Source organism: Bombina bombina, chromosome 1 (assembly GCF_027579735.1).
Source record: "Bombina bombina isolate aBomBom1 chromosome 1, aBomBom1.pri, whole genome shotgun sequence".
NCBI classification, from domain to species: Eukaryota; Metazoa; Chordata; class Amphibia; order Anura; family Bombinatoridae; genus Bombina; species Bombina bombina.
The window spans coordinates 1,031,381,054-1,031,521,853 of record NC_069499.1 but is presented as its reverse complement, the minus strand read 5'-3'; the positions used below and the strand labels follow the sequence as shown (position 1 = coordinate 1,031,521,853).

The 140,800-nt window shown below is 38.5% G+C and overlaps 1 protein-coding gene across 1 annotated transcript; it reads left to right on the top strand.

The window, feature by feature from the left end:
* The first annotated feature begins 37,707 nt into the window (after positions 1–37,707).
* On the top strand, positions 37,708–124,191 carry ZNFX1 (zinc finger NFX1-type containing 1). Its single transcript, XM_053719369.1, has 14 exons — positions 37,708–37,751; positions 58,369–58,450; positions 58,649–60,316; positions 79,649–79,780; positions 83,632–83,780; positions 85,157–85,300; positions 85,455–85,566; positions 85,871–86,103; positions 86,389–86,528; positions 88,714–88,868; positions 88,999–89,144; positions 90,544–90,654; positions 108,180–108,275; positions 121,135–124,191. The coding sequence occupies exons 2-14, from the start codon at positions 58,387–58,389 to the stop codon at positions 123,571–123,573; spliced, it is 5,589 nt and encodes a 1,862-aa protein (XP_053575344.1). The 5' UTR covers positions 37,708–37,751; positions 58,369–58,386; the 3' UTR covers positions 123,574–124,191.
* The last annotated feature ends 16,609 nt before the right edge of the window (positions 124,192–140,800 follow it).

Here is a 140,800-nt window from a genome sequence, read left to right as displayed (position 1 = left end):
TTTGAGGTTTATGAGAATTATAGGCTCAATCGCGAACAGCTCATTAGCCTTTACAATGTTCTTAAACCTCATATGGAGCCACGTAGACGTATGCAGACTGCAATCCCTGGTATGACCAAGATGCTAAGTTGCATACACGTCCTGGCCTCCGGAAGTTTTCAATCCGGAGAGGGGTACATGCATGGGCTGTCTCAGGGTACCTTCTCTGTGGTTTTTGACAACTTTCTGGACGCCATGGTATGAGTCAGTAAGCATTATATAGGATTCCCTCAAAATGATGGTGATTGGAGGCGCCTGAAGAGGGAATTCTATGCAATAGCTCGAATGCCCAATGTCTTTGGAGCAATAGATTGCACCCACATTGCGCTGCGTGCTCCAGATGATGACTTGCCCTTCCGAAATCGCAAAAACTTCCATAGTCTCAACGTGCAGTTTGTTTGTGACGCACGGATGTGGATTATGCACGTGTGTGCGAATTTCGGCGGGGCTTGTCATGATGCCCGCATCCTCAGACAGCCTGTGGCGGCAGTTTGAGGGCAGACAGTTTCCCCCTGGCTGGTTCGTTGGTGAGTATTTGTGCACAACATGGTTAATTAGTTAGACAATTGCCACTGTAATCTTCAAAAACAGTTGTCTTTGTGTAATGTGCAGCTCTAGGATGCAATTTAACCATTTCTGTCTTAGTAAATGTCTTGTTTATGTGAAATACGCATAGGTAGCATTTCCTAGCTTAAATGTGCAGCTCTAGGATGCTATTTAACCATGTCATTGTCTCTTTCCGCAAATGTCTAGTTTTAGCTCCAAACAGATATGTAGCATGTCTTAGCTTAAATGGGCAGATATAGAATGCACTTTAACCATGTCATTGTCTCTTTCCGCAAATGTCTAGTTTGAGCTCCAAACAGATATGTAGCATGTCTTAGCTTAAATGGGCAGCTCTAGTATGCAATTTAACCATTTCTTTCTTTTTTCACAAATGTCTGGTTTATGCGAAATACGCATATGTAGCATGTCCTAGCTTAAATGTGCAGATATAGAATGTGCTTTAACCATTTAATTGTCTCTTTCTGCAAATGTCTAGTTTTAGCTCAAAACAGATATGTAGCATGTCGTAGCTTAAATGGGCAGCTCTAGTATGCAATTTAACCATTTCTTTCTTTTTTCGCAAATGTCTGGTTTATGTGAAATACGCATATGTAGCATGTCCTAGCTTAAATGTGCAGATATAGAATGTGCTTTAACCATTTCATTGTCTCTTTCTGCAAATGTCTAGTTTTAGCTCCAAACAGATATGTAGCATGTCGTAGCTTAAATGGACAGCTCTAGGATGCAATTTAACCATTTCTTTCTCTTTACGCAAATGTCTGGTTTATGCAAAATACGCATATGTAGCATGTCCTAGCTTAAATGTGCAGATATAGAATGCGCTTCAACCATCTAATTGTCTTTCAGCAAATGTCTAGTTTAGGGGATTTTCGTGTACACAAATGATTTGTATTTTAATATAATAATTTGAACTATATTTATTATATTTGTCATTTTGTTATGTTCATTATTTATAGGTGATTCGGGTTACATGAGCCGGCCTTGGCTCATTACGCCGTTGCGTAACCCCACAGACGAGGCCCAGGAGCGCTACAATCGGGCGCACAAGCGGACTAGGGCTGTAGTGGAGAGGATGTTTGGGCTCCTCAAAATGAGACTAAGATGCCTGGACAGGTCTGGAGGAGCCCTCCAATACAGCCCTAGGAAGGTGGCGAAGTTCGTTATAGCCTGCAGCGTCCTGCATAACATTGCTCAGCGGGCTGGGATGCTGCAGGCCGTCCAGGCACCCCGAGACCTCCTCCAAGATGAGGAGGATGACCCTGTTCTAGAGGGGCCATTCTGGGACGAGGGGCTCAATGTCAGAGCAAACATCATCAACCGCCACTTCAGACGGTAAATACTAGAAGTTAGATAGGAGCATTGCGAATATGTGAAAATTTTAGGGAAATGAGAAGTAGAGAATTGTGCAAACATGTTAGGATTGTTTATCAAATGATTTAAAAAAAAAAAAAGATAATTTATTATTATTATTATTATTATTATTATTATTATTATTATTATTATAGGTAATTTATACATCAGATGATTCTGGCATTGGGTCCTGTAATGACTTCGCCACCTGGTTTTCAAAGACATCATCAGATGGTAAGTATAAACCATGTATGGACTGTGGGTGGGGGGAATTTTGCACAATCATCCATCATATGGCATACATTTTAAAATGTAGTATTTAGTTTACACATTACTAGATTTTTGGATAGTCAGAAAGGGATCCTCTAGCAATACTATATGCTTCCAAGTCATACATCAGAGGTTAGGTCTGCACAATGTATGACTCATCTTTACACTTGATTGATAGAACATAACACAATATGCTACACATGCTTAGTAAGCTAGTGATATAAATAGTTTCAGAAATGGGGGGGGGGGGATGCAGAACTAAGTCACACACTTTTATTAATTATTTGATTTACACTCTTTCTTCCATTAGGGAGATGACTTAATCTAAAGACTGAAAGTGAAGAATTCAAGACTGAAAGTGAAGAATTCAAGACTGAAAGTGAAGAATCCCAGACTGAAAGTGAAGAATACCAGACTGAAAGTGAAGAATACCAGACTGAAAGTGAAGAATACCAATGTGATCATGTCTGTGGCATTGTCTTTCAAATGTGCTGACCTTGAAAACCATACAAAGACACGTTCACATGGTAAGTGTCAACAATTCTATGGAACAAGACTGTGGATGCATCCTATTGGAAACACTTAGATTTTTTTTTTTTTTTTTAGATAGTATTTCAGAATCCTCTATTTTGAAAATGATGAATAAGACACCTAATGAAGATAAACTGATAAAATGAAGATAAACTGATATTTGGAAGATAATTGCCTTTAAAAGACCATACATCCAGGTTAGTTTGCACAATGCATGCTATTTAAGAATCACAGGAGGAAGAATGTTCAAAGAATTAGGAATATATACATATCCTATATTACAATATGTTTATTTTAGATACATTACCCCTACTTTGTGCTAGAGAGGACTCAGATTCTGACCAATCAGACAAAGGGATACCTTTTATAGTTGATATAGAGGTATATTATTTGAAGGGACATGAACTATTACATTCAATTATGTTCCTCATACAATCCAATATAAAAATATTTTTAAAAATTGATATGCATTATTTTGTCTGTCTAATTTTAAATGCTAATGTGTAATTCAACTATTGATTAGACAATATAATGGGATTAATTTCAAATCATGGATAGATATACATTTCAAGTCTGAAGCTGTTTTTAATATCAAGACAAAAAATACATGTTAGAGCATAGACACAAGATGATTTAACAATTATTAGATTTCATGAAGATGTGAAGACGTGTTCATTAAATAACCTAAATGACTAATGTTTTTAATATTTTTTTCTTTATTTTTCAGAGTTTCATCTGTGATGAATTTCCTTTTTTATTTTTTTCAATAAATTTATTTTCATACTATATATTTTTCAATGTAATTTTTAAAAATACATATTCTTTGAGACATATCTCTATCACAGTAAGAGAAGAAGAAATATATCCATCTAATATTCTGACATGTAAACAAAATATTAGTCCCATGACTGTTAAAGTCATCTATTTTACAAGCACATGCCTGATATCAAATATACTAATTTTGTTTAATGTATTGAACGAAAAATATCTTCACAGCATATTCAGATAATGATAAAGTCAAGTATCTTACAAAATTTAAGTTGGAGTTAAATACATCTATCTGCTTTTATTGTGTGATTCATAGATGTTAAAATCATAAAATGTTTATGACGAGGATATGTAGTATAAATTATACATAACAACTTTGTTCATTTCACTTTTAAGAAATGAAAGTGTTTAACTTACATTAAAGTGACAGTGTAGTTTAATGTTAGATTTACATTCTAATCTCTATAATCTTTCTTAGGTATTGTTGTTTTAACATTGTATTATCCATCTAAATCGGGAAAGAACATATAGCTTAATGTCCCTTTAAGGTAAAGCTGTATAAATACAGCCATTGGAAGATATTTCATTCACTGTGGGGCAAACAATACAGAAGGTAATACAAATATGCTTTATTAACATGTTATCCCAAGTTGGAGAAATGGAGATGCATAGGTTTATGATCAGCAAAGCATTACTGGGAAATATCTACTTATTTGTGGGTGGGCAACAATGCATATTTACAATGTTTAGACAGATGTATTTTGAAAAATGTAAAGATTGCATATTAGCTCATTAAAGGGACGGAAATTAAAAAGCGTTTCTTTCAGAATTCAGAAATAAAATATCTTTGTAAACATTAAAATGTACTTTTATTATCTAATTTCCATCATTATTTTGATATACTTTCCTTTACAACCATATCTAGATATGCTCAGTAGCTGAAGATTAGTGGATGCACAGAGATGCCTTGTGTGATTGGCTCAACCATGTGCATTGCTATTTCTTCTGTAAAGGATATCTAAAGAATAATATAAATAAATCTAGTTGATTTTAAATTCATAAAACTGTATTCTCTCTCCGGATAAAGAAAGAAAATATTTGGTTGTAATGTCCCTTTAAAAATAAAGGCGCCGTTGTCCAATAACTTATGTGAGCAGTTCAGACAAATACAAGCTCAAGGTTTATCTACAAATTATGAACAAACGTGTATTTTAATATTTATAAACAGATTATCCAAGTTCCGTCCATTATAAATACAAATTACGCATTTCAGAAATATAGCGTGGGAAACGTATCTTGCAACACGAGATTCGCATCTTTAAAAATTCTACTCTGTCACGCAATAGCACGCAATCGATGTGCATTATAAATACATTTAATAGAGCAATGTCAATACTTCACAATAAATCACGAAATTTATTTAATAAACAATAAATACATACAATGTTTACTATTTACAAATAAAATGTATTTATATTAAATAACAGGATCGAGATTAAACATTGAAATGTGTAAACATTTACTAATGTGACTGGATTATATTTAATAAAAATCAAATAGAGATCAAATGTAAAATTAATATTTAACGGATCACGTATATTAAATCTGTGTCACACATATCCGCATAACAGTCCCATGAGTTACAAGGTATGTGTATGGAAGTTACAAAGATATGAAACATTAAGGAACGGCCAATCAGAGTTCATCACACAAAAATAACTTGAGTTAGTATGGTTTCACAGACATGATAACAAAATTACAATATTTTATCCAATCAGATGTACAGATACCATGTCCCATGGTGCATCATGTTTACTTCACCATATAAAAGTACATTACACGTTGCCATTTTTGTCAGTTCTCTAATGCCTGCTAGCAGATATACACTATATATATATATATATATATATATATATATAATATCTATATTATTATCAAACCTAGCAGGCATGACATCTCCCAGGTTCTCACGGGCGGAGAGTGCAGCACTGGTCAATGCCATCGAGGACTTCTATCCGCATCTGTTTGGGAACAAGAAGAAGTCAACGAAGCAGAGTATTAGGAAGGCCCTCTGGTTATCTATCACCAATGATGTTAAGTTGGTGTGTGGCATCCAGAGGACCAAGGGTCTAAATCATGCGGAGGTTGGGGGATATGAGGTTGTGGCTAAGCCATAAAGTAGACCAAATAAGGGAGTGGGTAAAAGCCCGTCGAAGGGATGGAAAGCAGGATCCACCCCCACGGAAACTGTACCTGCAACCTTATTGCCAGGGTGCCAGGAATCAGACTGAGACGAGAAGTGCAAAAATAATCACACCTTTATTAATAGCAAAAAAATAATAAAAAGTCCACAAGTCAAATAACAAGCCAGGAATCAAAACCAGAGCTGGTAGTCAGGAGCCAAAGTGAGTAGTCAGACGAGCCGGAATCAGGAACAAGGAGAACAGCAGAGTCAGGAACAAGCCAGGGATCAGGAACCAGGAAGGACGTCAGACAGCCAGGTAATACACAGGAGCTCTCACAAACAGGTCTGAGACAACGCAAGGGCAAAGCATAATGAACAGAGGCCCTTTAAATAATAAGTGATGACATCACAATTCTGAGACTGCATCCTGTGTCACACAGATGATGTACACCAGTCTGGCCATAAAAGTAAGTGCAGTAAATGAGCAGCATTACACAGTATGCACCAAACAGCAAGAGAGGTGAGTAAAATGGCTGCCAGCAGCACATGGAAAACAAAAAAAAAACCTGACAGTACCCTCAATGACCCCTCCCCCGCGGGAGGACAAAAGGCTTATTGAGGAAACAGGCATGGAAGGCACAGAGGAGGGCGGAAGCATGAACATCAGAGGAGGGAACCCATGAACGCTGCTCTGGACTGTAGCCCCTCCAGTGAACCAAATACTGTACATGGCCCCTGGACATACGAGAGTCAATAATGCTGCTGACCTCATAATCCTCATGGTTGTCAACAAAGATAGGATGGGGACGAGGCAACACAGTGGTAAACTGATTACAAACCAATGGTTTCAAGAGGGAGACATGAAAAACATTGGAGATGTGCATTGCAGGAGGAAGGTCAAGAGCGTAGGCCACAGGATTGACCCGTTGGAGTATTCAAAAAGGACCAACATAACGGGGAGCCAGTTTATTGGAAGGCACACAAAGATTTAAGTTGCAGGAGGACAGCCAAACTTTCTCACCAACCTGGTAGGAAGGCGCTGGCAGATGCCTACGATCAGCCTGGAACTTTTGGCGCTGCATAGAACGATGAAGGCAATCCTGAATCTGCACCCACGTGGAACGGAGTTGCCGGAGATGCTCCTCCAAAGCCAGAATACACTGAGACATGAATGAATCGGGCAACAAGGATGGTTGAAACCCATAATTCGCCATGAATGGGGATAACTTGGAGGAAGCATTAATAGCACTATTACGAGCAAACTCTGCCCAAGGTAACAGTTCAGGGCAATTATTATGGTGATCTGAGACATAGCAATGGAGGAACTGTTCCAGAGCTTGATTAGACCGTTCCACAGCCCCATTGGATTGAGGGTGATATGCACTCCGCTGGAGACAATTTCTTAGAGAAGAAACCACATGGATGCAAGGAACCGTCAGACGTAGGACGTTGAGACAAGAGGGCACCTACAACAGTCTCAGACGCATTGACCTCAAGAACGAAAGGCAGGACCATGTTAAGATGAGCCAGAACTGGAGCGGCAGCAAAGGCAATCTTAAGACTATCAAAGGCCTTAATGGCAGTAGGTGACCAATGGAGTGGATCAGTCTCTTTACAGGTCATGTCTGTGATAGGTTTGACCAAGGAAGAAAAGTTTTTAATAAACTTTCTATAGTAATTGGCAAACCCCAAAAACGTTGAATAGACCGAAGACCAACTGGACGAGGCCACTGCAGAACTGCAGATAACTTGTCAGGATCCATTGAGAACCTTGCAACGGAGATAACATAACCTAGGAAGGTTACTTGAGTCTGATGGAACTCACATTTCTCGAATTCACAAAAGAGGCCGTTCTCACGTAGTCTCTGAAGAACCCGTGTAACATCAGAACGATGAGCCACAAGTGTGGGTGAGTGTATGAGGATATCATCTAAGTACACCATAACACACTGTTGCAACATATCTCGTAGGACATCATTAATAAATTCCTGGAAAACAGCAGGAGCATTACATAGGCCAAAGGGCATTACAAGATACTCATAATGCCCGCTCCTGGTGTTAAATGCTGTTTTCCATTCGTGGCCCTCCTTGATCCTAACGAGATTGTGTGCTCCTCTCAAATCAAGTTTAGTAAAGACCGTAGCTCCCTTGAGGCGGTCAAAGAGTTCCGTAATGAGCGGAATAGGGTAAGCATTCTTAATGGTAAGATGATTAAGACCCCTATAATCGATGCATGGTCTTAACTCGCCACCCTTTTTCTTCACAAAGAAGAAGCCAGCCCCTGCAGGAGAGCAGGATTTGCGGATGATCCCCCGCGACAGAGCATCGGCAACATACTCCTCCATAGCACAATTCTCCGCAACAGACAGAGGGTAAACCCGGCCCAAGGAGGAATGGCTCCGGGTTGCAGGTCTATGGCACAATCGTAGGACCGGTGAGGAGGCAACGTACCGGCACGCACCTTGTCAAAAACGTCTAGGAACTCTCGGTACTCCTCTGGCAATTGAGATACCAAAGAAGTGCACAAGACTTTAACTGGTTTCCGAAGACAAGTGGAAATACATTGCGGAGACCACAACAAAATTTCGGACCTGCGCCAGTCGAAACTGGGATTGTGCTTTTGGAGCCAGGGATAACCCAGAACAACCGGAAAATGTGGAGAGTTTATCACATGGAACTGGAGGGTTTCAAAATGGAGAGCCCCAACAGCTATGGATAACGGAGAAGTTTCGTGAGTAACGAGTGCAGGCTGAAGGGGCCTGCCATCAATGGCCTCAATAGCAAGCGGAACGGACCGAGGCAAAACAGGAATAGAGTGCTTTGATACAAAAGCACTGTCAATGAAATAGCCCGCAGCACCGGAGTCAACAAGAGCCTGGGTGACTATGGAGGAGTCCACCCAGGAAAGGACAACCGTGACCAAAGGTTTCTCCTTTAGTGGTTCCGGGGACAAGGATAAACCACCCAAGGTCTGCCCCCCAACAGGACCTTAGGTGTGAGCGTTTCCCGGCCGTGTAGGACAAGACTTCAAAAGGTGGCCCTGTAACCCACAATAGAGGCAGAGCCTCTCCCTCCTCCTAAATACCCTCTCCCCCGCGGAGAGACGCGTGAATCCCAACTGCATCGGCTCAGCAGTACCTGGTGACTCAGGACCAGGAGGCATGGGAGGAGAGGGAGGCATAGGTGGCAACGAACACGTAGGAGACAACGGAACAGGAGGCTTCCACAAGCGCTCTTTGAAAGAGGGCCTCTCACTTAGTCTGATGTCAATTAGAATTAAAAAAGACACCAATGCCTCGAGATCTTCTGGTAAATCTCTGGCAGCAACTTCGTCTTTAATCACATCAGAGAGCCCATGAAAGAAGGCGGAAACAAGGGCTTCATTGTTCCAACCTACCTCTGCGGCAAGCGTACGGAACTCAATGGCATACTGAGCAACAGATCTTGTACCTTGCTGAATGGACATGAGTTGTTTAGCAGCAGAGGAGGAGCGATCCGGAACATTAAATACCCTTCGAAAGGAGGCCACAAATTCAGGGTAATTTGAAATCACAGGTTTATTAGTCTCCCACAAGGGATTAGCCCAGGCAAGAGCTGTGTCAGAGAGTAATGAGATGAGAAATCCGACCTTAGCTCTGTCAGATGGAAACGCCAAAGTAAATACCCACCTGGGTCAAAAACCCTCTGCACTGATTAGGATCGCCTCCATAACGCTGAGGTAGAGGTGCAGAACCGGACATGCTCCTGGTATGACTAGGTGCGGCAGCGGAAACAGGAGCAGACATAACTTGCGGGACACTTTGGTCCAAATGTGCAGTGCGAGTCAGCAGGGTTTGCAGGGCTAGTGCAAATTGATCCAAGCGGTGATCCTGTTCATCCATCCTGGAAATGATGGCAGGTAAAGGTGGATTATTAGCACCATCAGGATTCATGTCCCTTGCGTAATGTCAGGGTGCCAGGAATCAGACTGAGACGAGAAGTGCAAAAATAATCACACCTTTATTAATAGCAAAAAAAATAATAAAAAGTCCACAAGTCAAATAACAAGCCAGGAATCAAAACCAGAGCTGGTAGTCAGATGAGCCAAGTCAGGAGCCAAAGCGAGTAGTCAGACGAGTCAGAATCAGGAACAAGGAGAACAGCAGAGTCGGGAACAAGCCAGGGATCAGGAACTAGGAATGACATCAGACAGCCAGGTAATACACAGGAGCTCTCACAAACAGGTCTGAGACAATGCAAGGGCAAAGCGTACTGAACAGAGGCCCTTTAAATAATAAGTGATGACATCACAATTCTGAGACTGCATCCTGTCTCACACGGATGATGTACACCAGTCTGGCCATAAAAGGAAGTGCAGGAAATGAGCAGCATCACACAGTATGCACCAGACAGCAAGAGAGGTGAGTAAAATTGCTGCCAGCAGCACATGGCAAGCAAAACAGGGAAAAAACCCTGACACTTATGAAGTTACTTTATTCGCCCTCCTAAATCTCTGGGTCCCCAGCAGATTTAGATGAGCTCACTCCTAGACTTCTTCTTCTTCCCTCCCAGCTGCTGGATCGGAAATTCCTGACCCGGAGGCCAGTGTAGCTTCTTCTCCAACCCGTGGCCTGGGAGAAGAAAATCTAGAGGCTGAACCATGTAAATATCAGACTTCATATAATATATTAATATTTTAGTATATATTTAATCAATGTGTATATAGTCATATATTCAACCTATATAGCTCTCACAACATACGCTACATATGATGTTTAGATATCTGAATTTAGAATCGTCACACATGAGATTTGAATGATGTTTCTTGCGCTCTCCAGAATATGCGTCACAGAGCTAAAATGAAATTGCGCTTCCGTGAAATCCCTATCATCCGCCATATCATACATTGACTATCGAATCATACCACAGTTCTAAATATTAATTGTTATCATTCAATATTAACAAGTATACGATTGGAATCTCGTAATACACCCAATTGGAAATATATTTGAAGTCTTTAGAAATGATACTCATCACACTACTATATCCAAATCAATTCCGAAAGATAGAATTGCGCACACACATGAACATGTTTTTGCTGTATCAGTGGCCTAACTTTAGACATGTTGGTCAAATCACGGATGCGCAATTCCGCTTTGAATCATTGCACAATGATCACGAAAGATAGAATTGCGCACACACATGTGAACATGCGTTTGCTGTAACAGTGGCATACCTTTAGACTTGTTGTTAAAATGTATGTATACATTTTACTTCCTGTGCAGCTGCTGCTGGGGGACATTTGGAATGGTGGTTTCCGCTGGTAGGAGGAGCTACATGCAGATGCGTGATTCTGTGGTCCCGCAACCTAGGGAGACAGAGCAATACCCTAGACTCTCTCCACGCCGTATACCTCATTGCCGGGTTGACAGAGACACGGCCTGAGAGCGGAAATTCAGGGCGAGGAGCAAGGGCCGTTTCGCCAAGGTCTGCGGTTCTCTGGCCGCCAAAGTAGAACACACACCAAGCCAGAATGGGGAAAAGCATATGGGAGCACCGTAGGAACGGCCGTTAAAACCTTGGGAGAGCCTCCAATAAAGGTAGATAGACCCACACACACCTACGGACGCTACAGCTGAGGCGGCCCTCTAAAAGGAATCCGAGGAGAAACTACAACTCACAGCAGAGACACCCTGGAAGATCTTTTACGGTTAAACAAAGACCACATTGGGCATCCTGCATCTTGGGTGGAAGCCCGGTGTAATCGACACGGGTACAAGATTCTCTGCTAAGATTGTGCAGCTGGAGAGAAGGCAGAAGGACCTCGTAGGACAAGAAGCCACCAGAAGCTCGACAGTCAAACCGCAAGTACTTTGGCTACGGCCGCAATGTGGTTTGTTTAGCGTCAGAAGGTGTTTGTGATTCTGTTTGCGGCCTGGGCATACAGCCTCTGAAAAAGAGCAAGGGATCAGGCAGGTGGAGGCTACTGACCTAAGGATCATTAAGGGACCTAGAGGGTCACTCGGGCCTGAACTTACTCAGCATCCTGACGTTGTAGCCCCCCAGGCTGTGAAAAGTATCTCTTGTATGCCAAATCTAAATATGAGAGACGGTCTCCTATACATACAAATACACAGACCCATTCATTCTAAACTTCTGGCAAATATATTGCTGAATATTTTTGGGACTTTTGGAACTTGATAGATCTAAAGGGAGCCCACAATCCATGGTTTATAGAGAGTGAAAGAGTTAAAATCTCAGAAAAGTAAAAAGGGATTCCCGCCTTCTGGGTGGTAAAATCAGTAGTAAAATTGGTGTTATTTTGTTTTGTACATGGACTTTTCTGTTTCAAATTGCCTGTGGACCCTTTGCAGATGTTAAAGAGGTGGTTTGTGTTTTTTGTTTTTTCTAAAAACAAGTCATTTGGGTTATATTTGCATGCCTGATAGCGATTATTTCTACAAAGTTCTTGGTGGGTAAACTGAATTAATTTGGTCTGTCGTCATAGCACGTTCACTGAAGTTTGATTTATTTGTCAAGATTTTTTCACTGATTATCAATACTTTCACTTTAAAAACACTGCCTTTCCCTGAATAGGGAGTAGACCCAAAAAGAGAAGCAAGTGGTAAAAAGAGAACACTACTCTAATTATACAGGGAAAAAGAGGAGAAAAAAAGAGGGGCAGAGAAGGATGACACACTTCACTTGTTGTTTTTTGTGTTCAGTGCCCTTTTTTTTTTTTTGCTGGTTTGGTTTTTGCATAAATAATTCTCACACATACACATACAGATATATATATATATATATATATATATATATATATATGTCACCCCTTCATTCGCGAACTTGTACATGGAATTCTATGAGGAAGAAATTATGAAGGTGTTCCAGAGAGAAGAAATAGTTATATACCAGCGGTGTATAGATGATTTGTTCATGGTGTGGAGGGGCTCGAGGGAATCATTACAGAAATGGTTCCTTGAATTGAATGAATTAAAACATCCCATCCAATTCAAAATGTGCTTCAGTGAAGAAAAAGTTGAGTTTTTAGACCTATGTATCTTTAGGGATGGCAATGGTCTTGGAACCACACTATACCAGAAACCGACAGACAGGAACTCTGTGCTACACGCTCGTAGCTGTCACCCTACATCTTTACTTAGAGCCATCCCCAAAGGCCAAATGTCCAGAGTGAGTAGAAACAATACCAACAATGAGACCATGAAGATACAGCTCCAGGACATGGCGGGGAAATTCATGGCCAGGGGATACAAATGGCAATATTTGCTTGAATGTATGGGCGAACAGGATGATCCCAAGGACAAGATGACAGGAGTGGACACTAAACGCATGACTTTTACAACAAAATACTGTCCGGATACAAAGCATATTGGACACAACTTAAAGACGCATTGGCACATTATTCAAAGTGACCCCACATTACCATTTGGAGACTGGGATAGCCCTAGAGTGGGGTTTAAAAGAAATCGGAACCTGAGAGATCAACTGGTGGTGACCGACCCCATACATTGTAATGACAAAAAGACTTGGTTATCTCATAAAAAGAAGGGATGTGTTCGATGCATAGGGTGCACTACATGTCATTCCATGATCCCTGGAGCCACTTTTCGCCATCCAGATACGAATCTTAATTACAAGATACACCATTACCTTACCTGCACCACACCTTTTGTGGTCTATCTCATCAATTGCCCGTGTGGGCTGTTTTATGTGGGAAAAACAGCTGACGACGTCCGCACCTGCATGGCCAATCATAGATCAGCGATCAGAGCTGCAATTAAGAATCAAGGAAGTGACCAACCAGTGGCACACCATTTTTCCACCAGCGGACATAGTGTACAGGACTTAAGGTTCAAGATCATCGATCATGTACCTGTACCCCCAAGAGGAGGGGATAGACATTGGACACTACTACAATTAGAATCCAAGTGGATGTTCAATTTGAATACTTTACGCCCAAGGGGCCTCAATGTCAGTCTGGACTGGCATTGTTTCCTGTAAGTCCAAGAGACCTTCTATCAAGATGATCCTATCAGGTGGATCCCAGATGGACATGTTTTGTGATTCTAGCATAACTATCTGATCATCTGAGAGTCTATGATCCATTCATACCTGTTCACCGTTTCCGGGTGATCTTTAGGTCTTTATGTTTCCCTTCCCCCCCCCTACTCCTTCTCCCCTTCCCCTGCCTATTTCCCCTTTCCTCCCCAGTCCCCCCACTGCTTTTCTTTCCCCCTTCCCTTTCTGCTTTCTAGTTCTGGTCTTCCTTTTGTTTCTTTTGTTTCTTTTTCTATGTCACTTTGTTCTCTGGTTCTTGTTTTTGGGTGCTTTCCTTTCTGCTCGTATTTTTGTATCTGTTTCCTTTGATCATCAACCGTTTTAATTGTTTATGTTGGATATGTGTACTTTATTTTATTTTTATATTTATTTTCATTATTATTTTTATTTTATTTTATTTATTTTTATTTACATTTATTTTTATTATTATTATTTTATTTTTATTTTTATATTTATTTTTATATTTATTTTTATTATTTCTATTATTATTATTTTTATTTTTTATTAGTTTAGTTTATGTTTATTGGGGTCATTTTTGTATCTTAATTTGGTAGACACTGCTCTGTCTATTTATCTTCTCTCTCCTAGTGATGTCCCCTTTGACATCCCTTTTGGGGTAGTAATCCCAGTTCAGTTTGGGGTGTTTCATACAATCTATTTATCATTGTCCCCCTATACAGTTGATTAATGATATATATACCAGAGCATATATGTTTTCCATTGGAATTTATGAATATTGAGATAGGGTAGATATTCTTGGAATTGACCACTTTTATACATGTGTTATGGGGATGTACTGTATGGGTCCTCTAGGGGTGTCCATTGATTCACATACGTTATATGTTTGACCTGGTTTGTTTGATTCAGTTTCCCTTATTCTCTGTGGATCTGAAACATTTTGTGTTATTGCTAAGTTTTATTCTTTTTTATTCTCTTTTTGATTCACAGTCTAGGTATTTATTGTTACTTTGCATGGGGGGCAGTGGTGTGTCAGCCATTAACAGATTGGCGATTGTATTATTCCTACACCTTTGCTACCGTCTGATTTGTATATTGGTGCTATGGCAACTAGTAACTTAGTGAGGTACGGAGCTTTCTGTTTACGTCACGGCTGGGCGCCGTGAGGAGTGTGCCCCTCGTTACAATTTAGTGCTCCACTGCAACTGAAATACACTGGACCAGGTAAATAAATATTGTATTAGAACGATTGGGTTTGAACTAGCCTCAGTAAATTGTGGTGTGTTAGCTATTAACAGAGTGGCAATTGTAGTATTCCTAAACCTTTACCACCGGCTGTTTTGTGTATTGTTGCTATGGCAACTAATAACCTAGCGAGGCATGGAGCTTTCTGTTTATGTCACGGCAGGGCCGTGAGGAGCGTGTCCCTCGTTACAACCTAGCGCTTCACCGCAACTGAAATATACTGGAACAGGTAGATAAGTATTGAATTAGAAAGACAGAGTTTGAACTATCCTCAGTAATGTAGTATAAATATATACTGGAGGTAATATGGTGTTTCTGTGAACCTTGATTATGACTTTTTATGGTTTAGCTCAATTGCGGTCTTCAGATTTTATGTTATCTGGTGTCCATCTAGGCTGTTAAACACAAACACTATTTATCACTAGACACTGCACTAATTACATTATGTACACAGTTCACCTCAACCAGGGTGCTAGGGGACACGTGTGGGATATATATATGGGGATGTATATGTATCACTTTTTTGAGATGCTATTATTGTGTGATGCCATTATAACACAGCACATTATGAGAATGAATGTATCTGTCATATGTAATTTCTCACATGAAATGCTCTCTGTAATATGTTGGGTATTTTAATGCTTATATAGAGCCCTTTTGTTATTGAGTATGATGCACTGTGCACTAGGCTCTAGTTAATGAGTACTTGTTCATTGATGATCACCATGACAACTGTTTTTGGTGCAATTTTTTCACTGGGGGAGGGGCTTATTTTGTTTAAATTTTCAGTTGAATGCAGTTTTTGTTTGTCTGAGGAAGGGGAGTGTGTCCCCGAAACGTCACGCTTGATTTATTAAATATTCACCAAAAAGACCAGAGAGTGCTTTCTTTCATTTATATATGTATATATATGTATATATGTGTGTGTATATAGGTGTATTTTTACACTTTTATATTTAGAGTTCACTTGTAAAGGGAGGAATTTATAGAATTGCAAGAAGGGTACAACACTATTCACATTAGTCACCAACACATGGATAGATATATCACACAAACCAAAAATAAATCGCCAGCAATGCCACCCAAACAACGAGAAAGAAAATCACCAAAAAACTTGGAGTTAGAACACAGTATTGATCTACAAATGGCTCAGGCTGGCAACCACGATTCACAGTCATTGATACAACAAATTACTGACTTAATAATGCCACAATTTAATGCAATTAAAAATGATATAACAGGCCTTACGGAGGAAGTTAGACAATTCTCCAAAAGGCTAACAGAGGTAGAATCACGAGTTTCAGATTTGGAGGATCAGGCAGAAATACAGGATAAGATGTTTAAAACACAAGAGGATATGATAACAAAATTACAAATGAAAGTTGAGAAATTAGAAGACCGTTCACGTAGGAACAATGTAAAAATTGTGGGCCTCCCAGAATCCATTATGCCCCAAGATTTAATTAAATTTGCGACCCAAGAATTACCATCATTATAGGTCTCCAAACCTAAGACTCTTTGTTTATGGTAGAAAGGGCACACAGACTAGGGCCCCACAAAACAGACACCGAAGGTACACATAAGCCTAGACCCATCATGGTAAAGTATTTAAATTTCCAAGACAAGGTCTTAATTATGAGACAATTCAGACAGAAAATTCCGCTAATGTTAGGTCAGGACAAAATTCTCTTGTTTCAAGACTTTTCAGTGGAAACTCTGATTTATCCAGCAAAAATATTTTTTAAAGTAAATAACGAAAATCTGACACTGAAAACTCCTGAAGAAGCTTGAGAATACATTAGCACTTTACAGTAACTTCAAAATGAGATTGGTAAATTTACCGTACTCTACACGGTATATGAAAGATGGGTCATTACGGTGTAATATTTGCTAATAGGAGAACAATGGGTGACCGTATCTGGTCACCAATATGTGCTATTCTCCCCAAGAGTATTAATGGAACAAAATACGGCAGGATATATAATGAGTATGCAGAATTATGGCTTCCAGAGAACTGTGTTTTTATCATTATATTGTTTTTTGTTTTTGTTTTGTTTTTTTTGTGTTGTGTTCAGTATTAGCACCCTTGCCCTGATGGGATGGTTAATATTTTAGCATGGAATGTCGGGGGAATAACATCCCCGGCAAAAAGGAGTATAATTTTAAAATTACTTAAAAAAAATAAGCCAGATATTGTTCTCCTGCAGGAAACTCACCTGCAGGATTAAGAAATGGCTAAACTTAAGTGTGGCTGGGTGGGTGAGATTATCAGCCCCTGGTCCAAAGCGAAAGAGAGGTGTTGCAATATTATTTGCAAAAAATGTTAGCTATAAAATTTCTACACAAGTGCAGGACCCAGAGGGGAGATATATTATAGCTAAAGTATAACATGGCAATACACAACTAGTAATATGCAATATATATTGCCCAAATGAATTAGATCCTGAGTTTTGGGACAAAATATACATCAAACTATATCCATACATTAATAAAAATTTGATCATTGCTGGGGACTTCAATATGACTACCACCCAAATGCTAGATAGAATTAGAGTTGGTTACCTGCAGGTAGGTAGAAAAAAAATGAAGAAAAATTATTTGCCTTTTTTCGTAGTAAATTAAATTTGTTTGATATCTGGCGAATAAAGAACCCAGATGTAAGAACTTTTATCTGCGAGTCCAAGACACATAAAGCGATATCTCGAATAGACCTCTTTTTAATAAATGAATCAATGCTTTTGCTTGATCTAAGTCCTATGATTCAAGACATAGTAATTTCGGACCATGCAGTAGTGGGACTAGATATAGAGGGAGTGAGACGGCGAAAGAGTGGGGTTAATAATTTCTACTTCCCTAAATACCTAGTACAGGATATTGATTTTAATAGAAAATTATATTATGAAGAAAATAAAAATTACTATCACAAGATTGAAACATTTTGGCAGGCAGCTAAAGCGGTTCTTCGGGGAGAAATAAAAGCTTATATGGTTAAGTGGAAGAAAAAAATTATAGAAAAAAATGTACAGCTTGCAAACCAGGTAAAAAACAAACATAAAGCTTACATTAATACCCCCAACGAGACTACATGGGCTGATTATTTAAAAGCCAAGACAGAAAGAGATGACTTCTTAAAAATAAAAATGGCTAAGCAGGATAAAAAAAGGAATTTTTTCTTTACAAGTTATCATGGGAGGTCAGCTAAAGTATTGTCTAAAATTATCAAGAGTGGAAGGGCTGAAAAAAGATATTTAACGTCAATAAAAATAGGAGATACAAGGACTTCCGGTGGGCGGAGCTAGCGGCTGGCAGCAGGAGTTCAGAGCTCCGGGATTCTGCTTCATATTAATGGTGTTATTTGCTGCCAGCCAGCTTTCCCCACGACGCTGCCTTGCTGGGTTGCCCTCTACGGTACCCCATCCGGCCCAAGAACCATCGTGAAGGGCAGAAAATCGCCCTTGCCTCGGAGGTCAAAATCGAACTGCGCCATACGGCGCGAGCGGTAACGCTGACCGGCGCCATATTGGAAGAGCTCCCCCCTTCACCTCAGTGCCAACTTCAGCTCAGAACGGACCTTGCAAGCGGACCGGCCTCGAATGTGGTAATCGGTGGGATCAGGTGAGAGGCGGTAACACCGCGAACTATTACATAACTGGTTAGAACCGCTCCACCTCAAAGTATAACCGTATGAGGCCCTGATAACGGACTCCCTGGAAAGTATCCCATGCATGCCCATAAGAGATTGCTGCACACTCCGTAAAAGTAATGTGGATGCACTGGTGTAAACTCAGATAAATCAGCTTTAACTTACAACAAGGCACAACCTCACTTCCCTACAGGGAGACAAACTTGCTATTAAGTGTTCAGCAGAGGGATATCGGCCTTCTCATACCCCAGTAATTGCTAAGGGGAGAGCGCATAAACACCTGCTCTGCTTGAAAACTGAACATTGGGACAATCCCTGCATAAACTGTATATTGATCTAAACAGACTTTTCCTATACAGACTCTTTTCACCTTATAGCTGGTATAGCTCAATTTTTTAGGATTGTATTTCTGATCCATCAGCCCAAAGCCGCTCCACCTCAAACTATAACCGTGTGAGGCCCTGATAACGGACTCCCCGGAAAGTATTCTATGCATGCCCATAAGAGATTGCTGCACACTCCGTAAAAGTAATGTGGATGCACTAATGTAAACTCAGATCAATCAGCTTTATCCTACAACAAGGCACAACCTCACTTCCATACAGGGAGATAAACTTGTTATTAAGTTTTTCAGCAAGGGGATATCGGCCTTCTCACGCCCTAGCAGTTGCTAAGGGGGGAGCGCATAAATACCTGCTCTGCTTGAGAGCTGATCATTGGGACAGTTTCTGCATAAACCGCATATTGATCTATACAGATTTTTTTTTCCTATACAGACTCTTCTCACCTCATAGCTGGTATAGCTCAATTTTTTAGGATTGTATTTCTGATCCATCAGCCCTGATTAAGCCTGCTACATAAGACAGAAAAGGAAAAGAAAAATCACCTTTGTTTGCATAGTTGGTACAGCTAAATTTTTTATTTCACACCTGCATTTTGCCATGTGATATCTGCAAATTCAAAATCTGTGTCTTCATTTCCTCCATTTTCCCTCCACATATCTACTTTGATTGCTGCAATACACAGTGCAACAGCGCCCTCTGGTGATTTGCACACAGTGTTATGCCATTCCTGGTAGCTGTCTGTATTTGGTTCTGTGAAAGTGGACGAGTACTTTCACAGGCTGCCCTCGCCTTTAGGTGGCACAATGAGTCACAGATCAAAGAATCAGGAAAAAAAACAAAAGCCTCTGATAGAAACGCAGGCAAACCCATCATTTGCAGATGCTGAAGGCAGTATTTCAGGAGCTCACTCTTCACTCCTACAGGAGCTCAAGGCTTTCTTTTTGCCAAAGATGGATAGCTTGCAGGCTGGTGTGGACACCTTAACCAGTGAGGTGCGGCTCTTCTCCACTCGCATGTCGGCCGCGGAACAAAGAATTTCAGGGGTTGAAGACAGACAGCAGGAATCTGAGGTTTCTTTAAAACGCCTACTGAAACAAAATCAACAGCTAATAGACAAGGTGGAGGACCTAGAAAACCGCTGCAGGCGAAATAATCTACGAATCATAGGAGTTCCTGAATCCATTAAAGATAAAGAATTACTTGAATTTGCTGCCTTGACTCTCCCGAAAATCCTGGGCCTGCCCCAGGACTGTTTACCTCTGGACATTGAAAGATCTCACCGCATAGGCCCCAACAGATATCTAGAAAATTCCAAGGAGAGGCCACGACAAGTAATCTTTAGATGCTTAAATTTCCAGGATAAGCTTGCACTCCTGCGAGCCTACAGGGCGGCTAAGGAAGTCATCTTTGAAGATCACCGTCTCTTACTTTTCCAAGACTTTTCAGTTGAGGTCACTAAGAGACGTAAGGACTTTGCATCTATCTGCTCTACACTGCATGATCAGGGACGTAAATTTGCACTCATGTTCCCAGCTACCTTGAAAATTCAGAGCCTTTCAGGCCCTAAAACCTTTCATACGCCTGCGGCAGCACAGGCATACCTGGCATCAGAGCGGAGACAGGACAATGGCTGATGAGACTCTCTTAAGTATTATCGTTTAAAAATTTCTTTTCATATGCATCATGTTGATTACATTATGTATCTTGCTCTGGCGGGTCCTGTGGCTCTGGTCATGTTTGCCAATTTTGGCTGTGGCCGGAGGCACGGTTCCGCACATGGCAACTTGTTCTCTCTGTTATTACACTACCTGTTCAGGTTCATGTTTGTATCTACATTGCACTGTTAAGGCTGGGAAATATTATGCAGCATACTTAAACCTTAGTTCTAATATGCATGTTATTAAAACAGTTCACAGCTACCGCTGGTCTCCCCTGGGTCCCCTAGTAGGCTTAATTTTCGGCCTATCCCTCACAAATCCAAGCGGAGACCCTCTGTCCACCACTTGCCGTTTGATCGATGCAGATTATGATATCCCTATTATGTTTGGGCCCCAGGGCATCGACACCGAATATAAAAAACATAGTTCCCTACCTTTAAGCCCATATACATTTCCACCTGACTACCTAAGGCCTATTCATCTGCCCCTGCCAATTGTAAGAATTCCTGGTAAATTTTCTCATTTTAAACTCACACTAAACATTCCAGGGCTCTGTGTGATTTTGCTGCTTCATGTCCCCTCCCCCAAGAGCAGAACTTTAGTTCTAAGATGTTATGCTCCCTGCTATCATGCTATGTTTTTGTTCATCAAATGGTTCTTTTATAAACAGACTACCTCTGGGATGATATCTATTGACATTACTACTATCATGGGTATTGACCTCTTACTTATACAAATTGTAAACATTGCTGTGTGTTCTTATCTCTTTTGTAGCGATTGCTGGATTGGGACCTGGAGGCCTCCGGACCCCCCTCCTTCATCACGTCATCCTGCCCTGAGGACACACCTATGTTTTTCCATAACTGTAAGTCACCTATTACTACCTACACTCCAGACACCACAGGGGACACTTGCTAGGACACTACCTATTAGGTCGTGCCCTCTCCACCCTTACACTCTGTGGACATGACTCTTCCCCTTAAAATTATAGCGTGGAACGTAGGGGGCATCACATCCCCGGCAAAGAGAAGTAGGATTCTCCACCACTTACACTCACTGAAGGCTGACATTGCTATGCTCCAGGAGACAAAATTGACAGTTGAGGAACACGCGAAGTTAAAAATCAGATGGGTAGGACAGGTCCTCAGCTCCCCTACAGAGGGCAGGAAAAGAGGAGTTGCCATCCTAGTGCGAAAGGGTTTAGCGGCCTCATTATCAGCAGTGAACATTGACAAAAAGGGACGATACATAGTCGCATCACTCCAGACCAATGCACATACATATACTCTCTGTAATGTTTATGGCCCTAATGAGCATGATCCCCCCTTTTGGACAAATTTATTGGCGATATTGGCCACACAGAGTGCCCCTCTAATAGTAGGAGGGGATTTTAATTTGGCTCAGGCTCTTCCGCTAGATAGGTTTAGAGATCCCTCAGCATATGGTTCTTTCAAAACACACGTAATCCGCTACAAACGTGAAGTATCCTTGATTGGATCCTTCAAGGAGACTCTGGGTTTGCTAGATGTCTGGAGAGCAAGGAACCCGGATGAGAGGGATTTCACTTGCCTCTCAAAAACATACCATACTATGTCGCGTATTGATTATTTCCTAACTGCCTCAAGCATAATGCCACACATCTTATCTACTTATATTGGCCCAGTCACCTTATCAGATCACGCCCCAATCACCCTGATACTGCAACCACATTCCCCCAGACCTCCAAACAGAACTTGGAGATTTCCTCTCCACCTATACAACAACATTGAGTTCCGTAGGCACTTAAAGGCATCCTGGACGCATTATGCATCTGACAATGCTTGTCATTTGGGTACGCCAGACCTGTTCTGGCACGCCTCAAAAGCGGTGATGAGAGGTCATATAACCTCCTTTGCAACACACCATAAAAAGCAACTTACGAGGGTAGATGAGACTCTCCTTGCTCAACTTACTACGGCTTACAATAACTACTTACATGCCCCCACGCCAACATCTAGGCAATCTTACTACGATCTCAAACAGACAAGGGATACTTTCTTAGCCCAACAAGACAATAAGGTCAATATTCACAGACAGGGTCGCTATTACCGACATGGTAACAGGGCTGGTAAACTGCTGGCCAAACTAGTTCATTCCTATAAACCCAAGTCCCAAATCCTAGCCATTAATTCTAAGGGTACCCTCACCGCCAACGCCAAGGAGATTATGACTGAATTTGTAGACTATTACACTTCCCTGTACTCTAAACAACCTATCCATATAGAAGCCAAGCGTGCCTTTTGGGACGCAGTAAAACTCCCCTCTCTTACAGAAGAGCAGTCTTCCCTGTTAAATTCTCCTATAAGTCCCCAGGAGGTTCTCAGGGCTATACGACAAAGCAAACTGGGTAAAGCAGCAGGCCCGGATGGGTTACCTGCAGAATATCTTAAGTTACTAGAGGAGGAATTAGCACCAATTCTCTCATCCTTGTATTCTGCTTACCTGGCGGGCACTGAACAACTAAATGATAGATTCTCTGAGGCTAATATCTGTCTCCTTTTGAAACCTGATAGAGATCCCACTCAGACTTCTTCATATCGTCCAATCTCCCTATTAAATGGGGATTATAAACTCCTAACAAAAATCTTAGCGGACAGGTTGGCAAAGGTTCTTCCACATATAGTTCATGCAGATCAAACGGGTTTTGTAAAGGGCAGATCCTCAGTTATTAACATTAGAAAGACTCTAGGCGTCGTGTCCCATTACTGGTACAACACACATACACAATCTCCATCCCAACTACCAGACGCATGCCTTCTAGCACTAGATGCTGAGAAGGCGTTTGACCGGATCGAGTGGGATCACTTACATACGTCACTGTCGCGCTTTGGTATGCAGGGTGACTTTCCCAGCTTTTTACAAAGATTATACTCAGCCCCTAAGGCCTCTCTTATAATCAATGGAGGGCTCTCTCCTTCCTTTACGTTACAACGGGGTACGAGACAGGGATGTCCCCTCTCCCCTCTCCTTTTCGATTTAGCAATCGAACCCCTGGCGTCCTACATCAGGCAACAATGCGCCGGCTTAGATATATGTGGCCAAAAGCAGCATCTATCACTTTACGCCGATGACCTACTGCTCTTTGTGGGTGATCCTGGTTCCAATTTACACCCTCTTCTGAAAGTTATTGATGATTTTGGCAAGTTTTCGGGGTACAAGATCAACATTGACAAATCGGAGGCCACCTGGTTGCAAAACTCCCGAAACATGACCCTAGCAGATTTTGGTCTTAAGACTACTCAGGGTAGTTTTAAATACTTAGGCATATGGATACATGTTAACCCACATATGTTATACTCTTTGAATCTTGCTGGGACTATAGGTGACATCAAGCAAATGCTGCTGAGTTGGATGAAACTCCCCCTTTCTCTTTCGGGTAGGGTACACCTTTTTAAAATGGTGGCCCTGCCCAAACTTCTTTATCCATTACAGATGTTGCCTCTTCTCCTCACTCAAAAGGATGCGACATCTTTGCAAACTGCCATTGGAAACTTTGTTTGGCAGGGCAGAAAACATAGAATAGGCAGGACTCCCTTGTCAATGACAGTGGAAGGAGGGGGGCTCCGTCTTCCTAATATAATATGGTATAACTGGGCGGCTCTCTCTAGATTTGCATTGGACTGGCTGGTAGGGAAAAACTATTATACTGTCCCTGACCTGGAGTCTAACATCATTAAACCACTGCATTTAGCTTATCTGCCTCATGCACATTTGAAATCTCTATCCCCGTTCATTCAAAACCATATATTGTTTAGGGATCCTCTAAGAGCCTGGACCAAGATTTGTAGACTCTGGGGTATACAACGTTCAGCTAGTAAATATCTCCCGATCCAGGGTAATTTGGACTTCCTCCCCGGGTACACCACGCAAGCATTTCAGACATGGCAACAATTACAACTCACACGACTGCATCAACTTTTCCGACCCCTGACTCTAGAAATACTGCCCTTCCAAGACCTGAAATCACGTTATAACCTCCCGCACACACACAAGTTTGCATACTTTCAATGCCGACACTACGTATCCACCTTGATTTCAGAGGGACTCCTCTCTGTAGAAGCCTCCAATTTAGATACATTGAGTGCGCTGGCGAAGTTAGGCCCTCTGAGGCTGTCACATACATATAACTTACTGATCCGTCACTCTAAGGATCATGTGCTTCATGGCATGGTATCAAAGTGGTCCCATTATGGGGAGCTAGAGATTGACCCGGTATTGATTACCACAAGTTTCGAGAGGGCACACCAAAGTACTATTTCTGCAAAATTGAGGGAATCACACCTGAAATTCTTACATCAAGCTTACATCACTCCTGGCCTAAGGGCTAAATGGGTTGGAGGAGCACTCAACTCCTGTAGTAAATGCCGCCTTGAATCTCCTGATTGGGTACACCTACTCTGGAGTTGCCCTAAATTACAAAAATTTTGGCAAAAAATTGCGTACTGGCTATCCAAATTAACTAAACAAACTGTGTCCCTCTCGGCACAACATGTGATCTTTCTGACACCTAGAGATCAGACATACAAGCACGACATTTTTTTAAATACCACACTCATGTTAGCTAAACAAATTATCCTGAGAGAGTGGACAGGGGACCGTAACTTACCTTTTCAACACTTACTTAAAACAATTCATGATCAGATGCTGATTGAGCAGGCAGATACTAGGGGGGACCCTGAGAAAAGAGTCAAGAGATTTCTCCTTAAATGGGAGGCTTATTTGCTGCACCTACCTGACATAGTAAGAGATAGGGTTCTGCTTCCTTTTAAAAATAGCCAATATGTTTTAAATGAAAACCTCAGAGGAAATTGGTGTCTATCCACGGATCACACCCGTGAGTGACCTGCATATCGAGGGAGGGGGGACCCGGAGGTACTCTGGGTAAGTATGGCTGCTATATGTTATTTTTTTTTTTTTCTTCTTTCTTTCTCTTCCTTTCTTCTCTTTCTTTCATTCTTCTTTGTATGTTATTATCTTTCTTCCTTGCTCTTAGCTGATATGTTTCCTTTCTCGATTTCTCCTCTTTTTCTTTGGTTGATTGTAAAAAATGTTCTTAGAAAAAAGTTGAGTCCCAGGACATACATGATGATCACATATACTTATTGTATTCCTTTGCTGGTATGCTTTGATATAACATGCTCTGAAAACTGTTTTGTTCTGCAGGTGACCACTTTGTCACACCTGCATTATTATGACTGCATTTACCATGTATGACTCGGATTCTTTTCTATAAATAAAGTTTAAAAAAAAAAAAAAAAATAGGACATACAAGGTTTACTACGGTTAGTGAAATAAGACAGATAATGTACAAGTATTACCAGGATGTATACACTGCGGGAGTTTGCGATAATAAGGCGAAGGAACAGTTTTGGGAAAAGGTCGCTCTCCCAAAAATTAAACCGGAGGAATTAACAGAGTTAAATTGATTAATAACAGAAGAGGAAATCCTCAAGATGATAGGCATGGCTAAAGTGAATAAATCTCCAGGCCCAGATCAAATTCAGGCCGAATTTTATAGAAAACTTAAAAATGAATTACTAGGTACGTTAAGAGACTTATTCAACCAATATTTTGTTAAGAATCATGCAGAATCTACTTTGTTTTTTGCCTCTACAGTTACCTTAATATATAAGAGAGTTAAAGACCCTGAAAACCCTAATGCCTATAGACCAATTTCACTATTGAACAATGATTACAAAATACTCACAGCAATAGTTGCAGATAGATTAAAAAAATACATTAATAATTTGATCTATCAGGATTAAACAGGATTTATGCCAGGGAGAAATATTTCAAAAAATATACGAAAGGTGCTGCTGACTTTAAATCATTATTGGAATTAAACTAGGAAAAAAGGCAAATATAGTGATAGTGATATAGCCTTGGTTACATTAGATGCAGAAAAAGCGTTCAACGCAATTATGTGGGACCATCTCTTTACTACACTAACCCAGTTTGGGCTATCAGGGAATTGTTTTTATTTCGTGAAACTGATCTACAACACACCATATTCCTGTCTTTTAATAAATGGTCAATTGTCTCCCAAAATAAAGTTGACTAAAGGGACTAGACAGGGGTGCCCTTTGTCAACAATTGTAAGCCAAAGCTATCAATACGATTTCCGTATTTTTTAAACCTGTCTTTCTGATATCTATATGGTCAATATGAATGTCTTTTTGCGTTTGTCTTAAATCTGTTGAAATGCACACCTAATCTGTAGACTAGATACTAATGTGATGGCTTTTCTTCAAATGCAACTTTCTCAGGATGTCAGGGGTTTTTCCCTGTTTTGTTTGCCATGTGCTGCTGGCAGCCATTTTACTCACCTCTCTTGCTGAGTCTGGTGCATACTGTGTGATGCTGCTCATTTCCTGCACTTCCTTTTATGGCCAGACTGGTGTACATCATCCATGTGAGACAGGATGCAGACCAGAATTGTGATGTCATCACTTATTATTTAAAGGGCCTCTGTTCAGTATGCTTTGCCCTTGCGTTGTCTCAGACCTGTTTGTGAGAGCTCCTGTGTATTACCTGGCTGTCTGACGTCCCTCCTGGTTCCTAATCCCTGGCTTGTTCCTGACTCTGCTGTTCTCTTTGTTCCTGATTCCGGCTCGTCTAACTACTAGCTTTGGCTCCTGACTCAGCTCGTCTGACTACCAGCTCCGGTTTTGATTCCTGGCTTGTTATTTGACTTGTGGACTTTTTATTATTTTTTGCTATTAAAAAAGGTGTGATTATTTTTGCACTTCTCGTCTGATTCCTGGCACCCTGACACAAGGTAATTCTGAATGCGTTTACATAATAATGTTTTGCGTTAGTCATATCCCTATTTTTTTGTGTGTGAATGGGTTATGAGGTGGATGTAAAGAGATTAGTAAATGAGCTCACCAGCAGATGAGAGGGGCAGGTTCCTGGTATCAACTCCTCCGATACCGACTATGGCTACCTTGGAGATGTTGGTACACAGCATTTCCTCCCAGCGGCAGTACACAAAGGTTTGTTCCGGACCACGACCGGTCCCTGAATGGTATTCTTTGTCCCTTGTGAGCTCTGCAGTCCCGGTAACAGTGCTGGATATACTTGACATCCCTCTTATAGTCCCCCACTGCATTAACGGCATTCGCAATCTCCATCCACAACTTCCTCTTAACTGAAGGGGTGGCCCTCTGTGCCTGCAGCCTCGTAGCCCACTCCATATAAGCTTCGATAAGGGCCTCCTTCTCCTCCAGGAGGTATATCTCTCCTCCATCTGCCTGGGCTTCCCCTGCATGTGAGCCCCGGACTGTGAAGTGCCCTGTCTACGCTGCACACCACTAGGCCCAGCCACTTCTTAATCTTCCACAATGTGGCTGGGTCCACCCACCCCTTCCTCTCCCCTTCCTCTCTAGTTCCTCTCCCCCTCCCTCTCTCCTGCCTAAACTCCTCCATAAGCTCATCCCTAAACTCATGCCTAATGAGCTCTAATAGCTCTGGGCTAATCTGCCCCCTATCCCTCCCTCTCACCATACTCAATCAAAATGTGAATGTGTCCAAATGAAAGGGGGTCAAAACAATGAACTAAAAGTAAAAAGTGCTCAAAGTGTGAATGGGATAAAAAAAGGAGGGTAAGGAGTATTAAATAGACAAACGTATATGGTAAAAAAGACGAAAATGAGGATATGTAAACAATAAGTTGGTGTAAATAAAACAAAATCTAACTATGGGATGGGTATGGGATGAAAGGGAATGTGGTATGGGATGAAATGGGGTATGGGGTGTAGGATGAAAGGGAATGTGGTATGGAGTGTATGTAGTGTTAGAGATAAGTGTATGTATGTATTGAATATGTTTGCGTGTAAATGTGTTTATATAAAGAATGTACCAAAAAACAGCACTCGCACACTCACCAAAACAAACCCTCACTCACTAATGCTCTCTATCTCTCTCACTAACTCACTCTCTCTCAAAAAACTAACTCTCACACTAACTCTCTCTCTAATCTCTCTCTAATCTCCCTCTTATCTTTCTCTAATCTCACCAAACCCTCCAATGCCTAGACCTGCACCTATCTCGAAAAAGCAATATAGTCAAAGAAGCATGCTTATATACCCTATGTAAATGTTTAATGATGTACCGGTTTGCAAAGTAAACGATGTCCAGGTGTGCTTTCTTTTTGATTTGTATGTGTACAATGTGTATTAGTTATTTTAATTTGTGCATGCTCATATTGAGTTTGTAAATGCACATATGTATTTGTGGAATGTGTATAATGCAAAGATGTCATAGTGATTGTTTTGCATAACATTCTCCAAATGTATTATCTCCAAATCTAAATGGTGATTTGTGATGGTCTCGTATTTGTTAAGTGTTGTAAATGTTTTTTATTTGTAATAATGTTTCATAATCGGCAATGCAAATGTTTTGTTTGTGTATCAGTGTGCAATTCTGTTTTCATGTTGTTTTGTTCTTTATTTTGCATTGATCTCTATGGGAGAATTCATTACACGCCCGTGATTACGCTTGGTAAATAAACGCGGTACTCGTGTTACAGCGAAGCATTACAAAGTTTTTTCAGACTCGTAATACCTACGTTATGAAAGGCGCGCAATGAAAATAACGTACACAATATTAGCGAGCAGCCATAACACCACAACTTGTAATCTAGCTGTAAATAAACTACTAACATCTAAACTGACATCCCCCATATCGCAAACTAACTAAAAAAACTATTAACTCCTAAACCGCCATCTCCCCACATCGCAAAGTAATTAACATCTAAACCCCCTAACCTAACACCCCTTAACTTAACCCGCCAAATAAAATACCCATAAATTAACTAAAATATATTCTAACTACCTTAAAATAAATAAAAACTTACCTGTAAAATTAAATTAAAACCTGAGCTTACCCTAAAAACAAACAAACACCATTACTTAAAAAAATAAATTACATTACAAAAAATAAAAAAACTATATTACAAAAAATAAAAAAACAACATTAGAAAAAAAATTAAAAACCTAACATTTACAGAAAATAAAAACCCTACCATTACAAAAAGAAAATCTACCTTTACAAAAAAATAACAAACGAAATTACCAAAAATAGAAAAATATATTCCTATTCTAATACCCCTTAAAAAAGAAAACCCACTCCAAAATAAAAAAGCCCTATTCTAAACCTAATGTAAAAAAAATCCCACCCCAAAAATAAAAAAATAACCCAAAAATTAGTACTCACCGATGATGATAGGCAGCGCTCCATCTTCATCCATCACGGGTCCATCTTCTTCCATCTTCATCCTGGCTGCGATCCATTTTCTATGTGTTTTTAATATAGGAGTGGAGCACTCTATACTTGTTGCCTCACTTGCTGCCCTCCAACATGGAAGTCTTCCATAGTGTCTTTCCATACCCCCCAACGGTCCCACATGCTGCAGGATTACTACAGGCTTGGGGGCATGTCTGGATGTCCCGCCCGTAGACCCTCAGAGTCCTGGTTTTAACAGACTGAATAAAACCTCAGCATCGCATGCCCATAGACCTCCAAGACAAACTCACAGACCTCCTGGAAATGCCCACAGACCACATGTATTCCTGCCCATCCACATGTAACCCCAGCCCTCCCATACGCTGCACCACCCACAAATTATAGATGGGCCACTGCCCACAATCTTTTAACCACCCACATCAAAGAAATCATCTGGCAAATGTGAAGTATGTCTTATGGAGAATTTTGTAGACAAATTATTAGATAAATATTTGTATAGGATTAGAAGACACTCAAAAGTGACATGATGTCAACATTATGTTACATGTACCAAAATATAAAAGAATTCTGCTGTATGTTGGTTTACAAGTCAGGATTTTAAGGTTAGTGACTCTTGCTTTTTGATAACCATCTGAGTATCATTATTGGAACTGTGGTACATGTCCACCTCATCTGTTAGTCTCCTAAGTGATCAATTTATGAAGGAGGTCTTTTTTAAGATATAATGTTAAATTCTTAAAAAATCTCAATTAACATGTCAAAATGTATTACTGTTTCTTTATTGAATCCAAAAACCTCATGTAGTCTTTGTCTTACATTTACATTCTTTACAGAGTCTGTCAGGCCCCAAAGCGTTCTTCTGCCCAAGAAGGTGTCCAAGAAGGTGCAAGTGGTAGCATAACTGACAGTCTGAGCACAGGAAGTAATGCTATTCAGGACGGACTTGTGGTGCACGTGGAATACAGTTGGCATTGGACCAGAATGTAAAAAAAGATGTTGCAGCCCTTGACCATTGGATCTTTGTTTTGGAGAATTCTGTGTTTCCCGACCTGGCTATGGACTGATTTACTGGTCTTTGCTAGAATCCTGATTACCCCTTTGGCACTGTTGCCTAGTTCTTGATGACTTAATTAACTATTGCAACAAAAACAAAAATATGAGAAGCACTGGAGCACGGCTGGTTAACACATTTATTGGACAGGATATCCAAACAAACTAACAAAAAAAGTGTTTGGAGGGACTCAGCCCCTGGTTAAAATACAGAGAAAATAGTCAACTGAAGGAGCTAGCAATACCATCGGCTAACGCGTTTCGGCGTGAGCCTTACTCATAGCCAAGACAAAATACATATAAACCTAGTGTGGTTTAAAAACCCTAGCTCCCATTGCGGTTGACTGCCGGGATTCACACCCTCTTGTTACAGCAACCAATCCGATGCGTCGATAACACATGCCCCCTCTGTTTGCGTAGGTGATATCTAATACACTCCCCCTATTGACTATTGATCTTGGCCTGTTTCTGATTGCTGCTTTCAGATTATCTCCTGCATATGTGAATCCAGCAAGATAAAAAGGTACCTCCTTTGCACCAGTTATGAACAGATATATGGCAGGGTTAGACTTTCAATGTTCACTTCAGTTTCTTGGAAGTGGAAAGCTAATTTTTAGATTAATTTTTAGATTAAAATTACAAGAAAATGGGGCAAAATAAAATTATATTGCAAAGTTACATTATCAAAGTGTTTTACATTATTTTAAGTCTTTGGGCTCTGTGTTTGTCTGGGAACTTGTAGCAAGTGCTAGAAAGCTGAAAATGAATGTAACGGACAGCAAACTGTTTTCCAGGCCGGTCCAGCGTCTTTGTCAGGTGCAGATGCTCAACTTAATACAAACCCTTAGGGGACCTGATATTCAAAACCTTGCCATTAAGGCAAGATATTATAAGAAGTCTGGTCAGTGAGTGTACAGCCTTTGTAACAGTGTAAATTTGCTGTCCCCTCAAAATAACTCATCACACAGCCATTAATGTCTAAACCATTGGCAACAAAAGTTAGTACACCCCTAAGTGGAAATTTCCAAATTGGGCCCAATTAGCCATTTTCCCTCCCCGGTGTCATGTGACTCATTAGTGTTACAATGTCTCAGGTGTGAATGGGAAGCAGGTGTGTTAGATTTTGTGTTATCGCTCTCACACTCTTTCATACTGGTCACTGGAAGTTCAACATGGCACCTCATGGCAAAGAACTCTCTGAGAATCTAGAAAAAAAGAATTGTTGCTCTACATATAAAAGGCCTAGGCTATAAGAAGATTGATAAGACCCTGAAACTGAGCTACAGCATGGTGGGCATACAGCGGTTTCACAGGACAGGTTCCACTCAGAACAGGCCTCATCATGGTCGACCAAAGAAGTTGAGTGTACGTGCTCAGCGTCATATCCAGAAGTTGTCTTTGGGAAATATATGTATGAGTGCTGCCAGCATTGCTACAGAGGTTGACCATACGCCACACATTGCATCAAATTGGTCTGCATGGCTGTCGTTCTAGAAGGAAGCCTCTTCTAAAGATGATGCACAAGAAAGCCCGCAAACATTTTGTTGAAGACAAGCAGACTAAGGTCATGGATTACTGGAACCATGTCCTCTGGTCCGATGAGACCAAGATAAACATATTTGGTTCAGATGGTGTCAAGCGTGTGTGGCAGCAACCAAGTGAGGAGTACAAAGACAAGTGTGTCTTGCCTACAGTCCAGCATGGTGGTGAGAGTGTCATGGTCTGGGAATGCATGAGTGCTGCCGGCACTGGGGAGCTGCAGTTAATTGAGGGAGCCATGAATGCCAACATGTACTGTGACATACTGAAGCAGAGCATGATCCCCTCCCTTCGAAGACTGGGCCGCAGGGCAGTATTCCAACATGATAACAACCCCAAACACACCTCCAAGAGGACCACTGCTTTGCTAAAGAAGCTGAGGGTAAAGGTGATGGACTGGCCAAGCATGTCTCCAGACCTTAACCCTATTGAGCATCTGTGGGGCATCCTCAAACGGAAGGTGGAAGAGTGCAAGGTCTCTAACATACACAAACTCAGTGATGTCGTCATGGAGGAATGGTCTCCAGTGGAAACCTGTGAAGCTCTGGTGAACTCCATGCCCAAGAGGGTTAAGGCAGTGATGGAAAATAATGGTGGCCACACAAAATATTGACACTTTGGGCCCAATTTGGACATTTCCACTTAGGGGTGTACTCACTTTTGTTGTCAACGGTTTAAACATTAATGGCCATTAACGGCTGTGTGTTGAGTTATTTTGAGGGGACAGCAAATTTATACTGATATACAGGATGTACACTCACTACTTTACATTGTAGCTAAGTGTCATTTCTTCAGTGTTGTCACATGAAAAGATATAATAAAATATTTACAAAAATGTGAGGGGTGTACTCACTTTTGTGAGATGCTGTATAAAAATATAATACTAATAAAAACCCTAAACTGCATACTGACAGACTGTCTGCCAGTACCTAAGATGGTGGTAACCAGTAGGGGGGGGGGGGTGATGGAGGGAAGAGAGCTGTTTGGGAGGGATTAGGTAGCGATCAGGGTGTGGGAGGGTAATTTCTACACTGCAGCTAAAATTAACCTTACAAGCTACCTGATTAACACCTTTACTGCCAGAATAAAAGTTTGTGAAAAAGTTAACAATTTTGTTCATATGATTGCACTTGGCGGTGAAATGGTGGCATGAAATATACAAAAATGGGCCTAGATCAATACCCTGGGTTGTCTACTAAATAAATATATATATATAGTTTTTACAGGTTAATATAAAAAAACAAGGTTCTTTTTCTGTTTAAATGGAGTGATAGCAAAAATGCTAAAAATTCTCCGGTATTTTGGGCAAGTTCTTCTCTGAAATTCCTGATAGTGAAGGGGTTAAGGGCCAGGTTTATTATTCTTTGGACAGGCAAGGTTTACAGCTAGTGAACCTGGCTACCTAGGATCACCACTAGCAGGCCACATTTGCTGCTTGTATTTATAATTGCATGAGCAGACATTTGTGCAATGCAGTCCCTTCACATGAAACGGCACGTAGCGCATCCTGGTTAGATCAGCCTGGGGAGATTTTAACTCTTTGGGCAAATTGGACAAAGGTACTATATCACACAGAACTTTGCCCAGCGTATTGTGTTGACATAGTACCTACGTCCAATCCTGTAGCGCATGATGCAGTCCCTGCTGTCCGTTTTGTAAGCAGAAATTGCAGCTGGGGGCAGAAGGCATCAGTCTTCATATAGTAAGGAAGCATTGGTCATGCTCCCTTACCATATATAGCCAGATCACCTATTGATACAGACAGTGTCACTGTCTGTATTAGTGATGAGGTGGACCTGGTGAGAGTGGTGTGCGGAGGAAGGAGGCGGGTGGGTGGCTCATCGCTGGAGCGGGGAGGGAGAGGGTTCTCTACAATAAGTAAAATGAGCACAAGAGGGGAGAGGGAGAGATGGGCCCTACATTACAGTAACTGTATTCTTGGATTGAAGGGGGAAGTGGGTCCTACACTAGAGAAAAAAATTAAACTGAATGACCGTTTGTAAGGGGAGAAGGTGAGGGGTTCCCTACACTACAGAAAATAAATATATAAATAAATAAAAGTTATGAAATGCTAATGGCAGTGAGTCTGCCATTAAAAATATGGTGTTACCAAGCGGTAAGGGAGGAAAGAAAGCTGGTTGGGATGGATCAGGGAGGTGAGAGGGGATACCTACACTGCAGAAAATAATAAAAAATAACAATAATTTTAAAAAACACTAAACTGCATACTGGCAGATTCTCTGCCAGTACCTAAGATGGTGGGGGCCAGTGGTAGGAAGGAGGCAAAAGAGTTGCTCAGGAGGGATCAGGTAGGGATCAAGGAGGTGGTAGGTGGAAGGGTAAGCCCTACACTACAGCAAATATTAACTTTAAAAGCTAACTGATTACATCCTTCACTTGAAATTTCAAAAGTGTGGTGCACAGCTTCAATTAGCAGCTTTTTAATTAACAAAAAACAATGGCACAGAAGCTTTTATAACCATTTGTCTTATGACTGCAGTAGCTGTGTGTAAATAATTTTAGTGAATTTGTGAAAAATGAATATATTTTTTTTATATGATTGCATTTGGTGGCCAAGTGGCAGCTTGAAATATTCCAAAAATGGGCCTAGACCAATACCTTGGGTTGTCTACTTTAAAAAAAAAAATTAAAAAAAAAATGTATATATATATATATATATATATATATATATATATATATAAAATGAGTTACCCTATTATATATATATAATTATAGACATACTGCAGATAAAGACCTAAAAGTGATCAAAAATAATTAAAAAAAATATACATTTGGTCTTAGCTGAATCAGAAGATAAGAAAAAATGGGTAAAGAAGGGGGTGCCAAAGGCAATCTGGACTTTTGAGTTCTTATTATTCTGATAATATATTTTGTTCAATTGGGGACAAGTTTTCAATCCCGAATATTAGAAGTTATATTTTCACTATTATTCTGACTTAAAATAATTTGTAATAAACCTTTTCTTATTATTAAATTATCTTGTTGTGGGATGGTGTGAACATAGTGTGAATATCTCCTAATGGCAATTTTATAATCTGTGAATGATAATAATAGATAATAATTCTGCCTCCAATGTGTTCCCGTTTGGAAAATAATTATATATGTTTTTTTAAAGGAATATTTGGATAAAGTTTAAACCCTGTTTATGTCAGATTTAAGAAGGTACTAAAATATTCTTTAGCGCTGAAAAAAATCGTGTTAAAATAATAATCACTAGTGCTGAAAAATGAGTGTTAAAAGACTATAAATAAAGATGATCGTGAGAAGATTCTTATTGAGTCCTTACTAAGTGCTATCACAATTTTATGTGTAAATTTGATTAGAATAATTTTTTTTTTTCAGAAGATGCCAATGAACACATTTTGAGATTTTTTTGGATGCAGTTAGAAAGCTACACGTTTTTGTAGAATGTGTGTGTGTATGTATATATATATATATATATATATATATATATATATTACTTTTTTTTGTTAATTTTACAGTAATTTTTAATTATTTGAATAAATAGCTAGTTCAAACTGTCATCCACTGAAAGCTCTTTATGCCAAAAAAATTTAAATAAAATATATAGTTGCAGATAAATCACGAAAACAAAGGCTTTATTTCTGTGATAGCAAAAATACTAAAAATTGTCAGGTACTTTGGGTAAGTTTTTCCTCTGAATTACCCAGTAGTGAAAGGGTTAATGTACTACCACTGAAGTGCTAAAAAGGTTAGAAGGCAGCAGTCTAGACTTTTAACAATTGCAGCTCCAGGCTTACATGTAGGGACCTACATTGCAAGGGCCACAGTTTAATAAATGTCATACTAAGTGTTGGACAAAAATCAAATGCACAATAGCTTGCAGGTAGTAGACTGCCATTAAGCTCCTATGAACTGTGAGCTTGTAAGGATGTAAATATGCCATGTAAACATGAGAATATAAATATGTGTGTCTGTGTATTTCTATCATCTATCTATCTATCTCTATCTGTCTATCTATCTAGATTCCTTTTTAATAAATTATAATTAATTAGCTCAGCGGAAACTACCTTTGAGGGACTTTCTATTATGAAAATGAAACAACTGTGTGGAATATGACAATGTTAAAGGGATACTAAACACAATTTTGTTCTTTCATGATTCAGATAGAGCATGCTAGTTTAAGCAACTTTCTAATTTACTCCTGTTATCAATTTTTCTTAGTTCTCTTGCTATCTTTATTTGAAAAAGAAGGTATCTAAGCTAAGCAGCCAGCCAATGTTTGGTTCAGATTACTGGACAACACTTGTTTATTGGTGGGTGCATTTAGCCACCAATCAGCAAGCACAACCCAGTTTGTGAACCAAAAATGGGCCGGCTTCTAAACTTACATTCTTGCTTTTCAAATAAAGATAGCAAGAGAATTAAGAAAATTTGATAATAGGAGTAAATTAGAAAGTTGCTTAAAATTGCATGCTCTATCTGAATCATGAAAAAAAATGGGTTCAGTGTCCCTTTAACTTTTCTTTCTAATAGGGTTTCCCCCAGTCATTGTTTGCACAGTTTAGTGTTTGGACACTTTATTGCCTGTTTTATATATGCCAATATCAATCCTTAGCAAAAATAAATCAGATAAGTGGAAATCTAAGTTTCAACATGCTGGTTCCAATTACTTTATAGAAAATAAAGTACTTTGTAGAAATTAAAACCTCACACTTATATCTTCAATATTTAACAATTAATGTTATTTCAAAAATACATCAGCGTACTATTCTCAGGCTAATCTTTGCTTTGAATACATCATTATATCTAACATGTATTTACTGTCTAATGTCCCTTTAAGTAATACCTGGTTAAATATGGAGTAGTAGAGTGTCCTATTTGAAAGTATTATTATATAAATAGCTACAATTATTTCTACAGTAATATTGTTCAGTAAATCCACTACCTTTTGGGTATATTAACAGAACGTAAACTACTGCTACAGCTCTGTCTAGAAGATAATATTATTCCTGGCTGTACACAGTGTCTCTGAATGTATATTTTTCGTCTTTCATTTCTCTTCTCAGTCAGTTACTTCCCTTTCTCTCCCAGTAATAAGAATGTATTGTATACTAATCCTCTACTCTCCTCCCCTTGATTTTCTATCGCTTCCTGGTGATGTCAGAGGTAGGAATGGAAACTGAAAGCAGTGACTGGGAGGGATCAGAGCTTAGATACATATAAAGAGAACAGAAGAAAAGCAACATAGATTTGAGAGGATAGAAGAGCTGAATAAGGTAAGGCCGACAGTGACGCGAGACAAAGCAGGAGACTGGATGAGAAAACATAAATCTGAGCATTAGACTGTAAAAAAAAAACAAAACAGTTATACAGTTATAGGCTGATACAGAACATCTATTGTATACACAATAAAAAACAGGTTTATAAAGAGCAATAAACAAGTTGATACAAAGAAACTAGTTTGTGTTGGTAAGAGGCAAATTAAATGATGTAGACCTATACAAAGACATTGTAAATGCTACATTAAAGAGGCAGACTAGTAGGATAAAGATATAGAATGAAGCAAGCAGCTGTGTAGAAAGAATTAGATTAATTCAGACACATAGAGATTAGCTTGTCTGTAGAGAATCATTTATACAGACAAATCAGATGCATAGGCAGCTCGCTGTACAGAAATAGACAAAGACACTATACACTGGTTGGTGCACATTATGGTGGGTACAGAAAAACAGGGACATTCTAAGGAATAAGTACAATAGAGACAGATACCTACCTTTAAATGAGGTGTGTGACCTGTACATCTTTGTATAGTATATTTCTGTTTTAAATGGCAGACTAACAGAAGAATACTGTGACACGCAGAAAGAGTGAGTCACTAAGAAGTTTACATTACTTTAGTCACAAGATAATGATGTAATATAATGTAACAAGCCACCGGAATGGGGTGGGTTAGTTAAATCAGTCATCTATAACTAGCACATACAGGAGATCTGCTGTCCTGTCTGTCGCGCACACAGTGGATCTCTGAGCAGGAAATCCCTTGTGTGAACTGAGCATGGATGGTGTTATCTATGGGTTCACCTTGTCACCATAAAGATGGTGTTATCTATGGGTTCACCTTGTCACCATAAAGATGGTGTTATCTATGGGTTCACCTTGTCACCATAAAGATGGTGACCTACAGACCTGCCTCTTGAATTTGTTTTATTCTAAATTTTCACAAGTGTTGTTCCCAGCTGTCCACTTGTGCTTTTTAGTTCCATAAATGCCTGTTTTTTTAGCAGCTTGCAGTATTCACCAGAAATTCTCAAGCTGGCACAAAGCATCTGTACTATTGAACGGTATGCATAATCAGCTACAATGTGTACTTTCTATATAGAACAGTTATATTCTTATTATATCTTAAAGGGACAGAAAACCCCCACATCTTCTTTCATGCTTTCAATAGAACATACAATTTTAAACAGCTTTTCAATTTACTTCTATTATCATATTTGCTTCACTCTCTTGTTATCCTTTGCTGAAGGAACATCATTGCACTACTGACAGCTAAATGAACTCATCTAGTTAGCTAATCGCAAGAGACAAATGTGTACAGGCCCCAATCAGCATCTCTAGGGATACCAAGAGAACAAAGCACATTTGAAAATAGAAGTAAATTTAAAAGTGTCTTAAAATCACATGTTCTATCTAAATCATGCAAGTTTAATTTTTACTTTCCTATCCCTTTAAAGGGACATAAAACAAGTTGGGATAGAGACAACATAATATAATATGTACTTTAGTTACTTTACCTGCACATTTATACTGCAGTGCCTCGCCATTAACCCTTTCTTTTTAGTTTCTGAATTGTAAAGCTCTAACTCCCCCCACACAATTCCTTTTATGGCTGTATCTATGTTTATCGTCTTTTGGTAAAATGCAAAATTGAACAGGGATTATCTGCTGGAGCAAGCCTAGAAGCTGTGAACTCAGTTGAAATGCAATGCCTGTGTCTAAACACTGATAAGAGTGGTGGAGTTAGCTGCTCCTGGCAACTTAGCCATGTAATTAATTTAGCTTATCTGTGAAAATTATTTTAAAATACTTGCCAGCAATTTCTAATCAATTTTTTTATGCAAACTATTTTAAATTAATTAGCCCTTTTAGGATATGCACAGATCTCAACCTGTTTTATGGCACTTTAACATATAACTGTGTGAACGTGTCATGTGCCAGTCATTAGATTAATATATTCAACATGTATATGTGTATAATATCCAGGACATTTTCTGGATATTGCTACTACAAGCGAGGGCCAACTTGGGCAAAACCTCTATCCTGTTGCAATTATTTGAATTAAAGGAAAAGCCAACACCAAATTGTTATTGTTTAAAAAGATAGATATCTCCTTTACTACCCATTTCCCAGCTTTGTATAACCAACATTGTTATATTAATGTACTTTATAATATTTAAACCTCTAAAATTCTGCCTGTTTCTAAGCCACTACAGTTAGCCGCATATCACATGCTTTTTATTAGCTTTTCACAACAAAAGGCTGCTAATTCATGTGGGCCAGGTATATAACATTGTGCTCTCTCCCGGAGTTGTGCAGGACACAGTACTAATTGGCTAAAATGCAAGTCAATAGATAATAAATAAATAGCCATGTGATAAGGGGACTGTCAGAAGAGGCTTAGCTACAAGATAATCACAGAGATTGAAAGTATATTAGTATAACCATATTGGATGTGCAAAACACAATTTTGGAGTTGCCTGTTCCTTTAGGTTGAAATATTTTTTATTGGTACGTATCACAACATATCAATCATGACAATAGCATTTTAGATTTTAACAATGGTCAATCTATGCTTTACGGTGTCAACATCCTTTATTTTTGTATAACTATCCCCTCCCCTCCCCCCCTCCCCTCTAACTTTAACAACAAACCAAATATTTAACAAAATTAAAACATTAATTCTTCCCGTTGAGCAGTCAATAATGTCTCTTACTTTATTATCTACATTTTTCCTTTTTGATTTCGGTATTTGTTACCACTGTTTATTCTCTCACACTAACTGTTTTTCTGATGGATGAGGAGTATTACGGCCCTAAGCTTTTATTCCCTTAAGCATTCTGTGTTCCCTCCGGACCCAGATCAGTAATCCTACGAGCTCCGTGTTTATTCATTATCCAATGTACCCAAATATTCTGAAAGTGCCCCATCTTGCTCTGTATCCATGCTGCTGACTCAGACATTGCATAAATGCCTTCTATTTTATCTATTACTTCCGACCATCCTGGCGCCCCTACCTTCCAGTACCTGGCTATACAGAGTCTTGTGGCTGTACATAATATGTTGATCAGTGTATTAACCGCCGAATTTAAAGATTCCTGTGGGACATGTAGTAAAGCCTGTGATGCTGTTAGCTTAAATGTATCTCCTAACATTTTTATGAGGAGGTTTTCAAGTTTATGCCATGTAGGTTTTATTTTTGGACAATCCCACCACATATGGATATAGGATCCAATCTCTGAACATCCCCTGTAACATGATCTGCTATCCTGAGGAGTGTAATGTGACGATTTCAAAGGTGTGAGATACCATCGATATGAAGTCTTAAGTGCGTTCTCTATGAGGTCTGCTCCTATTAATCCCTTACTGATACTAGCATAAATATTCCGCCATTCCTCTTTCTCGTACCGAGCTTCTAAGTCTATTTCCCAGTTCTCATGTAACTTCGGTTTTGTTTTGTTTTTGGCTTCCTGCAGCGCTAAATATAACCGCGATATTACTTTTTTTCCCCTATCTGATGATTTTGTAAGCTGTTCTAGAGTAGTGAGTGTAGCGGGTGTATGGCCTTGCCTATATTTGTTGATTGCACTGGATACCTGGAGATATAAAAACCATGGTAAAGTGACTGGGTGTATTTTTTCTTTTATCTGTGTATATGTCATCACTTTTCCTTTATCTAAGACGTCCGCTACTCTGTAGAGTCCCTTATTCTCCCATTTGGCTACTTGTCTCTGAAAATCTATGTGTATCAGTGCTCTAAGTGGTATTGTCGTGGATTGCTGTGGAATGAGTTTCAGTGTTTTAGTCAAGTGATGCCATAGCTGCTTAGTTTCCTCTGTGATCTTCAGTTTTTGCTGTGACTTCTGTGTTTGCGTATTGGGGTTCCATATGATGTCTATTGGGTTACTATAGCCTCCTATGTCTGCTTCGATGCCAGGCCATGTAAGACCTCTGCAGCCCTTAACTATTAATGTAGTCTGTGCTAATCTGGCTGCCTGATAATAGTCCACCAAATTGGGCACACCTATGCCTCCTAAGTGTTTATGCTGTTTGAGTATGTGTGCAGCAATTCTGGCCGCTTTATTGCCTCTTATAAATCTAATTATTTTTGACTGCAAATCTTCCAGATCCTTTTGCGGGACTTTGATAGGTAGAGCTCTAAACAGATATAGGAATCTTGGAAGCACATTCATCTTTACTGCCACTAGTCTACCGTACCATGAAAAACTGCCCTTCCGCCACTTTCTTATATCGTTTCTTATAGTTTTAAAGAGAGGAGGATAATTTGCTTTGTATAAGGTTTCCGGTGAGGATGTAATTTGTACCCCCAGGTATTTAATTGCGTTTTTAGCCCATTTAAAGTCGAAATTGGCTTCTATTAATTTTTGTGTATGCGTCGGTATTGACAATGGGAGAGCCTCACATTTGTCTGAGTTAATTTTGAACCCCGAGACCCTGGAGAATTCATCTATTAATTGATACAGATTGGGGAGGGACCTCAAAGGTTTTGTGAGCGTAAGTAAAATATCGTCCGCAAATAAAGTTAATTTGTGTTCCCCCTTTTCTAGTTGGATTCCCTTAATATCTGTGTTGGTCCTAATGCAAGCTGCTAAAGGCTCCACGCAAAGGGCAAACAAAAGGGGCGACAACGGACATCCCTGTCGTGTGCCATTTAATATATTAATGGGCCTTGATTGATACCCTGCTGCTCTTATCGTGGCTGTAGGTGCTGAGTATAGACTCTTTATTGCCTTAATGAATTTGTCTCCGAATCCCACATGTTTTAGAATGTCTAGCATGTATAACCAGTCCACCCTGTCAAACGCCTTCTCTGCGTCCAGTGAAAGGAGCAGAGAAGGCGTTTCCGTTTTCTCCAAATACTCCACCAGGGCTATAGTACGTCGTACATTGTCAGGGGCTTCCCTATCCTTAATGAAACCGACTTGGTCGGGGTGAATCAGTGAGGGGAGATATAGCTTTAGTCTATTCGCCAAAATTTTTGTGAAAATTTTCACATCTTGGTTAATTAACGAAATTGGCCTATAATTTTGGGGTAGTTTAGGGTTTTTTCCTGGTTTCGGGATTACTACTATCTTAGCTCTTAGTAGGTCTGGTGGGATCTGGGCACCCCCCAAAATATCATTACAAAATTTATGTATATGTGGTAACAGATTTGTTTTGTAAAATTTGTAGTATTCTCCCGAAAACCCGTCTGGTCCGGGCGCTTTGCCATTTTTGAGGTCTTTTATTGCTAGACTAATTTCCTGCATTGTAATCTCTGCCTCCATCGCCTCTACCCCTTCTTTATCTAATTTGGGCATATCTGCTTTCTCTAAAAGTTGGGACTTGATAAGTTCTGTTTGAGTGGTATGTTGTGCTGTATGCCCATTATAGAGCGTCTCATAATATTGTGCGAAGCAATCTGTAATTTCTTGTGGGTTTGATGTTACTGTCCCGTCTGTTTTTTGTATTTGTCGGATAGACATAGTTTTTGTCCTTTCCCTCAGCTTATGGGCTAGATATCTGTCAGGTTTATTTGCGTGTAGAAAATAAAATGTTTTCAGTTTATGTAGTGCTCTAAGGGAGTTATCATTTAAGATTTTATTCAGGTCTTTCCTTTTTTGTGTTAATTGTTCTAAAATTGCTTGGGTCTTGGTGGATCTATGTGTTCTCTCTAAGTCCTCAATGTCTCGCTGTAGGGTGTCTACCGTACTTCTAATCTTTTTCAGGTGTTTTGCTTTTTCTTTGATCAACATGCCTCTAATGAATGGCTTATGGGCTGCCCATATAATGCTCGGACTGCTTAGAGAATTAGTGTTTATACTCCAGTACTCTTTAAGGTGTCCGAGAATTGTAGATTGTATGTTTGGCTGTTTTAAGAGCACTGGATCATACGTCCATGATCTCTGTCTGTTTACATTTATTATGCCGTCTAGTTGTATTTGTATAATAGAATGGTCAGACCATACTGAGGCGTGAATTTTTGAAAATGTTAGGTTGGGTAGCAGAATTTGGCTAATGTAAATATAGTCCAGTTTAGTATATAATTTGTGTGCAGGTGAGTAATATGTATGGTCCGAGGTCTGGCCATATAGTGTTGTCCATGTATCCAAAATATTGTGGCTCTCTAGTGTGTCTCTAATGGATTTAGAGATAGAGTTTAGTCTTAACTGTTTGCTAGAAATTTTGGATGAAGTGTCCTTCCTAGTTGTACTTAAGTTTATATTAAAGTCACCTGCTAAAATAATTTTTGTTTGCGACCATTGAGTCAGGATGTGGGATAGATTTGTAAAAAAGGTATGTTGTTGTTCGTTAGGAGCGTATATGTTGCACAATGTGACCTGTGCTCCCTGTAAATTACCCCTTACTATAATATACCTTCCCTCCTTGTCCTTTATGATCTCTTCCTTAGTGAATTGGAGTGAGATACCCCCCTTTTTTTGCTATCAGCGGTGGCATGAAAATGTTGCTGAAAATGTTTTGACCAGTGTCTAGGGATTTGCTGTTGGACGAAATGTGTCTCCTGGAGGAATATGATTTTGGCCCCCAAGTTTAAGTATTGTGTGATCGCTGTTTTCCTTTTTGTGTCTGTGTTTAGACCCCGTACATTGTGGGATATGATATGTAACTTAGCTGCCATATGTAGTGTCCCCCCTCCTCATCCCCCTATACCTGAATAGTACGTCCTCCTTATCCTCACTTCTGTTTTTGTTATTCTGATTTTCAGTTTTCTGGAGAGAAAATTTTTCATTATACTGCTCAACGGAACTTGAAATAAAAAAAAATAACCCAATTTTAAACATAGTCACAATCGTATATACAACATTAATATTTGTCTGGTGTTTTAACTTCCACCCAAACATTTCACTTTAGTTGGATATGTAGTTATGTTAACAAAAACTGCTGGATTGCACCCTATACATATTAAAACATGAGTGCTCTAGAAACTAAGCGAACTGGCTTATCTTGCCCTGGGTATAAACTGTATAACATTAGATATAGCAGATTTGATTTAATACCTATTCATCTTTTATCTATTGTAATTAACCTAATCAACTGATGTCAAAGAATTTCAAACAATTCACATTGCATAAACTGGATCCTACCCCACATCAGGGGGCTCACACCTGTGTCACCTATTTACCATCGTAGGCTTACAGTGAATCATAAACATTATGCCCCCAGATTATGTACTCTCCTCCTTATTGTAGGAGAAGGTTTAGAAGCACAAATGTCTACATAAATACCGTCTCATTTTTGTCTCTGGTTAGTCCTTCAAGGTCTTTGTTTTCTTTTGGGAACTTTTGTCCATCTCTCAGTTTGTTGGATTCCTCTCTGTTGTCGAGGGGGTCTTCTGTTGTTATCCTGTTGATTATCAGGATCCTCTGGGCACTCTAGTTTAAGTATCTGACAGATCCCTGGAACATCTTGTTTATCTTTGAGCGTAATTGTTTTCCCTTCGTGGTGTATATGGAGGGCAAAGGGGAATCCCCATCTGTATATGATCTGGTTCTTCCGCAATAACTGTGTTAGAGGACGAAGGGAAGACCTTTTTTGTAGTGTCTTGACACATAAATCCTGGTATAGTTGTACAACAGTCCCTTTGAACTTGAAGGTAGGGTTTTTCCTCGCCGCCAGCATGATCTCCTCTTTTTCAGGAAATCTCAGTAGTTTAGTGATCACATCCCTTGGAGGTTCCGTGTCCCTCGGTTTAGCTCTCAGAGCTCTATGAGCTCTTTCCATCTGAAACTTTCCTTCCTCCGAAGATCCTGTGACTGCTTGAAAGAGTTGTAGTAAATAGGAAGTTAGATGTGGTGTTGTTATGGATTCCGGAATACCTTTTAGTCGAATATTACATCTTCTATTCCTATTTTCTAGGTCTTCTAATTTTTCATTAACTTCTGCTAGTTCTTGTTTTTGTTCAGAAATTTGTTGCAAGACTGCTGTTATCTCTTCCTCCATGGTCTCCTCCTTTTCCTCCAGGGACTCAACCCTTGTGCCCAGACTAGTGATATCGTTCTTAATCTCAGCTAAACTGTTTGTTACAGTAGTCTGAAGTGTGTCCATTTTCTCCCACATCTTATCAAAAATTGAAGTGATGTCCTGTTTAGAGACTAGATTGGTAATGTCAGCTTTAGTGGCTGGGGCATGGGATTCCTCAGCTATTATTGATTCCCCATCAGACTCCATTTCCTATTCTGGTAATATGTCTCCTTTATCTTTGGTTTTATCTCCTTTAGAAAGTTTAAAGAAATCCTGCACAGCTACTGTTTTGAGTGGAGTTGCTGGTTTATTTTGTCTTCTGGCTGCCATGCTGTGTTTTGCAAAGTTATGCCAATGAGATTTTATTTTGTCTTTTCCCTTTGACCTTATCTGCTTAGAAAAATAGGGCAAGAGAGGTAGAAAATGCTGTTAAAGCTTTATAGTATATATATAGTCCCTTTTTCTTAATGTTTGTAATCACATCTTCTTTCAGTAGCACATAATAGGGTTTTTATTGCTTTTTGTGTTTTGCTGTCTAAAAAAAAAAGAGAAAAAAGGAGCACCCTTCGTTATATTATATAAGATATGGAACCTGTGGGCTACGTTAAATGCCTTGTGAACGTTATTATGCCTTCATTCTGCGGTGTTTTCTCCCTATTTCTCTTCATTGGGGGATTCTTTCTTCTCCAGTAAATCTCTCAATAAACATCTATATATATATAGCCCAGAGTGTTTTGATAGTATCCTTTTGCTTGCTGGCCCCTTTTCTAGAAGTAGCTTCCCACGTGGCGTTTCAGCCTATATACTTTTCCCCAGTGTCTCTGTGCCTTTCGCCCTATATCGTGGCGTAATTTCAGGTATGGTGTGGCTTACCGGAGCTCTAGCCATATGTCCTCCGTCTGTGAGATCTCTAATCTTGACTGTGGAGTGGCTTCTTTCCGCTTAATTAGTTCTAGGCCGCCCTCTCATTGCGCCATTGCGTTGCTTCTCCTCTGCTTCTTTTGCAGCCTGTCAATGTCGGGCAGCGATTAGGAAATGCTTACGATGCCACTTAGTGCCGTTCTCTGTGCATTTTCTGTAGCAAGCACTCAGGTTTTGCTATAACTACACCCGGAGCTAATCCTTCATGCGTCCACCATTATGGCTGGCCCGGGGTAGGCCGCATCCATGGACTTTCCTAGTTTCGGCCTGGTCCTGGGAACCGGACCGCTCGAAAATTGCTCCAAAACGTCCAAAATTTGTCCTGCTGCTTCCCAAAAGTGTTTAGGAGCTGACAGGTCTTGATGATTAGGTCTTTTGGTGCCAAAACCAACTTAAAAAGTACTTATTTTTATGCTTTTTGCTCAGAGCTTAAGCTGAAAGCTTCCTCTCAGCTTGCTGGCTAGCTCCGCCCCCCTGCCTGTTCCTTTAAAGGGACAGTACACTGTAAAATTGTTTTTCCATTAATGTATTTTAAATGACTTGTTATACCAACTGCAGAGTGTAAAATATTTGAGAAATTCAATTTTCCTGCTTATTTGTGTATATGAAGTAGCTGATTTTGTGCTTTGAAACCACAGCCTATTACAATGGGTTGAACTTAAAGGTGATATCAGATCTCACTATGTTCTAAATTTGTGTAAACAGACTTGCTTCCTTATCTTTTATTTGGCTGGAACACCAAAGCTCAATACATAGAGAGAACAATGGAAAATGATCATTTTATTACTTAACTACCCTGCCTATACTCCAGTATTAATTTGTTCAGTGTAGGTGGCGATACCACAGGCTAAATCAGCTATTTCAAATGCTGAAATAGGAGTAAAGGAGCCAATTTAATACACTCTAGCAGGTTAAAAGGATCATTGGGAATAATTTAAAAGGGAGAACATTTTTGGGTGAACTGTCCCTTTAAGGTTGCTAAATTTTGACACTTTTGGATAAAATTGTGACATACAAACAATCAAAACCTGATTATAAAAAAAACACACTTCAACACACATACAGAAAGCTCACTATAAATTATATGAAACACACATACAGAAAGCTCACTATAAATTATATTTCCTATTAATTTCAATAAGAAAAGCAAAACACATTTTTACACACATTAAAATCCAACCCAACCAATACAATCTCCAATAGATAATTGTATCACATTACCCTTTAATGAAAAGAACTTTAGCCAGACCTGACCTAAAGAACGTCTTTGGTCATAATCCAGCGATACGGAATTTAGCGGCACTATACAAATAAATGATAATGATAATAATAATAGGCCCCCAACCATGGAACTCCGGCACAAAACCATGATGGGACCCCAGCACAAAACTCCTAGCACCCAAGGGCTATATTTGTAAGAACCTTACAGTTATTTTAGAAGTATTATTGTGGTATATATAATGGGGGATTTTGCCAAAATGCTTACATTCTGGGGGGGTTATAATAAGAGATTGCCCATGGAGCTTACAGTTTAGATGTAACTCTGAACCGTTCATTAGTTAGTTAGCTATTGCCTTTACTTCTGTTGGTTTTCAGCATTCAGTATTGTATTTGGGGAAGTATTGTTTCAAGAAATCTCTGCCATTAGTTGGCACTCTGTTAGGAAGGGATTGTTAGGGATTTCAGTGCTGGTGGTCACACCTTTTGCAATGGTCATGCAACTTGGGTGTTATTGCATTTAGGGTAGGTAAGGGTTATATGGTTTGGGAGGTTGTGACTAGGGTGTATTGATGTGGGAAGTCCAGGGAAATGGATTGACATCAGGGTAATGAACACTGTGCTTTTGGTGCAGTGACTTGGCTGTTAGATTAATTTATAATTGGAAGGAGTTAATGTGTTGGAGGATGCTGTTGATAGGGTTTATAACATAGAGAGGGTCCAGGGTAAGCAATTTAATGCGCTCTAGTGAGTTGTGTGATTAAAGGGATATTAAACCCAAACATTTTCTATTGTAATTCAAACAGAGCATAAAATAAAAATAAAAAAAACGTAGCAATTTACTTATGTTATCAAATTTGCTTCGTTCCCATGATATTCTGTGTTGAAGTGATACCTAGGTAGGCATCTGGAGCACTACATGACAGGAGATAGTGCTGATATCTAGTGCTCTTGCAAATGCATAACAACATTCTTGCAAAACTGCTTCAGAAATGTGCTGGGTTCTAAGTATAGGACACTGTTTTTCAACAAAAGATACCAAGAAAACAGAAAAAAATGATAATATCAGTAAATTGGAAAGTTATTTAAATTGCATGCTCTATCTGAACCATGAAAGGAAAAAAATTTGTGTTTTATATCCCATTAAGGTTAATACAATTGGGGGTATCATATATTTTTTTTTGTGAGGGAAGTTTGTATTAAGGGGGTCTGTGGAGTAAAGGGATATGGGGGAAGCTGATCATTTAGTAAAGATTTATTCTGTTAAGGCAGATAAGGTTTGTAGAAGTATATAGTTGCAGTTAAAGCTACTTGGGTAGTGGGTGGCCTGGTGTGAAAGCTGTTCTCTTACTTTAAGTGTTTCTAGTCAATAAATAGCAAATGGTTTATTTCACTTAGATTAAAATATAACAGTGTAGCCAAAATAGTACCACTCTACAGTGATATCTGAAGAAATGCTTAGGGCTAGATTACACGTGGAGTGCTATTTATCGCTCCTAGTCATGCGTTAACTCCACTAGAAGTAAGCTTTTTGCATGCGTCGGTTAGCAGGCGTATTACAAGTAAAAAAAAGTTTTCGCACGATTGCTAACCCGAAGCTGCAATTAGAATATTGTGACCGTGACAACGTATTCCGCCTAGACTTCAATGGAGAGCAAAACGTGGAAAAAACTAACGTTACTCGCGAGCAAACCCAATCGCATTTTCTTAAGTGCGCTAATCCGTCATGAAATATTAATATTTCACATTCCAATACACACGCATACAGTATCTCACAAAAGTGAGTACATCCCTCACATTTTTGTAAATATTTTAATATATCTTTTCATGTGACAACACTGAAGAAATTACACTTTGCTACAATGTAAAGTAGTAAGTGTACAGCCTGTATAATAGTCTAAGTTTGCTGTCCCCTCAAAATAACTCAAGGCACAAACACACAAACAACAAAAGTGAGTACACCCCTAAGTGGAAATGTCCAAATTGGGCCCAAAGTGTCACTATTTTGTGTGGCCAACATTATTTACCATCACTGCCTTAACCCTCTTGGGCATGCAGTTCACCAGAGCTTCACAGGTTGCCACTGGAGTCCTCTTCCACTCCTCCATGACGGCATCATGGTGTAACCACTATCTTTTTTGCCTCCACATAGGGGTTCAAGCAGGACAAAGTCCCCTTGTAAATCTCATTCCTCGAGGTTCACTTGGGGTGGATGCCAGAGGATCATTGGGGTGCTGCGCTGATCCTAGATTCTCTGGCATTCACCCCAAGTGAACCTCAATTGCCGCTTTAAAACCAAATACTAGAATGAGAGGAATGATTTCCAATCTTTATCTTGTAATTAAAAGCTCTACACAAACTACCAAAAACAATTTTATGAATAAATGGGAAGCAGAGCTGGGGACCACATGGACAGGAGAGAGATGGGCAAGAGACTTGAGTAAAGGGGTTTTGTTTTCATATTGTGCCAATTTGCAGGAGAACTTTATTAAAGTTGCATTCCGTTGGTACCTAAATCCAACTAGGTTTCATACAAACACAGGTCTCTCGTCCTAAGAATGCTATAGAGGGTGTGGATCAAGGGGTACGTAATTTCATATGTGGTGGGAGTACACACACACTCAAGAGATGTGGAGGCAGACGTCAGACTTAATAAATACGATTTATGAAGCTAACATAACCCTAACACCAGTAGTAGCACTATTACATCATCCCATACAAACTCTTTCTCCAATGGCCAATAAGCTAGTAGCATTGATCTGTACCGCTACTCGGGTATGCATTGCTAAATACTGGAAGGGACAGATCCCTAACTTCGTTATTAAAAACAAGATAAATTATTATTACCTCATAAGCAGTTATTCAGTTGATATACTTGATAAAAAAAGAATCATTCCTACAGCTATGAGAATCTTGGATACTATTTACGAAATCCAAACATGGGGAGCAGAGAGCTGGGCCCATCAGTGAGCATTAAAGGGAGACCCACAACTTAACGTATTATTCTGATTGTATCAGATCAGGTACTATTTCATAACACTTCTGTTTCTTAAGTCTATAACTTATTGTACTTGTGGTGCTTCTCTTATACGGATGTGTGATGTTAAAATTATGACTAATATGAATACTACCTTTACACTGGTTACTTTGTTGTATGCCTGTAGGTTTTACTTGTAACTATGTATATTGGAAGAAGAAATGTAGACGCAAAAAATATATATTTTTTATGTTTAATAATTTAATAAAGTTGTTTTAAAAAAAAATAAAAAAAAAAATATATATAGTTTTGACAGGTAAATAAAAAACAAGGCTCTAAAGGCTCTATTTTTGTTTAAATTGAGTGATATCAAAAATGCTAAAAGTTCTTCAGTATTTTGGGAAAGTTATTCTCTGTAGTGAAGGGGTTAAACTCTATAGCAATAAAGGTCTGTACTCCATTTTAAAGGAAACCCATTTTTTTCTTTTGTGATTCAGAATAGAGCATCCAAATTAAAAAAGGTTTCCAATTTACTCACGTCATCAAATTATCATTACATAGTATATTTTGTTGAAGAGCATACCTAGGTACATAGCATACACATGTCTGCAGCACTGCAATTCAGCAACACTGCTGCAATCTAGTGCTCTTGCAAATGTATGACACCATTAAAATTATTCTTGCAAAACTGCTGCTATCGAGTGCTCTTGCAAATGTATAACACTGTTAAAAGTAATGAGCGGGTAGGCAGCGCAGCGCAGGAGGGGTAGAGGTATGCTACAGAAAAATATAATTGGGGAGGGATGGGTTCCCTACGCTACAGAAATGGGTTATAACAGGGCGAAGGTCCCTTTAACAATCGCTATGAGGGGGGGAGGGTTTAGTGGGATCACTACAGTACAGAAAAAATATAAAGATTAATAAATAATTTAAAAAAATGAACACTATCATCACAAGCTAATACCATACAAATATTTGGTGTTTATGTTTTAATTATTTATGTTTGAGCGAGATCTGCACTCAAAACAGCGAAATATAAGGTGGTAGGAAAAGTATACAGAATATGATCACTATTTAAACATCAGCCTCCTTTTGAAACAAATATAGCGGATATGAAAGTTCTCTGTCTAGATGTAGACTTGGCCGTACGTGTTACGTAAGTAGGACAATGTAACAAGGTAGGCAAATATAACAGAACACCGGACAGGTGGCAACCACATTTTCGCTAATTCCACTTAGCAGGATATTTGCCAAGCGCTGATTAGCTGTTACTTGCTGGTGGAGTAGTTCCTAATTTTCATAGTGTAGGCATTCTTAATCAGACACATATATGCGCTCCACCGTAATTCCCCCATCTCCACTTACCACTATCTTTTTTGCCTCCACCTAGGGGTTCAAGCAGGATAAAGTCCCCTTGTAAATCTCATTCCTCAAGGTTCACTTGGGGTGGATGCCAGAGGATCATTGGGGTGCTGCGCTGATCCTAGATTCTCTGGCATTCACCCCAAGTGAACCTCAATTGCCGCTTTAAAACCAAACACATATGAAAAATACATATAGTATGTCAGGGTTCTTATAACAGAACATTATTCAAAGCATTTCTTTAAACAGCATATGTATTTTTCATATGTGTCCATTTTTAAAGCGGCAATATGGTCAGCCTTGGTATGAGGTTTACAAGGGGGGCTTTGCCCCCTTGAACAACCCAAACTGAGGGGAAAAAAAGATAGTGGAGGTGGGGAAATTTCGGTGGAGCGTATATATGTGTCTGATTAATAACACCTACAGTGGGCGTGTTATTGTGCAAGTTAGGAACTCCCCCACTTTTGTTAACACATTCTGTGAAAATATGTGGCAACTTTACCCTCTAACTAGTAGCAGCCATATAAGGCACTGACAGCTGTTTGCCAGTACCCAGTTAATAGTAATTTTCTTATTTTTTTTTAATTATTTATTAATATATATTTTTTCTGTACTGTAGCGATCCCACTAAACCCTCCCCCCTCATAGCAATTGTTAAAGGGACCCTCGCCCTGTTATAACCCATTTCTGTAGCGTAGGGAACCCATCCCTCCCCAATTATATTTTTCTGTAGCATACCTCTACCCCTCCTGCGCTGCGCTGCCTACCCGCTCATTACTTTTAACGGTGTTATACATTTGCAAGAGCACTCGATAGCAGCAGTTTTGCAAGAATAATTTTAATGGTGTCATACATTTGCAAGAGCACTAGATTGAAGCAGTGTTGCTGAATTGCAGTGCTGCAGACATGTGTATGCTATGTACCTAGGTATGCTCTTCAACAAAATATACTATGTAATGATAATTTGATGACGTGAGTAAATTGGAAACTTTTTTTAATTTGGATGCTCTATTCTGAATCACAAAAGAAAAAAATGGGTTTACTTTAAAATGGAGTACAGACCTTTATTGCTATAGAGTTTAACCCCTTCACTACAGAGAATAACTTTCCCAAAATACCGAAGAACTTTTAGCATTTTTGCTATCACTCAATTTAAACAAAAATAGAGCCTTTAGAGCCTTGTTTTTTTATTTACCTGTCAAAACTATATATATATATATATATATATATATATATATATATATATATATATATATATTTATTGTTTATTTTTTTAAAACAACTTTATTAAATTATTAAACATAAAAAATATATTTTTTTTGCGTCTACATTTCTTCTTCCAATATACATAGTTACAAGTAAAACCTACAGGCATACAACAAAGTAACCAGTGTAAAGGTAGTATTCATATTAGTCATAATTTTATCATCACACATCCGTATAAGAGAAACACCACAAGTACAATAAGTTATAGACTTAAGAAACAGAAGTGTTATCAAATAGTACCTGATCTGATACAATCAGAATAATACATTACGTTGTGGCAGTGGTGTCACTAGGGGGGTGCGGGCCGCACCTGGGTGACACCCTCCAGGGGGTGACACCACCAGAATTTTTTTTTTTTTAAATTTTTTTTAAATTTTATTGAAATTCAAAGAAATACAATGTAGAGATGCATATATTTTTTTATTAGAGGGGCCAGAATTTGTGAACATTAGTGGGACTGGGGAAGTTGTAGACACATATTTTTGAGCCAGCGCTGCAATTTCCACAAATAGTTTCCCGGCTGCTTTTGCTTGTTTGTACTTTGCTCCTCCACTGCCCAATTTCACTATGAATGTTGTGGGTGTGCCGTGGGGCTTGCAAAGTTGTGCTTCTTGCCTAAACCTGCCTGCCTATCTGTGCTCACTGCTCAGTGGCATGTGGAGCAGTGGAGTCACTCACTGCTGTGCTGTCTCTCTAATGGGGAACTGGGAAATCATGAGGGGGATGACTGTCTGACACTCAGAGGCGTAACTAGAAACCACAGGGCCCAGGTGCAAGAATCTAAGAAGGGGCCCCCCACCACCCCTCCCCCCTCCAAAAAAAAAGTGAATTTAATACATATTATTTTTTTTTAACATTTAACACAGAAAAAAATGTGAATCAGATTACATGTCTGCAAAATGAGGTACCCTGTGCCCACAGTCTGTGAGATGGTCTGACCCCCTATTACTGTATATATATATATATATATATATATATATAGTGACACTATTTAACCCCCCAGTACTGTATATAGTAAATTAGTGACACAGTCTGTAATCTGCCGGTGAGATGGCTGGCCTGACCCTACCCGCCCAGTACTTTATAAAGTGACCATAGTAGTCAGTGACATGGTCCACCCCCCCCATACTGTATATAGTGGTACTGTATAGTGACACTGTTTACCCCCTGCCCCCCCATGCTGTAGTAACAAGGTCTGTAATTTGATGGTTCCACAAACATACACAAACACACATAAATGCATAAATACACACACAGTCACATACATACACACACACACACCATACACACACACATAAACACCCATGGGTATAACAGAAACACTAACCCCTGTAGTCATGTCACATTCACAGGATATCAGTGCAGGCAGTGGTAGGTTAACATTTTTTATTAAAAAAAAAAAAATTATAAAAAAAATATTTTTTTTTTTTTTAAGCTGGGCCCCCACCCTTAGGGGCCTAGTCGCACCTGCGACCTCTGCACCCCCTGTAGTTTTGCCCCTGCTGACACTGTCTCTAAAGTTACGGTACACCAAGTTCAGACTGAAGAGGTGGGAGGGGAGGGCAGGTGGGGGTCTGGGGGTGAGCAGAGAGCAGAGGTGCTTGGCCATAAGAAGCGGTAAAGCGGTAGACACGCAGCCCGGGGCTGTGCACTGACAGACTTGGAACAGAGTCAGAGAGCAGAATTTTCATAGTTTGCGCGCCTAAACCTTTTCTTTAGCGATTTATTTTTAGAGTGCTCTGTTTATCTTTCATTTGATGCTCTGCTGAGCCAGGGAGCATCTCTAGGCATGAGCTTTATAATTAATGCAGTGCAGTTTACATATTTTGTTTGTGTGTGTCTGAGTGTTTTTGTGTGTGTCTGAGTGTTTTTGTGTGTGTGTGTGTGTATCTGAGTGTTTCTGTGTGTGTGCCTGAGTGTTTCTGTGCGTGTGCCTGAGTGTTTCTGTGCGTGTGCTTGAGTGTTTTTGTGCGTGTCTGAGTGTTTTTGTGCGTGTGTCTGAGTGTTTTTGTGCGTGTGTCTGAGTGTTTTTGTGCGTGTGTCTGAGTGTGTTTCCGAGTGTTTGTGTGTGCATCCAAGTGTGTTTTTAAGTGTGTCTGAGTGTTTGTATGTGTGTGTGCCTGTCTTTTTGTGTTTGTGTGTTTGCTTTCTGGGAGGAGGGGGGGTGACACCATAACGTACCGCACCGGGTGACACCAACCCTAGTGACGCCACTTTTGTAAGATGTGACACTGAGTTCTGATTATCAGCCAGTGAGGATTGAGTTCAGTTGCAGTAAGAAGCACACTTCCTGTTAGCTTCATAATCAAAATAAAACAGCTTTAAAGGCAAAGTAAAATCAAAATTAAATTTAAATGGATTTGATAGATTATGAAGTTTTAAACAACTGGAGAGGAAATGAGGTAAGTGTAACTTTGGGGGATAACATCTCTTAATTCTTTTTATTTTTCAAGATGTCGCTAAGATAATGTAATGTTACATAGTGCAGAATTATGTAACATAATTTTTTTAAGTTTACTGTCCCTTTAATTTTGACTTTACTGTCCCTTTAACTTACCATTTTCTTTAATTCAGAATATTTTTCAAATGTTTAAATAGTTGTCTTTCATATGCATGATATATATTGTCTCTGTTTTAATTTTACGTTAACAAAAAGTGTGGGATAGAAGTTCGCTAGATGCCCTAACATTTGTTTTCAGTAAAGCAGAATCAAACTGTAATGCATTTTAAAAACCTGACTTAAAAGGATATAAAATGTAACATTTGTTTTTCATGATTCAGACAGAGCATGCAATTTTAATGTATTTCTATTATCAAATTGCCTTTGTTGTTTTGATATCTTTTGTTGAAAAGCCGAGTTGTGAGGTCAGGAGTTGTGGCAGCAGTTTTGCTAGAATGTTATACATATGCAAGAGCACTAAATAGCAGCCCTATGTCCTGCCATATACTATTCAAAACAACTACCTAGGTATCTCTTCAACAAACAATACCAAGGGAATAAAGCAAATGTAATAGAAAAAAATTGGAAACATTTTAAAAATTGTTTGCTTAGTCTGATTGTCAAAATAATTTTTTTGGGTTTCCTGTCTCTTTAAATCAGATATAATTTAATCTCTCTTTAATTAGTCAAATGTTTTAAAAGTACAGCTCAGTAGCAAATCAGTTTACAAATGATGTTAAGAAACATAGGGCCAGATTAGAAGTGGAGCGCTATTTACACTCTCGCTATAAGTGTTGATTTCACTAGAAACTTACGGTGCACGTCAGGTTGCACTTGTATTACGAGTTAAAAGTAAACCGTTTTCGCGCACGCGCTAACCTGATGAACACAAAAAGCCAAACTTAGAATATTGCCGGAGCATTTACATATTTCCCCATAGAAGTCAATGGAGAAAAAAACTGGAAAAAAATATCCCACTCTTGCACAAACCAGATCGCATATTCTCATGTGCGCTAACCCAACATGAAAATATGAATATTTCACATTCCAATGTTCTTCACATACAGGAATATGTTCTTGTTATTCATAAATACATAGTTGTGTATATATATATATATATATATATATAAATATCTGGTGTTTTTTTGGTACAATATATAGCTATACCTATATATATGTATAAAGGATTATATATAGGTATAGATATATACAGATATATATATATATATATATATATATATATGAATATCTATTTATAAATACTTAGAACATATTTCGCTATGTGCAGAACATTTTATTACATTTGTGTGCAATATTTTTTTGTAATCATTTTTATTAGATGGTGTTATGAGTGTAACTGTACTTTCTAATGTATTTTTTATGTTTTTTTTTTTGTGCAACTTTTTTGGTTTTGCGAAACAGTTAACCAGAGCTGTGAGAATGCGGTAATCATTCTAGTGTAAATTGCGGTTGTGCTCAAATGATTGTGTTTACTTTCAACTTGTAATACCAGCAAGAAGTCCGATGTGCGCAAACACCCGCTATAAAACCCTAATCGTTCCACTTGTAATCTGGCCCATAATATTTCCTGCAGTTCGTCTTTTTTAGCTACTGCCCTAACTACGAATCTCATTGCTGCAGATTTAACATATTTCTCAAGCCCTTTCCAAAATTTTAATTTATATAAAGGAATCTCTGTTTGTATCAATATAAGTTATTCACCTTTTTTTACTTTAAGACTCACTCCAGATCACTGTTTTTATTTTTACTATGATCAAAATTCAGTTATCTACGCTATTTTGTTTGCTATTTTTTTTAATGCTGTTCCTTCTGCAAACGTCTGCAGCCTCTGAACCCATGTGCATCCTACTACTCCCCATGAATCTATCTTTTGAGTTCTTTGTGTTTTTTCTATGCTTCTGTATAAAATCTCCCTATTACAATTTTATACATTTTCAGTTCTACTTTCATTTTTGATAACCTCATATAAATCCTTACAATGTATTTCCACTTAAAGGGACATTGTATACTAGATTTTTTGTATAAATGTTTTGTAGATGATCCATTTATATAGCCCATACAGGGTTTTTTGTAAAAATGTATAGTTTTGCTTATTTTTAAATAACATTGTGCTGATTTTCAGACTCCTAACCAAGCCCAAAGTTTTAGAAGTAGACTGTTGTCTACCTACTACATGCTTGCTCCTGTTTTTGTTAAGGGTATTTTCATATACAGTGGAGGGGGGAGTTTTTGCTTTTTTTTGCTTTCCAGCCCATTTCAGTGGGTGTCCCAGCCTAACCTTTTCAACAGTGCTAAACTGGGAGCTTCTAAGTTTTTAAAGGTTTTATACTGGATTTTAGATCAGTATCTGTGCATATTACTTTATAGTAGTGTCTATTACATGCAGTTATATGAAAATTGATGTATGTAAGTTCTTGTATTCTTTCAGGAGTCTCTGAACTGGACTATGGAACCTCTTGGAAGGCCCCCTGGAAGACCCAGGGCCCAGCCACAACAAGGAAACTACAGAGGTAAGAGAAATATCTGTTACTGGCTAGGGCTCAGGGCATTAATAGCCTCTAAATCCATATAAGTGTTGCTTTTAAACTTGAAGACTCAGTATAATAGATTGTGGGAAGAGAAAGGATGGAACAATGCATCACTGAAAGTGAGTCTTACATAAGGATTTTCTTGGCTTGAAATGACAGTAACATTATATTTACTTCCAGGCAATGCTGGACCCAGACCTGGAGGGGATAATATTAATGAACCCAGAAGAATTCAGAATCAGCCACAGGGTAATGAAAGAAGATGGCATGGCCAGGCAGGTAGAGGCCAACATGGTCAAGGAACAGAGAGAAGACCAGGAGGTGCCAATGCAAGAAGAGGGCAACACAATCCTAATGGAGAGCATAATCGCAGGCCTCCACCTCAGAGGGCATATAATGACAGACCTTCAGAAAGAGAGCAGCATGTTAGACGTTTGGGTTATAAGGCCTTGGAAGAACTACAAGACAAAGATCCCTCAGAGGTAGTAATCACTTTGGCTTCTCATTCTGGGCTTAGGGAGCTGTTATCAGCCACAGAGATGAAGTCAGGTTTGATGGAGTTACTATGCAAGGTTCTCAGTAAAGCCTGCAATTCTCGGATAGATAGACAGAGTATACATCACATTCTGGGACTGGTCAAGTCCTCAAGCTTCCTCCGTACTTGCTTACCTCACTACATTGTTGGAATGTTGACTGATCCTATCCCAGACAGAAGACACAGGTATCCAATGCATATCTCCAATATACTGCGCATCTTGCAGGAAATTGCTAGCATCTTTCCAGCCAGCTCCGTGCAGGAGACCTCACTTTTGATCACTCTTCTTCCTGGATCTATTAATGCTTTGCGCACCTCTGGTGTTAATATTGATGAGCAGATAGAACAAAGCTTAGAGAGAGTAACTGGATTGGTTGAGCATCTGCAGGACAAAAGGAGGGAAGGGACATTACGAGTGGACACTCATATGACTCTGGAGCGAGAGGAACCTATGGAGAATTACAGAAATATGAGTGTTTACCCCACCTATGATGAGATTCACCAAGATGTGAAGCCTTTTCTAAGGCCAAACACACTAAGCAGCAAGTTTGAAAGCACAGCACTCTACCTGGACACACACTTCCGACTCTTACGGGAGGATTTTGTGCGCCCAATGAGGGATGGAATTCAGGAGATACTTCAGCATCATGATGATCGTGGTTTTCGCAAGAGGAGGTTTGATGACATCCGTGTTTACTTTGACACACGTATAGTAGCTCCTTTGTGCACACAGGCTGGCATTGTTTACAAAGTACACTTTGATACTAGTCCTTTAAAAATGGTGCGCTGGCAGAACTCCAAACGTCTGTTATATGGATCCCTAGTCTGCCTGTCCAAAGACAATTTTGAATCCTTTCTCTTTGCCACAGTTTCCAACCGTGATGCTGAAGAACTGAAGATGGGTGAAGTGCAACTGCAGTTTAGCGAACATAGCCGAGGACTACTAGCTAGAACAAATCCAACTGATTCATTCTTGATGGTGGAGACTGCAGCTTATTTTGAAGCATATCGGCATGTCCTAGAGGGGCTTCAGGAAATCAATGAGCAGGATGTGCCCTTCCAAAAGTACATTGTACAATGCCAAAATGAAGTTGGATCACCTCGGTATCTTAACATGGGAACACCATACAATCTATCATGTCTAGTAAAACAAGATGTGAGATTGCCTTCTATGAAGATAAAAAATGTAAATATCCTGGAGCCCAAAGAATGGCCTTCTAGGGATGACATGGGCTTTGATGAATCTCAAATGGAGGCTGTGCAGCTAGCACTCACCAAAGAGCTGGCCATTATCCAGGGTCCCCCAGGCACAGGTAAGGATCCCTATGTTACTAGAAATATAATTACTTTTACATATGTATATATATATATATATATATATATATATATATATATATCTATATATATCAAAATACAACATACAATATAGTACTGCATGCCACTTAGTGCTTAATTTACGTTAGACTTAATTTCTTGTCCTTACAGTTGTGTTACATTTAAGCTTTGCTTTTTCTACTTTTTGTTTAATGCATTTAAGTTTTGTATACAGCAGTGTTTTTTAGGATTGTGATTTTGCAATTTCTGATTGTGATTTAAAAGTTTCTGTGTAAATTAGGATTATACTATGTATAACTATTTCAGTGTAACTTTTACAAATTGCATTGCACTTTGACAGGATATTTCACCTAGAAAAAATATTTTAGAGAGTTGGAGGGAAAGCACCCTGCTGCCTTGCTACTTTGTATATTTTAAGAGACCCTTACATGAGATTGTGCCTTGTTGAATGGGTTTTTATAGGGGACACGCCTCCATTCACTCTAAAACCAAACTCATTCACAAGAGTGCCTTTTAAAGTGCCTGTGCCTACATTACAATTAGGAAGATACAAAGGGGCTGAAATCTAAAGACCGCTGCTCCATAACTTGTCTGTCTGCTCTGAGGCAGCGGACAGAATTCAACCCGATCAAATACGATCTGGTTGATTGATACCCCCTGATAGCGGCCGATTGGCCGCAAATCTGCAGGGGGTGGTATTGCACAAGCAGTTCACAAGAACTGCTTGTGTAATGATAAATGCAGACAGCGTATTATGTCTGCTCGCACTATGATTTACTGTTTTAAAAAGTTACAATCAAGTAAAAAAACATATAATTCTTTTGCATAGAAACTCGTAGTCAACATTTTGTTTTCAGTTTACAACAATATGAAAACCATGCTTTAACAAACAATAGAAATAGACATTGTTTAAAACAATAAATGAAATTTGAAAAGCAAACATATAGCGATAGAAAAATAGTCCACAGTCTGCCCGTCCTGGCAACCTAAAACGTGCATGGAGATAGATTAGCAGTGGTGTGGATGAAAATGGATTATAATAGTTAACATTGGCCTAGATTTGGAGTTTGGCGTTAGCCGTGAAAACCAGCGTTAGAGGCTCCTAACGCTGGTTTTAGGCTAACTCCGGTATTTGGAGTCACTCAAAATAGGGTCTAATGCTCACTTTTCAGCCGCGACTTTTCCATACCGCAGATCCCCTTACGTAAATTGCGTATCCTATCTTTTCAATGGGATTTTTCTAACTCCGGTATTTAGAGTCGTGGCTGAAGTGAGCGTTAGACATCTAACGACAAAACTCCAGCCGCAGGAAAAAAGTCAGTAGTTAAGAGCTTTCTGGGCTAACGCCGGTTCATAAAGCTCTTAACTACTGTACTCTAAAGTACACTAACACCCATAAACTACCTATGTACCCCTAAACCGAGGTCCCCCCACATCGCCGCCACTCGATTACATTTTTTTAACCCCTAATCTGCCGACCGCCACCTACGTTATACTTATGTACCCCTAATCTGCTGCCCCTAACACCGCCGACCCCTATATTATATTTATTAACCCCTAACCTGCCCCCCCACAACGTCGCAGCCAGCTACCTACAATAATTAACCCCTAATCTGCCGACCGCAAAGCGCCGCTACTTACGTTATCCTTATGTACCCCTAATCTGCTGCCCCTAACACCGCCGACCCCTATATTATATTTATTAACCCCTAATCTGCCCCCCTCAACGTCGCCTCCACCTGCCTACACTTATTAACCCCTAATCTGCCGACCGGACCGCACCGCTATTATTATAAAGTTATTAACCCCTAATCCGCCTCACTAACCCTATAATAAATAGTATTAACCCCTAATCTGCCCTCCCTAACATCGCCGACACCTAAATTCAATTATTAACCCCTAATCTGCCGACTGGAGTTCACCGCTATTCTAATAAATGTATTAACCCCTAAAGCTAAGTCTAACCCTAACACTAACACCCCCCTAAGTTAAATATAATTTACAGCTAACGAAATTAATTAACTCTTATTAAATAAATTATTCCTATTTAAAGCTAAATACTTACCTGTAAAATAAATCCTAATATAGCTACAATATAAATTATAATTATATTAAAGCTATTTTAGGATTAATATTTATTTTACAGGTAACTTTGTATTTATTTTAACCAGGTACAATAGCTATTAAATAGTTAAGAACTATTTAATAGCTAAAATAGTTAAAATAATTACAAAATTACCTGTAAAATAAATCCTAACCTAAGTTACAATTAAACCTAACACTACACTATCAATAAATTAATTAAATAAAATACCTATAATTATCTACAATTAAACCTAACACTACACTATCAATAAATAAATTAAATACAATACCTACAAATAACTACAATGAAATAAACTATCTAAAGTACAAAAAATAAAAAAGAACTAAGTTGCAAAAAATAAAAAAATATTTACAAACATAAGAAAAATATTACAACAATTTTAAACTAATTACACCTACTCTAAGCCCCCTAATAAAATAACAAAGCCCCCCAAAATAAAAAAATGCCCTACCCTATTCTAAATTACTAAAGTTCAAAGCTCTTTTACCTTACCAGCCCTGAACAGGGCCCTTTGCGGGGCATGCCCCAAGAAGTTCAGCTCTTTTGCCTGTAAAAAAAAACATACAATACCCCCCCCCCAACATTACAACCCACCACCCACATACCCCTAATCTAACCCAAACCCCCCTTAAATAAACCTAACACTAAGCCCCTGAAGATCTTCCTACCTTATCTTCACCATACCAGGTTCACCGATCGATCCAGAAGAGCTCCTCCGATGTCCTGATCCAAGCCCAAGCGGGGGGCTGAAGAGGTCCATGATCCGGCTGTAGTCTTCATCCAAGCGGGGCATAAGAGGTCTTCCATCCGATTGAAGTCTTCATCCAAGCGGGATCTTCTATGGTCATCCATCCGGAGCGGAGCGGCAGGATCCTGAAGACCTCCGACGCGGAACATCCATCCTGGCCGACGACTGAACGATGAATGACGGTTCCTTTAAATGACGTCATCCAAGATGGCGTCCCTCGAATTCCGATTGGCTGATAGGATTCTATCAGCCAATCGGAATTAAGGTAGGAATATTCTGATTGGCTGATGGAATCAGCCAATCAGAATCAAGTTCAATCGCTCCGCTCCGGATGGATGACAATAGAAGATCCCGCTTGGATGAAGACTTCAATCGGATGGAAGACCTCTTCTGCCCCGCTTGGATGAAGACTTCAGCCGGATCATGGACCTCTTCAGCCCCCCGCTTGGGCTTGGATCAGGACATCGGAGGAGCTCTTCTGGATCGATCGGTGAACCTGGTATGGTGAAGATAAGGTAGGAAGATCTTCAGGGGCTTAGTGTTAGGTTTATTTAAGGGGGGTTTGGGTTAGATTAGGGGTATGTGGGTGGTGGGTTGTAATGTTGGGGGGGGGTATTGTATGTTTTTTTTTTACAGGCAAAAGAGCTGAACTTCTTGGGGCATACCCCGCAAAGGGCCCTGTTCAGGGCTGGTAAGGTAAAAGAGCTTTGAACTTTAGTAATTTAGAATAGGGTAGGGCATTTTTTTATTTTGGGGGGCTTTGTTATTTTATTAGGGGGCTTAGAGTAGGTGTAATTAGTTTAAAATTGTTGTAATATTTTTCTTATGTTTGTAAATATTTTTTTATTTTTTGTACTTTAGATAGTTTATTTCATTGTAGTTATTTGTAGGTATTGTATTTAATTTATTTATTGATAGTGTCGTGTTAGGTTTAATTGTAGGTAATTGTAGGTATTTTATTTAATTAATTTATTGATAGTGTAGTGTTAGGTTTAATTGTAACTTAGGTTAGGATTTATTTTACAGGTAATTTTGTAATTATTTTAACTAGGTAACTATTAAATAGTTCTTAACTATTTAATAGCTATTGTACCTGGTAAAAATGATTACAAAGTTGCCTGTAAAATAAATATTAATCCTAAAATAGCTACAATGTAATTATAATTTATATTGTAGCTATATTAGGATTTATTTTACAGGTAAGTATTTAGCTTTAAATAGGAATAATTTATTTAATAAGAGTTAATTAATTTCGTTAGATTAAAATTATATTTAATTTAGGGGGGTGTTAGTGTTAGGGTTAGACTTAGCTTTAGGGGTTAATACATTTATTAGAATAGCGGTGAGCTCCAGTCGGCAGATTAGGGGTTAATAATTGAAGTTAGGTGTCGGCGATGTTAGGGAGGGCAGATTAGGGGTTAATACTATTTATTATAGGGTTAGTGAGGCGGATTAGGGGTTAATAACTTTATTATAGTAGCGCTCAGGTCCGGTCGGCAGATTAGGGGTTAATAAGTGTAGGCAGGTGGAGGCGACGTTGTGGGGGGCAGATTAGGGGTTAATAAATATAATATAGGGGTCGGCGATGTTAGGGCAGCAGATTAGGGGTACATAGGGATAATGTAAGTAGCGGCGGTTTACGGAGCGGCAGATTAGGGGTTAATAATAATATGCAGGGGTCAGCGATAGTGGGGGCGGCAGATTAGGGGTTAATAAGTGTAAGGTTAGGGGTGTTTAGACTCGGGGTACATGTTAGAGTGTTAGGTGCAGACGTAGGAAGTGTTTCCGCATAGCAAACAATGGGGCTGCGTTAGGAGCTGAACGCGGCTTTTTTGCAGGTGTTAGGTTTTTTTTCAGCTCAAACAGCCCCATTGTTTTCTATGGGGGAATCGTGCACGAGCACGTTTTTGAGGCTGGCCGCTTGCGTAAGCAACTCTGGTATCGAGAGTTGAAGCTGCGTTAAATATGCTCTACGCTCCTTTTTTGGAGCCTAACGCAGCCTTTATGTGGACTCTCAATACCAGAGTTATTTTTATAGTGCGGCCAGAAAAAAGCCGGCGTTAGCTTTTCGGGTCCTTACCGACAAAACTCTAAATCTAGCCGTATGAAAGTTGAGATTAAGCAATCTACTTTAAATACACCATTTTAATAATCACAGTGCTGTTTGTGACAATCACAATAGTGGGAGTGAGACAATCAAATAATGAGAATGAAAAATAAAAACACGCCATTTGTAGATGTTGGTGTCCTGTATTGAAATATTCCACTAATGCCAAGATACATACAGCATTCATATGGTTACTGAGTGTTGATTATGTATTCTGATGACAATAAGTTGATGTCACACATGCAAATTAGTATTTTCCTTGCAGAGTTAACAAAGGAGTTACATGAATAAGTTTTCCTCTAATCTTAAGAGATATGAATGGCCTATTGTATTTGTCAATTTTGGGAGACCTCCCAGTTTATATTTCCAAAAGAGGTAGCAAAAAGTGTTTTCAAGAACAAATTGCCAATAGATTGCGATTGAGGTCTATATTTTTAAAGAATGATTTGCCAACTATATGCATGTAAAGTTTGTTCAACGTTTACAATATACTTATTTAACTGACAGAAAAGTAAACTAAACTAAAGGCAAATTCAAATTAATTTGCAGTGAAAACATTTAAGTTTAATTTGTATTAGCTGAAAACTGAGAATGTATATCAGTGCCAAGAGCTCCCCTGTTAACCTCACTCTCCCCCGTGAGATTCTGTATTTCAGAGATCTTCATTACTTTTTATGGGATGCAATTCTCACCTCTTTTGGACTTCCAGGGTCCCTTTTTTTAGAGAATTAAAAGGACTTGGTACCCACATGTTGAATCACTTGAAAGTGATGCAGCATATTTTTAAAAGTTGACTAGAAAAAAACACCTGAAAAAAAGGAAGATATTTTATCTCAAAATGTCTGTAACCACATCACATTGTAAAGGGACTTTAAGCATCTGCATTTAATGCATGCCCAAGGACTTTCAAGGGAGCGTGCATCTGGCATGTGAGCACAATCACTTTATTTCCCTCATCAGTTAACGGAATCCCATGAGATTGCATTAAAGCAAAGTGTGAACTCAGCACTGATGATGCTGTTTGACTGGGTTTTTTTCACCATACAGATGACAGTAACAAGAGTTACTCTGGATCACAGAGCACTTACTCTAGTGAACTGAAATAATTTTGAAAACAGCTTCCTTTTTTGCATAGAGATGTTCAGGTAATATTTTATTGTCAGTTTTTTTTAAGAGTTTCAAATTATTTAGCATGTGGGTATTATGTCCCTTTAAGTGTCTTCTGTCCAAGCTTTAACGTTTTAGAGAATTTGTCCCTTAGGTAACTGGAGAAGCAAACAGAGAAATAGCCTCTCTCTGCTGATACCTGCACTGCAGCTTGATTAAAAATCTGCATTTTGAAGTACTCTACTGAGCATGTCAGGTGGCAACATTAGAGTAAAAAATACTGGACAATCTGTAATGACTGGGCACAATGCTCCCTAAAAGCTCTACCTTAGCCCCCATTCTTGATCCTGCAATATATGTTTTTCACAAATGAGCAGTAACTTTACCTCTTGGCTGCCAGTAACATATGAAAATAGAAGTGATTTGACCCCCCTGACTGATCCTCATTTGTTTCTGCTCCATATTTGTCATTCATTTGGTATTCAGGGTCTTTTATATATTCAGCTAACACACAGGAACTTTTAAAAAAAATAGCATTTCAGCGTCCAGTACTTTATTTTACTGGGTAGCTTGCTAAAATACTGGACTGTCCTGTTGGACACCTGGCAAGGCAACATAACTGTGCTACCTCCACTGCTGCATAACAAAAGTTAATTACAATTAAATAACTTTCAAATGTATAAATAAAGTTTTAAACCTAAATCTACCAAAGGGCATTAGATCAGTCAGAACTGATCAAAAATCCAATTAATTATAAGTAAATGGAATTTTTCTAAAAAACAGCACTTTTTAAACTTTTAGTACAGTTACATTATTATTATTATTATTATTCAACTTTGAAAATTTAAATTTAAACAGAAACACACACACACACACACACACACATATATATATATATATATATACACACACATACATATATATACACACCTACGAATGCTCCACAAAATTTAAAGAAACAAATAAATACCGACTAAATTCATCAGTATTCATTAGTTTCCTTTAAAGTACCTTAGGGGTTAAAAATACTTATCTCTGGTATGCTGGGGAGCCACATTAATCCAACCCTTCTTCACAGAGTACTGGGGCACACTAATAGGAGGCTTAGCACATAGAATCCCAGGGTCTGTACTAAAGGTGAAGTTCTTTTAGTGCAAGCCCAGGAATGTAAGTATGTTAAGCTACAGGTGAACTTTTTAACCTGTACCAAAGGAACATTTACATTAGTTTAACGAAAATTAATGTAAATGTTCAACGAATATTAAGTATTTGTTTAGTTTAAGACAAAATGAATACTGAATTGCACAGCAAAAGAATATTTAAAAAAATTAGTTTAAAAAATTGATTTGTTATGATTTTTTTTTGCCTGTGCCCATCGCAATAAACTTCCTAACCTATTGACCCCTATACCACTATAAACCCCCATCACAAACACCCCCTAACCTATTAACCCCTAATCCACCACAACCCCCAATGCAAGCACCCCCTAACCTATAAACCCATAAACAGCCACAAACCCCAACGCAATCTAGCCCTTCACTACTTAACTACCTAACAGCTAATCCCCCCCAAGATGCCTAATCTAACACCTCCTAAATTACCCAAAATAACAAATACTAAAATTACCCAAAATAAAAAAACAGTAACACCCCACCCCCAAAAAGTCTATCTAAAAAAAACGACTCTAAAAATTGCTCTGAAAATGGCATTTGGTAGGGCATTGCCCTAAAGTTATTTTAGCGCTTTTGCCAATAAAAAAAAAACCCATTCTTAAAAAACTAATCCTATAAAATCCTTAAAAAAGATTGCCCTGAAAAGCAAATTTGGTTGGGCATTGCCTAGAAGGGCATTTGGTAGGGTATTACCCTAAAGTTATTTCAGCTCTTTTGCTCATTAAATCCCCCCAACCTATTTCTAAAAACAAACTATCTTAAAAAAAAGTTAAAAAGACACACCCTATCCTAAAATAAGATTGCCCTGAAAATGGCATTTGGTTGGGCATTTCCCTTTAAGGGCAGGTAGGTTAGTGCCCTAAAGTGAACATAGCTCTTTTGCCCAATAAAAAAAGCCCTATACTTAACTTTCTAAAAAAAATCCCTATCCTAAAAAAGATTAATGTTTTTTCAGCTCTAAAAAAACAAAAAAAACAATCCCAGAAAATCCTAACTGTAAACCCCAAAGTTTCTACTCACCCAACTTGACTCTGTTGGTGCTCCTCTTCTTTCATCATGGTGGCGGTCCTCTGGGTGGTCTTCTTCATCTTCATGCCAATAGTCCTCTTCCATCTTCCATCTGATGCTTCTTTTCTTCTTATCTTCTTGCAGATGTCCTCTTAATGCGGTCACCGCCACACACTAAAGCTTGAATGTGAGTTTCCTCCTTATATAGGGTGCCCTTGCATTTCTATTGGCTGATTTTTGAATTCTTAGTCCATTCAACCTACAGAATGAAAGCTTTTTCTATTGGTTGATTGGACTAAGAAGTCAAAAATAAGATTAGAGTTTTTTTAGAATAGGGTTTTTTTTTAAAAAATTTATTGGGAAAAAGAGTTGTTAGACTTATGGGCAAGGCCCTACCAAATGCCCTTCTCAGGGCATCTTTTTTAGGATAGGGTTTTTTGTAAGTTAGGATTTTATTTATCATAGGGCTTTTTTTTAGTTAGGTAGTTTAGTAGTGTGGGGTAGTTTGCATTGGGGGGTTGTGGCGGATTAGGGTTTAATAGGTTAGGAGGCTTATTGTGATATGGGGTTGTGGTGGTTTATGGGTGGTTAGGTCTTTAGGTTATGGCAGATTAGGGGTTAATAGTGTAGGTTGTGCTGGGGGTGAGGGCGCATAAGGGGTTATTAGTTTAGTGTATCATTGCATTTATATACAATGTTAAAATATGATATGTGTTGATATGTAAAATGGATATTATTTTATGTATTGTACATAATTTAAAATGTAGCTATTTTTGCTTGTTTGTTTTATTATTTTAAACATAAATATATATTATAAATTATATATTTATGTTTAAATTATATACAATATATATAATAAGTATATACAATACTTAAAATAATATGTATTATACATGACAATGCATACCAATTTAAAATTGTATATAAATGTAGTGACATAGTCCCTATAGTTATAATAGGGAGGTTTTTTTTATACTTTATTAGTCAGGTAGATTGCAGACATGAGTTACCTGGTCGTTCCAGGGGGAGTGTAGCTAAGACGTGACTTAGGTATAGGTGGGATTACAGAGTTTGCTGGGGGCATTCAAGGGGGGGGTATATCTAAAATATTACAAAGGTGTAGGCGTTTTGTGGGAGCTAGTTGGGCGTTCCAGGGAAGTAACCTGAACTTTGATTAGGATACATCACCAGTAGTGAGATATATTCCAATCAGGTTACGAGTAGGGTGTTAGCCATGTTTGTCTTGCCACCTTTTCAGTGGCAAGACTTTACAGTGTGAGACAGGTAGTGTAGGTTTAGGGAAAGTAAGGACACACAGGCATTATTTGAAGTGTTCCTACAAAGAAATTGTGTTTGATTACAGTGAGTGCACTGTCTGCCGATGAGTGGTGATGTCGGCAATGTTTTAAAGATGTAGCGTTCCCCATTGTATCCTATGGGAGACACATTGACACTTGCCGGCACTTCGTGGGTCCGCTCCCTTTTTTAGAATATATTGACAGTGAGGCCAACAAGGCCAAAAAAGGCAGTTTTTTGATGGTCTGCCGATGCTTTTAATATTGGGGTCATAGTGAGAAGGGCAGGGAGAGCTAGACAGATAGATAGACATACAGGGGGATATTTATCAAAGCGTCAACTAATAATATGCTGAAATCCCGCGTCGTATTTGATGCGATTTTGATCCGCTGTAGTTAACAAAGCATCAAGGTCATCAAATGTTGAAATGTGTGACGAAATATACACTCCCGCAATCTCAATCCGACGCAGATCGATGCTTGCGTCATTACGTCTATGCGTCTATTAAAATTGTATGCCCTTTCTAAATCAAACAATATTATTGCTCCACATTTGGTGCACTAGTAGATAGAGGGATAAAAATGAAAAATAAATTTCTACTTTTATGGATTATGTTACAACTTTGTCTCTCAATACAAAGCAAGGAAACAATATTATTTCTCCAAATTTGTTGCAAACTTTTCGCCCAAACTTGTTGCCCTAATAGATATAGAGATAAAAATTAAATAAATACACAACATAATATAGCTAACTTCCCTTTTATTTTTTTGGAAAAATCTATTTGCACTATTTTAAGCCATGTAATACAAGTCCCACTCTCCATTTCGCACCAATTATGACACAAACTCCTAAACAACCCACACACTAGTACATTTTTCAACCACTTTTGATTGGAATATTCATAATCACATGATGACATCAGCAAATTTGATTCAAATATACATTTTAAACTATCACTAACAAATCAAATTGCTCGATACTTGTGTCATTGATCACTCATCAGAACTTGTAAGTTCCATTTTTTACATTGTGTATTATACTTTGAAAGTATGTATATGTGAAATTAGTATTTAAGATAAACATTGATGCTGACATTAGGAGACAGTGTAATATTTTAGACAATGATTTTAAAATTTGAATTGATGTTTGATTCAATATAATCTTAAACAGATAGCTCAAAGGGATAGCCCACCTAACATTACACTGTCATGATTCAGATACAGCAGAAATTAAAATCACCTCTTTACTGTCATGCTATTTTCAGTGTATTTCTTCCTTGTCTTGAATATTTTTTTCAGTAAGAAATGTCAGCTTATATGCCAATGTAAAGGTCTTACCTGGATTGGAGTCTGTAGCAGAGATATATGCTCACCCTTACAGGTATCACAGCCCAAAGTGATCAGGTAAGAAAACCACCTGGGCTGTGAATAAATGCACGGGGGCTGTGTGCAAAAACCAAGGATCTAAGTATGCTGTACAAACAAGAGTAAATCCAAGAGAGTAGTGAAGGTATTGCAGAGATCAAAGGAAGCCAGAGGTGCAGGTAAATGATGAACAGAGCCGAGGTCACAAGCCTGGGTCAGTCTTGGAGATTACAGGAACAAAGACACCTAAACAGGAAACATGAAACAAAGAACTGACACTGAGCACAGGAAAAGGCAGGGTTATATAGCCAGCTAATGAGCTGCTAATTGGTAGGAAGTCCCAGGTAAGCCTGACTGACAGGTTGTAAATGAACACAGGTGATCCAGGCAAAGCAATATCCAGATTCCACCCCAGTGCTGCAGGCAGGATAAGGAAAGCCCAAAGGGGCGATCACGCCTGGCTGTCTGCATGGAACAGTGGGAACCGTGACAGTTCCCTCCCCTTAAAATCGCCCCCTGGGCATGAACAGGCTGGGTTGAGATCACTTTGAGTTTAGGGGTAAAGTCAGCCTCATCATCGGACAAGTCAAGGATGTCATCTGGCAGGATGACAACTCTCGCATAGCCATCCAGACCTAAAATTTGGTCATCATCTACATTACTGGGAAACACTGTACCAATTGTGGCCTTGGCAGCCTTCTTACTATTCTTTTTGGTATTGGATGCAGTCGAAGTACTCGCAGCTTGCAATGCTTTCTCGAACATCACAAGATCCTGCTTGCAAACAAGAGTACCATTCGAGACATAAGTGCAGTCAGGTGGCAGTACTTTGTCAGGACAGAACTTAATGCTGCTGCTTGCCGGTACAGAAGTGATGATGGTTTCTGGATTAGGTATATCATCAGAAAGTTGAGAAGATGCTTCAGGAGCAAGAGGTAGAGGCATAATCTGGGTCTCAGGGATTTCAGGACTAACAAGATCAGGTTCCGTAGGTTTACAGGAAATAACAGTCTTAGAGGTTAGTAGACTCCTCTGAACAGCAGAACCTGGACAGCTGTAACAGCAACCTTGGCAGCTCACAGAATTGCATGTAGAACAAAGAGGGTGAACAAAAACAGTGCCTGTTTGGAGAGCTGGAGACCGAGGTGGGCAAATAGGGCAATTGGAGATAAAGTGCCCTCTTTCCCCGCAGTAAAAGCAAAGGCAATGGCTCCTCCTTCTGGCTCTTTCTTGGGGAGCCTGCCTATTCCAGATAACCCCTATCTCCATGGGCTCCTCAATGTCCTGGGAAGGAGTATACGATTCATCAGGAGCATCAAGGTTTGCGGGTGGGAACTGGTAAAAAGCATCCCAGTCACAAGGAAGCCGTGATCTGTGGGAACGTGGAACAGTCCTAGGAGCCTTAGTTTCTTGTGGTAGTACACTGAGTGGCCATGGCTGTTATGAAAGCCCCCCAGTTGTTGAGGACAGGACTCTTAGCCAGGAGCATCTGGTGTGCCCATTTTTTATCTGCCCAGAAAGCAGGTTGATGGCTGAGCATACCATGATAAAGTCAGTGGCATACGTAAGAGGCTTTAAGGCAAACAGTTCACAATCTTCCTTAAAGGACAAGAAGGAGGAACGGCTACCATCGAATCTCTCAGGTAATAGTTCAAAAGGTTCATGATACGGTGGTTCTGGGTGTACCGTACCTTTAAGAGTACAAAAGTTCTGCTGCAAATCCAAAACAGTCTGAGACAAATTGGATACTTGCTGGGTCAGGGCAGGGAGCATCCTGTTCATCTCTGCAGGCTCCATAATGTTCAGTTCTTATGCAAAGGTCTTACCTGGATTGGAGTCTGTAGCAGAGATATATGCTCACCCTTACAGATATCACAGCCCAAAGTGATCAGGTAAGAAAACCACCTGGGCTGTGAATAAATGCACGGGGGCTGTGTGCAAAAACCAAGGATCCAAGTATGCTGTACAAACAAGAGTAAATCCAAGAGAGTAGTGAAGGTATTGCAGAGATCAAAGGAAGCCAGAGGTGCAGGTAAACGATGAACAGAGCCGAGGTCACAAGCCTGGGTCAGTCTTGGAGATTACAGGAGCAAAGACACCTAAACAGGAAACATGAAACAAAGAACTGACACTGAGCACAGGAAAAGGCAGGGTTATATAGCCAGCTAATGAGCTGCTAATTGGTAGGAAGTCCCAGGTAAGCCTGACTGACAGGTTGTAAATGAACACAGGTGATCCAGGCAAAGCAATATCCAGATTCCACCCCAGTGCTGCAGGCAGGATAAGGAAAGCCCAAAGGGGCGATCACGCCTGGCTGTCTGCATGGAACAGTGGGAACCGTGACAGTTTCCTCCCCTTAAAATCGCCCCCCGGGCGTGAACAGGCTGGGTTGAGACTACTTTGAGTTTAGGGGTAAAGTCAGCCTCATCATCGGACAAGTCAAGGATGTCATCTGGCAGGATGACAACTCTCGCATAGCCATCCAGACCTAAAATTTGGTCATCATCTACATTACTGGGAAACACTGTGCCAATTGTGGCCTTGGCAGCCTTCTTACTATTCTTTTTGGTATTGGATGCAGTCGAAGTACTCGCAGCTTGCAATGCTTTCTCGAACATCACAAGATCCTGCTTGCAAACAAGAGTACCATTCGAGACATAAGTGCAGTCAGGTGGCAGTACTTTGTCAGGACAGAACGTAATGCTGCTGCTTGCCGGTACAGAAGTGATGATGGTTTCTGGATTAGGTATATCATCAGAAAGTTGAGAAGATGCTTCAGGAGCAAGAGGTAGAGGCATAATCTGGGTCTCAAGGATTTCAGGACTAACAAGATCAGGTTCCGTAGGTTTACAGGAAATAACAGTCTTAGAGGTTAGTAGACTCCTCTGAACAGCAGAACCTGGACAGCTCTAACAGCAACCTTGGCAGCTCACAGAATTGCATGTAGAACAAAGAGGGTGAACAAAAACAGTGCCTGTTTGGAGAGCTGGAGACCGAGGTGGGCAAATAGGGCAATTGGAGATAAAGTGCCCTCTTTCCCCGCAGTAAAAGCAAAGGCAATGGCTCCTCCTTCTGGCTCTTTCTTGGGGAGCCTGCCTATTCCAGATAACCCCTATCTCCATGGGCTCCTCAATGTCCTGGGAAGGAGTATACGATTCATCAGGAGCATCAAGGTTTGCGGGTGAGTACTGGTAAAAAGCATCCCAGTCACAAGGAAGCCGTGATCTGTGGGAACGTGGAACAGTCCTAGGAGCCTTAGTTTGCCTTGTGGTAGTACACTGAATGGCCATGGCTGTTATGAAAGCCCCCCAGTTGTCTAGGACAGGACTCTTAGCCAGGAGCATCTGGTGTGCCCATTTTTTATCTGCCCAGAAAGCAGGTTGATGGCTGAGCAGACCATGATAAAGTCAGTGGCATACGTAAGAGGCTTTAAGGCAAACAGTTCACAATCTACCTTAAAGGACAAGAAGGAGGAACGGCTACCATTGAATCTCTCAGGTAATAGTACAAAAGGTTCATGATACGGTGGTTCTGGGTGTACCGTACCTTTAAGAGTACAAAAGTTCCACTGCAAATCCAAAACAGTCTGAGACAAATTGGATACTTGCTGGGTCAGGGCAGTGAGCATCCTGTTCATCTCTGCAGGCTCCATAATGTTCAGTTCTTATGTAAAGGTCTTACCTGGATTGGAGTCTGTAGCAGAGATATATGCTCACCCTTACAGGTATCACAGCCCAAAGTGATCAGGTAAGAAAACCACCTGGGCTGTGAATAAATGCACGGGGGCTGTGTGCAAAAACCAAGGATCCAAGTACGCTGTACAAACAAGAGTAAATCCAAGAGAGTAGTGAAGGTATTGCAGAGATCAAAGGAAGCCAGAGGTGCAGGTAAACGATGAACAGAGCCGAGGTCACAAGCCTGGGTCAGTCTTGGAGATTACAGGAGCAAAGACACCTAAACAGGAAACATGAAACAAAGAACTGACACTGAGCACAGGAAAAGGCAGGGTTATATAGCCAGCTAATGAGCTGCTAATTGGTAGGAAGTCCCAGGTAAGCCTGACTGACAGGTTGTAAATGAACACAGGTGATCCAGGCAAAGCAATATCCAGAGTCCACCCCAGTGCTGCAGGCAGGATAAGGAAAGCTTACATACACACACACACACACACACACACACACACACACACACACACACACACACACACACACACTCACACACACACACACACACACACACACACACACACACACACAAATAAAGAGAAGCAGCTGTGGCTTAGAGGCAAGAGAACAAGCCTACGATACAAGAGGTCCTAGGTTCAAGTCCCTCGCTTGCCCCCAAAGGCGCGACCACGCCTGGCTGTCTGCATGGAACGGTGGGAACCGTGACAGTCAGTCCATTTTATAACACCTGTGTAGGGGTGGTTTTTAAAACTAGATTGCAATCAGGAGGGGTTACACAGGTACAAAAAGAAAACTGGCCCAGCTCTTAAAATATCCATTGATTGCAAATAAATACATATGATACCCTGATTACATGTTATATTCGCAATTATACCTGCTCAGTATAATAATAAATTTACACTATATACATATAGTGGTATAAATAAACACCGAGATATGAAAGACAACATTGTTTTGCACAAAAAAAGGAATTTAGGGACATGTAAATATGTTTGCAAACGATTTCTGACATAACACACACACATATATAAACAAATAAATATAAAAATAACTTTCTATGAGATATTGTTTGTTGAGGTATAAATCTAGCTATCTCTTGGACATAAACAGATGAAAAATAAAAGATTAGGTTTAGAGAAATGTGCTTGTTCATGGACAGTAATGAAATGGTATAAATAAAGTTGGGAAAAAACAGAATAACCGTGACATCGATGACTGTACTTGACGCGCATGTTTTTTTACTGTTTTTTTTAAATAAGGGCATTGTATGCAGATCCGCGGCAGTAATGTCTGGCGAGTGTGTAGACGCCGGTGAATGCACAGAGATTGACGCTTTGATAGATATCCCCCACAGACAGACAGTGATAGTGAGATGGATACAGATAGAAAGACATATAGTGATAGAGGTAGACAGACATGTGAGGTTGGGGTAATGATAGAGTTGTCAACAGTTATAGAGACATGGGGGGTGGAGATTTTGGAAGAAGGGGGGAAAATAAGGAGCTCAGTTTTGGAGAGATTTAGCTTGAGGTAGTGAGAGGACATCCAAGATGAGATATGAGAGAGACAGTTAGTGATACGGGTTAGCATGGATGCAGATAGTTCTGGTGCAGAGAAGTAGATTTGGGTATGGTCGGCATACAAATTATAATGAAACCTGTGGGACTTTATTAAGGAACCTAGTTAGGATGTGTAGATTAAGAAGAGAAGGGGACCCGAGGACAGAGCCTTGCGGTAAACCAACAGAAAGAGGTAACGGGGCAGAGGATACCCCAGAGAAGGCTACACTAAAGGTATGGTTAGACAGATAGGAAGAGAACCAAAAGAGAGCGGTGTCTCATAGATGCCGAAGGATTGGAGGGTATGGAGCAAAAGAGGGTGGTTGACAGTATCAAAGGCTGCAGATCAAGGAGGATAAGTAGAGAGAAGCGGCCTTTTGATTTTGCTGTAAGTAGGTCGTTGGTAACCTTAACAATTGCTGTCTCTGTTGAGTGAAGAGGACGAAATCCAGATTAAAGTGGGTCAAGGAGGGAGTTTAATGTAAGGAAATGGGATAGACGTGCATATACTAGCTTTTCAAGAAGCTTCGAGGCAAGAGGTAGTAGGGAAATAGGGCGGTAGTTGGATGGGGAGGTTGGATCGAGAGAAGGTTTTTTGAGGATAGGTGTGACTAATGCATGTTTAAGAGATGTGGGAACTATACCAGTGCTGAGGGAGAGGTTGAAGATATGTGTGAGTATAGGGGTAAGGGTAGAAGAGAGGGAGGGGAGTAGATAGATAGACAGATATAGATAGTGAGATGGAGAGATAGATAGACAGATATAGATAGAAAAATACATAGATAGATATAGTGAGATGGAGATATATGCAAGATTTAGTGAGAGAGCTTTTAAACTTGTAGTAAACTGAATGAGAGCATTTTTAGATTAGAACAATTACAATAGTTTATGTGCATACTTAGATGTAAAAACAGACCATTTACGTTTTAATTTTGGAAATGTCTGAATTTTTCCATTGACACAGTGTAACATGAAAACGATTACCTATGTGCTATAGCTGAGGTCCCAGGGTTTTGTACTAGATTACAAGTGGAGCACAATCGTTACCGCGAGAAGTGCATATACTATTGGGAGGTTGCAATATTTTACAGATAGAACCCGTATGACAAGTTTTACATGGAAAAAATATTGCGACCTAGCTTGCTTGCCTCCTATACTTTCAATGATAAGGGTAAAGTGGAAACTCATGCTTGTATTACAAGTCCACAGTTAATCTTGTATTTGTGCGATAATCACTTTAAAGTGATGGTAAATCCTAGCGTTTGTGAAATGTTAGGATTTACCAGTGGAACAAATAAAGGGGACGTTTAATCATGAAGTAAAAAAAATTCTTCATGCTGAAAGTTCCTTTATTTGTCTGAAGCGTTCACCGCACTGAGGCGCTAAGCGCTGTTAACGCATCAGACAAATAAAGCAACTTTCAGCATGAAGTATTTTATACTTCATGACTGAAAATCCCCTTTATTTGTTCCACTAGTAAATCCTAGCATTTTACAAATGCTATGATTTACCATCACTTTAACGCTTAAAAAATGAACCAAAAGTGGAAATCTCTAGAAGTCTTTGTGACTACTCATACAAGACCTCAGAAACCACAAAACTGGCCTCTTATGTTTTATTTCACAGTTTTTCAAGACATTTTACAATTTTTGTGCATAGAAAAAAAACACACTAATGCCAATAAAATTAGTTTCCCCTTGATGTGTTTAATATCTATGGGGAATTGCTTTTTTAGGAATAATTTGTATATGAATTAGCTAATTAGAACTACAAGCTCAGTAAATCGGCTGAGCTTGCTGGGAGAGCAGATCTGTGTCTATGATGTGTAATTTATATGCCTTGTAACATAAAGAAACATTTAGAATTTTGGCATGTTTTTGGTTTAGAAACAAATTTAACAGTACAGGATATTAATTTCATGTACTATAAAAAATGCTTGCGCTTTTTCTTGTCACAATAGTGCATAAACATTTCTTACACTAAAAAACGTGTTTTGTAAAAAGACGCACTATATACCATTGAAAATAATGAGCTGCAAAACTGGATCTTACTGTACCAACTGCGTTTATGCAATCTCACTCGACCAGCTCCCCCACAAAGCCCCTCTCATTTTCCTGTCCTGGAATACCTCAAAGAAATACTGGGAAATATTACATTGGTTTAAAAGAGGTTAAGTCCAAAAATCCTTAAAAAAAAAAAAAAAAAAAAAAGATTGGAATACTGATGCTGAATTCTCTCAAAAATAATGGGGTTGATATGGCACTTACAATTTTTTTGTAGCTAGAGGGCTGATTGGAGAATGGTTCAAACCGATAGCTCACAAAAAATATCTAAAATATTACTAAGATTCCGGATCTATTTATTCAAAGGGGAATGTTTATCACTTTAAAGAGAAATTATAGTAGAAAAACAAACTGCACAACATTTTTTCTACAACAGTTCATGTTTAGCAAATTATTTTCTACCACTGGCTCCCATTCTGATCAAAGCAAATTCTGTTCTAAGGCTTTTACTGAGTTTTCAAATTTAAACCAAATCCAAAATATTTAGCAGACCTACAATAGCCCACTACCCATTTGAGCCCTATAAATGTTAACTTGTTTACCGCCTATGTTTACAGCGCTGTGGAATCTGTTGGCGCTCTACAAATACCTGATAATAATAATACGTTTATTGAATGTCTTTTAAATGCATTTGCAAACCTCCGATACGTCACTACAGAATTGTCTCTCATGGAGAGGTTACAAAAATGTGGAGCTGGAAATCAAATCAATGTTAGTTTATTCAGATATTTCCTTCTTTGATTCATTACTTTCCAAACTATGATGTCTATCACAATACTTTAGAAAATGTTATCTACAACCCCCCATAGACTTTAATGTTGATTTACTGGGGGGAAAAATCATTAGATACATTTGTGTATAATTTAGTCTACTTATCATTATAACAAAACATCACTTTATTTTTAAATGACCATTTTAAGTTTAAAAATTTCAGCCATGTACAATGGGATTTTTTCTTTGTAGCACGAACTGATTTCAACAGAACTGATGATCGCTATTTAATTCATCTTTAATATCAGTGATTTTAGTTGTGATATTGTATATAGAGGTTTTTTTTTTCATTGTTTGTCATTTTTTTTATTTCTCTTTTTAGGGAAGACCTATGTTGGACTAAAGATTGCTCAAGCTCTGCTCACTAACACAAATGCCTGGCAATTTAATGAACATTCATATCCTGTCCTTGTGGTTTGTTACACAAACCACGCTCTTGATCAGTTCCTGGAGGGTAAGTGCATTAATCTTGGTTAATAGTGGCACTGAATACAGAAAAAATAATAATATATATATATAGTATATATATATATATACATATATATATATATATATATATATATATATATATACACACACATACATATATCATACATATATATATATACACACACATACATATATCATACATATATATATATATATATATATACACACACATACATATATCATACATATATATATATATATATACACACACATACATATATCATACATATATATATATATATACACACACATACATATATCATACATATATATATATATATATATACACACACATACATATATCATACATATATATATATATATATATATATATATACACACATACATATATCATACATATATATATATATATACACACACATACATATATCATACATATATATATATATACACACACATACATATATCATACATATATATATATATATATATACACACACATACATATATCATACATATATATATACACACACATACATATATCATACATATATATATACACACACATACATATATCATACATATATATATATATACACACACATACATATATCATACATATATATATATATATATATATATATATACACACACATACATATATCATACATATATATATATATATATACACACACATACATATATCATACATATATATATATATATATATACACACACATACATATATCATACATATATATATATATATATATATACACACACATACATATATCATACATATATATATATATATACACACACATACATATATCATACATATATATATATATACACACACATACATATATCATACATATATATATATATATATACACACACATACATATATCATACATATATATATATATATATACACACACATACATATATCATACATATATATATATATATATATACACACACATACATATATCATACATATATATATATATATATATATATATACACACACATACATATATCATATATATATACACACACATACATATATCATACATATATATATATATATATATATATATATATACACACACATACATATATCATACATATATATATATATATATATATATACACACACATACATATATCATACATATATATATATATATATATATATATACACACACACATACATATATCATACATATATATAAATAATTTTTTAGTAGATTATAAGGGGTCGATTTATGAAGCAGCGGATGCTGTTTCTGACCCACTCTGCTTCAGGTCTGCCTAAAGCGAAAGTTAAGAAGCAGCGGTCGTAAAAGACTGCTGCTCCTTAACTCGTCCGCCACCTCTGAGGAGGCGGACAGCAATCAGCCCGATCGGATATGATAGGGTTGATTGACACCCCCTGCTAGCGGCCGATTGGCCGTGAATGTGCAGGGGGCGGTATTGCACAAGCATTTAATGAGAAATGCTTGTGCAATGATACATGCTGTCGGCATTTATCGATGTGCGGTGGACATGATCCGCTACAGTGGCTCATGTCTGCCCACACAATAATAAATCAGCCGCTTTATCTATACCTATATATCTATATGAATATATTCATATATATATATATATATATGTCAGGTCATAAGTTGTTTATTAACAACACGAGACATGTGGAACTACATACATGTAAATAGAAACTTTGTAGAGTAAGCCAATTAGGAAAAAAGCCTTTGAGGCACTCCGTCATCTAGCATCTGATAGCATCTTTCACTTTGCCTGTATCATTGAAACGCTGAAGAGTTTCCTTCATTTGACCAAACAAGTGGAAGTCTGAGAGTGCGAGGTTGAGGCTGTAAGGTAGATGTAGCACCACTGACAATCCTGTTTTTGCAAGAACCTGCGATGTTGCCAAAGAAGTGTTAATGTATATGAATATATACATATATATTTTTGTGTGAAAATGTGTATATACACATATTAACACATAAATATATATGTATATAAGCATTATAAGCATATTTACAGAAATAACACAGTATCCATAGACTGCGTTATAAAGGCACTTTTTAGTGCCATTTTGTTTTTAACACTCAACACCCACCACTTTGAATCCCTTATAACTACTTTTAGTAGTTATATTTTTTTTAAAAATAAAGATACTTACACCATTTTATTTTGGGAGCAATTGAGGGACATTTAGAAAATTAACAACAGTTCTGATCTCTGGTTTATTTTCTGAATGCTGATTGCTACCGCGAGCTTGCGGAAGCAATAACCAGCCACTTGATATGACTGATTATTTATCTTGTGCCTGTAAACGGCCGAATTTGCCCGTTTGCAGTAATGCGATAAATTAAACATGTATACACATATATAGACATATATACCCCTATATATATATATATATATATATATATATATACATACACATATTTAGACATATATATATATATATATATATATATATATATATATATATATATGTGTGTTGTAGCCCTTTCCAGTCAAACACTTTGCCATATACCATATCCCTTTTAAAAACATTTTTTATCAATATTATTTTTTTTTTTTTAAAAAGTGTATATATGAGTGTAATAGTTTATTTTATTATAATATGTTTTTGATTTGCTTTGTGAAGTTTTTTTCTTAACCCTTAGACTTTACTTCAGGTCTCACATTGCGTTATCTATAACATTCAACTTGTAATATGAGTGCTATTTAGGGTGGTTGTCCATTGAAAGTATAAATATTTATATGATTTTATTGAATACTTATTTTGCAATAAATGTTGTACTATTACTTGTATAGGGCATGTGGTCCCTTTACACCAGGGGTATCAAGCTCATTGTATCTGGGGGGCCACTGGCCAAGTATTCTTCTCCCATGGGTGCCACTTGAACAAAGTGAGTGCTCTGGGACTAGATATACTAGAAACTGGAAGTGACATTTACCCAGGTAGCAGTGCATGGAAGGAGCTGTAGTCCACAATAGACATACCTAGTGTATATTCATCTTGTGAGTGCATAGAAAGTGACATTTATTCAAGCAGTGCATAATGGGAGTCTACACTGGACAATGCATGCTTGTCTTTATATTTATCTTGTGAGTGCCCATATAGATAAGCTTGTTACATCTCTTAAAACCCTAAAAAAATAGATGGGGCCAAATTAATAATTTACCTAATAAACAAAGGAGCACCACATTAAACTATCTTGAGGGCTGCATATGGCCCTAGGGATGGTACTTTGAGACCACTGCTTTACACCTAATAAGATAGAATGGATGAATTAAAGTCTATATAAAATATTGTTTCTATTCCGATTCTGATTATACCAGTGTGAAATGTTACCATCACTTTAAGAAGGTAATTCCCTAAAGCATGAATCAGATCCACAGGGTAATATAAAAATTGGTTGTGTTGGTAACTGTTCCTTCTCTTGTATTTGGTAATTTGGTCAACTCCTCCATTGTTTAGTGATAACAATCTTTAACAGGAAAACACAGAGGCGCCAAATGGTCTAGTACCGCAAAACAGGTGCCTCAGTGTTTTCCTCTTCCAGATCATTCATATCATCAGGACCCTGACCATCCTATGACAGAGAGCTGCCTATTTTTCCCTAGGAGTGTTTTTGGACGTTTATACAATTTTTTTTGCTTATTTATGTGTTTGTTTTTGTCTTTCTTGTTGCTATATATTTTGTTTTTGAAGAGCGTCCCCTAGAGGAGACTTGTGTATGCACATTTGTTCATTTTTTTCTCATTAGTGATAACAATGCATAATTGGCTTCTGATGTGGTCTTTCTTGAATTCTAATGCAATTTTGTATTTTAGGAATCCACCATTTCTTAGAAAAGGGCATTGTCCGTGTTGGGGGGAGAAGCAACAGTGAAGTCCTAAAAGATTTCACCCTAAGACAATTGCGGAGTAAACCAGACTTTCGTAGAAACCTTCCCCAGCACTTGCGGAGGGCATATGCAGATGTAAGTGTTTGGTCTAAAACGAACCACTTTGGTTCCAGTGAGTGCTACTCAGAAAATAATGCATTTTTAAATCTTATAATAAAAGTGATATGAAACCCAAACATTTTCTTTTGTGATCCAGACAGAGCGTACACTTTTAACCCTTTCAGTGCTAACAACGACTTTGAGCCGTCGCAGAGTTTCCATCTCAGGTGCTAACAAAGGCTCAGAGCTGTCACTAGCACTCTCCCACCTTGAGGGAGATCTGGGGGCTCCCACCCGCTCCTACCCCGGCGATCAGGCCTTTATAGTGACAGGCAATGCCGATGCTTCATGTTTGGCGTGGTGACATCACACGCAATGATGTGATGACGTCACCGCGCAACTATATTTAAAAATGACAATGACAAATATAGGGAAAGGGGGCATGCTGCTTAGAAGTCTGTATCTCAGGCATCTAAGCAGCTACAGACCCCCAAGACCCACCATTGGAAAAACCTTTCCAACGGTGTAAGTCTTGGGGATCTGAAGAAAAAAAAAGTAAAAAAAAATATATTTCAAAAAATAAAAAATCCCTTAAATCAGCTTAGCACCCAGGTGGGAAAGTGCTTAGTACTCAAATGGTTAAAAAAGTTTCCAATTTGCTTTGATTATTAAATTTGCTTTATTCCGAAGGTATTCTTTGTTCAAGAGATAACTAGGTAGGTATCTGTAGCATTACATGCAAGGAAATAGTGCTGCCATCTAGTGCTCTTTCAAATAGATAACATTCTGACATGTGCACACTCCTGAGCTTTTTTCAACAAAAGATACAAAGCGAATAAAGAACAATTGATAATAGAAGTAAATTAGAAAGTTGTTTAAAATGGTATGCTCTATCTGAATCAGGAAATAAAAAAAATGCTTTTCATGTTCCTTTAAGACTATATACCTAATTTTATTATAATTTCTTAAATATTTTATACAAGGGATTTCCAGCACAACGAACATTCCAGGATTCCTATGATCTCTCATGAAAAATTAAACTGAACAATTTCTTCAATTCACTTTGGGGTCTTTTTATCAAAGGACTGGCGAACAAGGTTCCCAGCTAGCAACCTGCCCTCCTGAATTCTCATTGAGTTGGCAGGGGATGAGCAGGTTTCGCTGCCTGCATTTATTATTGCACAAGTAAGGGTTACAGCCCTTGCTTTTTAACTAGAGGTTAATAGGACTGCATTAGCAAGCCTGCACCACAAAGCCTTCAAAGTTGACTCCACACATTGATAAATGGAGATATGTTCTGATAAGAACTTTAGTGTATCCTCATTTTGTTTTTCTAAAATATGCCTCCCCTGTGCATTTCTTGAATACATTTATGGTGTAAAATGTTCTGTTATACATCTTCTCTCTCTTAGGTAACCACAAATATGAAGATGGCAGAACAAAAGCTCCATGAGGGGGGTCAACTCTTGCAGTGCTCCATGACTGGAATAATTCACGAACGGTTTCTTGAGAAGCACATAGATGAACTGCACTGGGCCAGTCTGCACAATGCCCTGGTAAGATTCTACATTAATAAATCTCTACTAATCATAAGCATAAATAGCTGAACAAGTTAAATAGCTGATTGAGAACCAGAGGTATTGAGTAGCTTGCATTACTCCACAATTACTATTACTGGACCTTAATTTTCCTAAATTTACCTCCCATTAGGATGATGAGGGGTTTTGTATCCAGAGTGGGTATGGCAAAACGTCAATGATTGTGGAATGGCTGGGACTGGGAATCACGCCATACACTCGCACTACAGCTCCCACTGGGCCAGGTAACTAAAATCACAACAATGAAACCAGGTTTTTATTACCTGCTGTGCTATCTTGATTGAAACATTATGTTTAAGTGAAATGTATTATACTAGAGTCTCCATTCAGTGCTATAGAATTAGGTGGTGCGTTACAAAAAATGATAATAGTACTAGTATATTATCTGGCTATTTATGTCAGCAGGATGAATATTTATATGAATTTGGATATCAAGGCTCAAGTATACTGGATTGCCTATGTTCTTAAATGCACATTTATATTCCTTGGTTTGTAAGTATTTAGCACTCAACTTGTGATCCCTAACAGAGGAGGAGGTGGAAGAGGAGGAGGAAGAGGGGGAAGAAGACGAGCTGATTGAAGTTCCTGAGGAAGCTGACCTCATCCAGGCTGAACGTGTTATTGAGGGTGATGATGAATCAGTGCGACCCAAGAAAAGGAGGAACGTAGTGGATACCAAAGAATTAGAACAACTACTTCATGCAATATCAATAGAAAATAAGGAGCCAATAAATCCACAAGGCGAAGAAGGACAGTGGGAGGTAGGAGCAACAAACAATTAGCAATAACTAGTGATAAAAACACTGTATATAAAAATGGGTAAGTAGGGCCATTAAATCTTCAGGGCAAAAGGGGAAGTTGTTAGGGTCATTAAATCTTCAGGGCAAAAGGGAAAGTTGTTAGTAACTCCTGCCCTCATAATGGAGATGGAAGAATGATGCATGGGGGTCAGGTGCAATTCTAGGTGGCTATAAGGAAGATTATGTGTTTAAAGCTGTTAAGAACTTTCAAGCCCTCACTTCTTATTCTAACACTTTTCTATCAAGATGACACGGGATCAGAAGAGGAAAAGAAAACAAAAAATGAAGAATGAATTAAAGAAAGTGGAAGCAATGAAGGAGGAGGAGCTTGAAATGGTGGATGACTTGTGGAGCCTGGACATGAGCTCTCGCTGGAGGCTGTACAGGTAGAGTAACATATAAAAAAACATATTATACAAGGGGTTATTCTTAATATTTTCTGTATTTAAGAATAATTAAATGGCAAATAAATATATTAATGTCAGAAATTAAGTTGCCAAGCAAACATTAAAAAGCATTGAAATGTTTTAATTTTTTAAATTAAACTCCCCCACCAATAAATAACTGTAGGTAAGGGAATTTCATTTCTAAATTTCCATGATTTTTAACATTTCATTTGGAACTAAAACTTAATTATTTGCTGTTGATTTCCCCATTTTTTTTATCGTAAACAATGTATATGTGAGTGTAAATGTGTGGTGTGTATACTTTTTGTGTACTGTGTGCAGTGTATGTAGTGTGTGTTCTCACCTCCACTAATATATATAGTATAAATGCTACAGGACATTGCTGCAGGTTCTCATTGCCCTTCAGGTTACAACACCACGCAGACCAATAGTAGGAGCGACAACTGACACAAGCATTGCTGCTTAAAGGTCCATTATAGTAAAAATATGTTTTTACAATCATGGCGCTTTAACCTTTAAGGATATATTGATTTTTTTTTCATGTGTTTGCTTCTTCTTAGTATGCTCCAAATATATCATACAGCAACTTTAAACCTCTCAGCAATCACTGCTTGTTTTTTTCAGCAGTAAATAAAGAAATAAATAAAAACATACAAGACAAAAAAAAATATGAATTCCAAATATCATAAAGATTAGAGAGTGTTTTTGTTGTAAGTTTGGCAAATTGTTTTAAATGTAGTGAGATATGGAAAATTACTTTTTACAACACCTTCACAAAACTGCCAAATTTGTTTAAGCAAAACAATGTTACAAGCATGTGAAGAACAGCATTTAACATTGAACAGCCCGGAGAACGGTGTACTGTAAAATTGTTTTCCACTTAATGTGTTTCCAATTAAGGGCTATATTACAAGTGAGGTGCAAAGGTTTTGCACTAGCAATATCATGTTTTTGCCAGCCTTTTTCATATACAGATATATACAATTAAGGAGTGCCCGGTCTAATCCGTTGTCTCATAACATAGGTGTGGTAGAGGCAAACAATACAGATATAAATTATAAAGTCCCAAAAGTTCTTGTGAATACAAGTGTAATAATCCGGAACCAAAGTAAACTGTAATATTTAAGTGTTCACGAGTGGCGCTTTTTTATAAGCAGATTTTAGGGTCGTGCTTCTTTCAGCAGTGTATTTAGGATTGTGATTTTACATATTCTAATTATGACTTCAAAGGTTATGTGTAACTTTAACACATTAGGCTAATACTATGTATATTTATGTGTATATTTTAGAAATTGGATTGCACTTTGCATGTCTTTTATTTAAATTAAAACTGAAAAACTGTCAGCTTCAGTTTCCCAGAGAGAGTCATCACTTTCTATGGGCCAGATAATCAAACATTCTCTAGTTTGGGGAGAGAATATAGTGCTGACTTCACAGGGGCAGAACTCACTGAATATTCTAAGCAAAGTGGAGTAACCTGGAAATCCCAGAGAAATTAGAGATGCCATCCATAGAAACTAATAAAGTTCTCTTTTGAGAACACTTTTGAGCCCTTCCCAGTCAAGTATCTTGAAACATGCACTATAAGCTTTATATTTAATGTTTTAATGTATTTTAATGGAAATACTCTCAATTCCTATATTTCTATATATATCTAAATATACAATATATCTCTCTCTATATGTACAGGCTATATTTACTGTATATATATATATATATATATATATATGTGTGTGTGTGTGTATATATATATGTATATATATATATATATATATATATATATATATTTAAATATATGTTTAAAAATAAAAAGAACATTTTCTTGTATGTGAAGAACATAGGATTTTAAAGTATTCCTAACTAATTTCGAGTGTGGGTTAACGCATAAGGGTTACAGTGCACCCCATAGAAGTTTATGTGGAGAAGAAGATAGTGCACCTGGCTGCAATAAATTTTTACTTTGACGGCAGTTAGCGCACAAGCGAAAAAGTAATTTAGTGCATCACTTGTAATCTGGTCCCATGTTTCTGATTAATAATATTATGATTGATATGTGGAATTCTAAAAATTTTTTTTTTTTCAAAGTCCTTTGGGTTATAAATGTGTTGGATGCTGGGTGCTACAAACAAGCCATATATGTTAATAAAACAGCATACATTTTTAGGCTATGGTTACAGCTTTACCAGACAGAAATCCGTCAGAAGATCCTGACGCATGAACAACAGTATCAGGAGGCTTCAGATCGCTTAATGGAGTTGAGACTACAAGAGGATTTGCAACTCTTAAAACAGGCCAAGGTCATAGGCATGACAACTACAGGTAACTTTTTTAATAAGATGGAAATGTGGCAATTTTATAATCTTAAATAAAGTATAATAAATAATAATAATCTGATCAGATCCATAAAAAAATGCAAATTTTCTTGAGCTGTCAATATTTTTCTTTTTAGGAGCTGCAAAGTTCAGAAAAATACTGCAGGAAGTAGAGCCCAGAATTGTCATTGTAGAAGAGGCGGCAGAGGTCCTAGAAGCTCACACTATAACCACACTGAGCTCTGCATGCCAGCACCTTATCCTTATTGGGGACCATCAACAGGTGTGTCCTGTACTGCAAGATTGTAACCAAAATGCCCCATTTTACATAAGAAAATGTTTCTATAGTTGTCTTATTGAGCTCATTCACTGTTTATTGTCTAGAGAGTATAAAATATATGTGAAGAAGGCACTTAAATAAAGAGCATTCTCTTTCTCTCAGAGTCCAAGCCAGATCCCTCCCAAATCCACCATAATTATTTTAGCCAATCAACTAATGCATCATCTGGTTCAAACAACTGGGAAAATTCTCTCTCCAGCTTTACCAGTCTTTGTGTAATTCTTTACAGTTTATTCACTAAAAATGTAGAGATGTGTAAGCTTTATTGAATCAGCAGCACAGGTCATAGTAAGATTGAAGATGCTGATGAGACCAGTGAATGTCACATTGGTGGCTTGTGTGGGCTTTATAAATCAGCTGTATAGGAAGTGATGAGACTGAATAGGCTGATGTGAACATTGAATTTCACATTGGTGGCTTGCGTGAACTTTGAAAATAAGCTGTATATGAAGTGATGAGACTGAATAGGCTGATGTGAAGAGTTAATTTCACATTGAGTAGCTTGAACTTTAATTGAGAAGTTGTTTTTTTGGCATTTTTAAATATTACAGAACACTAATCAGTAAAAAGAAGGAAAAAGAAATCAATCCATCTAGCTCATACGTCTTCTAAACATCAGCATAGATCCATGTAGCTTATACACCTTCTGTTCATTGGCACGGATATTTGAGTGCATATTTTTAATAATGCCTTATTAGCACAAAAGTTTAGTAAAATTCATGTGTAACATATTAAAGGGATTTTAAAGGGAAATGAAAGGCAACTTTTTCTTTCATGATTCAGATAGAACATACGATTTTCAACAACTTTCTAATTTACCTTTATTATCAACTTTTCTTTGTTCTTCTGGTATCTTTCATTGAAAAGCAGGGACGTAAGCCTAGCAGCCGGCACATTTTTGGAGCACTATATGGCAGCAGTTTTGCAAGAATGTTTTCCATTTGCTAGAGCACTAGAAGCTCCAGATGTCTACATTGGTACCCCTTCAAACAGAATATTAAGGGGACGAAGCAAATTTGATAATATAAGTAAAATGGAAACTTTCTTTTAAAATGGTATGCGCTGACTGATTTTCAAAATTATTTTTTGGGGTTTCATATCCCTTTAAAATATATTTTTCATCTAAAAGAGTGTATGTTAAGAATAGTGGTTTTTTTTCTAAAATATGGATAAAAAAACAACCTTTTGTTTTCATGCTTGTGAAGATGTTTCCCTCTACTGCTAAAACTACTATCTATAACTTGTGTAAAATCTCTTTGATCATAATATCTTGATACCTCATATTTTTTCACATTTTATTTGATGACACATCACATGACTCATGTTTGATGTTTTTTTTCAGCTGAGACCAAGTGCTAATGTGTATGATTTGGCCAAGAACTTCAACCTGGAAGTGTCTCTATTCGAAAGACTTATCCGTTCTGATCTTCCCTTTATCCGGCTGAACTACCAGGTGAGAATTAAATGACACTTCATAAGAAGCAAATTTATCAGGTATTTTGTATAACCCATGGGCTACACAATCTTCACAAACTCTGATCCAAGTGGCCTAAACACACTAAAAAAGTAGTTTAAATGCCTATGATATTCTGCTCAAGTTACACTTGTTACTAAAACAAATCATTACCCAAACATGTACTAGAAGAAGTGTATTCTTTCACATGGCGGTTCACACACCAAATATTTTTGTAATTCAGGTCTGGCACATAAACCATATAAACAATCAACTAGATTAAGAGTTTTCAGCGATATAGGGAAATTAACAACTGCCACAAAAGCGGCGTTTTTTCACCTCCCTATAGCGCTGCTAATACAGGTTTTGAAAAAGCAGGCTTGTACGGGCGATATGGTGGCGTTGAGCTCCATACCGCACCGAAATACAAGCGCTGCTTTGATGTGCTCGTGCACGATTTCCCCATAGACATCAATGGGGAGAGCTGGCAAAAAAAGCCTAACACCTGCGATCGCGGAAACAAAAGCTCCGTAACGCAGCCCCATTGATGTTTATGGGGAAAGAAAAAGTTATGTTTAAACCTACCACCCTAACATAAAAACCACATCTAAACACCCCTAATCTGCCGCCCCCGACATCACCGCCACCTAAATAAAACTATTAACCCATAATCTGCTGCTCCCGTAATCGCCGCAACCTACATACCGTTATTAACCCCTAATCTGCTGCCCCTAACATCCTGCCACCTAAAAAAAAATATTAGCCCCCAATGTCGCCACCACTATATTAAAGTTATTAACCCCTAATCCTCTGGCCTCCAACATCACTAACACTAAATAAATATATTAACCCCTAAACCTAACGTAACTCTAAGCATAACCCTAACCCTAACGTAACCATAAGCATAAGTCTAACCCTAACACCCCCTAACTTAAATATAATTAAAATAAATCTAAATAAACCTTACAATTATTACCTAAATAATTCCTATTTAAAACTAAATACAAACTGACCTGTAAAATAAAACCTAAGCTAGCTACAATATAACTAATAGTTATATTGTAGCTATCTTAGGTTTTATTTTTATTTCACAGCTAAGTTTGTATTTATTTTAATTAGGTTGACTAGTTAGTAAATAGTTATTAACTATTTAATAACTACCTAGCTAAAATAAATACAGTTACCTGTAAAATAAAACCTAACCTGCCTTACACTAAAAACTAACATTACAATAAAATAAAATTGATTAAATTATTAAAATACAATTTTCTAAATTATAAAAAAAAATTACTCCTAATCTAATAGCCCTATCAAAATAACCCCCCCCCCCCCAAAAAAAAAAAAACAAACAAAACCCTAGCCTACACTAAACTGCCGTCTGGATGAAGACTTCTTGCCATCTGGATGAGGACTTCGCCGGCTGGATGAAGATGGAAGAGGCCGCCCGGATGAAGACTTCTTGCCGCCTGGATGATGACTTCGCCGGCTGGATGAGGATGGATGTCCGGACTTTGATAACTGTAAGTGGATCGTCGGGGGTTAGTGTTGTTTTAAGGGTTTTTTGGGTGGGGTTTTTTTTTAGCTTAGGGTTTGGGCAATGTAAAAGAGCTAAATGCCCACAGGGCAATGGTTAGCTTAGGTTTATTTAGATAGGTTTTTATTTGGGGGGGTTGTTTGGTTTGATGGTGGGTTTTACTGTTGGGGGGTGTTTGTATTTTTTTTTACAGGTAAAAGAGCTGATTTCTTTGGGGCAATGCCCCACAAAAAGCCATTGGCAGTTTGGTGTAGGCTAGGTTTTTTTATTTTGGGGGGGGGGCTTTTTTATTTTGATAGGGCTATTAGATTATTCGTTTTTATTTTTGATCATTTCATTTTTTATTTTTTGTAATTTAGTGTTTATTATTTTTTGTAATTTAGAAAATTGTATTTTAATAATTTAATTAATTTTATTTTATTGTAATGTTAGTTTTTAGTGTAAGGCAGGTTAAGTTTTTTTTTACAGGTAACTTTGTATTTATTTTAGCTAGGTAGTTATTAAATAGTTAATAACTATTTACTAACTAGTCTACCTAGTTAAAATAAATACAAACAAACCTGTGAAATAAAAATAAATCCTAAAATAGATACAATATAACTATTAGTAATATTGTAGCTAGCTTAGGTTTTATTTTACAGGTAAGTATGTATTTAGTTTTAAATAGTTATTATTTAGGTAATAATTGTAAGGTTTATTTAGATTTATTTTAATTATATTTAAGTTAGGGTGTGATAGGGTTAGGGTTAGACTTAGGTTTAGGGGTTAATATATTTATGTAGAGTTAGTAATGTGGGAGGTCAGAGGTTTAGGGGTTAATAATTTATTTAAGTATATTTCGTTGTGGGGGCTTGCGGTTTAGTGGTTAATAGGTTTATTATAGCGGCGGTGTGGGAGGATGGCAGATTAGGGGTTAATAATCTTTAAATAGTGTTTGCGATGCGGGAGGGCGGCGGTTTAGGGATTAATAGGTTTATTATAGTGGCGACGATGTCGGGGAGTGGCGGAATAGGGGTTAATAATTTTACTTAGTGGTGGCGATGTTCGGAGCGGCAGATTAGGGGTTAATAATTTTATTTTAGTGTTTGCGATGCGGGAGGGCCTCGGTTTAGGAGTTAATAGGTAGTTTATGGGTGTTAGTGTACTTTTTAACACTTTAGTTATGAGTTTTATGCTACAGCTTTGACTTTAGATGGTGGTATGGATCTTGTCAGTATAGGGTGTACTGCTCACTTTTTAGCCTCCCAGGCAAAATCGTAATACCGGCGCTATGGAAGTCCCATTAAAAAAATACTTTTTTAAAAATGCGGTATTGACGTTGCGTGACGACCTAAAAGGTGTGCGGTACACCTATACCTACAAGACTCGTAATAGCAGCGTTAGGGAAAAAGCAGTTATGAAGTATAACAATGCTTATAGTGCTGCAAATACCATGCTAGTCCATCAATCTTGTTCCATGCTTTGTAAAGAAGGAAATATACGGCTAGATTACGAGTTTTGTCGGTACAGCTGTGCGGTGCTAACGAGCAGTTTATGCTCACCGCTCACCTACAGACAACGCTGGTATTACGGGTTTTTACAAACCCAGCGTTAGCCGCAGAAAAGTGAGCGTAGAGCAAAATTTTGATCCACATCTCACCTCAATACCAGCGCTGCTTACGGTAGCGGTGAGCTGGCTAAACGTGCTTGTGCACGATTTCCCCATAGGAATCAATGGGGGAGAGCCGGCTGAAAAAAAACCTAACACCTGCAAAAAAGCAGCGTTCAGCTCCTAACACAGCCCCATTGATTCCTATGGGGAAATACATTTTATGTCTACACCTAACACCCTAACATGAACCCCGAGTCTAAACACCCATAATCTTACACTTATTGACCCCTAATCTGCCGCCCCCGACATCGCTGACACCTGCATTATATTATTAACCCCTAATCTGCCGCCTCCAATGTTGCCGCCACTATAATAAATTTATTAACCCCTAAACCTAACCCTAACCCCCCTTAACTTAAATATAATTTAAATAAATCTAAATAAAATTACTACAATTAACTAAATTATTCCCATTTAAAACTAAATACTTACCTATAAAATAAACCCTAAGCTAGCTACAATATAACTAATAGTTACATTGTAGCTATCTCAGGGTTTATTTTTATTTTACAGGCAACTTTGTATTTATTTTAACTAGGTAGAATAGTTATTAAATAGTTATTAACTATTTAATAACTACCTAGTTAAAATAAAGACAAATTTACCTGTAAAATAAAACCTAACCTAAGTTACAATTACACCTAACACTACACTATAATTAAATTAATTCCCTAAAGTAAATTAAATTAATTACAATTAAATAAAATTAACTAAAGTATAAAAAAAACAAACACTAAATTACATAAAATAATAAAATAATTACAAGTCTTTAAAACTAATTACACCTAATCTAATCCCCCTAATAAAATAAAAAAGCCCCTCAAAATAATAAAAAGCCCTACCCTATACTAAATTACAAATAGCCCTTATAAGGGCTTTTTGCGGGGCATTGCCCCAAAGTAATCAGCTCTTTTAACTTTAAAAAAAAATTACAATACCCCCCCAACAATACAACCCACCACCCACACACCCAACCCTACTCTAAAACCCACCCAATCCCCCCTTAATAAAACCTAACACTAACCCCTTGAAGATCATCCTACCTTGAGATGTCTTCACCCAACGGGGCCGAAGTCCTCAACGAAGCCGGGCGAAGTGGTCCTCCAGATGGGTAGAAGTCTTCATCCAAGCAGGGAAGAAGAGGTCCTCCAGACGGGCAGAAGTCTTCATCCAGACAGCATCTTCTATCTTCATTCATCCAGTGCGGAGCGGGTCCATCTTCAAGACATCCGACGCGAAGCATCCTCTTCTTCTGACGGCGACTGTAGAATGAAGGTTCCTTTAGGTGACGTCATCCAAGATGGCGTCCCTTCAATTCCGATTGGCTGATAGAATTCTATCAGCCAATCGGAATTAAGGTAGAAAAAATCCTATTGGCTGATGCAATCAGCCAATAGGATTGAAGTTCAATCCTATTGGCTGATCCAATCAGCCAATAGGATTGAGCTCACATTCTATTGGCTGATTGGAACAGCCAATAGAATGCAAGCTCAATCCTATTGGCTGATTGCATCAGCCAATAGGATTTTTCCTACCTTAATTCCGATTGGCTGATAGAATTATATCAGCCAATTGGAATTGAAGAGACGCCATCTTGGATGACGTCACTTAAAGGAACCTTCATTCTACAGTCGCCGTCAGAAGAAGAGGATGCTCCACGTCGGATGTCTTGAAGATGGATCTGCTCCGCGCCGAATGGATGAAGATAGAAGATGCCATCTGGATGAAGACTTCTGCCCGTCTGGAGGACTACTTCGCCCGGCTTCGTTGAGGACTTCGGCCCGATTGGGTGAAGACTTCTCAAGGTAGGGTGATCTTCAAGGGGTTAGTGTTAGTGGTTTTATTAAGTGGGGATTGGGTGGGTTTTAGAGTAGGGTTGGGTGTGTGGGTGGTGGGTTTTAATGTTGGGGGGGTATTGTAATTTTTTTTTACAGGTAAAAGAGCTGATTACTTTGGGGCAATGCCCCGCAAAAAGCCCTTTTAGGGGCTATTTGTAATTTAGTATATGGTAGGGCTTTTTATTATTTTGGGGCGCTTTTTTATTTTATTAGGGGTATTAGATTAGGTGTAATTAGTTTAAAAAACTTGTAATTATTTTATTATTTTCTGTAATTTAGTGGGTTTTTTTGTACTTTAGTTAATTTTATTTAATTGTAATTAATTTAATTTAATTTAGGTGTAATTGTAACTTAGGTCAGATTTTTTTTTACAGGTAAATTTGTCTTTTTTTTTAACTAGGTAGCTATTAAATAGTTAATAACTATTTAATAACTATTGTACCTAGTTAAAATAAATACAAAGTTGCCTGTAAAATAAAAATAAAGCCTGAGATAGCTACAATGTAACTATTAGTTATATTGTAGCTAGCTTAGGGTTTGTTTTATAGGTAAGTATTTAGTTTTAAATAGGAATAATTTAGTTAATGATAGTTATTTTATTTAGATTTATTTAAATTATTTTTAAGTTAGGGGGGTTAGGGTTAGACTTAGATTTAGGGGTTAATAACTTTAATATAGTAGCAGCGACGTTGGGGGCGGCAGATTAGGGGTTAATAAATGTATGTAGGTGTCGGCAATGTTAGGGATGGCATATTAGGGGTTAATAAAATGTAACTAGTGTTTGCGAGGCGGGAGTACGGCGGTTTAGGGGTTAATATAGTTATTATAGTGGCGGCGATGTCCGGTTCGGCAGATTAGGGGTTAAATTTTTTATATAAGTATTTGCGATGTGGGGGGCCTCGGTTTAGGGGTTAATATGTAGATTATGGGTGTTAGTGTCCTTTTTAGCCCTTTAGTTAAGCGTTTTATACTACGGCGTTAGCCCATAAAACTCTTAACTACTGACTTTCAAATGCGGTACCAGTTTTGACAGGAGAGGGTGTACCGCTTAAGTTTAGGAAGACTCGTAATACCGGCGTTAGGCAAATCCCATTAAAAATATAGGATACGCAATTGACGTAAGTGGATTTGCTGTATTTTCGAGTCTGGACAAAAAAGTGAGCGGTACACCTGTACCTGCAAGACTCGTAATACCAGCGGGTGTTAAAAAGCAGCGTTGGGACCTCTCAACGCTGCTTTTTAAGGCTAACGCAAGACTCGTAATCTAGCCGATAATTTCTAAGAATTAAATTTTTCACCCTTGTGATTGGGAGGTCATTTTGGATGGTTCTCTTTGGTGATAGTGGGGGTGATCTAGGGGGCTGGGGTTGTTAGTGGTAGGAGGTGTGGAATAATTATTGTAGGAGGTGTGTAATAGGGTTAATTGTGGGGTCATTGCAGTTATGGTTAATTGTCATATGTGGTTTTGAAAAGTAGGTGGATATTTGCTGTGGGATGCCAGTGTGGTTGACTATTATCATGGTTGGGGTGTCTTGGTTAGGATTTATTATTGTAGGGGGCTAAGGGAAGAAAATCCATCTAATCTACAGAAATTACTGGAGCCATGTCTCATCTTTATGCATTGAGGTTTAGCCTGCCTTGTGGCTGACTATAGAATATGTTAAGGCAGATATAAAGAAAAAAGGGATTTTAATTGCAACAGGATTGAAATGCTTTCCATTGAAAGTAGGGGAATCACAATATCTTGCAACTTGTTGGAGTTTGGTTACATTTCTTTACCCAAGGTTTTTTTATAATCACTTTTGAGTTTGCTGGGGTTTACTGGTTCTGCAACAGAATTGATGTTTAGCCCTTTGCTTGTCAGGTTACTATATTTGCCTTTTTTGTATTCTAGGCTGGGAGTGCCCTGTTTGTTGTAAGTGTAAAGATAAGAGTACTTAAGATGATGGTTTGTGGATATGTTTCACACATACTTATCAGTAAACTAATAATGCATGGTTACATGTCAGGTGTACTCATAGGGGGGTAGTTATCAAGCCGTCAACCTCAAATACGCTGGAATTCCGCAGCGTATTTGTGGCGAGGCTGATTCGCCTTAGTTATCAAAGGCTCGAGACCGGCAAAAGTAGAATTTTGTGACGTAAGCTTCGATCCGCCGGACTCAGTCCGACACAGATCGATTCTTACGTCACTCCAGATGTTCCGCACACAAGTGCGGCACATTCTCACTACTTTTGCTAGCTATCAAAAAACTAGCAGGTACGCTCGGCACTTTTCCGGCCCAGCGTACCTGGTTTTCAATCCGCCACCCCTGGAGGCGGCGGATCCCATAGGAATCAATGGGAGTCTGACCATAGCGAAAGTACAAGTTCGCTGCTGACAGACATCCCATTGATTCCTATGGGAGCTGTCTACACCTAACACCCTAACATGTACCCCGAGTCTAAACACCGCTAATCTGACCCCCCCTACACCGCCGCAACTAAATAAAGTTATTACCCCCTAAACCGTCGCTCCCGGAGCCCACCGCAAGCTACTCTATACATATTAACCCCTAAACCGCCGCTCCCGGAGCCCACCGCAACTATAATAAATGTATTAACCCCTAAACCGCCGCTCCCTGAACCCGCCGCAACCTATATTAAATGTATTAACCCCTAATCTGCCCCCCCTACACCGTCGCCACCTATAATAAATTTATTAACCCCTATCCTGCCCCCCACTACGCCGCCGCCACTGTAATAAAATTATTAACCCCTAAACCTAAGTCTAACCCTAACCCTAACGCCCCCTAACTTAAATATTAATTAAATAAATCTAAATAAATTAACTCTTATTAACTAAATGAATCCTATTTAAAACTAAATACTTACCTTTAAAATAAACCCTAATATAGCTACAATATAAATAATAATTATATTATAGCTATCTTAGGATTTATATTTATTTTACAGGTACCTTTCAATTTATTTTAACCATGTACATTAACTATTAAATAGTTATTAACTATTTAATAGCTTACCTAGCTAAAATAAAGAGAAATGTACCTGTGAAATAAATCCTAACCTAAGTTACAATTACACCTAACACTACACTATACTTTAATAAATTATTCCTATTTAAAAATAAATACTTACCTGTAAAATAAACCCTAAGATAGCTACAATGTAATTAATACTTATTATAGCTATCTTAGGATTTATATTTAGTTTACAGGTATCTTTGTATTTATTTTAGCTAGTTAGAATAGTTATTAAATTGTTATTAACTATTTAATAACTACCTAGCTAAAAGAAATACAAAATTACCTGTAAAATAAATCCTAACTTAAGTTACAATTAAACCTAATACTACACTATCATTAAATTAACTAAATAAACTACCTACAAATAACTACAATGAAATACAATTACATAAACTAACTAAAGTACAAAAAATAAAAAAAGCTAAGTTACAAAAAATAAAAAAATAAGTTACAAACATGTTAAAAATATTACAACAATTTTAAGCTACTTACACCTAATCCAAGATGGCGTCCCCTCAATTCCGATTGGCTGATAGGATTCTATCAGCCAATCGGAATTAAGGTAGGAAAAATCTGATTGGCTGATGGAATCAGCCAATCAGATTGAGCTCGCATTCTATTGGCTGTTCCGATCAGCCAATAGAATGCGAGCTCAATCTGATTGGCTGATTGGATCAGCCAATCGGATTGAACTTTAATCTGATTGGCTGATTCCATCAGCCAATCAGATTTTCCTACCTTAATTCCGATTGGCTGATAGAATCCTATCAGCCAATCGGAATTGAGGGGACGCCATCTTGGATGACGTCCCTTAAAGGAGCCGTCATTCGTCGTAGTCCGTCGGTGAAGAAGGTGGTTCCGCGTCGGCGGAAGGAAGATTCAAGACCCGGCTTGGAAGATGACTTCGCCTGGATAGAAGACCTCTTCAGCGCCTCTTTGAAGATGACATCGGCCGGATCGAAGACTTCTTCAGCGCCGCCTGGATGATGACTTCATCGGATGGAAGATTTCTTCAGCGCCGCTTGGAGGATTAACTTCTTCCGCTCCGGATGTCCTCTTCAGTTCCATCGGTGGCTCGGCTGAGTGAAGACGACTCAAGGTAGGATGATCTTCAGGGGATTAGTGTTAGGTTTTTGTAAGGGGGGTTTGGGTTAGATTAGGGGTATGTGGGTGGTGGGTTTTAATGTTGGGGGGGGGGTTGTATTTTTCTTTTACAGGCAAAAGAGCTGAACTTTTTGGGGCATGCCCCCACAAATGGCCCTTTTAAGGGCTGGTAAGGTAAAAGAGCTTTGAAATTTATGTAATTTAGAATAGGGTAGGGATTTTTTTTATTTTGGGGGGGTTTGTTATTTTATTAGGGGGCTTAGATTAGGTGTAAGTAGCTTAAAATTGTTGTAATATTTTTAACATGTTTGTAACTTATTTTTTTATTTTTTGTAACTTAGCTTTTTTTATTTTTTGTAACTTAGCTTTTTTTATATTTTGTACTTTAGTTAGTTTATGTAATTGTATTTCATTGTAGTTATTTGTAGTTAATTTATTTAGTTAATGTAATGATAGTGTAGTATTAGGTTTAATTGTAACTTAAGTTAGGATTTATTTTACAGGTAATTTTGTATTTCTTTTAGCTAGGTAGTTATTAAATAGTTAATAACTATTTAATAACTATTCTAACTAGCTAAAATAAATACAAAGTTACCTGTAAAATAAATATAAATCCTAAGATAGCTATAATATAATTATTAATTACATTGTAGCTATCTTAGGGTTTATTTTACAGGTAAGTATTTATTTTTAAATAGGAATAATTTATTAAAGTATAGTGTAGTGTTAGGTGTAATTGTAACTTAGGTTAGGATTTATTTCACAGGTACATTTCTCTTTATTTTAGCTAGGTAAGCTATTAAATAGTTAATAACTATTTAATAGCTATTGTACCTGGTTAAAATAAATTGAAAGGTACCTGTAAAATAAATATAAATCCTAAGATAGCTAGAATATAATTATTAGTTATATTGTAGCTATATTAGGGTTTATTTTATAAGTAAGTATTTAGTTTTAAATAGGATTCATTTAGTTAATAAGAGTTAATTTATTTAGATGTATTTAATTAATATTTAAGTTAGGGGGCGTTAGGGTTAGGGTTAGACTTAGGTTTAGGGGTTAATAATTTTATTACAGTGGCGGCGGCGTAGTGGGAGGCAGGATAGGGGTTAATAAATTTATTATAGGTTGCGGCGGGTTCATGGAGCGGCGGTTTAGGGGTTAAACTATTTATTTAGTTGCGGAGAGGTGCGGGATCAGCAGGATAGGGGTTAATAATTTTATAATAGAGGGCGACGGTATAGGGGGGGCAGGATAGGGGTTACTAGGTATACTGTAGGTGGCAGCGGTGTCCGGGAGCGGTGGTTTAGGGGTTAATACATTTATAAGACTTGCGGCGGGGTCTAGGAGCGGCGGTTTAGGGGTTAATACATTTATAAGACTTGCGGCGGGGTCTAGGAGCGGCGGTTTAGGGGTTAGTAACTTTATTTAGTTGCGGGGGGCTCCGGGGGCGCCGGATGTCCTCTTCAGTTCCATCGGTGGCTCGGCTGAGTGAAGACGACTCAAGGTAGGATGATCTTCAGGGGATTAGTGTTAGGTTTTTGTAAGGGGGGTTTGGGTTAGATTAGGGGTATGTGGGTGGTGGGTTTTAATGTTGGGGGGGGGGTTGTATTTTTCTTTTACAGGCAAAAGAGCTGAACTTTTTGGGGCATGCCCCCACAAATGGCCCTTTTAAGGGCTGGTAAGGTAAAAGAGCTTTGAAATTTATGTAATTTAGAATAGGGTAGGGATTTTTTTTATTTTGGGGGGGTTTGTTATTTTATTAGGGGGTTTAGATTAGGTGTAAGTAGCTTAAAATTGTTGTAATATTTTTAACATGTTTGTAACTTATTTTTTTATTTTTTGTAACTTAGCTTTTTTTATTTTTTGTAACTTAGCTTTTTTTATTTTTTGTACTTTAGTTAGTTTATGTAATTGTATTTCATTGTAGTTATTTGTAGTTAATTTATTTAGTTAATGTAATGATAGTGTAGTATTAGGTTTAATTGTAACTTAAGTTAGGATTTATTTTACAGGTAATTTTGTATTTCTTTTAGCTAGGTAGTTATTAAATAGTTAATAACTATTTAATAACTATTCTAACTAGCTAAAATAAATACAAAGTTACCTGTAAAATAAATATAAATCCTAAGATAGCTATAATATAATTATTAATTACATTGTAGCTATCTTAGGGTTTATTTTACAGGTAAGTATTTATTTTTAAATAGGAATAATTTATTAAAGTATAGTGTAGTGTTAGGTGTAATTGTAACTTAGGTTAGGATTTATTTCACAGGTACATTTCTCTTTATTTTAGCTAGGTAAGCTATTAAATAGTTAATAACTATTTAATAGCTATTGTACCTGGTTAAAATAAATTGAAAGGTACCTGTAAAATAAATATAAATCCTAAGATAGCTAGAATATAATTATTAGTTATATTGTAGCTATATTAGGGTTTATTTTATAAGTAAGTATTTAGTTTTAAATAGGATTCATTTAGTTAATAAGAGTTAATTTATTTAGATGTATTTAATTAATATTTAAGTTAGGGGGCGTTAGGGTTAGGGTTAGACTTAGGTTTAGGGGTTAATAATTTTATTACAGTGGCGGCGGCGTAGTGGGAGGCAGGATAGGGGTTAATAAATTTATTATAGGTTGCGGCGGGTTCATGGAGCGGCGGTTTAGGGGTTAAACTATTTATTTAGTTGCGGAGAGGTGCGGGATCAGCAGGATAGGGGTTAATAATTTTATAATAGAGGGCGACGGTATAGGGGGGGCAGGATAGGGGTTACTAGGTATACTGTAGGTGGCAGCGGTGTCCGGGAGCGGCGGTTTAGGGGTTAATACATTTATAAGACTTGCGGCGGGGTCTAGGAGCGGCGGTTTAGGGGTTAATACATTTATAAGACTTGCGGCGGGGTCTAGGAGCGGCGGTTTAGGGGTTAGTAACTTTATTTAGTTGCGGGGGGCTCCGGGGGCGCCGGTATAGGGGGTAGAACAGTGTAGTTTAGTGTGAGTGCTTAGTGACAGGCTACAATATTAAAATAAATTAAAACTTCTAAGCACTAAAAATACCTGCACACATCAAAATAAGATTGCACTCTGGAGGCAATCTAAATGAGAACCCAAATGATAAAAACAGAGATAGATGTGGCGCTAAAGGCAGCACGGTATATACTAAAGATACGGCAAGAGAAATACCTAATATTGATAATAACTGTTATACATAAATATGATAAAAATGATGAAAAAACAAACAGCGGACTCAAAAGTTATTAATAAACAGCGGACTCAAAAGTTATTAGTAAAATCTCAGAATCTTTATATTTGAAATTAATACTTTATATTTGAAATTAATACTTTGTTAAAATCAATCGATAGCAAAAGTTAAAGGTACATAGGAATACACATAAAAAATGATATACAATAACACTAAATGAACCACCGGTGGTTTAATTTAATAATAAAAAACTGGTAATATCTAAAAAAGAGGAGCTGATTTCCCTTAAGCGTAAATCAATGTGGGTAAGGCTGAAATGTCCACTTAGCAAATGATTGTCAAATATAGAAATCCAACAATAAAAAAGGATTTGATTTAGAAGGTCAAATGAGCAAAGAGACCCGTTAGTTTCTGTAGTAATTCAATGTATCCAGACAGTCAACAGGAATCCCCAATCCAAGCTGACAAGTTATGAAAGTTTAAATGATAATACCTTTTGCGCTGCAGGACAAATACCTCTGGGCAGGCTCTCTTTTAGATTCAGAGACTCACCAGACACTTCGGTCGATTCCTGTATGTAGTGACCGGGTAGCTAAGTCCCTTCTCGCAGCTTTTTTCTGTTAGCCTGTCTGCCGTGGTGCTTCGTCGGCAAACGTTTGGCGTGTGACGTCAGGTCGAGCGTCACGTGGCTGAAATCCTCCAATCAGTGTGGGGATTCCCCGCTGTCGGTATTGCTGCGGGAAATTTGAAATCCGGACAATCTCAGAGCGCTCTGATGGATAGTGGTAGTAGTTCAAAGTTGCATCTACGCGTTTCAGCCGTGTACCGGCCTTTATCAAGATGATCAGTCCATAGTGAACTATCCTTTTATAGTGATTTCAATTTCCTGTTTATTTCTTTTGGGTCATATCTTATTGGCTAGCCACCATTTGACCTTTAAAATATTGGAGAGAATTTTGAGTCGCAAATTATCTGTCCTTACCAGTTAACCCAATACTTGGTGCATTAAATGCCTAAAATTATAAAGTAATCATATAAATGCTTAAACTTAACATTTCTATAGTTATATTAAAGTTCAACAGCCCATAATTTAATTTGTAATTCTTAAATATAATTTAAGAAAGTGCAAATAAGTTTCTAAAACATAAATATTATTATTAATAAAAAAATATATATATACTATAATAAACCATAAAGGCAACAAATGATTCTTAGACACACTTCACCCTAATATAAAGCAATCTTAACTGACAAATCTCATGCAATATATTAATAAATAACCTATCTCATAAAAAATATATATATGTACAAGATAAATATAAATATAGAAAGAATCCCTTTAATAAAAATCAAAGTTTTAATGTAAGTCTCCATAAATAACCAACATAGGAAAAAAAAAAATTTTTTGTATTCTAAAATTAATGTGAAAACATATATAAAAGATAAAAATTAATTTATATTCCATTAAAGTTTGATCTAGCTGATAATCTTATGTTAATTTGAGAATTTTGTTTTTAAAAGAATCATATATTTAAAATATCATATATTTAAAAGTAGGGGGGGGGAAATTTTAATAGGTGCCCGTAAAACTAGCATAAGCTAATAGCTTATATTAATGTATAAAAGGGTTCAAGTCTAGTTCTGCATTCAAACCATCCGGTACCAATGTGCCAAAATTAAAAATCAGTTCAGCTTCCTTGTATAAAATTAATCTTTCAAAGTCACCTCCCCTACCATCATGTTTAACCTTTTTTATACCCCACCAACTAAGCTCGCTAATATTGCTACTGTGATACTCTTTGAAGTGTTTAGAAACAAAATGCCCCTCAAAACCATTTTTAATATTATTTATATGATCTCTTATCCTATCCCTTAATTTCCTTTGGGTCTGACCTAGATACTGCTTTTTACAAGAACACTGGAGGAGGTAGATAACACCCTTATCACTACATCTGATTATATCCTTTATGGTGTGTCTGTAGTTTCTGGTGGTTGAACCGATTTCCTTTAGTTTTGTGCTGTGTTTACAAGCTACACAGCTATAGCATGGAAAGAAACCTTTTATTTGAGACCCCATTAAGTCCACATCTATTGTGTTTCTGTTTCTTTTGTACATACTAGGAGCTAACTCATTTTTCAAATTTTTTGCTTTGGTGTAGATTATATCTGGGTATTTCTTCACATGGTCTCCTAGTATGTGATCTTTCCTTATAAGGTGCCAGTGCTTATTTAAAATTGATTTTATATGGCTATGTTGGGCATTATACTTTGTAATAAAAGGTATGTTCAATTTCGGCACTTGGTCATTTTTCTGGAGGCTTCTCTCTTTACCTCTAAGGAGTTCTTCCCTATCCCTCAACCTTGCTGTCTCAATTGCTTTATTGACATTGTTTACTTCATATCCTTTATCCAGGAACTTATCTTTTAAGACTAAAGATTGAGTTTCAAAATCTTCTATGTTACTGCAGTTTTTTTTGATCCTAGTAAACTGGCTAGTAGGAATATTTTCTATCCATTTAGTTAAGTGACAGCTTTCCATGTGTACATAATTGTTAGCGTCTACTTTTTTGAAAAACGTCTTTGTATGGATTTTTTGGTCAATAATATTTATCTCTAGATCCAGAAAATGTAAGGATTTACTACTTATTTCACTTGTAAATTTCAAACCCAGACTATTTTGGTTAAAATCTTCTAAGAATAGGTTGAGTAATTCACAATCACCATTCCAAATTATGAAAATATCATCTATAAATCTTTTGTAGGCTACCAAGTTCGCACCCCATGCTCCTTTATAAATAAAAGACTCTTCTAGGTAACCCATAAAAATGTTGGCATAGCTGGGTGCGAACTTGGTGCCCATTGCAGTACCCTTTTGTTGTAGATAGTATTTCCCATCAAAGATAAAATAGTTATTGGTTAAAATAAATTCAATACATTTCAAAATAAAATGACACTGATCTGTTTTTAGGTTTATATCCTTTTTTAGAAAATGTTTTACTGCCAACAAGCCCAAATTATGTTCAATATTTGTGTATAAGCTAGTTACGTCACAAGTGACCATCAGATATTTATCATTCCAATCTATTTGGTTTAAAATATTCAGTAGATGTGTAGAATATTTTAAATATATGATTCTTTTAAAAACAAAATTCTCAAATTAACATAAGATTATCAGCTAGATCAAACTTTAATGGAATATAAATTAATTTTTATCTTTTATATATGTTTTCACATTAATTTTAGAATACAAATTTTTTTTTTTTTTTTCCTATGTTGGTTATTTATGGAGACTTACATTAAAACTTTGATTTTTATTAAAGGGATTCTTTCTATATTTATATTTATCTTGTACATATATATATTTTTTATGAGATAGGTTATTTATTAATATATTGCATGAGATTTGTCAGTTAAGATTGCTTTATATTAGGGTGAAGTGTGTCTAAGAATCATTTGTTGCCTTTATGGTTTATTATAGTATATATATATTTTTTTATTAATAATAATATTTATGTTTTAGAAACTTATTTGCACTTTCTTAAATTATATTTAAGAATTACAAATTAAATTATGGGCTGTTGAACTTTAATATAACTATAGAAATGTTAAGTTTAAGCATTTATATGATTACTTTATAATTTTAGGCATTTAATGCACCAAGTATTGGGTTAACTGGTAAGGACAGATAATTTGCGACTCAAAATTCTCTCCAATATTTTAAAGGTCAAATGGTGGCTAGCCAATAAGATATGACCCAAAAGAAATAAACAGGAAATTGAAATCACTATAAAAGGATAGTTCACTATGGACTGATCATCTTGATAAAGGCCGGTACACGGCTGAAACGCGTAGATGCAACTTTGAACTACTACCACTATCCATCAGAGCGCTCTGAGATTGTCCGGATTTCAAATTTCCCGCAGCAATACCGACAGCGGGGAATCCCCACACTGATTGGAGGATTTCAGCCACGTGACGCTCGACCTGACGTCACACGCCAAACGTTTGCCGACGAAGCACCACGGCAGACAGGCTAACAGAAAAAAGCTGCGAGAAGGGACTTAGCTACCCGGTCACTACATACAGGAATCGACCGAAGTGTCTGGTGAGTCTCTGAATCTAAAAGAGAGCCTGCCCAGAGGTATTTGTCCTGCAGCGCAAAAGGTATTATCATTTAAACTTTCATAACTTGTCAGCTTGGATTGGGGATTCCTGTTGACTGTCTGGATACATTGAATTACTACAGAAACTAACGGGTCTCTTTGCTCATTTGACCTTCTAAATCAAATCCTTTTTTATTGTTGGATTTCTATATTTGACAATCATTTGCTAAGTGGACATTTCAGCCTTACCCACATTGATTTACGCTTAAGGGAAATCAGCTCCTCTTTTTTAGATATTACCAGTTTTTTATTATTAAATTAAACCACCGGTGGTTCATTTAGTGTTATTGTATATCATTTTTTATGTGTATTCCTATGTACCTTTAACTTTTGCTATCGATTGATTTTAACAAAGTATTAATTTCAAATATAAAGTATTAATTTCAAATATAAAGATTCTGAGATTTTACTAATAACTTTTGAGTCCGCTGTTTATTAATAACTTTTGAGTCCGCTGTTTGTTTTTTCATCATTTTTATCATATTTATGTATAACAGTTATTATCAATATTAGGTATTTCTCTTGCCGTATCTTTAGTATATACCGTGCTGCCTTTAGCGCCACATCTATCTCTGTTTTTATCACTTAGTGACAGGCTAGCAATAAAGCTGGGAAAAAGCCGAAGGGCAGCGAGATCGGATGAGTGATAACTGTCACAGTCCGCTGCTCATCGCCCCGCGGCTTTTTGACAGCTTTATTTGATAACTTAGGCGAACGTATTCAAGGTCCGCGGCGGCGAAGGTAGGCGAGCTTAGGCGGACGTATTGGGCCGGCGAAGCCAGAAAAGTAGACGGCTTGATAACTACCCCCCATAGTATGCTGCACCCCATGCTCACCCAATGTAATCTTTTCAACCGTGTTGGACATTTCAATAATATTTTAGTAGTATAATCTATTACATCTAATTACATATCACAATGCTGTAATGTTAAGACTTTGTGAGAAGACACCATTCTCATCTCTGTGTCATATAATTCTGAATCTGGACATTTTCTCTATTTGCAGCACCGCATGCGACCAGAAATAGCGCAACTCCTGACCCCTCATATCTACCAGAACCTTGAAAACCATGAATCAGTGCTAAACTATGAAAACATCAAGGTAAGTTATTTTGGGTTAAAAACATTACATTTTCCTATGAAATAATAAAAAAAAAATATTGCCTACAATCTTACATTCATCTTGCAGAACAGATAAGCCACAGATCTGTCTTTCCACAGTGACATATTGCAGTTATATTTAGACCAATCAATTAATTCCAAAAACAAAGTGACACTGTTCACTGAAGGCAAAGTATGGATAAGCTAAAGCCCCATTATGAACCTAAAGAAAGGAATGCTTGTGCTGCTGCACAGCATGTGCAATTTTGAAATCTGATATTTGTTTCATAAGATGGTGAGAGTCCACGAGATCATCACATGTGGGATTACACTCTAGTCTGCTAGGAGGAGGCAAAAATATGCCTACATACCAGAGCTTTAATCCCTTCCACTCTTCCAGAATCACACACATTTTTGCCTTCTTGATGGAGTGAGGTGAATTCAGAAGTGCTGATCTACAAGATACAGTAAGGGATTCTCTAACCTACTTAAGACCATAGGGCATATTTATCAAGCTCCGTATGGAGCTTGATGCCTCGTGTTTCCGGCGAGCCTTCAGGCTCGCCAGAAACAGAAGTTATGAAGCAGCGATCTAAAGACCGCTGCTCCATAACCTGTTCGCCTGCTCTGAGGCGGCCGACAGAAATTAACCCGATCAAATACAATCAGGTTGATTGACACCCCCTGCTAGCGACTGATTTGCCGCAAATCTGCAGGGGGCGGTATTGCACCAGCAGTTCACCAGGACTGCTGGTGCAATGATAAATGCAGAGAGCTTATGCTTTCGGGATTTATCTATGTGCAGCGGACATGATCCGCAATATCGGATCATATCCGCTTGCACATTAATAAATAGGCCCACATATTTACTCTTCAGAAAGCCTACAAAGAGGACAGAGGGGTAGACAGTAGTTTTCAACCAGGCAGGGAAAATCTTCTTTTAGTGCGAAGATGTCACAGACCGTCTAGGTGAAATGTGGATTTATCCGCCAGTCTCCTAGATTAGATTGGCTGTGCTTTAACAGATCCTTGGTACTGTGCTTGCACTGTCTTGGATGGACTTGACTATTGGAAATTATTCTTCTGGAGCTCAGGTGAGCTCAGTAGACACAAGTGCTGACTAGTAAATACAAATGTACCTCACAGCCCACTGGTTGTTCTCATGAGCATGGACACATGATTCATATAGCCTGGGGGACAAGTATACACCACATAACGTTATAGTTTGGGCTTAATTTAGGCAAGTTTGCTTTTTGAGGTACTGTCTTTTTAAAATTTGCTCTACCGGGTTTTGCACTCTCCAGTTATTGATGCAGTCTTTACTCCTTCCCCTATTAAACATGTGTTACTACATTTATCACACTGGGGATCAGTGTTAGCGTTGGGGGTTAACATTATGGTGGACTTTTAGCGCAGTTTTCGACTTCTCCTTTTTCACTGAAGTGAGGTAGTTATTTTCACTTGCTGAGGTGTTACTTCTGAGCCAGTAGAGGTGGGGAGATTATGTTATTATACCAGAGCTTAATTTAACCATTCATGCCCTAGGGTTAATTTGCTTACTGTGTTAAACATTTATAAAAGGGGCTGCAATGTTTTCTATACAATTTACCTTATTGTATACCCTATTCAGGGACTCAGTGTCAGGGTTTTTTCCCTGTTTGTTTGCCATGTGCTGCTGGCAGCCATTTTACTCAAATCTCTTCCTGACTATGGTGCATTGTGGGGGATGCTGCTCATTTCCTGCACTTCCTTTTATGGCCAGACTGGTGTGCATCATCCATGTGAGACAGGATGCAGTCTCAGAATTGTGATGTCATCACTTATTATTTAAAGGGCCTCTGTTCAGTATGCTTTGCCTTTGCGTTGTCTCAGACCTGTTTGTGAGAGTTCCTGTATATTACCTGGCTGCCTGACGTCCTTCCTGGTGCCTGATCCCTGGCTTGTTCCGGCTCGTCTGACTATTCGCTTTGGCTCCTGACTCAGCTCGTCTGACTACCAGCTCTGGTTTTGACTCCTGGCTTGTTATTTGACTTGTGGACTTTTTATTATTTTTTGCTATTAATAAAGGTGTGATTATTTTTGCACTTCTCGTCTCAGTCTGATTCCTGGCACCCTGACATTACGCAAAGGCCATGAATCCTGATGGTGCTAATTATCCACCTTTACCTGCCATCATTTCCAGGATGGATGTACAGGATCACCGCTTGGATCAATTTGCACTAGCCCTGCAAACCCTGCTGACTCACACTGCACATTTGGACCAAAGTGTCCCACAAGTTATGGCTGCTCCTGTTTCCGCTGCTGCACCTATGCCTACCAGGAGCATGTCCAGTTCTGCACCTCTACCTCAGCGATATGGAGGTGATCCAATTCAGTGCAGAGGGTTTTTGAACCAGGTGGGCATTTACTTTGAGATGTTACCTCAGGCGTTTCCCTCTGACAGAGCTAAGGTGGGATTTCTCATCTTGTTACTCTCTGACACAGCTCTTGCCTGGTAGGAAGAATGATGTTAGGGCTGATGCCCTCTCTCAACAATTTTCGCCTTTGTCCAAGGAGGAGTCTGTACCTACTCCTGTTATACCTCCTGACCATATTTTGGATACCATACGTACTAATTTGACTTCTCCCTTGGGGGGAGGAGATCCTGGCTGCACAAACCAATGCACCTCCTGAGAAACCTAGTGGTAAGTGTTTTGTTCCTGAGAATCTTCGAACTAAACTTTTGCACACTTACCACTTTCCTAAAGCCGCAGGTCACCCAGGCAAGAACCAAATGATTTGGTCTGTCACTCGACAATTCTGGTGGCCAGGTCTTCGTTCTGATGTTGCTGCATATGTTGCCTCCTGCTCAGTTTGTGCACAGAATAAGACTCCTCAACGTCTTCCTGTGGGTCTTCTTCAACCTATTGCTAATGGTGAGCGTCCTTGGACACATCTTTCCATGGACTTCATTGTTGAGCTCCCTGTTTCTAATGGCAATACTGTTATCCTTATGGTGGTTAACCATTTTTCTAAAATGTCACATTGCATTCCATTAATGAAGCAGCCTACCGCTCAGGAGCTTGCTTCAATTTTTGCCCGGGAGGTCTTCCGTTTACATGGGTTACCCAAGGAGATAGTGTCAGACCGCTGTAGCCAGTTTGTCTCCAGATTTTGGCGTTCCTTTTGTGCTCAAATGGGGATCCAGCTTTCCTTCTCCTCAGCATATCACCCTCTATCCAATGGGGCTGCGGAACGGTCTAATCAAGCTCTGGAACAGTTCCTCAGTTGCTATGTCTCAGATCACCACAATAATTGGTCTGAACTGTTACCTTGGGCAGAGTTTGCTCGTAATAGTGCTATTAATGATTCCTCCAAGTTATCCCCGTTCATGGCGAATTATGGGTTTCAACCATCCCTGTTGCCCGATTCATTCATGTCTCAGGGTATTCCGGCTTTGGAGGAGCATCTCCGGCAACTCCGTTCCACATGGGTGCAGATTCAGGATTGCCTTCATCGTTCTATGCAGCGCCAAAAGTTCCAGGCTGATCATAGGCGTTTGCCCGCACCTTCCTACAAGGTTGGTAAGATAGTTTGGCTGTCCTCCCGCAACTTAAACCTTCGTGTGCCTTCCAATAAATTGGCTCCCCGTTATTTTGGTCCTTTTCGAATACTCCGACGGGTTAATCCTGTGGCCTACGCTCTTGACCTTCCTCCTGCTATGCGCATCTCCATTGTTTTTCATGTCTCCCTCTTGAAACCATTGGTTTGTAATCGGTTTACCACTGTGTTGGCTCGTCCCCGTCCTATCTTTGTTGACAACCATGAGGAGTATGAGGTCAGAAGCATTATTGACTCTCGTATGTCCAGGGGCCGTGTACAGTATTTGGTTCACTGGAGGGGCTACGGTCCAGAGGAGCGTTCTTGGGTTCCCTCCTCTGATGTTCATGCTCCCGCCCTCCTCCATGCCTTACATGCCCGTTTCCCCAATAAGCCTTTTGTCCTCCCGCGGAGGAGGGGTCGTTGAGGGGAGGGTATTGTCAGAGTTTTTTTCCTGTTTGTTTGCCATGTGCTGCTGGCAGCCATTTTACTCACCTCTCTTCCTGACTATGGTGCATTGTGGGGGATGCTGCTCATTTCCTGCACTTCCTTTTATGGCCAGACTGGTGTGCATCATCCATGTGAGACAGGATGCAGTCTCAGAATTGTGATGTCATCACTTATTATTTAAAGGGCCTCTGTTCAGTATGCTTTGCCTTTGCGTTGTCTCCTTCCTGGTGCCTGATCCCTGGCTTGTTCCTGACTCTGCTGTTTTCCTTGTTCCTGATTCCGGCTCGTCTGACTATTCGCTTTGGCTCCTGACTTGGCTCGTCTGACTACCAGCTCTGGTTTTGACTCCTGGCTTGTTATTTGACTTGTGGACTTTTTATTATTTTTTGCTATTAATAAAGGTGTGATTATTTTTGCACTTCTCGTCTCAGTCTGAGTCCTGACACTCAGTTATACATTGTGCCTTATCTATAGTGCTGACTTATCATTACCCATTGCGGTTAATTATGTGCCCATTTACTGTTAATTTGTGCTTGCTATTTTCTGATATGCCATCGGGTTTCCTTACTGTAAACCTTATATTCTTATATAGATAAAATAGGTGCAGCTCAGGTCTCTGGACCATCCACTGACCCTTTAGAGGGGAGATCTTCTTACTATTTATCCCCTTCCAACCCCTATTTACTTTGTAAGGATAATTTGTTGTGTCCCCCTGCTCAGCTATGCACTTCTTGTGCAGGAGCCATAGCTAATTCTAGTCAGGGTACTCCAGTGTTGTCTTATTCCCAGACTTTTCAGGGGTCTGAATTGCCCCAAACCTATACCCTAGAAATTAACACTGAATTTACTACTACATTTAAGGAGCACATTCATAGTAACATAGTAACATAGTAGATAAGGTTGAAAGAAGACAGAATTCAACCCATTCAGAGATTACCCGGATTCTACTAAAAAAGCTGACAATTGAACTTATTAAACAATTATAAAGCTGACCCATTTAAAGTGTAGGTAAACTTGAATTAGTGCCCGGTTTTTTAAAATACAATTCATGAAAGTTTACAAAGCAGCCATTTTGTTTAAATACTTACCTTTATCCTCTTCACAGCCAGACCAGCGATCCCCCGCCCGCAGCTCCTGTGTACTTACATCAGCAATGATGAATCCAACTTCCTCCAATCATGGCTTCCCCCCCAGAGAAAACATTTTCTGAGGCCACGCCATGATTGAAGAAAGCCAGTTTCGTCATGCTGTACAGTACAGAATGAGAAGCGGGGTGGAAGATCGCTGGTCCGGCTGTGAAGAAAAGAAAGTTAAATATTTAAACAAAACGGCTGCTTTGTAAACTTTCATGAATGAAAGTGCCCCTGTTTTTAATAGTATTTTTAAAAACCGGGCACTGATTCATGACATTTTACCTTCACTTTAAGACAAGCAGTCATATCCTTGAATTCTGTTTTTAGCCAGAAATGTATCTAAGCCATTTTTAAATGTATCTACTGTATTGACAGTCACTACCTCCAAAGGCAAGGTGTTTTTCTTGCTTTGAAAAAAAACATTCCTTTGCATTAAAATGTGAATTCTTAAGCGCCTTTTTTTCTAGAGTAAGCAATTTAGCTAACCTCTTTACACAATTCTAATCCTCCATTTCCCTTATTAGTTTATTTTTTTAAATTGAGGTTTTATTCAGGCATGCAAATAAAATGCTACAGTAAAATAGGTACAATGCAGGTTAAATGCTTAATACACTCTGAAGCAGTCAACATAAAAGTACAGAAATCTCTTAATTAGCAGTATCATTTGAAGAGCTTGAAGAATAGTCTCAATATCCAACAATTAGAATACATGCCAGACAAACTGTAAATCTTCTTAAAGTTCAGGAGGCCACTTTTGGACCCCTTACATTTAAGGGATATTTAGAGCGACAGAAGGTATCCTAGTATATAGAAGATTCATTACACAGAATGCATTAAAGCAACCTAGCTTTAATCACCCCATATAAATTTCACTATAACTGAAAATAGGCACCAATATGGGCCAACAACCATAAAAGAGGCTTCAGTAATAAAGTATTGTAAAATAAACTGTGGGACTATAGAGCAAAAAGTCAGAGTTGTATTACCAGTGAAACTATAAACCCCACTTTAAACATATTGGGGAATCTGTAGGAAAGGGGATACTCTCACTTAATTCAGTGAAAAACATTATTTAACTCTAAATTGTTTATCTAAAGGCAAATCAAAAGGCTCTGCAGGGCTATACAAGTCACTAGCAAGCTAAGTAAATCAATATATGAAAGAACACTCTCAGCAAAGTATCAAACCTGAGTAAGATCCACTGCCATTTTAAAGTCTCTCCTGTCAAGTCCATAAAGGTGATTTGCTGAGTATTTAAAGTCCTGAGTCAAATACTGGAGGGTTATAAAGAAAGGTGCCATCTTAATGAGCTTTCTCCCTAAACTTCTTATCTCTTCAGATGCCTCTCTATTCATTTACCTAGACACCTACTTCTTCAATATCAATGTGGAATGACTGATTACATCTGGCAGGGACAAGTTTCAAGAGGGGCACACAGGACCCTACAATACCCAGTCTCATATGGAGGAGTGGCCTCCCCTCTGTTACTAGATATTACGAGGCAGCTATGTTTACACATATATCACAGTGGGGAGTTATGCAACAGACTATTAAGTGGAGAGACATTGAGCAAGCTTCCTTTCCTTACCATTTATATCTAGTAGACCTAATTTTGATTCCCCCCTCATTGCCGCAGAAGCTTAGGAATATCTTATTCAATAATGCTAGAATGCTTGAATATGTGGGATAGAATTCAACACTTCCAAGATGCAGCACCACATCCTTCTCCTATCCATTCATTAAAAGGTTGCCTCCCCGAATCTCACCCCAAATTATGGTCCCGCATAGGAGCTTCTATAGTTTCTGATCTAGCTGCCGGAAACCAATACATACCCCTATCCCAACTCTCTATAGAGTCCCCCAACTAAGATTTTAATCTTTAAATAATACTCGCCTCCAATGCTTCCTATGTAGTTGGGGCTTTGACCCCAAATTTATTAGGCCCAAGACAATTTGAGAGAGTAGGTGGTGCATCCGAGTAAGACTTTACAAACCTTTATATCTTTTCATTATAACATTATGGAAGAAATCACTCTGCCTAATAGAGCTGCCCCCTTGCTCGAATGGGAACGTATCTTAAAATCAATCATACCATTTAAGAAATGGCAGAAACCCATTATCATAACGAAGAAAGCCCTGCATTGCATTACCCTGTATGAAACATGCTATAAAATATTAGCACATTGGTATTATACTCCCCTTAGACTTTTTAAATGAATAATGCAATTTCACCTTTATGCTGACGGAAATGCAGAGCAGTAAGGGATTCCCTCAATATCTGATTGGCCTGCCATAAACTGAGGATTCTATGGGATCGAAATTTCTCCATTTTATCTAAATTTCACTTTAAGCTACCTAAAACCCCTGAGGCAGCACTACTATGCCTAGGCATACAACCCCTTCCTAAACACCAAGGCTATTTTTGTGTATATTTGCTAACAGCAGTCAAACTGGCCATCGCTAGATCACAGAAGAATAGCACTTCCCCAAATTGGGTTAAAGTACTCAACATTATGAGCTACATTTACAGTATGGAGAGAGCAGGGAATTGAATCTGACTTTTTCCCTCTCTCTCTTCCTACTCTTCTCTTTTCTTATTCTTCCCTAGTTCTCTTCAACAGCCTAACTTATATTGTCATTGTGATAGCCAGTAAACTTGTTCACTTATTCCAATTACAGTTATTTATAGTTCTTTTCACGGACATTTTGAAACCTTTGCTGTTGAGTGTTATCTCAGCACCTTGTTATGATGTAATGATACACATTGTCCTCACAATTTATACTTCATTGTATTACTTTAAAAGGTCAGTATACACTCATTTTCATATAACTGCATGTAATAGACACTACTATAAAGAATAAGATGCACAGATACTGATTTAAAAATCCAGTATAAAACTGTTTAAAAACTTACTTAGAAGCTCTCAGTTTAGCTCTTTTGAAAAGGTAGCTGAAAAGCTCACTGCAAGTGGGAAATAAGACCCTGCATATGAAAAGACCCTTTACACAAAGAGGATCAAGCTGGAGAAGGTAGCTGACGGTATTCTCATAAAACTTTGGGGCTTAGTTAGAAGTCTGAAAATTAGAGCAATGTTATTTAAAAATAAGCAAAACTATACATTTTTAAAAATAAAAAAACTTTATGGGCTATATAAATAGATCATCTACAAAACATTTATGCAAAGAAAAAACTAGTGTATACTGTCCCTTTAACTATACAGGGAGACTTGCAAGTCGAAATCCCTCCTATTATGTTGTTTTATTTACATATTGTAATGCATTTTCTCTTTCATTAATAACATTTCTTTAAAAAAAGTGGAAACAAAACTAAAAAGATTATCTCTTCATTCAGTCTCAAGACAGTACCTAGGATAAGTCAGCCAATGCCTCTTCTAAACCACAATCATTTTCCATAACAAGATTGATCACCCAGTTCTGTAATAAATGTGGCTTTGTTGGGTCTCATAGCCTCCAGTGCCTGCCCTACTCCTCAGTGTGGTTTAAAGCTCTGTATGAGAGATTGCTGGAGCTTGTCAGATAGCTTCCCTCCTGCTTCTGACAACTTCTTCTAGATCAGTGTACGGGCTCAGCAATATCCAATATTGATCAATGGATCTCAGAGGGAACTTCTCTGTTCCTATGTGACAGGTTTCTGGATGGGGACCGCTGCATGTCCAGAGGGCGCCTACTCCAGACACTCACAGCCATCACTTTAATATTATCCGGTACTTCAAACATTGACAGAAACATGGGCCTCACATTTTCCTCAGGTTTAGCTTATACAATGGTCAAGGGATCTTCAACCTCAGCCCTCTTCAGATAGTAATCGCCATCCTGGATATTAGCGTTAGTTGTTATTAGCGCTAGCGTCAGGTAGTCAATATATTTCAAACTAAATGCGAATGGCTCAGCAGCTAAAATTAAATTATTTATTATAATCCAATAAAACAGGAACAACGATGCAAGTCAGGTTAAAATCAAGCAGGCAGCCTCCAGCCATATTCAAAGACAACAGCTGGTAGCTAAACCACCTGTTAATATACGTCCTTAAATTAGCCTCTCTAATGACGTGGCTATACCATAAAGGGATAGTAAACCCCAAAATTTTCTTTTAGAATTCCGATAGAACATACAATTTTAAACAACTTTCCAATTTAATTCTAATATTACATTTTCTTCATTCTCTTGTTATCCATTGCTGAAGGGACAACATTGCACTACTGACAGGAAGCTGAAAATATCTATTTAGCCAATCACAAGAAACAAATGTGTGCAGGCACCAATTAGCAGCAGCTCCCACTAGTGTATGATATGTGCATATTCATTTTTTAACAAGGGATACTAAGAGAATGAAACACATTTGAAAATAGAAGTGATTTTAAAAGTGTCTTAAAATGGCATGCTCTATCTGAATCATGCAAGTTTAATTTTAACTTTCCTATCCCTTTAAAGGGTCCACGCATGTAATAAGATCTTATGTAGGTTACATATCTTTAGGTATCTTTACGTAGAGCAACAATTCTTTTTTTCTTTGCCATGAGGTGCCATGTTGAACTTCCAGTGACCAGTATGAGAAAGTGTGAGAACGATAACACCAAATTTAACACACCTGCTCCCCATTCACACCTGAGACCTTGTAACACTAATGAGTCACATGACACCGGGGAGGTAAAATGGCTAATTGGGCCCAATTTGGACATTTCCACTTAGGGGTGTACTCACCTTTGTTGCCAACAATTAAGACATTAATGACTGTGTGTTGAGTTATTTTGAGGGGACAAATTTACACTGTTATACAGGCTGTACACTCACTACTTTACATTGTAGCAAAGTGTCATTTCTTCAGTGTTGTCACATGAAAAGATATAATAAAATATTTACAAAAATGTGAGGGGTGTACTCACTTTTGTGGGATACTGTATTTCTCTCTCTCTCTCTCTCTCTCTCTCTCTCTCTCTATATATATATATATATATATATATATATATATATATACATATATATTCATATAGATATATAGGTATAGATATATATTTAACCCTTTCAGTGCTAACGACAGCTCTGAGCCGTCACAGAGTGTCCCACTCAGGTGCTAACGACGGCTCAGAGCCGTCGCCAGCACTCTCCCACCTTGAGGGAGATCTGGGGGCTCCCACCCACTCCTACCCCGGCAATCGGGCCTGCATAGTGACATGCATCGCCGGGGCTTCACATTATGCGCAGTGACGTCACGCTCAATGACTTGATGATGTCACTGCGCAACTTTATTTAAAATTGACAATGTTAAGTATAGGGACAGGGGGCATGCTGCTTAGAAGCCTGTATCTCAGGCATCTATGCAGCTACAGACCCCCAAGACCCCAAGACCCACCGTTAGGTAATCGCCTAACCTTTCAGGTCTTGGGGATCTGAAAATTAAAAAAAATAAAAAATAAAAAAACCCTTAAAACAGCTTAGCACCCAGGTGCGAAAGTGCTTAGCACTCAAAGGGTTAAAAAATAATATATTGTATATAGAAATATACAGTATATTTTAAAATGAAAAGAACATTTTCTTCTATGTGAAGAACATTGTAAGTTTTTTTTATTTTTTGTAATGTGTTTTTTTTTTTAAAGTAATGTTAGGTTTTTTTTAGTTTAAGCTTAGGTTTTTATTTTATTTTACAGGTAAGTTTTTATTTTTTAAGGTAGTTAGTATATTTTTAATTAATTGTATTTTAATTGGGGTTAAGTTAGGTTAGGGGGTTAAGTTAGGTTAGGGGGTTAAGTTAGGTTAGGGGGTTTAGTTATTAGTTTAATACTTTGCGTTGTGGGGGTGGCAGTTTAAGGGATAATTTCGCGATGTTGGTGGATGGCAGTTTAGGGGTTAATAGTTTATTTAGATACCAGGGGGGATATTTATCAAGCTCCGTAAGGAGCTTGATGCCCCGTGTTTCTGACGAGCCTTAATGCTCGCCAAAAACTCAAGTTATGAAGCAGCGGTCTAAAGAGGTGGATGATCCTCCTGCTTCACACAAACAGCCTGTTAAAAGAACTAATAAATTCTTTAAAGGGACACTAAACCCAAATTTTTTCTTTCATGATTCGTGTGGAGCATGCAATTTTAAGCAACTATCTAATTTACTCTTCTTATCAATTTCTCTTTGTTCTCTTTCTATCTTAATTTAAAAAGCAGGAATCTAAACTGAGGAGCCGGCTAATTTTTAGCCAACAATCAGCAAGCGCAACTCATGTGCTGAACCAAAAATGGCCCTGCTCCTAATCTTACATTCTTGCTTTTTTAAATAAAGATAGCAAAAGAATGAAGACAATTTGATAATAGGAGTAAATTAGAAAGTTTCTTAAAATTGCATGCTCTATCTGAATCAGGAAAGAAAACATTTGGGTTTAGTATCCCTTTAAGGCATCTCCCAAACATATATCATTTTTAAAGAATGGAAAAAAACAGGTGTTCATAGGTACATAGGTATAGGTACATATACATATGTAAATGTGTTGAGTACATGATATCCTGTACTGGTAAGGGGATCTACAGGAAAAGTCACTTCAGGACCCCAACATCTACAAATGAGGTGTTTTTAATTTTAATATTTGATTCTAAGGGGCCAGTTTATCAAGTGTCTGTCCGACATGATCCGCTCAGCGGATCATGTCCAACAGACATCACTGAACATTTTACATTGCACAAGAAGTTATGGTGAACTGCTTGTGCAATGCCACCCCCTTCAGATTCGCGATCCTCTAGCAGGGGGTGTCAATCAACCCGATCGTATGCGATCGGGCGGATTGATGTCGCTGCCTCAAAGACGGCGGACGAGTTAAGGAGCAGCGGTCTTAAGACCGCTGCTTCTTAACTGCTGTTTCCGGCGAGCCTAAATGCTCGCACGGAAACAGGGGCATCAGGGGCCATTCAGCCCTTGATAAATAAGCCCCCAAGTCACACTCACACTGTTATGTTTATTACTAACAGTACTTGTGTCTTCAAAACCATTTTTTTAAACGGAATGGTGCATTCAAGACTTTGTTAAGAACCAATTGTAATTTGTTTCAATCTGCACCACAGCTAAACCATTTGAATGCATATTGTATGTTGTTATGATGGGCAGATTGTGCGCCATAGCACTGTTTACATTTTGGCATGATCTCAAAACATTATCGAGACACACTTGCTCTATTTCATGGCGGTGTTGTGGACTTCACAGCTTGGGTATAGGATACCACATGTGATAACTCATAGTCTCTCAACATCTTATGAAAGAAAACAACATTTATGCTTACTTAATAAATTAATTTATTTTATGATGGTGACAGTCTACAAGACTTGCCCTTGTTTTTTTCAGTACAGTTGACGGCAGTCCCAGATTGCACGTCACTAACCATGCTTTATCTTTCCTACTTTTCTAAAATTCTCCTTTCTCTTGGCCATATGTATGACTGAGGGATCATGAGAAAGTGGGAGGGACTAAAAGCTCAGGTATGTTGGGCGTTTTGGACTCTCACCATTATTAAAGAAATTACTTTACCAGTTAAGAGTAAATTTTGTTGTTTTTGAGACAAAATTAACAAATTAAAATAAGCACAACACATAATAAAAAGGTAACGTAAAAAAACAGAAAGGTGTAGATATTTTTTAATAGAAAATTAAAGCAGAGATATCTGAAATGTTCTAAAATATATGTTTCTGGCCTTTTTCCTACAGGGAGTGTCAACCAATGTTTTCTTTGTGGAGCATGACTTTCCTGAGCAAGAGATATCAGATGGGAAGAGCCACCAAAACACCCATGAGGCAGAGTTTATTGTGGAATTTTGCAAGTACTTCCTTTGCCAGGATTATAAACCATCACAGATCACCATCCTTACCACTTACACTGGGCAGCTATTTTGTCTCCGCAAGCTCATGCCAGCTAAAACGTTTTCAGGGGTGAAGGTACATGTTGTGGACAAATACCAAGGTGAAGAAAATGATATCATCCTGCTCTCACTAGTACGCAGCAACAGAGAGGGGAAAGTTGGTTTCCTCCAGATATCCAACCGAATCTGTGTGGCGCTCTCCAGAGCCAAAAAAGGGCTGTACTGTATTGGGAACATGAATATGTTGGGAAAAGTGCCTTTGTGGAGTAAGATAATTCTCACCCTTAGGCAGAATGGCCAGATTGGTAAACAATTAATGCTCTCCTGCCAGAACCACCCTGAGGTACACACCTTAGTGTGCAAAGGCAGTGACTTCAAAAAGGTGCCTGAAGGGGGCTGCAGTCAGAAGTGTGAATTCAGACTTAGTTGTGGACATGTATGTTCCCGTGTGTGTCATCCCTATGATCCAGAGCATAAGCAGTATAAATGCACCAAGCCTTGTCAAAAAGTACTATGTGAGGATGGACACCGTTGCACCAGAAGTTGCTATGAACCTTGTGGCCTGTGCATGGTGAAAGTTGAAAAGTGCATGCCATTGTGTAGCCACATGCAGATGGTTCCATGTAGCATCTCTGTAATGACATACTGCTGTCAGGAACCATGTAACAAGTTCTTAGGGTGTGGTCACAAATGTGAGAAGTTGTGTGGAGATAAATGTGAAGAGCGTTGTCCTCAAAAGATCTCAGTGACACTAAAATGTGGACACACCCAACTGATCAAATGTTGGAAGAAACGCGATATGGAATTTGGTATGCCCATTAAATGCACAGAGCTCTGTACTAGTATGCTAAGTTGTGGACACAAATGCCATGGCACCTGTGATACCTGCTTTGAAGGACGATTTCATGGCAGCTGTAAAAAGTCTTGCAAACGCTTTTTGATCTGCTCACATGAATGTGGGGAACCTTGCACCAATGAATGCCCTCCTTGCAAAAAAGCCTGTGAAAACCGCTGTATTCATAGCCAATGCAAAAAGGAGTGTGGACATAGCTGTGCACCCTGTATAGAGCCCTGTGGCTGGAGCTGTCAGCACTACACCTGCAGTAAGCTCTGTTCTGAGCCATGTAACCGCCCCCCTTGCAATAACCCATGTCCCAAACAACTCAAGTGTGGACATCCCTGCATTGGTTTATGTGGAGAACCATGCCCCAATAAATGCCGTATTTGCCACCATGAAGAGGTAACAGAGCTATTCTTTGGATCAGAGGATGAGGTAAATGCTTATTTTGTGCAGCTGGAGGACTGTGGGCACATCTTTGAAGTCTCTGGAATGGACAAGTACATGAAAATGAGTGATAATTCCAATGAGGAAACTAGTATTAAACTGAAAGTGTGTCCAGTATGCCAGACCCCTATCCGTAGAAACCTGAGATATGGCACAATTGTTAACAGAACTTTGGAGGAAATTGAAAGAGTTAAAGAGAGAATACAAGGGCCGGCAGATGAAATAGCTCTTACCAAAAGCAGACTCAAGGATACACTGGATCAGATGGTTGAGTTTAGGAGGACTTTCTCCATGGAATATATGGAGCTAAGGGATACACTGCAAAGCTCAAACACGTCTCTTAGGAAACTTAATACCCTAGAGAATATGATGTTGTTCTATAAAAAGTTAGCTAGTCTTTTTAGAAGCATAAAAAATGTGGATGAGAAAGAAAAAACTGGTTTGAAGAATCGTCTACTTCAGATTAAGGGTTGGGTAGAAAAAACTCGTTCCTTTTTTACAGAACAAGAGCTCTCGGACCTGCAGAATGAAGTGATGCGCTTCAGCTACCTTCTAGAACTACTTGTTAGCTGCAAAGCAGCATCATCGAGTACCAATTCAACTATACAGAATGAAATAGACCTTTTGAGAGAGGTTTTAGAGAGAAGCAACAGGTTCACTGAAAAAGATGAAGTTTTCGTGAAGGAGAAATTGAAAGAGCTGAAGAAGAGCCTCCAACAGTCTGGGCTTGGCATATCTGATTCTGAGCGTGTCATGATTGTTAAAGCCATGGGCCTTCAAACAGGACATTGGTTCAAGTGCCCAAACAATCATATCTATGTGATAACAGAGTGTGGCGGGGCAATGGAGACATCAAAATGTCCAGATTGCCAGGAGACCATTGGGGGTACACAGCATACACTTCATTCAACCAATCGTTTAGCCAGGGAAATGGATGGAGCTCATCACGCAGCCTGGTCTGAAACTGCAAACAACCTATTCAATTTTGAAAACTTCCTGTGATTTCATATACCTTAGTTCAGTAAGATAATATGTAAAGCATACTAAAATGACAGAAAATGCAAATCTAAAGTGCTATGAAACTACTTAATATTGTGACATGGATTTAAAATATGATTTAAACAATACAAATCAATTGTCTACAGTTTAAAAATAATACATTGCAGCATGCAGGATCTCCATTGTATCTCAGTATGGAAAAATATATTGTGCATATGGAAATCAAAGCATGCACAGATATATTTGTGCTTTGTTTAGCAATGCTTACAAATACGGACTCGTGTTAGAATAACATAAAATTACAAACCTTTAAATCAGTTTCTTCCTACAAAAATGTGTACTTGTAATGTTTGAGGTGTGTTTGCGTGAATGATAGACAAATTAAAATATATTCTTTTCTGAGAAAATTTACAATAAGTAACTGGAAAAAAATAAAAGAATTCAAGATTAAAATGAAAAAAAAAAAAAAAAGACAGAATATATCAATGGAAACTAAAAGATGAATAAAATGTAAAACAAAAGAAAGAAGATAATGAAAGGAACTTATATTACCAAAGCTATTTAACTGATTTTAAAAATGCACATCAATAAAATGTATATAATAGCAAATGATCAAACTGAGGATTACAGACTTGTTCGATTTATTTTTTTATTTATAAAATTCTATCATGTAGTATATTTTTCCTGACTTATTCTGATAACCTATTGGACAGGCTTAAAATGTTTTATATTGTGTGACAAGCTTTTTAGCAAGATGTTTTTTTATGCTTATGAAATTTACCATTGTTTTCCTTTTACCATTAACTTAATCAGGATGTTGCTTGAATATACATTTTCAAGAAAATTACAAACCAAATGTAAAAACTGTAATATGAAATACATGTATTGTGTCAATGTTCAGATGTGCATCAAATTTCAGAGTAAACCATCACAACTTATTGAAATTATGACACATTTTGGGTTACAAGTGGAGGGCAAACAATTAAAGGGATATTGGGGTCGATCACAATCCTTAAAGGGATACTAAACCCACATGGTTTCTTTCATGATTCAGACAGAGCATGAAATTTTAAGCAACTTTCTAATTTACTCCTATTTTAAATCTGTATTTGTTCTCTTGCTGTCTTTTTTTGAAAAGCAGGAATGTAAACCTTAAGAGCCGGCCCATTTTAGGTTCAGCACCCTAGATGCTACTGCTCCTTCAGCAAAGTTCATCAAGGGAATGAAGCAAATTTGATAATAGAAGTAAAATGGAAAGTTATTTAAAATTGTATGTTCTATCTAAATCCTGAAATAAAAAAAGGTTTTGTGTCCCTTTAAGCATAAAACACTTGACACATACACACACCTTTGACACCATTCCAGTCTTGCCCCTTGACAAAACCTTTTTTTTCACTAAAGTGACAGTAAAGTCAAAATTAAACTTAATTGATTGGATAGAGCATGACATTTAAATTAACTCTCCAATTTATTATAAATGTTGCTTAGTTAGTTTGGTATCCTTTGTTAAGGAATAATCTTAGGTGAGCTCAGGAGCCAGCACTTGTCTTAAGCCATCTGGCAGCAGTGTTTGTAATGTTATACATAGTTATAAACAATGCTATAGATACGTGCATGCTCCTAAGCTCCTTTTAGCCTACTTAGGTTTAGTCTTCAAAAAAGGATATCATGAGAACAAGGTAAATTTGATAATAGAAATAAATTGGAAAGTTGTTAAAAATTGCATGCTCTATCTGAATCATTAGATTTTAATTTTGACTTTACTGTGCCTTTAATAAACCTTTGTATCACGTCTAAATAAAACATAAAACATTTATTTCCATAGTATCCATAAAATTTTCATGCGTTTTGTAAAAGTAAACTAACAAGAAATTACTTTTTACTTTAGGTCTAAAAAAGCAGTATTTTGGGTTGTGCTTGAACGCAACACAACCCACCACTTATAATCCACTGAGCACAATGAGTGCTAGAACACTGAGCTATCAACTTAAAGTGAATGTAAATTTTTATGCTAAAGTGCCCGGTTTTTAAAACTTCGATTAAAAACAGGGGCACTTTAATTCATCAAAATTTTCATTTCACTCCTGTTGTGAAAAAAAACTTACCTTTTAATCTTCACAGCAGCTCCATCTTCCTCCACCCGTTTCAAAGCCTCTTCCTGGGTCTAAAATGAGGCATCCGGCTTCTTCCAATCACAGCAGTGAATCAGACACTGAATCCCCGGGGGGGGAAGCTGTGATTGGAGGATGACCTATCAATCATTTCTGACACCAGAAATGGCTTGTGAGACTGAAGAAAGCTGGAGCTGCTGTGAAGTTTAAAAGGTAAGTTTTTTTACACAACAGGAGTGAAATGTAAATTTTGATGAATTAAAGTGCCCCTGTTTTTAATCAAAGTTTTAAAAACCGGGCACTTTAGCATCTTTAGGATGTGCAAAACAGTTTTGGCAGCATTATGATGCTTAGGTTAAAAATTTAACCATCCACTTGTAAAACCAGAGTGTGTGTTATTTGTTGTGTGAAACAGAGGGCAAGATAATGCACCCTATGCTAGGGGTTGAACTCCACTTGTAATGTAGCCCTTTATGCTATTTTCTCTCAGAATTATTATTCTTTTTATCAGTTGACTTCATCTACCTCACGTTGTTTTGACTACTTTGTTTGTTGTTACTTCTGTTCACACTTTTACTTGACTTGCCTTCATTTTACACATTTTGAGCATAACTCATTACTACTTGGTCCTGAACCTATTAAAACCAAACCTACCTATAATTTCTTCTGTTCCAAAATGCCCCTTTCTAAACTTTCTGCTCCCTTGATGACTTGATGACTACTTTATGACTAAAATGAACACCACTATAAACAAAATGTTGTTACAAGCCCATACAAACACTCTCTCTTCTACCCTTCTCTCCTGAAGCCACTTCTGTCAATCTCACAGCTTAAAATGTGTCCTTCTGACCCAGTTTCTTCACAGTTAATCCCAGCTCTTGAACATAGGATCATATCTTCAAACTCTCCATTTTTGGAGACATATTTTCATAATCCTTCAAAAAAAAAAAAATGATTATAACCACATTTCTAAAGAAATTTTCCCCTGGTACAAATTTATTTATCCAATCTTCCTGAAACCAACTCTCAGTTGACTTCTAATCTACAAAGCTCTTACTAACAGATCCCCCCCTTTAACTCTGCCCTAGTTTCTAAATACTCAACCATCCATCATCTGTACTTATTTTATAACTTACTGCTATATATTTACCAGTCATCTCCTGTCATGCCCAACTACAAGACTGTCTCTCTTTCAGACCCTTCCTCAATCTTTATACATTTGCATACTACCTGAATTCTAACTTATTAAGAGATGCATAGAACTTAAAGGGACACTAAAGCCAATTTTTTTATTTCATGATTCAGATAGAGCATGCAATTTTAAGCAACTTTCTAACTTACTCCTAGTATCAATTTTTCTTTGTTCTCTTGCTATCTTTATTTGATAAAGAAGGCATCTAAGCTAAGGAGCCAGCCAATTTTTGGTTTAGAACCCTGGACAGCATTTGTTTATTGGTGCTGTCCAATCAGCAAGGACAACCCAGGTTGTTCACCAAAAATGGGCCGGCTTTTCAAATAAAGATACCAAGACAATGAAGAAAATTTGATAATAGGGGTAAATTAGAAAGTTGCTTAAAATTGCATGCTCTATCTGAATCATGAAATCATTTTTTTTGGGTTCAGTGTCCCTTTAAATTACAAGTATATAGCTAATTATAAACAACCTGACTGGTTATTTATAGTTTCATGTTGATATTGACGTAAAACCTGTATCAATATATGAATTTATGTTTGGTTTTATTTACTTGTATAGCAGAGTGAAATATGTTGTAACTTTATGAGTAAAGCACAATAATAATAAAACATATTAACAGCTGTCATATAATGAAGCGTTTTTATATGGTTGACATATTGTGTTTAATGTTTTTATTAAAAATATACTTTATTGTTTTAAAACTCATCTCATTTAACTTTTCTTCTTATAAAAGAGAATATAATGTTGTTTTTACACAATGGGGTCAATTTATTAATGTGCGAGTGAACATGATACAAAGTAGCGTATCATGTCCGCTGCACATCGATAAATGCAGACAGTATACGCTGTCGGCATTAATCATTGCACCAGCAGCTCTTGTGAACTGCTCGTGCAATACTGCCCCCTGCAGATTCGCGGCCAATTGGCCGCTAGCAGGGGGTGTCTGTACGGAGCTTGAAAAATTGACCCCAATGTATCCAATATTCCAGTAAATTCTGCTGCTGGTGATGATTAATATGCAGGAAGAAGATGCTGTACCAAACCTATTTTGTTGAGATGCATTTTTTGAAGATGTAAATATGTTAATCACCTAATTTGTTTAAAATATAATTTATTTTGATTCAATGCTATTTTATATGCCTGTGTGATCTTTATGATAATTCCCTTTGTCTGCCTCAAGTGGGCTTCTTTTACTAGTCATACATGAGTTCAGCAGAAAGTATTTAGAACACCACAATGCTGCATTGTTTACCTAGGCTGGCACTATAAGGCTCACATACACAGTAAGGGGGGTAGTTATCAAGCCGTCAACCTCAAATACGCTGGAATTCCGCAGCATATTTGTGGCGAGGCTGATTCGCCTTAGTTATCAAAGGCTACAGACCGGCAAAAGTAGAATTTTGTGACGTAAACTTCGATCCGCCGGACTCCGTCCGACACAGATCGATTCTTACGTCACTCCAGATGTTCCGCACACAAGTACGGCACAATCTGACTACTTTTGCTAGTTATCAAAAAACTAGCAGGTACGCTCTGCACTTTTACGGCCCAGCGTACCTGGTTTTCAAACCGCCACCCTGGAGGCGGCGGATCCCATAGGAATCAATGGGAGTCTGACCATAGCGAAAGTACAAGTTCGCTGCTGACAGACATCCCATTGATTTCTATGGGAGCTGTCTACACCTAACACCCTAACATGTACCCCGAGTCTAAACACCTCTAATCTGTCCCCCCCTACACCGCCGCAACTAAATAAAATGATTAACCCCTAAACCGCCGCTCCCGGAGCCCACCGCAAGCTACTCTATACCTATTAACCCCTAAACCGCCGCTCCCTGACCCTGCCGCAACTATAATAAGTGTATTAACCCCTAAACCGCCGCTCCCTGACCCTGCCGCAACCTATATTAAATTTATTAACCCCTATCCTGCCCCCCCTACACCGTCGCCACCTATAATAAATTTATTAACCCCTATCCTGCCCCCCACTACACCGCCGCCACTGTAATAAAAACAGAAATTATGCTTACCTGATAAATTACTTTCTCCAACGGTGTGTCCGGTCCACGGTTTCATCCTTACTTGTGGGATATTCTCCTCCCCTACAGGGAATGGCAAGGAGAGCACACAGCAAGAGCTGTCCACATAGCTCCCCCTCTGGCTCCGCCCCCCAGTCATTCGACCGACGGTTAGGAGAAAAAGGAGAAACTATAGGGTGCCGTGGTGACTGTAGTGTATAGCTTTAGGACACGGATGAAGGGAGGGAGCAAATCAGGTTACCTAAACGGAAGGCACCACGGCTTGCAAAACCTTTCTCCCAAAAACAGCCTCCGAAGAAGCAAAAGTATCGAATTTGTAAAATTTGGCAAAAGTGTGCAGAGAAGGCCAAGTCGCTGCCTTACATATCTGATCAACAGAAGCCTCGATCTTGAAAGCCCATGTGGAAAACACAGCTCTAGTGGAGTGAGCTGTGACTCGTTCAGGAGGCTGCCGTCCGGCAGTCTCATAAGCCAATCTGATAATACTTTTCAGCCAGATAGAAAGAGAGGTAGCCGTAGCTTTTTGTCCTCTCCTCTTACCAGAGTAAACGACAAACAAAGATGATGTTTGTCTAAAATCCTTAGTTGCGTCTAAATAGAACTTTAAAGCACGAACTACATCTACATTTTGTAACAAACGTTCCTTCTTTGAAACTGGATTCGGACACAGAGAAGGAACAACTATTTCCTGGTTAATATTCCTGTTGGAAACAACCTTCGGAAGAAAACCAGGCTTAGTACGCAAAACGACCTTATCTGAATGGAACACCAGATAGGGTGTATGACACTGCAAAGCAGATAATTCCAAAACTCTTCTTGCAGAAGAAATAGCAACCAAAAACAGAACTTTCCAAGATAGTAACCTGATATCTATGGAATGTAAGGGTTCAAACGGAACCCCTTGAAGAACTGAAAGAACTAAATTTAGACTCCAAGGAGGAGTCAAGGGTCTGTAAACAGGCTTGATTCTGACCAAAGCCTGTACAAAAGCTTGTACATCTGGTACAGCTGCCAGTCGTTTGTGTAACAAGACAGATAAAGCAGAAATCTGTCCTTTTAGAGAACTCGCTGACAATCCCTTATCCAAACCTTCTTGGAGAAAGGAGAGGATCTTAGGACTTTTAATCTTACTCCAGGAGAATCCCTTGGATTCACACCAACAGATATATCTTTTCCATATTTTATGGTAAATCTTTCTAGTCACAGGTTTTCTGGCTTGGACCAGAGTATCTATCACTGAATCTGAAAACCCACGCTTGGATAAAATCAAACGTTCAATTTCCAAGTAGTCAGCTGCAGAGAAACTAGATTTGGATGTTCGAATGGACCTTGTACTAGAAGATCCTGTCTCAAAGGTAGCTTCCATGGTGGAGCCGATGACATATTCACCAGGTCTGCATACCAAGTCCTGCGCGGCCACGCAGGAGCTATCAGAATCACCGAGGCCTTCTCCTGTTTGATCCTGGCTACAAGCCTGGGAAGGAGAGGGAACGGTGGAAACGCATAAGCTAGGTTGAATGACCAAGGCGCCACTAATGCATCCACTAGAGTCGCCTTGGGATCCCTGGATCTGGACCCATAGCAAGGAACCTTGAAGTTCTGATGGGATGCCATCAGATCCATGTCTGGAATGCCCTATAATTGAGTCAACTGGGCAAACACCTCCGGGTGGAGTTCCCACTCCCCCGGATGGAAAGTCTGATGATTCAGATAATCCGCCTCCCAGTTGTCTACTCCTGGGATGTGGATTGCAGATAGGTGGCAGGAGTGATCCTCCGCCCATTTGATGATTTTGGATACCTCTCTCATCGCCAAGGAACTCCTTGTTCCCCCCTGATGGTTGATGTAAGCTACAGTCGTCATGTTGTCTGACTGGAATCATATGAATCCGACCTTCGCTATTTGAGGCCAAGCCCGGAGAGCATTGAATATCGTTCTCAGTTCCAGGATGTTGATCGGGAGAAGAGACTCTTCCCGAGACCATAGACCTTGAGCTTTCAGGGAATCCCAGACCGCGCCCCAGCCTAATAGACTGGCGTCGGTCATGACAATGACCCACTCTGGTCTGTTAGAATCTTTGGAGACAAGTCTGTATAGTCCCCATTCCACTGCTTGAGCATGCACAGTTGTAATGGTCTTAGATGAATTCGAGCAAAAGGAACTATGTCCATTGCTGCAACCATCAACCCTACTACTTCCATGCACTGAGCTATGGAAGGCTGCAGAATAGAGAGAAGAACTTGACAAGCGTTTAGAAGCTTTGACTTTCTGACCTCTGTCAAGAAGATCTTCATTTCTAAAGAATCTATTATTGTTCCCAAAAAGGGAACTCTTGTCGACGGAGACAGGGAACTCTTTTCTACGTTCACCTTCCACCCGTGAGATCTGAGAAAGGCTAGAACAATGTCTGTATGAGCCTTTGCCTTGGAAAGAGACGACGCTTGAATTAGAATGTCGTCCAGATAAGGTGCCACTGCAATGCCCCTTGGTCTTAGAACCCGAGCACCTTTGTGAAAATTCTGGGAGCAGTGGCTAGTCCGAATGGGAGAGCCACGAACTGATAATGTTTGTCCAGAAAGGCGAACCTTAGGAACTGATGATGATCTTTGTGGATAGGAATATGTAGATACGCATCCTTTAAATCCACGGTAGTCATATATTGACCCTCCTGGATTGTAGGTAAAATTGTCCGAATGGTTTCCATTTTGAACGATGGAACTCTGAGAAATTTGTTTAGAATTTTTAAATCCAGAATTGGTCTGAAAGTTCCCTCTTTTTTTGGGAACTACAAACAGAGTAAAACCCCTGACCTTGTTCCACAGTTGGAACTGGGTGTATCACTCCCATCTTTAACAGGTCTTCTACACAATGTAAGAATGCCTGTCTCTTTATTTGGTTTGAAGATAAGTGAGACATGTGGAACCTTCCCCTTGGGGGTAGTTCCTTGAATTCTAGAAGATAACCCTGAGAGACTATTTCTAGTGCCCAGGGATCCTGAACATCTCTTGCCCAAGCCTGAGCAAAGAGAGAGAGTCTGCCCCCTACTAGATCCGGTCCCGGATCGGGGGCTACACCTTCATGCTGTTTTGGTAGCAGCAGCAGGCTTCTTGGCCTGTTTACCCTTGTTCCAGCTTTGCATTGGTTTCCAAGCTGGTTTAGTCTGGGAAGCGTTACCCTCTTGTCTAGAGGCTGCAGAGTTGGAAGCCGGTCCGTTCCTGAAATTGCGAAAGGAACGAAAATTGGACTTATTCTTAGCCTTGAAAGGCCTATCTTGTGGGAGGGCATGGCCCTTTCCCCCAGTGATGTCTGAAATAATTTCTTTCAATTCTGGCCCAAAAAGGGTCTTACCTTTGAAAGGGATATTAAGCAATTTTGTCTTGGAAGATACATCCGCCGACCAAGACTTTAGCCAGAGCGCTCTGCGCGCCACAATTGCAAACCCTGAATTTTTCGCCGCTAATCTCGCTAACTGCAAAGCGGCGTCTAAAATAAAGGAATTAGCTAACTTAAGTGCGTGAATTCTGTCCATGACCTCCTCATACGGAGTCTCCCTACTGAGCGACTTTTCCAGTTCCTCGAACCAGAACCACGCCGCTGTAGTGACAGGAATAATGCACGAAATAGGTTGAAGGAGGTAACCTTGCTGTACAAAAATCTTTTTAAGCAAACCCTCCAATTTTTTATCCATAGGATCTTTGAAAGAACAATTGTTCTCAATGGGAATGGTCGTGCGTTTGGCTAGTGTAGAAACCGCCCCCTCGACCTTAGGGACTGTTTGCCATGTGTCCTTCCTGGGGTCGACCATAGGGAACAATTTCTTAAATATAGGAGGAGGGACAAAAGGTATGCCTGGCTTCTCCCACTCCTTATTCACTATGTCCGCCACCCTTTTAGGTATCGGAAAGGCATCAGGGTGCACCGGGACCTCTAGGAACTTGTCCATCTTGCACAATTTTTCTGGGATGACCAGATTGTCACAATCATCCAGAGTAGATAGCACCTCCTTAAGTAATGTGCGGAGATGCTCTAATTTAAATTTAAATGTCACAACATCAGGTTCTGCCTGCTGAGAAATTCTTCCTGTATCAGAAATTTCTCCATCTGACAAACCCTCCCTCACTGCCACTTCAGACTGGTGTGAGGGTATGACAGAAAAATTATCATCAGCGCCCTCCTGCTCTACAGTGTTTAAAACTGAGCAATTGCGCTTTCTCTGAAATGCTGGCATTTTGGATAAAATATTAGCTATGGAGTTATCCATTACTGCCGTCAATTGTTGCATAGTAACAAGCATTGGCGCGCTAGAAGTACTAGGGGTCGCCTGCGCGGGCATAACTGGTATAGACACAGAAGGAGAGGATGTAGAACTATCCCTACTTCCTTCATCTGAGGAATCATCCTGGGCAACCTTACTATTTGTGACAGTACTGTCCTTACTGTGTTTGGACGCCATGGCACAATTATCACATATATTTGAAGGGGAACCACATTGGCTTCCATACATACAGAACATGATCTATCTGAAGGTACAGACATGTTAAACAGGCTTAAACTGGTTAATAAAGCACAAAAACCGTTTTAAAACAAAACCGTTACTGTCTCTTTAAATGTTAAACAGGGCACACTTTATTACTGAATATGTGAAAAACTATGAAGGAATTATCCAATCTTTACCAAATTTCCACCACAGTGTCTTAATGCATTCAAAGTATTGCACCCCAAGCTGTTAACCCTTAAAATGTGGAAACCGGAGCCGTTTGCAATTTTAACCCCACTACAGTCCCAGCCACAGCCTTTGTTGCGACTTCACCTATCCCAGGGGGGTATACGATACCAATTCAAGCCTTCTAGGAACGTTTTCAGTAGATACCAGATCCTCACACATGCAGCTGCATGCACTGCACTCAAAAGAAACTGCGCAATAATGGCGCGAAAATGAGGCTCTGCCTACTACAGTGAAAGGCCCTTCCTGACTGGGAAGGTGTCTTAACTAGTGCCTGGCGATAAAAACGTTCCCCAAACAATAAAAGTGTGAAAACTACTTCAAACTTTAAAAAACAACTTAAATAAACAATCGATTTAGCCCTTAAGAGTGTCCACCAGTTAATAGCCCATAATAAGCCCTTTATTCTTTCTGAGTCTAAGAAAATGGCTTACCGATCCCCATGAGGGAGAATGACAGCCTTCCAGCATTACACAGTCTTGTTAGAAAAATGGCTAGTCATACCTCGAGCAGAAAAGTCTGCAAACTGTTCCCCCCAACTGAAGTTCTCTCAGCTCAACAGTCCTGTGTGGGAACAGCAATTGATTTTAGTTACTGCTGCTAAAATCATACTCCTCTTTTAAACAGAACTCTTCATCTCTTTCTGTTTCAGAGTAAATAGTACATACCAGTACTATTTCAAAATAACAAACTCTTGATAGAAGAAATAAAAAACTACAACTAACACCACAAACTTCTCACCATCCCCGTGGAGATGCTACTTGTTCAGAGCGGCAAGGAGAATGACTGGGCGGCGGAGCCAGAGGGGGAGCTATGTGGACAGCTCTTGCTGTGTGCTCTCCTTGCCATTCCCTGTAGGGGAGGAGAATATCCCACAAGTAAGGATGAAACCGTGGACCGGACACACCAATGTTGGAGAAATTATTAACCCCTAAACCTAAGTCTAACACTAACCCTAACACCCCCCTAACTTAAATATTAATTAAATAAATCTAAATAATATTTCTGTTATTAACTAAGTTAATCCTATTTAAAACTAAATACTTACCTATAAAATAAACCCTAATATAGCTACAATATAAATAATAATTATATTGTAGCTATGTTAGGATTTATTTTTATTTTACAGGCACCTTTAAATTTATTTTAACTAGGTACAATAGCTATTAAATAGTTATTAACTATTTAATAGCTTACCTAGCTAAAATAAAGAGAAATGTACCTGTAAACTAAAAACTAACCTAAGTTACAATTACACCTAACACTACACTACACTTAAATAAATTATTCCTATTTAAAACTAAATACCTGTAAAATAAACCCTAAGATAGCTACAATATAATTAATAATTACATTGTAGCTATCTTAGGATTTATATTTATTTTACAGGTAACTTTGTATTTATTTTAGCTAGTTAGAATAGTTATTAAATAGTTATTAACTATTTAATAACTACCTAGCTAAAAGAAATACAAAATTACCTGTAAAATAAATCCTAACCTAAGTTACAATTAAACCTAACACTACACTATCATAAATAAATTAAATAAACTACCTACAAATAACTTCAATTAAATACAATTACATAAACTAACTAAAGTACAAAAATTAAAAAAAGCTAAGTTACAAAAAATAAAAAAAATAAGTTATAAACATTTAAAAAAATATTACAACAATTTTAAGCTAACCCAAAATAAAAAAATGCCCTACCCTATTCTACATTAAAAAAGTTCAAAGCTCTTTTACCTTACCAGCCCTTAAAAGGGCCTTTTGTGGGGGCATGCCCCAAAGAGTTCAGCTCTTTTGCCTGTAAAAGAAAAATACAACCCCCCCCAACATTAAAACCCACCACCCACATACCCCTAATCTAACCCAAACCCCCCTTAAAATAACCTAACACTAATCCCCTGAAGATCATCCTACCTTTAGTTGTCTTCACTCAGCTGAGCCACCGATGGAACTGAAGAGGACATCCGGACCGGCAGAAGTGATCATCCAAGGGGCGCCGAAGAAATCTTCCATCCGATGAAGTGATCCTCCAAGCGGCGCTGAAGAAATCTTCCATCCGGGCGAGGTCATCTTCCAAGAGGCGCTGAAGAAGTCTTCTATCCGGGCGAGGTCATCTTCGAAGCCGGGTCCTGAATCTTCATCCCGCCGACGCGGAACATCCTTCTTTCCCGACGGACTACCGACGAATGAAGGCTCCTTTAAGGGACGTCATCCAAGATGGCGTCCCTTCAATTCCGATTGGCTGATAGGATTCTATCAGCCAATCGGAATTAAGGTAGGAAAAATCTGATTGGCTGATGGAATCAGCCAATCAGATTCAAGTTCAATCCGATTGGCTGATCCAATCAGCCAATCAGATTGAGCTCGCATTCTATTGGCTGATCGGAACAGCCAATAGAATGCGAGCTCAATCTGATTGGCTGATCGGAACAGCCAAAAGAATGCAAGCTCAATCTGATTGGCTGATTGGATCAGCCAATCGGATTGAACTTGAATCTGATTGGCTGATTCCATCAGCCAATCAGATTTTTCCTACCTTAATTCCGATTGGCTGATAGAATCCTATCAGCCAATCGGAATTGAAGGGACGCCATCTTGGATGACGTCCCTTAAAGGAGCCTTCATTCGTCGGTAGTCCGTCGGGAAAGAAGGATGTTCCGCGTCGGCGGGATGAAGATTCAGGACCCGGCTTCGAAGATGACCTCGCCCGGATAGAAGACTTCTTCAGCACCTCTTGGAAGATGACCTCGCCCAGATGGAAGATTTCTTCAGCGCCGCTTGGAGGATCACTTCATCGGATGGAAGATTTCTTCAGCGCCCCTTGGATGATCACTTCTGCCGGTCCGGATGTCCTCTTCAGTTCCATCGGTGGCTCGGCTGAGTGAAGACAACTAAAGGTAGGATGATCTTCAGGGGATTAGTGTTAGGTTATTTTAAGGGGAATTTGGGTTAGATTAGGGGTATGTGGGTGGTGGGTTTTAATGTTGGGGGGGGTTGTATTTTTCTTTTACAGGCAAAAGAGCTGAACTCTTTGGGGCATGCCCCCACAAAAGGCCCTTTTAAGGGCTGGTAAGGTAAAAGAGCTTTGAACTTTTTTAATGTAGAATAGGGTAGGGCATTTTTTTATTTTGGGGGGGTTTGTTATTTTATTAGGGGGCTTAGATTAGGTGTAAGTAGCTTCAAATTGTTGTAATATTTTTTTAAATATTTGTAACTTATTTTTTTTATTTTTTGTAACTTAGCTTTTTTAATTTTTGTACTTTAGTTAGTTTATGTAATTGTATTTAATTGTAGTTATTTGTAGGTAGTTTATTTAATTTATTTAATGATAGTGTAGTGTTAGGTTTAATTGTAACTTGGAAAGTTGACACGTTGATAACTACCCCCCAAGGTCTAAACAGGGGCATACAATGCAACTTGACAAATACCACTGCATGCAAGGTATTCCTGTGCAATAACAGACTGGCCAAGCTATGTATTCTTGTATTATATTGTATTATCTTCAACAATTATTTTGGTCTTTAAATGGAAACAACAAAGATAAATATATTTCTATTTATTCCTAATTACAATGACTGATAATGGAAAACCTAGGTGAGTAAACTTTCTATGAAGAAGCTGAAATATTTTGTATTTGTGTTTTAAGCATCACCTTTTTCCTGACATAGGCGTACTCTAACTCTGTATTTTATCTGGAATATTTTGCATTACAAATAGAACATAGCCTACATTTTTTTTATTTTCAACAAAAATTACATCACTAGAAATCTTTTTTTTTTCTTCTAACAACCTTCTGTACAGTGAATTAAGTCTGTAACATGGATGGACTATTTTGCACTATAGACATAGTTTCAATATTATATATAAACTTTTTGCTCAGTAACTTTACAGTACTTTTTCAATATTGTTTATTGATTTTTTTTTTTCAATTTTAACATAAAGTAAATTTCATTCATAAGGTGGTGAGAGTCTACTAACCATCACTCAGGATTCAACTTCTGGCCACTAGGAGGAGGCAAAGATACCCAACAATCCAATAGCTTTTACTCCCTCCCACTTCTCTTGTATCTAAGTCTTAAAGGGACAGTATATACTCATTTTCATATAACTGCATGTAATAGACACTACGATAAAGAATAAGATGCACAGATACTGATATAAAAATCCAGTATAAAACTGTTCAAAAACTTACTTAGAAGCTCTCAGTTTAGCTCCGTTGAAAAGGTAGTTGGAAAGCCCACTGCAAGTGGGAAATAAGACACTCCCCCTCCCCCTTCTTTTGCATATGAAAAGACCCTTTACACAAACAGGAGCAAGCTGGAGAAGTTAGCTGACGGTATTCACATAAAACTTTGGGGCTTGGTTAGGAGTCTGAAAATAAAAAAAATTAAATAAAAAATTAAAAAATAAGCAAAACTATACATTTTAAAAAAAAAAAAAAACCTTTATGGGCTATATAAATAGATCATCTACAAAACATTTATGCAAATAAAAAAGTGTGTATAATGTTCCTTTAAGAGAAGGCAAAGAATTGAAGTGCTTCAGATTCTTTGTTGAAAGGGGTTCTCAGACTGATTTGATTACAATTTGCTTACTCAGAGAGCTACTATTGGGATAAAGGGGAACATGGAGTACTGGGTAGTGACAAAACTACACACTATGGAAAAAAAAATATTAGTTCAGACTTCCCAAAGGTTGAACTCACTGAATTTACAAAAGAAAAAGTGCAGGACTACAGTACAACACGATCTCTCTCATGTATGAATATAGCACTGCATGATATGAGAGTTTTGTTACACTTACACTTTGTACATTACATGGTATATTACTATACATTTCAGATTGGGTCCTTTCAGTATTATTGCATTTAAGCTTTGCACGTTCTCATTTGTAATTTAATACATTTAAAGTTTGATCTAGAAGTGTCCCTTTAACTGGTCAATGTGCATCAAACACAAATTGGAGAACCTACATTCTGATTGTGCTTTTAACGTTTCTGTCTTACTTTAATAACTTAGGATAATACTTTGTATAAAATTAAATTGCACTTTGTGTTTTCTCCATGGTAAACTGACAGTTTCAGAAAGTGGGAGGAACAGAGCAGTTCACTTGGCTGAACAGGGAGTTCCCAGGGTATGTCTGAAGATCTCTCACAAGTCTTGTGAAATGTTCTAAGCATTTTAAACAAGCTGGTCTCACTGATTTGTCTCGTCAGCTGTATACAGGTGAAATTTGCTCAAGATTCACAATACATATATTTTAACAGAAAAGTAAGTTAAATTGTAGTGAAAACATTTTAGTTTAATTTGGAATAGTTGCAAATGGAGCCTTTATATCAGCCCCAGAGGTTCACCAGTTACCTTCTCTCTCCCATGTGCAATTTTGTATCCCAGAGAACTTCATTGCTTTCTATCACCTAGATTACGAGTTTTGCGTTCGTGTTTTAACACTGAAAAATGGCCATTTCAGCTTTAAAACAGCAACGCAGCCATTACGAGTCTTGTCGGTATAGCTGTTCCGCAAGCCTTTTAGCCTTTAACGCAACGTCAGTTCTGCACTCGAAAAAATTAAGTTTTTGTGCGGGATTTCCATAGCGCTGCCATTACGAGTTTTGCGGTGAGGCTAAAAAGCTTGCGTTACACCCTATACCGACAGGATCTGTTACGCATTCTGAGACCAGTAGTTATGAGTTTAGTGCAACAAAACTGTTACACAAAACTCATAACTAAAGTGTTACATAGTACACTAACACCCATAATTTACCTATCAACCCCTAAACCGATAGGAATGAGAGCTGCTTAAATCCTATTGGCTGATTTGAACAGCCAATAGGATTTTGGCAGCTCTAATTCCTATTGGCTGATTTAAATTTTTCAGCCAATAGGAATGTAATGGTACCCCCAGTATAAAAGGTGTACCTTGCATTTGAATCCTCAGTGTGCGGTGGACGATCGCATGAAGAGGACCTCCACGTCGGATCAATGGACCTCCGCCTGGACTTCCACCTTGGACCTTCGCCTGGAACTCCGCCTCCGCGCATCGACCGTTTCACCTCCGCAGGGATGAAGAAGATGCTGGTCCCTCGATGGATGAAGATCGAGCCACCTGGATGAAGATGGAGCTGCCTGGATGAAGATGGAGCCGCTGGGATAAAGATCTTCAAGCCGGACTTTAGAAACTGTGAGTACCGGAGTTAGTGGGGGGTTTTTTAAGGTTGTTTTTTTTTTAGATTAGGGCTATTGGGAAATCTTAAAAGAGCTGAATGCCCTTTTAAGCGCAGTAAAATACTTGAATGCCCTTTTAAAGGCAATGCCCATACAAATGATCTTTTCAGGGCAATGGGTAGATTAGGTTTTTTTAGTTAGATTTTTTTATTTTGTGGGTTGGGGGGGTGGGGGTTTGTAATGTTAGGGGGTGTTTGTTTTTATTTTGTAGCAAAAGAGCTGATTTCTTTAGGGCAATGCCCTACAAAAGGCCCTTTTAAGAGCTATTGGTAGTTTATTATAAATTAGGGTTCTTTTATTTTGGGGTGTTTTTTTTAAATCGGAGTATTAGAATAGGAATGATTTTTATTACTTTGTATAATTCATTTGTTATTTTGTGTAATTTTTTTTTTCTTTTTGGGATGGGATTTTTTTTTAGAATAGCCATTTTTTTATTTTTAATGAGCAGCAAAAGAGCTGAATGCCCTTTTAAGGGCAATGCCCATACAAATGCACAGTGCAATTGGTAGATTAGGTTAACTTTATTTCTCTTGTAAGATGTATCCAGTCCACGGGTCATCCATTACTTGTGGGATATTCTCCTTCCCAACAGGAAGTTGCAAGAGGATCACCCACAGCAGAGCTGTTATATAGCTCCTCCCCTAACTGCCATATCCAGTCATTCTCTTGCAACTCTCAACAAAGATGGAGGTAGTAAGAGGAAAGTGGTGAAATATAGTTAGTTTTTGTCTTCAATCAAAAGTTTATTATTTTTAAATGGTACCGGAGTTGTACTATTTTATCTCAGGCAGCATTTAGAAGAAGAATCTGCCTGCGTTTTCTATGATCTTAGCAGAAGTAACTAAGATCCACTGCTGTTTTCACATATGTCTGAGGAGTGAGGTAACTTCAGAGGGAGAATGGCGTGCAGGTTATCCTGCAATGAGGTA

What these genes read in the sequence shown, in the direction of transcription:
- ZNFX1 (XM_053719369.1), top strand. Translation starts at nt 58,387, where the DNA reads ATGGAACCTCTTGGAAGGCCCCCTGGAAGACCCAGGGCCCAGCCACAA. An exon ending in CCAGTCTGCACAATGCCCTG is followed by an intron (nt 85,301 to 85,454) that starts GTAAGATTCTAC and finishes ACCTCCCATTAG; the next exon opens with GATGATGAGGGGTTTTGTAT. An exon ending in GCGAAGAAGGACAGTGGGAG is followed by an intron (nt 86,104 to 86,388) that starts GTAGGAGCAACA and finishes TTTTCTATCAAG; the next exon opens with ATGACACGGGATCAGAAGAG.